General features: G+C 47.8%; 1 protein-coding gene across 1 annotated transcript; it reads right to left on the bottom strand.

The window, feature by feature from the left end:
• Positions 1-45,311: 45,311 nt before the first annotated feature.
• CAPN13 (calpain 13) lies at positions 45,312-94,332 on the bottom strand. Its single transcript, XM_067006943.1, is given in 17 exon segments — positions 45,312-45,385; positions 47,047-47,104; positions 50,540-50,601; positions 50,957-50,993; positions 52,024-52,226; positions 54,586-54,597; positions 58,867-59,009; positions 61,325-61,470; positions 62,511-62,585; positions 66,627-66,712; positions 71,860-71,955; positions 72,624-72,628; positions 72,893-73,062; positions 79,274-79,407; positions 84,548-84,663; positions 85,572-85,650; positions 94,135-94,332. Coding segments are annotated over 16 exon segments (1,617 nt in total). The 3' UTR covers positions 45,312-45,385; positions 47,047-47,049.
• Positions 94,333-101,058: the final 6,726 nt, after the last annotated feature.

The following is a 101,058-nucleotide window of genomic DNA, read 5'->3' as shown; positions in this document are numbered from 1 at the left end:
GCGGCTGGGCCCGTGAGCCACGGCCGCCGAGCCTGCGCGTCCGGAGCCTGTGCTCCGCAACGGGAGAGGCCGCGACAGTGAGAGGCCAGTGTACTGCAAAAAACAAACAAACAAAAAAAACAAAGACAAAAAATAGCATCTCACGCCAGAGTTGAAAACAAGTTTCTCCTCTCTCCCCTTCCTCATTCTCTCTGGTTCTCAGCCTCCTCCTGAAACATGGTCGTGGAGCTAGTTCACTGAGATGTCCTGGAGATGCAAGGCAAGAAATCCCACATTTCCTCCCGGGAAACAGTGTCAGCCGGTGCCTGTCCCACTGGTGTCGAACCAGCCCGAGTCAGGTGCTTTTAAACCAGATGGTGCTGCCTCTTTCCCCCTCCCAGTCTTCTTCCAGCGAAGAGAAAGGACCCCAGCTTTTGTCCTGGTTGCAGGAAGCCTGGAGTCGCTCTCCGGTCGCTATTTAGCCACTCCTGTTAATACCCAGAGCGGATCCGGAGCCCCACATCCCACTCGATGCTCTAGGTGGAGTCTGAATGGTCGTGGGATGGTCCATACCGTGTCTGAGAGGAGGCAGAGGAGCCGGCAGCAACGACACCCCACGCTGATGGCAGACACCTGCGGCTGGAAGAGCTCAGCACCCCCACAGAATCACAGTGAACAGGTGGTCCATATTTTCAGGTCAGCCTGAATTTCAAACATTGGGTCACTTGCGTGATGAGTTCACGGCATCCCTGTGAGCCAGACCCCTTTTTCATCTGGGGACCAGAAAAAGTCACAACAGCCAGCAGAGTCACCTTACTGGCTGAGTAAGGACACAGGTCCCTGAGCTAGCTGGAACTGTAACGCCATCAATGACATTCTCTCCACCCTGGGAACCTCCTACAGGAACTTGTACATTTACCCCTGTGGCCACACGCGTATTCCCTGCCTTCACTGTAACTTCCATCTTGTCCCATTTTTGAGAGCAGTTTGCTGTGTTTCTCTGCCCAATGGGCTGCCTTGGTTATAGGTTATAAGCAGTTTCTTTCCAGAGTTTCAAAGCTTCCTTTTTCCTTTAGGATTACACTTCATATTTTCCATGCAATTTGCGTTTCTGGGGGAATGTTCTTGAGGATGAGCAACTTTGGTTTGCCCAGATGGTCTTCCTTTCAACCACTTTCCATATTTTAAGGATCCCTTCTTCTTACATTTCTTTCAAAGCGGAGTTGTTTGCTTTGAGATTTTAGGCTGAGACGCTGCTTTTTACTGCACATTCCTGCCCGTATGCTATTGTTTCATCCTTTGAGGCGACTAGGTGAAATCTGCCGTCAGCTGAGATCATCAGGGCACCGTTTCTCAAAGTAAGATCTGCATCCACCATCAGTGTGCTCCCTAAAAATGCAGACTGCTGGGTCTGGTTGCAACCACGTTGACTAAAAATGTGGGTGGGGCAGGAGGAGGCCCTGGAATCTGCATTCTCCCACAACTGCAGCAGGTGATGCTTGTATACTGTACAGTGTGAGAACAACCTTTCCAGCTGAAGGAGTGAGCTCCCTAGATGTCCTCGGAGGCTGCTTTTCCCTGCACATCTCCTCAATCCATGGGACCCATGCTGTACGAAGGACCCCTGTGTTGGGTTTTCTCGCCTGCCCTGGTGGCTTTCAGTAACTTTCATATTGTGCAGAATCCTGACGGCCATTCTGAAGGCAGGCTGCACTATCTTCGCTGGACTCCATGGAGATGAATCTGGCCACAGTGCCTAGGATGGGGCTGAGTGGGCAGAAGAAAGACGGGTGCTTCCCCACGTTTCCCACGTGGAAGCAACATAAAAAAATGATGACATTTGAACTGCACACTGAGATTAGCAGAAGAGAATTCCTGAGGCTGTGAGATGCTTGTCTAGAGGCTGCAGCCTCCACAAGCCTGCTCTGGCCGCCCCGAGGGCTAAGGAGATGGAACTCTCAGCACACCTGTTGCCCATTTGGCTGGAGCCCTGCATAGATGTCTGTTGCTCTCATCCGGATTAAGAAATGGATGATGGCCGGTAGGAAAAGAGAGGCAGAGATGAAGCAGCAGATGTTGAGGGTGGGAATTTTAGACTTAACAACCAACTAGGGGCTTCCCTGGTGGCACAGTGGTTAAGAATCCACCTGCCAATGCAGGGGACACAGGCTCAATCCCTGTGGAAGATCCCACATGCCGCAGATCAACTAAGCCCGTGCACCACAACTACCGAGCTTGAGCTCTAGAGCCCGCAAGCCATGACTACTGAGCCCACGTGCCGCAACTACGGAAGCCCACGTGCCTAGAGCCCGTGCTCCGCAATAAGAGAAGCCACCGCGATGAGAAGCCCACGCACTGCAACGAAGAGCAGCCCCCGCTCGCTGCAACTAGAGAAAGCCTGCGTGCAGCAACAAAGACCCAATGCAGCCAAAAATAAATAAATAAAATAAAATAAATTTTTAAAAGCCCAACCAATTAAATGGGGGGAAGATAGAAGGGAAGGCATCAGAAGGCTGTGAGAGTTCTGAGCCCAGAGGGAAGTGAGGACCCGGACAGAGTAAAGACAGAGCCTGGTCTTATTGCTGCGGGAGCTGTTCCTTTACTTCTCACCTCTCTCCTCCGTGTCCTGGCTGAAACCACATGCTTTGGGTTTCCCTGGTGGCGCAGTGGTTGAGAATCCACCTACCGATGCAGGGGACATGGGTTGGTGCCCCGGTCCGGGAAGATCCCATATGCCGTGAAGCGGCTGGGCCTGTGAGCCACAGCCGCTGAGCCTGCGCGTCCGGAGCCTGTGCTCTGCAACGGGAGAGGCCACAACAGTGAGAGGCCCTAAAAAAAAAAAAAAGAGTGAAACCACATGCTTTTCCCTGGTCATCTGTTCCACGGGCTCCTAAGATAAACTGGAAGAGAGAGATGCTCTAGATGTTGGAGCAGACCGCAACTTTCTCCTCCACAGCCCCTTCTCTCCTACTGATGAAGGGTGAGGGGAGTAGCTTGCATTTCCCATTTTATTTCTTGGTCGAGTAAGGCGCACACAAGCTACGTACCTTGTTCCATGACTTGCCAGGGCTGAGGCAGGGAGTTTATCTCTGGCCTTTTTCATTCCTAAATCAATGTTTTGTGTGTTTTTGCAATCACCACTGACACTGCCATCTCAGCACATTGACTGATGACCCATTTGTTCTTTATATTCAGGCTCAGAGGCTTCTAGGCTGTACCCAAGGCTCCTGGTGTGAGCAGAGCACTCCAAGTCTCTGAGACCCAAGTCCCGGGGTCTTTTGTGCTCCAACACATCACCAGATTCTTTAGTTCACAGTGCAACACCCTCTATGACTTGCACCCCCAAATGTGCTTGCTGGTCCTTAATGGCTATGATATGAGGGGTCAGGGCAGACCCAAGAGACAAGTGTGGCTTTAAACCCAGGGGTGGATTATGTTTCATGGAGCCTGAAGTCTATATAATTTTGGAGAGTGTCTTTAGGAAAAAAAAAAAGAAACATATACTACTCATGCATAATTCACATAAAACGCGGGATTGTGCAACTGAGGGGCCCTGAAGATTACACTCCCTTTAGCTCCCAGTCACCAGCCTCTGCTCAGGGCTGCTGCCGGCAGGCAAAAGCCTGGGTCACTTTTCCATTCTGCTCTCATCTTGCCTTGCGCAAGTGCAAAATCACAGCATCCTTGCATTTGGAAAAGGCAGTGTCATCCCAAGCCCCAGAGGCTCCTTTATAAATGTCAGGCTAATTATTGGATGATGAGATAATAGCTACAGTGTGTGCCGTCTGGGTCAGCTGCTGCTGCTGCTGCTACCAAAATACCCCGGCGGATGCCAAGTGACATGTTTGCAAAGATAGGAAGGACTAAGCGCTTCAGGATGGTGAAAACAAGCTCCCAGGTCGCCTCTGGCAGGGAGACACCTCGGAGGCACAGGATGTGGAGGGGGGTGGCTGGAAGAAGCTGTGGCAGATGAAAATCTCTTCCCTGGGGAGAGCGTAGCAGCAGAATTTCCTGAGCCTGCGAAGCTCTTTACAGGCATTATTTCTTTTCATCCCCCAACCAGCCTTTTAAGGTGGGAGCTATTATTATCACTAACTGCTAATTAAAAGGAGAACTGAGGCCACACCACACAGCTAGGAAGTGGTGGAACCAGTATTTGAACCCAGAACTCATGGGGAAGAGCACCCCGGGCTATGATCCCCTCTCTCTCCGTTTTAGTTTTTTTTCCCCCCACATACACAGGAGGCTTGTGTTTATAAATGACACAAGACCTGCCCACAGTCAGGACTTCCCGTGGGCAGGACGGTATGAGCAGTTTTGCAGCCAACAAGGTGAGGCTGTAGCGCTGGCCCTCAGGTCCCGGTTGAGCGGTTACAGTGGGTTGATGACTTGCAGATGCGCTCTGTGGAGACGTAGGCTCTCCACGGAGGTTGCCAGGAAGCTGGGGGGTGGGGGGTGGGTGGGAGGGGAGGGAAGGAGGGCATCTGATGGAGAGTGATGGGTGGAGCGGTCAGGCGGCTGCAAGAAATGCCCACTTCCAAATCCAGCCAGAGCAGCGCCACCTCATGGGCTGGGCTGGGCTGGGCTTCCTGATAAACTGTGTGTTTGAGCGAAGGTATCTTCACTCTCAAAATGTTACAGGACCACATGAGCCCTCCCAGCCCTGCACCCACCACACTGGCTGTTTGCGTGGGAGGACCACACCAGGTTCTGCAGGGAAAGCAGATCACGACCGTCTCTGTTCAGGCAATCTAGTGAGGCTTATGAACCCTCCCCTGAGCAACATTTTTCAAATGCATTAGAGAGAAAACATAAGATTACAAAGGAAACCAACTACACCGAAATACAGTTATCAAAATATTTTTTACAACATCAAATTTGCGATCTAGTACCGCACGTGCTTCTCTAACACATTCAGCAAAAGATCTAGTGACAGGCCTATCAACCACCATAATTCCCAAGCCGTGATGAGCGTAAACTATAATCTAAGATATCTGCAACCAGTGCACTGTGATAGGAAGATGGGATTTCTACTGGTGGCAAATCACAGACGCAGCTACAACATCTGAGGTCCTCTGCCTACACTCATAACAGCAGGAAATGCTAAATTCTGGCCGAAGGTTAGCGAAAATAAAGGTGTAAAATTTTTTCCCATCCAAGTGTCTAGACCCTTCGAATTCTGTCCGTGGGCCCCCCAGCCCCTCATGGAAATCCATCAGCACAGCGCATGTCAGGCACCTAAGTCTGTAGCCCTAATTATCAGTGTTGGTGTGCTTTTGTGGAGCAGCTGGCACAAGGGCCTGGCTCGGTGGAGATCCCAGTGCTTTTTTTTTTTTTTTTTTTTTTTTGCGGTACGCGGGCCTCTCACCGCTGTGGCCTCTCCCGTTGCAGAGCACAGGCTCCGGACGCGCAGGCTCAGCGGCCATGGCTCACGCTCAGCGGCCATGGCTCACGGGCCCAGCCGCTCCGCGGCATGTGGGATCTTCCCGGACCGGGGCACGAACCCGCGTCCCCTGCATCGGCAGGCGGACTCCCAACCACTGCGCCACCAGGGAAGCCCATCGGTGGAGCTCTTTAGTGCTTGTCCTCTGCTCTGAGTCCTGGTGACCATCAGGGCGGGGGGTGGAGGAGGAGAGGGGCGGCATCTCTCCACATCTCTGCTCACTGGACTGTGATCAGGTGCCTCTGGCCCTGAGACTGTCCTTTAACCGTCCCTCCGCCAAGGAAAGCTGCAAAAGGAGGCCCGCAGCGTTCCATCCTGGGTCCAAGGGCTTTATCCGTTGCCCCATGACCGGAACACTCACTCCTGACCCAGCCTGTCCTCATGGGCACACACTGCAAGCTCACTCCCAAGAGGGAGACTCCAGAAGGATCCATCGGGTAGCTCGCTCTGCTGTGTCAAAATAACAGACCGTCTTGGCTGCAAAGACATGGGATTAGGCAGCCTTCAGAGAGCTATTTTGGGACGAGTGGTTTCTTTTCTCTCCCTCTGATACTCTGTTTTCAGGCTCATTCACAGAATGCCACGGAGGTCACGGGAGCCGAGGAGAGCGTGACGCTTTCTCCCCGGCACCTATGGTGGAGCAGGGTTGGTGTAGGGCACAGGGCTCAGCATGCCTCCCCTACTTCTCGGGAAGGAACTGCTAGTTGTTTGCAATGTCTCAGAAACCCCAGAGCAGTGTGCACTCACCTCTCAGGGGTCCCGTGTTTTGGGGGCCTCAGGCTGGAAGATGGAAAAGGGCAGGGCGGGGCCTGGATGAGCCTGGACTGAGCCAAGAATGTCAAAGCTGGAAGGGACTCCACAAAGCATGCAGCCCACCCTCCTCATTGCCCAGATAAGGAACCTAAAGCCAGGTCCCAGGGGTCAGGGGCAGAGACAACACTGGCAGCCCTCAGGCCTCACCTGGTCTGAGCCTCAGGCGGATCTCGCCCTTGAGGGCTCGGTGAACCCCCTGGACTGTGCAGTAGCTCCTGCCACCAAGTCTCTATACAAGAGAACACACATCTCCCGCCTGCAGACTTTCCCTGTCTCATCTGCCCCTGCCGAGCTGGAGCGATGCATCTGCCTGCCTTGGTGCTGGAGGTGCGCTCCATCCCTGCCCCAGCACCGCCCAGAGCTCGTGCCACGCCCAAGGGTGGCTTTGCCTGAACTGGGCTTGGGGATGAGGGTGGGACCACATCTGGCTCTTTGAACCCCCAGTGCCGGCCACAAACCTGAGGGTCAAAGTACGTGTTCAGAAATTATTCACTGACCGACTTTATTAGGCACCAGCTGTGTACCCTGCACTCTGCACCGTCCAAAGCATAAATGCTTTTAGCCTTTGGCAACTTTACAAGCCAGGAGGAGAAACAAGATACCAACCCTGCCTGGCAGGAGAGGAGCTCACTGAATTGGACACACGAATAAGCAAGATTTGAGGAAACAGAAGAGCAACAAAATGCAAGCATAGTTTCTACTACCTCCAAAGTGAAGCATGCCCACTGATTCATTTATTCGAATGCACAGTCACAATGTTGGTCTTCTATTTATATTTATTTTTAGCTTTTTACTTTGCTGTGTTTATATTTTCTGGAAGTTTTCATGTGCATAATGTATTTGTGCATTATTATACAAATAAATTAATTCACGCCATATAATTTAGAAATAAATACACATTTATTGGAGGGCGTGCTGAAAGATGTTTTACTGATAAGAGTATTGGATTTAAATGGGTTTAAACTGTGCTGGGTGAGAGCCTTCTGGTGAAGGGAGAATCAGGAGGGCCCCCTGGGGGTCTGCACCTCCTTCCCCTGACCCCGCTCAGCACTCTCACTTCTTCCCAGAAGATGAGGCCTGCCATCTGAGCTCTGGACTAGCTATCTGCTGCTGCAGCCCGTGTCGCCCGGAGCCATCACCCCCCAGGCCTGGGCAGTGAGCACGGACCGGGCTCTCAGTCTGCCCGGCCCCTCACTGAGGGCCTCAGCCCTGCCTCCGGGGAGAGGAGCTCCATTGCTGGAATGGGTCTCAGCCCCAGCCGACGTGGGAGAGCGGTGCCGACGTGGGGAATGTGGATGGAGTGACTTTCTGTTCAGCTTTCCCAACAAAAACCACTTGTAATTTATGTCCCTGCACATACTGTTCCACGCTTCTGTTCACATTCTTCCCCCCGCTGCCTGGAAGCCTTTAAATTTGCAAACAGCCCTGCTTCGGCATTTGGGAGGTCAGAGAGCCATCCATCACCCCCGTGTTTTATTTCCACAGGGATTCTTGAAGTCCCCACGGAGAGCCAGGCTTGGGGACAGGTACCCGCGATTCTAGAGAAAGATGACCCGAATGGGATGAGGGCAGAGACCCTTTTTTTTAGGACCTCATTTTAAACTCTGTGCCAGGTACCAGGCTGGGTACTTTGTAATGTAATTGGTCCTCCCGGCAGCCTTGGGAGGTACAGATTATCATTTGTCAAATGAGGAAATTGAGGTGTGGTGAGCTAACATTCCCTGCCTCTGGCTGGGATGTCCATGCCCTAAACCACAAAACCTGTGACTAGGTTCCCATATATGGCAAAGGGGCTTTGCATATGTGATTAAGGATTTGTGTTTGGGGAGACTGTCCTGGATTATCCAGAGGGACACAATGTCATCACAAGTATCCTTATAAGAGGGACGCAGGAGGGCCAGAGTCAGAAAGATGCAGTGATGGAAGCAGTGGTCCAAGGGATGTAGGGCTCAAGCCAAGGAATGCAGGAAGCCTCTAGATGCTGGAAAAGGCAAGGAACTGGATTCTCCCTCAGAGCCAGAAGGAGCACAGCCCTGCAGACACCTTGATTTTACCCCAGTGAGACTGATTTTTGGCACCTTTCCTCAGAACTGTAAGGTGAAAAGCTTGTGTTGTTTAAGGAGCGAAGTTTGTGGTCATTTGTTTCGGCAGCAATAAGAAACTAATACACAGGGCGTTACTTTTCCCAAGGCCACAGAGCTGGGGAGCAGCAGACAGGTGGGACTTGAACCCAGGTCGCTCTGACTCCACGGGTCCAAAAGATGTTATGAAACTTCAACGGAGCTCAGAGCTGATAAACTGAAGGTGCTATTGCTTGGCCAGGTAAGAGGCGTCCCAGGCCTGTGGCAGAGCAGGAGGGACAGATGCACTGGACGGAGGGGTCCAGGCTGAGTCAGGAGGTGAGGGGAGTATTAGGTACCGAGAAGCTCACAACTGCAAAATGGCTCTATGCTTCCTCCTCGAGGACCCACGATGATCTGACCACCCTCTGTTCCCGCAGGGCTTAGGACACAGGTTCTGCCCCTTCAGTGACCGCGGCTGGCCAAGGCTTCTGCCAACAGACAGGGCTGGGCTGGGCTGAGGGCGGAGCAGCAGGGCTTCTACCCTCCTATATATGTGGAGGCAGGGCGGTCTCCCATGACACTCAGAAGAGGCCATGCCCAGCTCTGCCATGACGAACCATGAAACCCTGGATTAATCGCTGAATCACTCCTGTCCTCAGTCTCCCAATCCGGAAAATGGGATGAGGATACCTACCCCATAGGGCTGCTGGAAGGATTGATCACACATGGGTCTAAGGGAAGCTGAGTCTCAGCTGGCATGCAGAGCTGTGGTGGTAACCGTACCTCCCCTTTGTCAAGGGCTGGTAGGTGCCTCTGCTGTACTGGTGGCCAAATGATTTTAATGGCACCCTTGTGTCCAAGTCATGGGTCCTTAGCTCCAGTTACCTGCTTCAGCCGCCACAGCCGGTGAATATGAGCCCGCAGGGCTGCCCTCCCGTTCTGAGCTTTCACTCCCCTGTAACAGAGAGAGAGACGTGATCTCTCAAGCTCTTCCCTGTGGGGGACATCTGGCGACCTAGCGCCTCTGGCCAGCAGCCCTTGAAGGGCACCGTCGCTCCTGCTACCCCTCCCCTTGTCCAGAATGCTGGGGGAGGCTGGGCACAGACCTCCCTCCTCGCTCTCCCTCCTGACCACCAGGCGAAGGGCACGGGGGACAGAGGAACAGCAGGACAGCGCCAGCAGTGGCAGCCTCTTCAAGTGATTCTTCCCGGATTTGTTTTGAAAGTTTCATTCGGTGACACATCTACCCATGTCGCTATATTTATCTGTGAGAGAGGCAGGATATTTTTGAACGGATGTAATTTCTGGCTCTTTCCCTCCAAGGAAAAGAAAAAGTTTCTGATCCCTATTCATGTCTTTGAGCCTCCGCTCCTGCCTCTTCCACACTTCTGTATAAACACACCCATGCACACACACACACGCACAGAGCAAGGCAGACCCTTTGATTCAAGAACTGCTATTCTGAGACTCTGTGGCTGACTCAGGCCTAGGTAATGTGATGGATAAACAGACAGAAAGGCGGAAAGACTGAGAGAATTGAGAGGAATTGAATAAATGAATAAATGACCAAACCCAGAGTTTGGGTGCTTATTTTTTTTTCTCTTCCAACTTCACTGAACACATGCGTAATAGGAGGAAAACTGACTGAGGGCAAGAGAGAAGGCCCCAGGGGGGCACCAGCCAGGGCCAGGGGCTGGAATGAGCAGTTTGCTCTCTGAGTTTGACGGAGTTGCCAAGAAGACAGACCAGGCTCACAGCTGCCCCAAAGCTGAGTGCGGGCGTGAGAAACCCGAAGCCAAGTTCAGGATGGCAGGGCAATCTTGAGGAGCAATAAGATGAACTATTACAGGGATGAACACCTTGAGCTCTGCATTCACATGAAAATAACCAGCAACCTGCAAATGTCTCCAGGGAGTCAGTCAGGGAGGTAGGAGATGGGGAAACAGGACTCAGGCCTCCGTAGCTGTGTCATGCACAGATTCCGGGTGTGAGTGCCAGGCAGCCAAAGTCACGGAGATTTCCTTCTATGTTCCTTCTAGAAGCTTTACAATTTTAGGTATTACATTTAGGTACATTTAGAGTCACCTTGAGGTAATTTTTGTGTAGGGTGGGACCTATGGCTTAAGGTTTGCTTTTTACTTTTTTTGCATATGGATATCCAATTTTAGCATCCAATTTTAGCATTTAGTTTTAGCATCATTTATTAAAAAGAGCATCCTTTCTCCATTGAATTGCCGTTGTACTTTTGTGAAAAATCAGTTGACTAAATATGTGGATCTTGGGACTTCCCTGGTGGTCCAGTGGTTAAGACTCCGCACTTCCACTGCAGGTGGCATGGGTTCAATCCCTGGTCGGGGAACTAATATCCCACATGCTGCACAGCATGGCCCAAAAAAATAAAAATAAAAATGTGGATCTATTTCTGGATTCTTTCTTCTGTAGCACTGATATATATATATATAATACATATAAAATATATTTTATATTATATAAATATATATTACATAAGATACATTTTTTCCAGAAGTATACATATATATAAAATATATAAAACATATATTTATTTGTATATATTTTATATATTTATACTTATGTACATTAATATAAATACATTATTATTATACAGTAGTAGTATTAATATTTATCTATTTATATTTTCCTCCAAAACCACACCAACCTCATTACCGTAGCTTCATAGAAAGTCTAGTAAGTCTTGAAATCAGATAAGTCAGTTCCTCCAACTTTCCTCTTCTTTTTTGAAATTGGTTTGGCTATTCAAGTTCCTTTGACTTTCCATATAAACGTTGGCATTAGCCTGTCAATTTCTATTAACAATTTTTGCAGGGAGTTTTATTGGATTGCAGCACACAGATCATCTTGGGGTGAACTGACACAATAACGAGCCCTCACTTTAGGGCTTCTCTTTGCACCTTTGTTCCCTCTTAGGGGACATTTCTCTTCCTGCTCCCGATCATCCCCCAGCAATGGACTGCTGTTAGCTGTCACTCAACGCTTGTTAGCCTGTGGTTGGGATGGAGCGGGGGTCGGGAGGCAGCCTCTGCTGTTCTGCTTCAGTTTCAGTCTTAGGCAGGTGCTATGTCTTGGACGGGGGATACTTCAGTGATTCTGTCCCTCCCCCATCACTGGGGACTTACTGGTCTGCATGTAGTTTTGCCCCTCACCCCCAGGGTAGAGGGTTTTACTTTTCTCCCCGCTGCCATGGATCCTGTGCCCTAAGGACAACATGGTTTGCTGCCCTTTCCCCAATGGTTATATATTTTTTTCCATAAGGGATACGGGGAGAAGGATCTGGGTGGAACTTCACGGTTTTCCATAAGCACTGTTCCCCCTCCCCAGACCTGAACCAAGAGAGAGGTCTTCCCAGGTCTCTTAGCCTTCCCCCCTCTTTCTTGTGAGCATCCAGTGTGTTCCATGGAGAAGAGCCCGCAAGCGGGTGTGGATTTCCCTGAAGTCTGCAGCTCCCAAGGGGGCTGTACATTCACACAGGTCCCACATGTGGCCTTTAGTAGTTCATTAAAAAGTTTGGTTGGATTCTTCTTTCCTTCTTGTATGGCATCCAACATCTGTAACAGGTAGGCAAGGACCTGTGTCCCATCTCTCCGTGGAGGCATCTGTTATTCCTTAGATTTCAGCTTAGTTTTTCGCCCTCCATCTCAGTTCTCTGATGAGTTCAAGAAAAGGGGTCCTTTTATAAATGATTTGGCATTTTGGGGGGTAAGGGTGAGAGCAATGCTTTTTGCAGAGTTCTACACCTTAAGTGGAAGCCAAAACTCCAACAGCCGTTTGCATTTAAAAGTCTAAAAGCTGGGACTTCCCTGGTGACGCAGTGGTTAAGAATCTGCCTGCCGATGCAGGGGACACAGGTTTGAGTCCTGGTCCGGCAAGATCCCACATGCCACGGAGCAACTAAGCCCATGCACCACAACTACTTAGACTGCGCTCTAGAGCCCGTGAGCCACAACTACTGAGCCCATGTGCCGCAACTACTGAAGCCCGCGCTCCACAACAAGAGAAGCCACCACAATGAGAAGCCCACGCAACGCAACGAAGAGTAGCCCCCGCTCGCGGCAACTAGAGAAAGCCCGTGCACAGCAACAAAGACCCAAAGCAGCCAAAATAATAATAATAAATAAATAAAATTTAAAAAGTCTAGAGGCTTACTTTATTGAGCAATGTTAGAAAATCTTTAAAAATAGAATTTGTATCTTGACTTTGGATTCTTTAAGAGTACAAATCACTCTATGCATAGTTAAAGCAGTAGACTAATAAAGGTCTTCATTTTTGTCTCATGTGACTGGTTTTCTTTTTGTTCATACATATATATTTTTAAATTTAAGTGTTGGATAGGATATACTATCACATGGTTCAAAATTGAAAAGGCCATACATAAAAATCTCCCTCCTATTCCTATTCCCTCTACAGGAAGCTGGTGTTACAGGTTTCTTGTTATCCTTTTAGAACTATTTTATACAACTATAAGAAAATACCTCTATCCTTTCCCCACTGATTTTTATACAGATGGTAGCATACTCTACACACTGTTCTATTGCCTTGTTATTTCACCTAGCAAGGTATGTTTTGGAGATCTTTTTCTGATCTTTTCTCATTTTAGTGGCTACGGAGGACCCCACTGTATGGGCTACCATTTCTTTAGCCATTCCCCATTGATGGACATTTAGTTATTTACTGCCTTTTACATTGTTTACAAACAATGTTGTAAGGTCATTTACCTTCTTTGCAGAGATGAGCTGTAGCATAAATTCCTGCTCATGGAATTTCTGGTTCTCAGGATATGTGTACTTATATTATAGATATTGCCAAATCTACATCACATTAAGCTTCTTATCTGCAACGCATAAGAGCAGCTGTTTCTTACACTTTTGCCAAAACAGAAAGCCTTCCCATCCTTTTGGATCTTTGCCAATATGATCGAGGAAAAATAGTATCTTAGTGCAGTTTTATTTTTATTTTTTAATTAATTTTTACTTATTTTTTTTATACAGCATGTTCTTATTAGTTATCTATTTTGTATGTATTAGTGTATATATGTCAATCCCAACCTCCCAATTCATCCCACCACCACCACCACCGCCACCACCACTTCCCCACTTGGTGTCCATATGTTTGTTCTTTACACCTGTGTCTCTATTGTGACCTGCAAACCACTTCATCTGTACCATTTTTCTATGTTCCACACAGATGCGTTAATATACAATACTTGTTTTTCTCTTTCTGACTTACTTCACTCTGTATGACAGTCTCTAGATCCATCCACGTCTCTACAAATGTCCCAACTTCATTCCTTTTTATGGCTGAGTGATATTCCATTGTATATATGTACCACATCTTCTTTGTCCATTTGTCTGTCAATGGGCATTTAGGTTGCTTCCATGACCTGGCTACTGTAAATAGTGCTGCAATGAACATTGGGGTGCATGTGTCTTTTTGAATTATGGTTTTCTCTGGGTATATGGCCAGTAGTGGGATTGCTGGGTCATATGGTAATTCTATTTTTAGTTTTTTAAGGAACCTCCATACTGTTCTCCATAGTGGCTGTATCAATTTACATTCCCACCAACAGTGCAAGAGAGTTCCCTTTTCTCCACATCCTCTCCAGCATTTGTTGTTTGTAAATTTTCTCATGCTGCCCATTCTAACTGGTGTGAGGTGATACCTCATTGTAGTTGTGATTTGCATTTCTCTAATAATTAGTGATGTTGAGCAGTTTTTCATGTGCTTCTTGGCCACCTGTATGTCTTCTTTGGAGAAATGTCTATTTAGGTCTTCTGCCCATTTTTCGATTGGGTTGTTTGTTTTTTTAATATTGAGCTGCATGAGCTGTTTATATATTTTGGAGATTAATCCTTTGTCTGTTGATTCATTTGAAAATAATTTCTCCCATTCTGAGGGTTGTCTTTTCATCTTGTTTGTAGTTTCCTTTGCTTTGCAAAAGTTTTAAGTTTCATTAGGTCCTATTTGTTTATTTTTGTTTTTATTTCCATTACTCCAGGAGGTGGATCAAAAAAGATCTTGCTGTGATTTATGTCCAAGAGTGTTCTTCCTATGTTTTCCTCTAAGAGTCTTATAGTGTCCGGTCTTACATTTAGGTCTGTAATCCATTCTGAGTTTATTTTTGTGTATGGTGTTAGGGAGTGTTCTAATTTCATTTTTTTACATGAAGCTGTCCAGTTTTCCCAGCACCACTTATTGAAGAGACTGTCTTTTCTCCATTGTATATCCCTGCCCCCTTTGTCATAGACTAGTTGACTATAGGTACTTGGGTTTATCTCTGGGCTTTCTATCCTGTTCCATTGATCTGTATTTCTGTTTTTGTACCAGTACCATACTGTCTTGATTACTGTAGCTTTGTAGTATACTCTGAAGTCAGGGAGTCTGATTCCTCCAGTTCCATTTTTTTCCCTCAAGACTACTTTGGCTATTCAGGGTCTTTTGTGTCTCCATACAAATTTTAAGATTTTTTGTTCTAGTTCCCAAAAAAAGGTGACTGGTAATTTGATAGGGATTGTAGATCCCTAGCATCTGTAGATTGCATTGGGTAGTATAGACATTTTCACAATATTGATTCTTCCAATCCAAGAACATGGTATATCTCTCCAACTGTGTGTGTCATCTTTGATTTCTTTCATCAGTAGGTAGGTTTATTCCTAGGTATTTTATTCTTTTTGTTGCAATGGTGAATGGGACTGTTTCCTTAATTTTTCTTTCTGATCTTTCATTGTTAGTTTATAGGAATGCAAGAGATTTCTGTGCCTTAATTTTGTATCCTGCAAATTTACCAAATTCAGTGATTAGCTCTAGTAGTTTTCTGGTGGCATCTTTAGGATTCTCTATGTATACTATCATGTCATCAGCAAACAGTGACAGTTTTACTTTTCTTTTCCAATTTTTATTCATTTTATCTCTTTTTCTTCTCTGATTGCTGTGGCTAGGACTTCCAAAACTATGTTGAATAATAGTGGTGAGAGTGGACATCCTTTTCTTGTTCCTGATCTTAGCAGAAACGCTTTCAGTTTTTCACCATTGAGAATGATGTTTGCTGTGGGTTTGTCATATATGGCCTTTATTATGTTGAGGTAGGTTCCTTCTTTGCCCACTTTCTGGAGAGTTTTTTATCAAAAACCAGTGTTGAATTTTGTCAAAAGCTTTTTCTCCATCTATTGAGATGATCATGTGGTTTTTATTCTTCAATTTGTTAATATGGTGTATCACATTGATTGATTTGCATATACTGAAGAATCCTTGCATCCCTGGGATAAATCCCACTTGATCATGGTGTATGATCCTTTTAATGTGTTGTTGGATTCTGTTTGCTAGTATTTTGTTGAGGATTTTTGCATCTATATTCATCAGTGATATTGGTCTTTAATTTTCTTTTTTTATGATGTCTTTGTCTGGTTTTGGTAACAGGGTGATGGTGGCCTCAGAGAATGAGTTTGGGAGTGTTCCTTCCTCTACAGATTTTTGGAAGAGTTTGAGAAGGATGGGTGTTAGCTCTTCTCTAAATGTTTGATAGAATTCAGCTGTGAAGCCATCTGGTCCTGGACTTTTGTTTGTTGGAAGGTTTTTAATCACAGTTTCGATTTCATTACTTGTGATTGGTCTATTAATATTTTCTGTTTCTTCCTGGTTCAGTCTTGGAAGGTTATACCTCTCTAAGAATTTGTCCATTTCTTCCAGGTTGTCCATTTTATTGGCATAGAGTTGCTTGTAGTAGTCTCTTAGGATGCTTTGTATTTCTGCGGTGTCCTTTGTAACTTCTCTTTCTTTGTTTCAAATTTCATTGATTTGAGTCCTCTCCCTCTTTTTCTTGATGAGTCTGGCTAAAGGGTTATCAATGTTATCGTCTCAAAGAACCAGCTTTTAGTTTTATTGATCTTTGCTATTGTTTGTTTCTATTTCATTTATTTCTGCTCTGCTCATTATTTCTTTCCTTCTACTAACTTTGGATTTTATTTGTTCTTCTTTCTCTAGTTCCTTTAGGTGTAAGGTTAGATCGTTTATTTGAGATTTTTCTTGTTTCTTGAGGTAGGATTGTATTGCTATAAAGTTCCCTCTTAGAACTGCGGTTGCCTCATCCCATAGGTTTTGGATCATTGTGTTTTCGTTGTCATTTGTCTCTAGGTATTTTTTGATTTCCTGTTTGATTTCTTCAGTGATCTCTTGGTTATTTAGTAACATATTGTTTCGCCTCCATGTGTTTGTGTTTTTAATGGCTTTTTCCTTGTAATTGATTTCTAATCTCATAGCATTGTGGTCAGAAAAGATGCTTGATATGACTTCAATTTTCTTAAATTTACCAAGGCTTGATTTGTGACCCAAGGTGTGATCTATCCTGGAGAATGTTCCATGTGCACTTGAGAAGAAAGTGTGTTCTGCTGTTTTGGGATGGAATGTCCTATAAGTATCAATTAAATCTATCTGGTCTATTGTGTCATTTAAAGCTTGTGTTTCCTTATTAATTTTTTGTTTGGATGATCTGTCCATTGGTATAAGTGAGGTGTTAAAGTCCCCCACTATTATTGTGTTACTGTCGATTTCCTCTTTTATAGCTGTTAGCAGTTGCCTTATGTATTGAGGTGCTATTTGGGGTGCACATATATTTATAATTGCTATATTGTCTTCTTGGATTGATCCCTTTATCATTATGTAGTGTCCTTCTTTGTCTCTTATAATATTCTTTATTTTAAAGTCTATTTTGTCTGACATGAGTATGGTTACTCCAGCTTTCTTTTGATTTCCATTTGCATGGAATATCTTTTTCCATTCCCTCACTTTCAGTCTGTTTGTGTCCCTAGGTCTGGAGTGGTCTCTTGTAGACAGCATATATATGGGTCTTGTTTTTGTATCCATTCAGCAAGCCTGTGTCTTTTGGTTGGAGCATTTAATCCATTCACATTTAAGGTAATTATCGATATGTATGTACCTATTACCATTTTCTTAATTTTTATGGGTTTGTTCCTGTAGGTCCTTTTCTTCTCTTGTGTTCCCACTTAGAGAAGTTCCTTTAGCATTTGTTGTAGACCTGGTTTGGTGGTGCTGAATTCTCTTAGCTTTTCCTTGTCTTTAAAGCTTTTGATTTCTCCATCAAATCTGAATGAGATCCTTGCTGGGTAGAGTAATCTTGGTTGTAGGTTCTTCCTTTTCATCACTTTAAATATATCGTGTCACTCCCTTCTGGCTTGTAGAGTTTCTGCTGAGAAATCAGCTGTTAACCTTATGGGAGTTCCCTTATATGTTATTTGTCATTTTCCCTTGTTGCTTTCAATAATTGTTCTTTGTCTTTAACTTTTGTCAATTTGATTACTATGTGTCTCGGCATGTTTCTCCTTGGGTTTATCCTGCCTGGGACTCTCTGTGCTTCCTGGACGTGGGTGGCTATTTCGTTTCCCATGTTAGGGAAGTTTTCAACTATAATCTCTTCAAATATTTTCTCAGGCCCTTTCACTCTTTCTTCTCCTTCTGGGACCCCTCTAATGCGAATGTGGTTGCGTTTAATGTTGTCCTAGACGTCTCTTAGGCTGTCTTCATGTCTTTTCATTCTTTTTTCTTTATTCTGTTCTGTGGCAGTGAATTCCACCTTTCTGTCTTCCAGGTCACTTATCCATTCTTCTGCCTCAGTTATTCTGCTATCGATTCCTTCTAGTGTATTTTTCATTTCAGTTATTGTATTGTTCATCTCTGTTTGTTCTTTAATTCTTCTAGGTCTTTGTTAAACATTTCTTGCATCCTCTCGATCTTTGCCTCCATTCTTTTTCTGAGGTCTGGATCATCTTCACTATCATTATTCTGAATTCTTTTTCTGGAATGTTGCCTATCTCCACTTTACTTAGTTGATTTTCTGGGGTTTTGTCTTGTTCCTTCATCTGGTACAAAGTCCTCTGCCTTTTCATTTTGTCTATCTTTCTGTGAATGTGGTTTTCCTTCCACAGGCTGCAGAATTGTAGTTCTTTTTGCTTCTGCTGTCTGCCCTCTTTCTGGAGACAAAATCAATGACATCATCTGCCTTCCAGTGGAACAAGTACTTTGTGATGTAACGGTGTTGCCAATGTGCAAAGTATCTGGGATGAGACCACATCAGAGCTTTTGGACGTGCTCACTGTATCACTTCTTCTAGTGTGTCTAACACATAGGCTGCCAGCTCATGGCGGCTCCGGCTCCAGCCTCTGGGCCACAGTGGAAGCTAACACCGCAAAAGTAGCTGGACTAGGGTGGGCAGGGGTCTCCCCAGCAGGAGGAAGCTCCCTTCTGGCCAAAGGTGAGCTTTTGTGCTTTGGGTTAAACAGGCAGGACCCCAGGAAAAGTCTGGAGCCCTCTATCCTGAAGAGTGTGAGGGAGTTTAGTTTTTACTTTTTTTTTCAGTATTGCATGGACAGAGGGAAAGGCCACAGGAATCCATAAAGAAGCCCACACCTGGGGGGAGATACGGGCACAGCTGTGAGTCCAGAGTGGAGGTGGAAAGTGCACAGGCGGGGGGTCAGGACAGGGGCTCACATCTCTAGGAGGGAGCTGAACCTCCACAAGAGAGTTTGAGCCAAACCTTCGTAGGGGCAGGGCCTCCTGCTGACTTGCGGGTTATAAAAATACTGTGCCTCAAAGATCTAGTCATTTATCCCAGCTCATGGTGCTGTCCCCTGTAGCATCTCTCTGTAAACTCTGCCTGCCTGGGCAGCTCCTAAGACCATCCTGTCTGTCCTGCTGGGCTGGTCCATCCCTGCCACGGATGCGGGGCTGCCCCACCCCAGCCTGCCTGCCTCCCTGGCCCTGCGCTCCTTCATCTCTCAAGAGCGTGAGCCCCGCACCTGACCGTGGCCACACTGGGCATCTCTCCTGCATTGGGTACACCTTCTCGGAGCTGCAGGCCCTCAGCCTCTCCCCAGCACCAGAATCGTGGCCATACTGGCAGCCCCCAGACCCTGCACAGCCCACAGTGGCTCTTCCGCCATTGCACCACGCAGCCTGTGTGAGGAGCTGCTGTGCAGGAGTCCGCGCCTCCAGAGGTGGGAGGGAGAGGAGGGCTGAGGTCGTCACCGAGGGCTGGGGATGGCAGGGAGACACTCTAGGTTAACCACAGCTACGCAGCTCTGATGGCTTGTTAGATTCCAGCCTCTGCCTTAGGCTCGTTAAATATGTTACCTTCGTAAATCCTCATAAGCATCTCTAAAGACTAATTTTATCCCCATTTTTGAGAGGAAGAAACTGAGGCCCTAACTTCAAACAAGAGCATCCCTCTGGAAATCATGCGGTGTAGAGGGTGGCGGCCCCAGCTTCTCGGCTGTCAGCCAGCTGCCCTGTCCAGGCACCACCAGACGCAGACCCAGGCTTCTCCCCGACCTGCTGCCAGTGAGACTCACAGGGGGGAGAAAAGGACGTTGACTCTGAGGGACAAGCTGGACGTCCCCGGTGTGCCCAGCTCAGACCCACTGGACACCAGGCCCCAGCATGACACAGGTCTGCACTTGTGCTTTCCCAGGAATATTTGGGGCCGGAGGGATTAGAGGCCACCAGCCGCAAATGCAATCGCTAAAGAGTTCAGCCAAAGGAGGATTACCCGGGGATTTGGAAGAAGTTTTCCACAAATCACCGTGGCTCCTGGAGGTGAAGATTACTTGGGGATTGGAAGAGGTCCTGTTGGATGAGCAGGACCAGGCAGGAGGACATCGTGTGCTTGCTTTCCTGGGGTTCCCAGCACCCCCTAGAGAGCCCCAGGCTGAGCCTCACGGCAGAGGGGTCCTTGGCCGATGGGATCCTCCCTGGAGACTCGGCCCTGCAGGAAAGCGTACCTGCTTGGGGTCAGGGCCCTGGCTTCCGGTCTCTTCTCCCCTCCTTGGGCCCCACTGACCTCATCCACCTGGTGAGGCTCCTGCAACCCACCAGGCTGCCAAGTGCAGCGGGCAGGTGCCTGGGCTGCGTGCAGGGGAGCTTCTGATGATAGGCTCTGCTCCATTATGGATGCTCCTGCCTGAGCCCATCATCCCTCCCCTGCACGAGGCAGGTGACTGACCCTCCCCCCATATGAACTTACAAGGGTTAAAGGAAGGTGTTTATGAGGTGCCCTCATGCACCCAGCATGGTAAGAGCTCAATAAACAGTCTGTGGTTATTGTCACTCAAGGGTCCCTGACAGCACTCACATTATGAGAGGGCTCTGTTCCATGGCCCCATGCTGCCACCTGGCAGTCACAGGGAGGAAAATGAAACTGACTGAAGAGGGTGAGGGAAATAGGATGTGGAGTTCTTACCAAGGCACTGTCCTAACGCTTTACATGGATTCTCTCACGTGAGGACAAGATACCTAGTAGCTCATGTTAAATAAAGTGGTACTGCTATTTATGTGACCAGAAACATTACCTGTGTCATTTTGCTTAATCTTACAACACCCGTTCAGGTAGAAATTTACTTCCTCCACCAAACAGATAGAGGACAACAGGTTCAGAGATGTTAAGTAACTCCCCAAGGTCACACAGCAAGTAAACGTTGGAGCTAGAATTGGAACCCTGTTTAGAGCCGATCTCATGCTTGTTTGAGCATCACGCGCTTCCCCCCAGAGAAGCTCTAGATCCTCTCAGAGGGGAGGGGGATTGACAGGGAGGACAGGTGTGACCATGGAGGGGGACTCAAAGAGAATCAAGCTCTTTGGTCAGGAAGCAACCACTTTTCTCCTGGATCAGATACTGAGGGCAAAGCCACAGCCCTGCAATCTTTGAAGTCATCTAAGCGCTTTGCAAACAAGTGCTCCATTCCCACAGAGGTAGGCACAGAAATGGGGATTCAAAAGGCAGAGTCTGGAAGGAGATGCACATCTCTGGGAGCCCTGATTTAGGAGACGTCTTCATTTTCATCTTTACACTTTGTGTGTGCTTTATATCTCTCCCAGTGCATTTGAACTACACTGAATAAGACATAATATCACAACAGGAAGGACCTTAGGGATTGTCCTGCTCACAGTAGGCACTCAGTAGTGTGCTCAGTGAAAGAAGGAAGGAAAGAATCCAGCCCGGGGAAACTGAGGCACAGAGAGGAGGAGAGGTGTTCCCAAGGTCACACAGCTACCACACAGTTGGGTCTAAAACTTGGGTCTCTGGACACCCACCTGTTCTCTTTTCTGTTCCACTGAATGGTACCCAGAGTGGCTGTAGAACAGAGGAACTGAAGAAGGCCTGTGTGCCAGGTGAGGGCACTGAGGAGCAAGTATGGGCCTCAGAGTGGGGAATGGCCCGCCAGATTTATGCTTTCTCCAAATAGCCAGTCCCTTCTGCTTCCTTCTGTTGGATATGAGGCTTATCTGGAGAGAGGGAGAGAGGGAAAGAGGGAGGGACTGATCTTACAAATCCCAGACCTGGGCCTGTTACCATAGCCAGCCCTGGGCCATATTTGCTGTCCTGTCTTCTGATGTATTTAACACTTGGCTCAGTCTGGTCCTTAATTCTTACACCTGTCCCCACGCCCCCAGAGGGCTCCCTGAGGGGGATGAGGTGGCAGAGATGAGCACTGCTCTTCTTCCACTGTCAGGGTCCTCCTGGGTCTACACTGAGCTTACGGGGTGATACCTCCCCTCATTCAGCTGCCAGGGACCCTGATGCCTGCCAAATCCTGGGCTAGGCCCTTTTATAACTTATTTAACAATCTCACAACCACATTAAAAGGCGGTCATTTGGGGGACTTCCCTGTGGTTGTGGAGCGCGCCATGCCCGTTAAGGGTATTCGGCCTGGAGGAAAATGACAAATTGAGTACAGGCTCCCAAAATAGAGGCAGGCATTCATGCATGCCTCAGTAAGGTGGAGCCAACGCTCTTGGGACTTCTCCACCCACGTTTTCCCCGAGGTGATCAGTGCATGACAGGTGCAGGTGAAGCCCGTTCTGGACAGAAGAAAGCCCCCTTTTTGCTAATGTTTATCACAAGGTCAAGAACAATATGCCCAGTCATAATAGAAACTTTGGGTACCAACAGAGACGGTAGAAATATTGTTATCAAGAAGTTAGCAGGATGAAGGACAGACTGTTCCCACGAGAAAGAAACTAACCTAATCTTAAACAGAACCTAGTGTGCTTTAACTCCCTGAACTCTCTGTAACTGCATTTTATAAAAGCTGTGCATATAAACAATAAAATTGACACTTGTTTGCAATGGCTCCTGGTGTCCCTCCAGTCCTCACTCTTTCCTCTTAAACTTTTTCCTCATCCCCTTGCTGCCTGAATTCGAGCCCTCGGTCGTGCTGGCAGCGACAGTGGTCCAGTGGTTGACTCCATGCTTCCAATGCAGGGGCCCTGGTTCAATCCCTGGTCAGGGAAATGGATCCCACATGCCGCAACTAAAGATCCCGCATGTCACAACTAAAGATCCCGCATGTCACAACTAAAGATCCCGCATGTCGCAACTAAAGATCCCGCATGCCACAATGAAGACCTTGCGCAGCCAGATAAATAAATAAAGAAATGAAGAAGCAGTAGTTTTTTTCTCTTTTAAATAGACTAGTTTGTAGAGCAATTCTAGGTCCACAGAAAGACTGAGGGGAAAGTATAGGGAGTTCCCATATACCCCGTGCCCACCCACCCCTACCCACTGCGCCCTGGTGGGAGGCATCCCCCCACCAGAGTGGTACATATGCTACGATCAAAGAACCTATGCTGACATGTCATTATCACCCAAAGCCCACAGTTTACGTTAGGGTTCATTCCTTTTTTTTTTTTTTTTTTTAAACATCTTTATTGGAGTATAATTGCTTTACAATGGTGTGTTAGTTTCTGCTTTACAACAAAGTGAATCAGTTATACATATATTCTTGGTGTTACAGTTCTATGGGTTTATGTCACGGAGCAGGACACTGTGAGGCCTTTCTGGGACAGACCCCTCACCAGGACAGACTCCTCGCCTATATCCTCTGCTTTAGCTCCTCTCCAAAGGACCTAGATAATAGAATCTGATATGCGCTTCCTGAGTTGCTTTATAGACTTTAAAACCCCCACCAAAGGGAAGATGTTAACTACTTGATGACTGTGAGCACGTGGCCCCCAGGCCTCCTGGAGCCTGGCTCTCCTCCAGCAGGGGCTCTGAACCAGGAGCTGGTCCCCCTCCCAAGGCCATGAACACAGCTTTGGAGTAAGACCCACAGGTGCCTGAATTTCAGCTCCGCCCCTGTATCTGTGTGTCCTTGGGCAGACCCCCAGTTTCCTGTCTCCTAGTTGTGGTGTTAACCCTTGCAGGCAGGTGTAAGGGTTGGAGCATGGATCCTGGCACATGGTAGGTGCTCAAAAGCTGGTGGCTCTTACTCCTGCGTCAGATGGGATTGCCTGGCAAGCTCTAGCTCGGAAATACCTCCTGTCCAGAAAATATGCCTAAAGGACTGCCAGGCTAGGGGGCCAGGAGTCCTGGAGCCCATCTTCCAATTTTCCAGCTGACAAATAGGAATCAATTCAGCCTCTGGAAGAGCCATGAGCCATTACAACTTCATCACCCATGAAGCAGATCCATGTGTCCTCTTTGATTTTCATTTCAGAAGCCAGGTATCAATATTGACCTTTCCGCGGGGTGCTGGGGCTGAGAGGAGCTTGTTAGCGTGAAGGCTCCTTCCCCCCAGCAAAGGCCAGGCGGCTTCTCACTTGCCACTTCCAGCCCAGTGGAGAGGTTGATGCTCCTTTCTTTGAGCATCGGAATTTCTGGGGAGTTTCTTAAATGCAGATTTCAGCTCCCCCCTGCCAATCTATTAAAGTGGTACCTACAGAGAAGGCCCAGGAGCCTCTATTTTCACCAAGCTCTTCCAGTGATTCTGGTTTGGGAATCACTGCTTTAGAGCACCCCCAGGGCATCGGCCACACTGTCGGTCTCTCTCAGGAGGAGAGCCCCCCCCCCAAAAAAAAAGGTCATGAAGAACCTAGGGGTAAGACAGGAATAAAGACACAGACCTACTAGAGCATGGACTTGAGGACAGGGGGAGGGGGAAGGGTAAGCTGGGACGAAGTGAGAGAGTGGCATGGACATATATACACTACCAAATGTAAAATAGATAGCTAGTGGGAAGCAGCCGCATGGCACAGGGAGATCAGCTCGGTGCTTTGTAACCACCTAGAGAGGTGGGATACGGAGGGTGGGAGGGAGACGCAAGAGGGAGGGGATATGGGGATATATGTATAGGTATAGCTGATGCACTTTGTTATACATCAGAAACTAACACACCATTGTAAAGCAATTATACTCCAATAAAGATGTTAAAAAAAAAAAAAAAGAAGCCGTGCTGGGAAGGTTTATGTGAGTTTATGGAGGAGGAGGGCTGAAGGGAGGAGAGCAGGATCTCATTGCCCTTCACCCTTTACAGAGAGAGGCCCTGTTGGCTTGCGGTAGGAGACTGGACTCTAGAATCACACACACAGCAGTCAAAACACCAGCCCAGCCACGTATATTAGCTGCATGTCCTTCTCAGGTTACTTCTAGCTTTCAGTACCCTCTTGACATTAAAATGGGAATTCTGTGATCTACTTCAAGGAATTATGCTTGAGATTATACTAGATTCTTGATGGAAATGCAAGCACAGGGCCTGCCATGGAGTAGGTGTTCCTGTTATCGATTTGTTGCTTTCAACTCCAAATTCACCCTTCCTTGCCTTGCTTTGTAATACTGCAGTTGGACCTTGTCAACACTTGTCCTTTACCAGAGAGACAGTAGAGGGTGCTAGGGGGACACTGCAAGGCACACAGAGGAAGAGCTCCCCTTCCTGGCTCCAGTGTGCCTTTTGTCTTCCTGCAATGTAACTGCCAGCGGCATCTAGGCTCTCTCACCCAGCGGTGCTCTCTCAGGGAGTTTTTCTGGCTCCCAGCAGGGGAACCTCCTGTTCTTCAGCTCCAGTTGGCTGGAGCCGCAGAGAACTTCTCCACCATCCAGTGGGCTGCAGCCACACTCTCTCCAAAGTCTTCTGAATCTCATCCAAGCTCCTCCTTCCATCGTTGGGTAGTCTCCCTTATCCTTAGAGGTAGCAGCTCCTTCCTGCATTCCTTAGAGTCCTCTATTGCCTTTCAGCAGGTACCTACCCTTCACTAGTTAATCATTCTTTGTATTAAATTCTCCCTATTCAAACAGCTGGTATGATTTTTGTCTCCTGACTGGACCCTGATTAATATAGAGTAGGTGTTTTAAAATGATAGTTCATGTGCCCTCCACCTCCAAAAAAGTCTTTTTACATACGCTCTTTAATAGCCAGGGAAAAATTGCCACACACCACCAGAAGCTGTGGCAACTCTAGAAATTGCATCCCCCAACCTCAATGAATGATTCCCTCTTCAAGGGGTTCCTGGGTGTTACCACTGTACACTTCTTGGGGACAGTCTAGGGAAGCCATAGGGAGTGATGGTGACATGAACACAGCCATATTGGAAAGCACCACGGTCTTCTGCGGACATCATGCAGCACTCAGAGATTACACTTGGAGAAAGACTAGTAAATACAGACTGGACACTAGTGATAAGGGACATGGCTCAAGAGGCAGGAAGCCCAGTTCTTCTAGGGCAAGAATAATGTGATACTCAGGAAAGACCCAAAAAGCTCAGCCTCTGTGTCTTCGGCCATGCCAAAATATCATGAGTGCCTGGGGGGAGGTTCAGAAGCTTCAGCACACAACCCTCTTTCTCCTCTTTGCAGCTTGTGTGGGTATCAGTACAGGGAGGAAAGTGCATTAAAAAGAACCCATCTACGTTGTTCTTTGGGGATACACGAACCCTATGGGTCCCACCAGTAGGGCAAGATTCTGGTACCCAAAGTGGGCAAGAGCAGGTGAAGTCCTCCGCACACCCAATAGAAAGCTGGCTCAATGAGGTTTCCTTCTGGCTGGCTCTGTTACTTTTTCCCACCTCAGCAACTGGCAGCCAGCATGGAGGCAGGCCTTGGATGGAACATCTGTGGTCAATGGTCTGGCTGTCTCAAGGAGGTGGCTGTGTGGCAGGACCGCGCATGATCACGGGGTGGGTGGGACCCCAGGGCCCTAGTGGTGAACTCGGGGCCACGCCTTCCCAGTAGGGACATCTTGCACACTGCATGGACCTAAGATCCCTGACTACACACCATAAGTCATGGAAGTCCAGAGAACAAGGCAGTTGGAAGGGAAAGATGTAAGGACCAAACTCCCATTTGAAGAAACTGAGGACGGTCAGACAGAGAGGCGGTGGCAAGACTGACATTACACCCCAGGGCCCTGCATCACTCCCACTCACTGGGGGTTAATTCCGCCCCAGGAAGGACGGGGCTTTTGCAAGTGCCGAGAAGCAGGGCTGGGCTGTGATTAGTGGAGATAGCCACGAGGTGTCACTGTCTCACCACCATCCGTGACTTCACTGCGGCCTGGATTCCACCTTTCCAGGGCAGTGTCAAAGCTAATGACCAACTAACTCTGGGTGAGTGAAGGGGGCACTGTTTTTTCATTCCATGCATACGGTTTTTTAAAAAAATGTTTTAATTGAAATATGGTTGATGTCCAATATTATGTTAATTTTCAGGTAAACTACAAAATGATTTGACATTTGCATACATTATGCAGTGGTCACCACAGTTAAGTCTAGCAACCATCTGTCCCTACACAAAATTATTGCAATATTATTGACCACATTCCTTATGCTGTAATATACAGCGAAGGGGATTTTGAAATTTCCATCACTGAAAATTCATAAAAGGAGTAGCACCTCCCAGGCTGAGGGAAAAGAGCACTGTTTATTTCCCTAGAGAGTGGGTCCCAGTAAGAGCTGTTGCTGCTGCACTGTTAGGGGCTCTTTTTTCCTGCCTAATTGCTGTCTCTTAATCATGATCGTGGCTTAGAATCCTTAGGCTCTGGCTCTCCAAGTGCGTGCCGTGGAAGGAACTTTAGAGACCTCCGACTTCAGCCCCTTCATTTTAAGGGAAGCCCAGAAAGAGAAGGCCGTTCCCAAAGCACACATAGCGGGAAGGAGGCAGAACCAGGACTTGAACCTGAGACTCCAGAGGCCTTGCCCAGTGCCCTGTCCACTCCACCATGCTCCCTTGTCTCTACCCTACACACGCTCGGCCATTCATTCTCTTAACACTATTGAGTACTTACTCTCAACTATTTTTCTTTTCTTTGTGCCTGAACAGAATTGGAAACTCTTCAAGACATAAGATGACATGGCATGTCAGTGATCCCATCAGAACGGCACAGCTAGGGGTCAGTTTCCTTCCCTTGGTCAAGAGTCTTTACCAACTCAGAATTCTTCTCCATACAAGGAGTACTCCTATTTGAGTGAGCTTTACATGAGTAAGATCAAATTCTACTTGGAAGTCGGGAGGGGGTGGGGGGGGAGAGAGATGCAGTTTCTAAACGATAACATAGAGTCTAGTAAGTACTGACATAGCTAATAGAGTAAAAGAAGTGAAACCTGATTTAGTGACGGAAACAGCGCACCGTGGATATGGGTCTATTAGATTCATGACTACATGCTTAATTTTTATGTCTTCTCTCCTAAATCAAGCCCTTATATATTAACTGCCACGTTCTCCTATCTAGTTTCCTTGAATCAATCTCTTGCTTCTTATCTATCCCACACATTTTACTAGATTAATCTACCATAAACTCTACTTTCAGCATATCACTCCCTTGTTCAAACAATAAATTGTCTTCTAATGTAACAAAACAAAACAAAAGAGTATTTACCAATGTCAGCCATTCTTTATGCCAAAAAAGGGGCAGAAGTGAGATGAGAATTCAAAGTCAGACAGAGGATGGGGCAATTCTGCAGAGATGGCAGCTCAGATGGCAAGCTCCAGCCGGGTTGGCTGGAGTCCACACTGGGTACTTGAGTGGGAAGGAACCTTTGGAAGGTGGATGCTTTGAAGCTGCATCAACTGTGACCATCAGGGGGCAGTGTTTTACCACATCCTGCTGGGTCCAAGAGACTATTTTCTGAGCATTGAAGAAAGTAAATCTTTTAAGGGAACAGGGGGGTGTTTAAAACAAGAGTCTAAGTGTGGAAAAAGAGAAAGATGTATCGGTATGGACTTGAAATTGATCCCTGAATGCAGTCATTCTATTGTTTGGCCTGTGTCTTCTCTTACTCAGCAGTTAAACTGTTGCCACAGCTATGAAGTTGGAGAATTATGTCTCCAGGTGGAGCGCCTTTCACATGGCCCTTCTCCCATGGTGCAGAGTTGTTCATAACCTTAGAAACCCTCTGGGGGCATTCGGTGGTCTCAGAAAGAATGGTCTAGAATCTGGCTAGGGATGCCGCAGCCTGTGCAGCCTCAAGCCCATCCATCTTCATCTCCACTGTCCTCCACCTGGCTGCAAAGTTGGCCCGCCTGCCCTTTCTGCATCTAACTGCTGATATTCAGGCATCTCCTGCTCTGCTGCAGTGCTGTGCCGCTACTCTACTCATTACCGACCGCTCCGCTGGGATAATAAGCACTTTTGGTTTGGCTGGGGGACGGTTAATCAACAACGTTGTCACAGTGATGGATTCTTCCAGGATTACTGCTTAATTAGCTTGTTTAGAGGTAAAAATCAACTAGGACATCAGTTCTCTGGGAGCTGGAAGGAGGGGAGCAGTGAGCTGGGAGGTGGTGGGGAGGGATCTCAGCCATCCAGGGCAGCAAGCGTGGGGCTGACGGGGTGGGGGAGGGGTGGCGGAAGGCCTCTGACCAGAGCAGACCTTAAGCTCGAATTCATCAGGCATTTCATAGCCATCCTGGTTGCTGCAGCCCAGAGCATTTCCACCATTCAGCGGAGCTGCAAAAGCAGTGAGTCCTGAAAAGTCACCCGAGGACCACAGGCATCACTTGAGAGCTTTAAAAGAAACAAGCAGATTCCCAGGTCTAGCACCAGACTTTCCAGATCAGAATTTCTGAAGTTTTTTAGAAAAGTTATTCCTAATTTTTATGCACAGTGAAGTTTGAGAGCTACCACTCTGATTGGTGTCGGGCAAGTCAGCATTTCCACTGGCAACAGATTTCAGATGATTGGGTCTATGGCCACCACCCCACTCAACGTCCGTAGACCCCAGTCTTCCTCCTTCTTATTTGTTAACTTTTTATTTTATATTGGAGTAGAGTTGATTAACAATGTTGTGTTAGTTTCAGGTGTACAGCAATGTGATTCAGTTATATATATGCATGTATCAATTCTTTTTCTTTTTTAAAAAAAATTTATTAATTTATTTATTTATTTGGGGCTGCATTGGGTCTTTGTTGCTGCACGTGGGCTTTCTCTAGTTGTGGCGAGCGGGGGCTACTCTTTGTTGTGGTGCACGGGCTTCTCATTGCGGCGGCTTCTCTTGTTGCCAAGCGTGGGCTCTAGGCACGCGGGCTTCAGTAGTTGTGGCACGCGGGCTCAGCAGTTGTGGCTCGCGGACTTAGTTGCTCCGTGGCGTGTGGGATCTTCCTGGACCAGGGATCAAACCCACGTTCCCTGTGTTGGCAGGCGGATTCTTAACCACTTCGCCACCAGGGAAGCCCATACATGTACCTATTCTTTTTCAAATTCTTTTCCCATTTAGGTTGTTCCATAATCTCCTGATTTGTCTTGTCCTCGGTCTCTCCTAACTTATTTGTCTGTGTTGCTCCCTGTCGCGCCTCATTTGTTTGCCCCCATCTGTCTGTATCGTCCTCCGGCCGGTTCTCCATCTCCATCTGCTTGATGCTTGCTCTCCCTCAAATCTAATCCAAACTTAGATTTGGATAAGTTATATTATCTCCATTCTTAATTTAAAACATAGGTGAGGTGAACATTTTTTGAGGTTGGAAAACCCCTCGTTGAACTGAGTTGGCTATATCTGAGGTCCTCCTAGATTCTGTCCTAGTGGGCCAGGGCCCTTGATGGAGCACAGGGACGGGGGAGGGAAGAGAGAAAGCACAGGCATGACATGTGCTGCACTGTTCCACTGTAATCCTGCCTCTGTCCCCACTGGGCCTGGAGGTGGCAAGAACCAAGGAACCTATTTCTGTTCTAGGAAGAAGCAAGACTGATGTCACCCCAAACCACTGGGTTTGCAGGTAGAGCTGCTCTCTGGGCCTGGGTTTCCCTGGTGTGTGTGTTTGTGTACACATGTGCACTTTCAGATGTCCACTCTCACCAGGGTAACCTCCCACTCTGGAAGCAGGCCTGTCCTTTGTGTTCCTCCACTTGGGGGCTGCCTAGGCCCAGCTGCTGCAGAGGGCACGGTCACTGAGTCAAGGGACTTGGGTTTCAATGCATGTGGCTGGAGCAGCAAAGTATGCAGGTGTGTTGGACTTTCTATCTGGAGGTACAGGTGAAGGTCATCTCTGAGTCCTGCCAAAGCAGCCCATTCATTTTTTTTGAGCTGTCCATTTTTTCAAGCAGAGTCTGTGTTGACCAGTCGGGATCAGTGTTTTGCATGCAGAAAATCTTACATAAGAGGGCAGTCTGATAGCCCAGGACTTGGGGTCTTCAGGCATTAGCTCTGTCTACCTCTGAAGTCCACGTGGATAGCCATGGCCATCTATCCTGGTTAGCCAAGCACAGGGCCAGGAGGCCCAATGACGTGGCCCAAGCTGTGCTGTGTGTCTGACCCTGCTATGCTACTGAAATGATTGCAAACACTTTGCAGCAGTTCCTGTGAGAGGCAGGTCAGCTGGCCGTGTGTTTGTTCCTTGTACCAGGATGCATCCACCTCCAAATGCTAACTTCGTACCTGAGTATGGGCGTCTGCATGTTGGCGCACCCGTGCCCATGCCCTCAACTTTCTGATGGTTTCTTCTCAGAAAGATCACACTCTGGCAGTTTCTTGCCCTCCTATTCTCTTGACACACGCATTTGCTAGGATTCCCTCACTGGAGAGATGCTTCTAGGAATGAGTTCTCAAATGTCAGTTCTCCTAAGTGGGGTCTGGCCTGGTCACCCTCTGGAAGCCAAAAGTATTTTTCATCCAGAACTAAGGTCCTATTTGTCACGGAGTTGAAGACCTTTATTTTGCCACCTGGCTGTGAAACAGGATTCAGATATCGGAGAGTATGATTAATTCTGCAAACACACAACAGACCATTCCGATGTCATGCACAGCACCCTGTGGGTGGGCAGACTAGGAAGTGATTGGGTTGATGGGAGGGGAACCGAGATGCAGCTTCTCCCCTGCTTTCCCACGAGGGATCATCTTCTGCTTCATTCTCCTGGGATTCCAGGCTGGGGTTCTGAAGTATTCAGATGACCTGTTCTACGATCTTGGGCTAACCAGAGCTTGACCCAGCTGAGGACCTGGACCGGGATCCTCGAAGGCGGCTTTGACTATGTTCCAAGCAGGGCAGGCTTTGATGTATCACACCTACGGGGGCAGCACAGCCCATTGGAACAAGAGCCAGATTCTTGAGTGATCACTGGGAATTTGTCCTAGAGAAGGACACAGATGCTCAAATGCAAAAGGTCCAGGGTGAGTCAAGAAGCTTTTCCTTCGAGTGACTACAGAGGCCAGGGCCCATTCCCACAGATGCTGTTCAGGTCCACCAGACAACAGAGGGAGCACGTGTACCACCTACTGGCAAGGCTGGACCAGCTCCATCACACCCATGGCTCCAATGGATGGCAATGTCCCTACTTTTTTCTTCAAAATTCCCCAGAGGCAACCTACCCACCTACTCTGCCCTGTCTGAGCACAAACCATAGTCCACTTAGCACCTGAGTGCCTGCAGCAAAGTGGAGGGGAAGTCAGTTCCTCTGACACCCTGGACAGGATGGAAGGGCTGAGAAGAGGGGCAGCTAGAATAACTACAACTCTGTCCTCTGGTCTAGCTGAGCTCTGGTCTTCTGGCTGTGGACCCCTGGGCAATAGTGGCTTTTCTCGAGGGCTTGTCTCTTGGATTCAAGTGATATCCCTGCATAGACATTTTTTTCTACAACTATAATCAAACATCTTTCCTGCCTACCTGGTAAAGAAGCCACCTCAACTGTTCTTCTCTGTCTCCCTTGTCTTCTCCTGAGTCTTAAACTCTTGTCTCTCAGATTATTTGCTAGTTTGCTTATTTATTTTTCATAAAGGTCCAGCCCAAGGTACATAATTTAAAAATCCAAGACATTCATACAAAGCATGAAGAAAAAAACAGCAGTCCCCTGCCCCACTCCTATCCAAAATTCCTCTCTCCAAACTCTTTCTTTGGAACTCTTTACTTCTAAATAATATTTTATATGGTTACCCCTTGACTTACCAATTTTAAATGGCTACTGACTCCTCATGGTGGTAGATGGGGCTGGGGTGCTCCTAACTCCACTTTCATGCCTGTTATCTTCTCTCCCTCCATTCTCTAACACATTATGTCACATTTTTTTTGTTAAATCAATACTCAATTTTTATTTTATTCTGCTGAGTGAAGAAAAACTCTAGGTTCATATTTCCTTTCTTCTAAGAAGTCTTTGTTCTTCCAGGAGTTACCAATTACCTCATTTAAAAAATCTGCTTGGGGCTTCCCTGGTGGCACAGTGGTTGAGAATCTGCCTGCCAATGCAGGGGACACGGGTTCGAGCCCTGGTCTGGGAAGATCCCATGTGCTGCGGAGCAACTAGGCCCGTGAGCCACAACTACTGAGCCACGATAGTGAGAGGCCTGCGCACCGCGATGAAGAGTGGCCCCCGCTTGCCGCAGCTAGAGAAAGCTCTCACACAGAAACAAAGACCCAACACAGCCAAAAATAAATAAATTAATTAAAAAAAAATCTGCTTGGTCTATGTCATTATCCTAATAATTCTTCCAACCCTCCAGCAGAAATTCAAAATCCTTCGGAACACTATTTTTCCCATGATTAAGCGATTAGATAAAACTACTGGTTCCATTTTTCCCATAGGTCGCTTTTCCTGCTCCCTGCTGGGCTTCTGTCTCTCTTGTTCAGCTCTGCAGCTCTGGCCTTTGGACTTCCGTAGTGAGTGAAGAATATAGCGCCTGACCTCCTGTTTCCTGGATTCCAACTCTTTCTCCATCTTCCTTTATGTCCTTGGAGTTTTCATGTTATTGTCCTAGTTGGATACATTTCTCTTTAAAAGCTATCTCTGAAAAGCTGCACACCCTAGGGGTGAAAGGTGCCTGGTAATCACCAGGTGTATGTTTGCCAAAGGAGGTGGGGAGTTTTCCTAATACCAGAGGCAAATCTAGACTCTCGGCTCTCAGAAAGAATTTCTTTGGTCTGAAGGCTGGAGAGACGGATTTATTAGGATAGAAGCAGACCCACTCTTGTGAAAACTGCTGTTGGTAAATCAGCAGGATCAGGGCCACCGCTGCCCATATTTCACCCTCATGCACAGTAGCAGGAGGTGGCCCCTTCCTCCAGACACTTTATTTATGCGTAGTGGGAAACTGTTCTAAACGCTAACTTTGTTAGAATAAGGCACTTTACTGCCATATTGACAGTAGATCAACGTGAATGTAGATGACCTCAGCTAGACAAACTCTCAGCAGGGTGTGACTTGCAGTGTATGAAACCTCTAGACTTGCAGTGTTCGAAACCTCTAGACTCACACTTCCTGATTTCAAAACATACTACAAAACTATAGTAATCAACAGAGTGTGGTACTGTCAAAAGGATAGACATTAAGATAATGGGATAGAATTTAAAGTTCAGGAATAAATCCTTACATTATGATAAACTGCTTTTTGGAAAGGGTGCCAAAACAATAAAATGGGGCAAATAATAGTCTCTTTAATAAATAGTGCTGGGATAACTGGATATACAAGAAAAGAATGAAGTTGGACCCCTTACGTCACACCATATACAAAAATTACCTCACAATGGATCAAAGAACTAAATGTAGGAGCTAAACTATAAAACTCTTAGGAGAAAAACATAGGAATAAATATTCATGATCTTGGGTTAGACAATGATTTCTTAGATACAATACCAAAAGTGTAAGTGACTAAAGAAAAAATAGATAAGTTGGACTTCATTAAAATTAAAAACTCTGAAAATGATATCATCAAGAAACTTAAAAGACAACCTGCAGAATGGGAGAAAATATTTGCAAATCACATAGATGATAAGGGACTGGTAACTAGAATATATATATAAAGAACTCTTACAACTCAGCAACAAAATGATAAATAACCCAGTTTTAAAAACAGACAAAGGATTTGAACAGACATTTCTCCAAAGAAGATATACAAATGACCAATAAACAACAAAAAGGTACTCAACATCATGAGCTATCAGGGAACTGCAAATCAAAACCACAGTGAGATATAACGTCATACCCTCGAGGACGGCTATAATAAAAAAGACAATGAAAAGTGTTGGCGAGATGAAGGAAATTGAAGATGATTTAAAGAAATGGAATGATATCCCATGCTCTTGTATTAGAAGAATTAATATTATTTAAATGACCACACTACCCGAAGAATCTACAGATTTAATGCAATCCCTATCAAACTACCCAGAACATGTTTTACGGAAGTGGAACAAATAATCCTAAAATTTATATGGAACCACAAAAGACCCCAAATTGCTAAAGCAATCCTGAGAAAAAAGAATAAAGCTGGAGGTATAACCCTTCCAAACTTTAGACAGTACTACAAAGCTACAATAATCAAAACAGTATGGTATTAGCACAAAAACAGACACATAGATCAATGGAACAGAAGAGAGAGCCCAGAAAGAAACCCACATACCTATGGTCAATTAACCTATGACAAAGGAGGCAAGAATATACAATGGAGAAAAGACAGGCTCTTCAACAACTAGTACTGGAAAAACTGGACAGCCACATGTAAAACAATGAGATTAGAACATTCTCTCACATAAAACTCTGAGAAGAGAACATAGCCAGAATACTCTTTGACATAAATCGTAGGAATATTTTCTTGGATAAGTCTCCTAATGTAAAAGAAATAAAAGCAAAAATAAATGCTTTTGCACAGCAAAGGAAATGAAAAGATAACCTATGGAATGGAAAAAATATTTGCAAATGATGAAAATGACAAGCGGTTAATATCCAAAATATACAAACAGCTCATACAACTCAATATAAAAACAGGCAGAAGACTTCAATAGACATTTTTTTCTAAATAAGACATACAGATGGCAAATAGGCACATGAAAAGACACTCAACATTGCTAATTATTGGAGAAATGCAAATCAAAACCACACTGAGGTATCACCTCACACCTGTCATAATGGCTATCATCAAAAAGTCTACAAATAACAAATGTTGGAGAGGATGTGGAGAAAAGGGAACCCTTATACACTGTTGGTGGGAATGTAAATTGGTACAGCCACTATGGAGAACAGTATGGAGGTTCCTCAAAAAACTGAAGATAGAACTGTCATATGCTCTAGCAATTCCACTCCTGGGTATATATCTGGAAAAAATGAAAACTCTAACTCAAAAAGATTCATGCACTACAATGTTCATAGCAGTACCGTTTACAATAGCTGAGACATGGAAGCAATCTAAGTGCCCATCAACAGACGACTGGCTTAAGTAGGTGTGGTATAGATACAATGGAATATTACTCAGCCATAAAAAGAAGGAAATTCTGCCATTTGGAGCCATGTGGATGGACCTAGAGAATATTATGCTTAGTGAAATAAGTCAGACAGAGAAAGACAAACACTATATCATATTGCTTATATGTAAAATCTAAAAAATAATATAAATGTATGTATATGCAAAACAGAAACAGACTCACAGACATAGAGCCTGTGGTTACAAACTTGTGGTTACCAAAGGGAAGCGGGAAGTGGGGAGGGACAAATTAGGGGTATGGGATTAACAGGTAAAAACTACTATATACAAAATAGATAAGCAACAAGGATACACTGTATAGTACAAGGAATTATACCCATTATCTTGTAATAACCGATAATGGAATATAATCTGCAAAAATACTGAATCACTATGCTGTACACCTGAAACTAACACAGTATTGTAAATCAACTATACTTTAATTAAAAAAAAGTGGGGCTTCCCTGGTGGCGCAGTGGTTGAGAATCCGCCTGCCGATGCAGGGGACGCGGGTTCGTGCCCCGGTCCGGGAAGATCCCACGTGCCGCGGAGCGGCTGGGCCCGTGAGCCATGGCTGCTGAGCCTGCGCGTCCGGAGCCTGTGCTCTGCAACGGGAGAGGCCACAACAGTGAGAGGCCCGCGTACCGCAAAAAAAAAAAAAAAAAAAAAAAAAAAAAAAAAAAAAAAAAAAAAAAGAAAGTGTTGGTGATAATGTGGAGAAATTGGAACTCTCATTTACTGCTGGTAGGAATGTAAAGTGGTGTAGCTGCTTTGGAAAACAGTTTGGGAGTTGTTCAAAATGTTACACATCAAGTTACCATATGATCCAGCAATTCCATTTCTAAGTATACAAATGAAATGAAAACATACATCCATGCAAAAACTTGTACACAAACATTCATAGCAGGATTATCTACAATAGTCAAAAAGTAGGATCTACCTAAGTGCCCATCAACTGATGAATGGATGAATAAAATATGGTATACCTACAAGATGAAATATTATTTGGCACTAAAAAGGAATGAAGTACTAATACATGCTACCACCTGGATGAACCTTGAAAATATTATGTTAAGTGAAAGAAGTCAGTCACAAAAGACCACATATTGCATGATTCCAATGATATAAAATGTCCAGAATAGGCAAATCTATAGATTCGGAAGTAGATTAGTGGTCACCTAGGACTAAAGGGATGAGGCAAAAATAGGACTTGACGGCTGATGGGCATGGAGTTTCTTTTTGTGGTGATGAAAAATGTTCTAAACTTACATTGTAGTGATGGTTGCCAAGCTCTGCGACTAGGCTGAAAACCACTGAGCTGTATACCTTAACTGGGTAAACTGTATGCTATGTGAATTATATTTCAATAAGGCTCTACAAAAAAAAAGGAAGGAGTGAGCAACAGCAACAAAACAGTATTTTGAATGTTATGATTGGGTAAGTGGTTTACACGAATAAATAATATGGAAACCCAATGGGGCCAAGACATGAAGGATCAAGAATGAGGTAACTAACCCAGGGCTGGGCAGACAGTTAAGGGCAAAGGGCAAGATTGGGAAAAGAATGAAACACTGAAGGAAATAAAAATATCTGATAAGGGGTTAATATCCAAAATATATAAGGAACTCATATGACTCAATAGAAAAAAACCCCAATCTGATTTAAAAATAGGCAGAGGGTCTGAATAGACATGTTTCCAAAGAAGACATACAGATGGCCAACAGGTACATGAAAAGCTGCTCAACATCACTCATCATCAGGGAAATGCAAATCAAAACCACAATGAAGTATCACCTCACACCTGGTAGAATGAGGATCATCAAAAAGACAAGCATTGGTGAGAAGGTGGAGAAAGGGAAGCTTTGTGCACTGTTGGTGGGAATGTAAATTGGTGCAGCCACTATGGCAAACTGTATGGAGTTCCCTTAAAAAATCTGTAATAGGCTCTGGGTGTCTGCTCTCCAGAGGACACCGAACCAACTCCTAGTACCATCGGACACACCTACCACTGGAGTGGGCACAGCATGTCACCTTTTACTTGTGTCAAGGAAGACTGTGAGCTGTGGGTCTTGCCCTCAGAGGAGGGCCTCCCATGACCAGCTGCCTGCACATTGTCTGCTGACTGCCCAGCTGGTGATGTCCTTCTGCCTTGAAGTCTCGCTCAGTCCATCCAAAGTACTCCATGTGAACGATGACCTCATCAAGAGCCCACAACATTGGACAACAACTCCTAATCATTCAAGACTCAGCTCCTAGGCTGTCTCCTAGAGAGACATCACAACTTCCAGGCCAACTCAGTTGTACCATCATCTTTGCACGAACTTCTGTGTTAGCCTTCACTACAGAGTATTGCAATCGATCAGGAAACATTCAGTATTTACATTTCTGTCTCTTTCACTCCATAGCAAGACCCTCCAGGGCAAAAAGCTGAACTCATCTGAAGAACCCCCCTTAGTGTCCATACAGCACCCAAGCCTCTTTCATTGCATCTTGTATATTAGAGTGTAGTTTCCTATTATAAGACTATCTCTTCCACTAGACAGAGAGGAACTGAGGGCAGAAACCATGCAAATTTCATTTATCTCTATATCCCTGGAGCCCAGCACAGTGCCTCTCATACAGGTGTTATTCAATAGATGGTCGCTTAATTGAAAAAAAAATCAATAATAGAACTATCATATGATCCAACAATTCTACTTCTGGGTATTTATCCAAAGAAAATAAAAACATTAACTCGGAAAGATACAGACACCTTCCTGTTCGTTGCCGCATTATTTACAGTAGCCAAGACATAGAAACAACCTACTGATACATGTCCATCAATAGAGGAATGGGTAAAGAAAATGTGGTATACATATATACATACAGCAGAATATTATTCAGCCATAAAAAAGAAGAAAGTCCTGCCATCAGTGACAACATGGATGGACCTTGAGGGCATTATGCAAAGTGAAATAAGTCAGAGAGAGACAAATACTGTATGATCTCACTTACATGTGGAATCTAAGAAAAAACCACAACTGAATTCATAGATACAGAGAACAAAGTGGTTGCCACTGGTGGGAGATAAGGGGGTTGGTCAAAATGGGTGAAGATGGTCCAAAGGTGCAAACTTCCAGTTATAAGATACAGAGGTTTTGGGGCTGTTAACATACAGCATGGTGACTATACTGTGTTGTAGATTTGAAAGACGCTAAGAGAGTAGATTGTAAAAGTTCTCATCACAAGAAAAACATTTGTAACTATGTGAGGAGATAACCAAACTTATCATGGTAATCGTTTCACAATACATACATACATCAAAGCATTACACTGTACGCCTAAAATGAACACAGTGATAAATGTCAATTATATCTCAATAAAAAGAAATTTTAAAAAAGAATTCTAAATCCCTCCCTCATAACCTCCAGGCCACACTCTTTCATGGATGCCCCCTGTTCTACATGACTTGGATGAAATCTGCAGCATTGGCCTTGAAACTCATGGGTCAAGCAGCTGAGCTTTGGCTCACATAGAGAAGGGCTCTGTAATCTCTGGGGTGGCTGCCCCTAGGGAGAGAGTCTTGTGTGCAGTTCCTGGAGGGGATGATGCATTGCGCCCCTGGGAGGAAATGATTCTAAAGCTGCATCGTCTTATCTGGGCTCCGGGGTCTGCTCTCCTCCTGGCTTCAGTTGTACGTTACCAGGTTCATCCAGTGAGAAATAAGCATCCTCGTTACAACACAACTTTAAACTAGTTAGCTTAACACAGAGCAGGGAAAATGGTACACTCTTCCCTTGAAAGATTTCAGTCTAGTCTCATCAACCTTTTCCAGCTAACTCCAACCCAAGCAGGAGGTCTCGGCCCTCTATTACAGCATATCTTCCGCTGCTCCCTGAATAGCCGGGCACTGAGAGGGACAGCTGAGGTCAACCAGCTGGCTGGGCCAGGAGGCTCTTTCTAAAAATTCACTGGGAGTAAGTTTAATGTACAGTGAGCTCATGGGGCTTCCCTGGTGGCACAGTGGTTAGGAATCCACCTGCCAACGCAGGGGACACAGGTTCAAGCCCTGATCCGGGAAGATCCCACATGCTGCGGAGCAACTAAGCCCCTGCGCCACAACTACTGAGCCTGCGCTCTAGAGCCCGCCAGCCACAACTACCGAGACCGCATGCCTAGAGCCCGTGCTCTGCAGCCAGAGAAGTCACCGCAATGAGAAGCCGACGCACCACAACGAAGACCCAATGCAGCCAAAAATAAACAAATAACATAAACAAATTTTAAAAAACAGTGAACTCCGCAGGTGTTCCTCAGTTCCCTCTTGGATTTATGACTCCCACACAATCCTCTGCTTTATTAAGCTATTGGAAAAAATAAAATCTGTCTGCCAGGATCCTAAAGCAGCCTTGGCAGCCGGCAATATATAAAGGCAGTCATTGGAGGCGGGGGGGGGGGGGCAGCTTGGCTGGCCTTTGACAGACTGTTCAATAACCTCAGGGAGAGAAATGCCCCCTGGAAGCAGGTGAGGAGAGGTAGCCTGGAGATGTGCCCTGTCTCTGTGAGGGGAAGGTACCTCACCTCCATTTCTGTCAGGTAGAGTCCTTTTCCGTCCTTGGAGAGGTTCTGGAACGCTTCTAGGGTAAAGAGGAGGAGAAGAATCAGGACAGGCCAGGGCCCACGTGCGATGAAAGCCAACGTGGTGATTCTGTGCGAAGTCCTGGAGTGTGCTCGGCCTCCCTTCCATTTCTCTTTCCGGCCAAACTCTACACCCGTGGGACAGCTCAGGCTCAGCCCTCAAAACAGCCCCCTGACTGCTCTGCCCCCCACGGCCCTGGCCCTGCAGCTTCCTCACACTTTGTACTCTCCACACTTGGCTGTGGGGATGCGGGGGCTTGTTTTAGCAGGTATCTCGGGGCACCTCCCTGGTCCAGCTGCGAATCCTCTGGAGCAAGACTGTGCCTCTGGCTCGTCCTTTACCCTCCCAGCGTTCTGCTGTGTCCACCTTGTTAACTGCCTGCCTCAGAGCTGGGGGGTTAGTGTCACACGGCAGGGGCGGTGCAAGGATGTGAGCGAGGCCAGATCCCACTTCGACCTCAACCACAACAGCTCCATTTGGAGCTATATTGCGGCTTGGGGTTTCACGTGCAATGTCATTTAAAACAAAGGGGTGTGCGGCTAAAAAGTGTCAAAACCCCTGGCCTACGTAGCTGGATTTCTGAGGCCTTGGGGGCGGACCTCCTGCTCCCACCTACTCGCTGTGTGTGCAGACCTTCAGCAGGGATCAAACCATTCGTTGCATGACTAAAGAGTAGGTTTAAACCGTAAACACAGTCTGGAGAGGGGCCAGAGCGATTTAACCCGGTTCCTGAGAGAGGTGCTAGTAGGGTGATGAGGAAATGAGCGATCTGGGGTGGGGGAATGTCCTGGGGAGAAAGGGGTGCAGAAGGGAGGTTGAGGACTCCAGGCAGCTACACCATCACACAGGCTAATGTTGGCTCTGCCCCTTGGGACGAGCCCAGGCCTGGGGCCGGAGCACATCCCTGGTCCCCTCCTGTGTTCTCTGGTCACTGTGAAGGTGTCCAGGATGGCCCCGGGGTGACACCGGTCATGGCTTCAAGCCGCATCAGGACGCAGACCAGGCTGGGGAAGCTGACCCTGCCTGTGCCGTCGCTATAGCGGAGTCTCATCAGATCCAGCCGCTCACTGGGGACGGAGATCCCTGCAAGGAAGTCTGGGACACGGGGGGAGCCAGTGAGCGGGGAGGAGGCCGGGAGTTGGGGTCCTGTCCTCAGAGCGGAGAGCTCAGGTGGTGGCCTCAGGTGGACGGGAGAGAGTTACCTCACCCTCTTCGAGTCCTGTGATCGTGCATGTCTAGTTGTGAGCTCCAGGGGGGCGCTGACCACAGGACCGACAACGGCAGACTGAAAATCAGGGGGGCCTGTGCACCCCGGTGTGCCAGCAGAACACTGTAAACCAAACCGTCCATCAAGGGGACAAGCCTGGTGGCCTGTGGGCCCCATACAGCCAGAGACATGTTGGGTTTCTCCTGCAGAGCTAATAAAATGTGAATTTGAATGCCTTTAGATAGGGCATGCCTCCGTAGCTTGCATGCTCTCAAACCGCCCCCTCAAATCACATCAGCTCTGTTGCCCCTTTCAGTTACTGCACTGGCCCCTGCCAGCTTTTCAGCCAAATTCCAACTATTCTCTTTCTCCCTTTTATTATTCTGGAGTCATTAGTGAGGTTCTCCTTTAAAGGTTTCATCTTTCACTGGCCATTCAGTGGTTCTCAGAGTGTGATTCCCCAGACCAGGAGCTTTGGCCTCACTAGGGAACTTGTCAGAAGTGCAAAATCTTGGGCCCCACTCCAGTCCTCCTGAAGCCGGAACTCTGGGCAGGTGGTAAGGCTCACCAATCTGCACTTGCACAAGCCCCCGGGGGTCCTGGCGCAGGCTCAAGTGTGAGAACCACAGCAAGGCGAGGATAGAGGTTGGAGCCGGGGTGCGGAGACGGCAGCTCAGGTTTCAACCCGCTCAACAGGCTGAGAGCCCCCGGGAGGGAGACCCATGGAGGCTGCCCTTCCAGCAGGCGACCTGCGGGAGCCTGATTTCACATTTTATTCGGGAAGGTGGCAATTTCCTGACTTAACCTTTTTGTGAGCCATTTCCCCCATGGGTACAGTGAGGATAATGATTGCTGTCCTTCCCAAGTTCCAGAGCTGTTGAGACAATCGAATGAGGGGACGTGAATGCAAGTTGTTGCTGAAACATGAAGCATCTGCGCCCTGCGGCGTTATTATCATCCTCCCAGAACTGAAAGCTCTTGCCTCCTTGAAGCAGACAGAGGCCATTTGATTTCACTTAGCCCCAGACCCTCTGTAAAGAGAGCGCATCAGCCCACCTGTGGGTATTGAACCCTGAAGGCCCGGATGCTGAGATGGAAGCATCTTCAAGGCAAGCTAGATTTCTGATAGGGTACCAACCATGCGGGGTCATTTAGATGGCAGAACAGTTAGAGCTGTTCTGGCGAGAGAAGGTAATCAGGAGAATTGACCGGCGGGCGAGAACTCAGGCGAGGGAGGGTGGTGTCTGCATCTGGCGCCAGGAGGCTCACAGACCCCGTGTAAACCAGGGTAGGGCACAAACAGCCGGCATCTCTCTACCAGCCTTGCCTACAGCATGCTGGGGGCGAGGGCAACACACACACACACACACACACACACAGTCATCATGGCTCAAAGGGTTGCCTGCTTTACCTGTGTCCTTCACACACACACACACACACACACACACACACACACACAGTCATCATGGCTCAAAGAGTTGCCTGCTTTACCTGTGTCCTTCACACACACACACACACACACACACACACACACACACAGTCATCATGGCTCAAAGGGTTGCCTGCTTTACCTGTGTCCTTTATGGCCTTCCACAGATCCGAGCTCAGGAAAACTCCAGAGTTCTTCCGGGAGTTTTGGAAAACACTGATATGGGAGAAAAAGCAAGAAGCCCGTGTGAGCCCCAGTGTCCCCCTGGAAGAGGATGTCCTGGGTACCTGAGTAGAGGGAGGTCCCGATAAATCTCGTTCCCAGCCCTGGAGGCTGCTCCACTAAAACACGCGTGGGCCCAGCTCAGAGGTCAGCAGGGTGCATAGCTGAGGCCAGGGGGTGGGGAATGGGCTCTCCTTGATAAAGCTGACGGCCTGGCTGTCAACTGCGGGGTGGCGGGTCCCTCCCCCCGCTCCCCCAACCTGCTCTCCTTCCTCTTCCTCACCCCCTAGACTGGGCTCCTGCCACCCCGGGGGGCTTCCTGCTTTCCAGGGAGGTACAGAGCTCTCTAGAGTTTGCCTAGGGTGGGGTTAATAGCACAGACGTTACAACCAGATCGCTGAGTATAAACCCCAGCTTGACTATTTACCAGCTGTGCAACCTGGGTCAAGTGACCTAACCTTTCTAGGCCTCAGTTTCCCCCTCTGTAGCACAGGGCCAATGACAGTACCTACCTCATAGGTTCGTTGCAAGGAATAAATGAGCACCTCTTTACAAAGTGTTTAGGAGCGTGCCTTGCACGATAGTGAGTGCTGCGTAGGCAGCACTGAAGGCACGGGAGGACTGCTCCTGGGACCAAGCGCGGCCGTGGTGTGGAGTCACCTGAACACCCCGATTTTGTACGGGGCGGCTCTCCGTTTGCCCGAGACTTTTCTCCCTCTCCCTAATTCTCACTCTAACCCTCAGGCTCCTCCTGCTTCCCAGGTGAGGACACAGGTGGGTGAGTAACTTGCCTTGACTGAAGCAGGCAAGCACTGCAGGACTGAACCCGGGACTCCTAATGTTGGCCTATGCTCAGCTGCTGCCCAGGAGCTGTTTTAAAGCAAAATACCCGCAAGCAGGCGTGCAGCTGAGGCAGCTCGTGGGAGCCGATTACTGTGAAATAGCAGCTTGACAACTTTTTCCTGGCCTTAGTTGGCTTTTGTGAGTTCAGAGACTTAGTGTGTTCTCAACTAGGTACGCACTCATTCATTCAGTCACGCATTCGTTCGGTCATTTGTTCAGCACTCTTTGAGTGCCTTCTGTGTGCTGGACACTGTGGAAGGCCCTGGGGAAAAGGATAAATATGAGGGATCCCTGCCCTGGAGGACCCTGCAATCTAATGGGAGGACCGTCAGCCATTGCAGTGCCTGGTGAGAAACCAAAGGACCCCAATCAGGGATTCGGTGATATAAATAAATAATATGTAAATAGAAAGTGTTTCTATTTGACTGTTGTGGGTTCAAGTGTTAGGAGCTGAAGGGGGACTAACTGGGTCTTAAGGGGGTGGGCAAGGCCCCCAGGGGAGGCCTCCCCTCAGGGGAGGAGTTTTGGGGCTGGACCCGCAGGCTGGGTGGGCATCAGGCAGGTTCTGAGTCAGGGAGGGGAGAACAAGGAGGCTCATAGCTGGGGTCCGATGGAGTGCGTGGGATGAGGGAAAGGGCCCCTCCTGGACCCCAAAGTGGGTCCCAACTCAGAGGATCTTATGTGTAGCTGATGAGTTTCGACTTTGTCCTGAGAACAACAGTGAGGCCACAGACCACAGCTGTGATTCTGATGTATGTTCTGGCAGCTGGATGGGAAGCGGATGAGGTGAACTAGAGGCCTAGGGGCTGCTGCAGTGGGACCGGGGAGAAAGGAGGAGGGCAGTGCTAGCGGGCAGTTTTAGCTACAGTCACTGTGACCCGTTTCCCCTCCAGCCTCCTGGAGCGGTCCTCAGCCTGCCACCTGACCGGGCATTGCCTCGTACCTTCTAGTGGTGCATGTACAGCTCCCCAAGCAAAACAGGGGCCCTGCTTGAGGGTGGGGGTGAGGTTCCTCTTCTTTCATAGCCCTCAACCCTGCTGTAGGATCGGGCTACCCAGTAAACCTATGCTAAACCAGACAGAATGAGAGTGCTAGTCAAAAGGGAACACGCAGGTACCTGGCAGTGGACAAGACGGCTCCACAGCCTTGAAAACTCCTCTTGGTCAAGCCGCCCGTTCACCTTCAGCTGGTGGGGAGTTAAGAGTCAAGCAGTCCTTCGTGCAGTGAGAGGAGCAGCTCCATCCACCAACTAGTAACACAGTCCAGGGTCACCTGGGTGTGACCCTATACCAGCTGGCTCTCTCGGTATCTGAAAGGGACCTGGCTTAGATTTATTTCACAGGGAAAACAATCAATTGGAAGGAGAAGGCAGCCCTGAGAAAGGAGAGCCAACATCACTTGCGCCCAGGGGAAGAGAGCAAGCCCCAAACACAGCCTTCACCCGTTGGGGTGGGGCCCCTGGCAGGGGGAAGTGGGGAGCAGCTGGGGGGAGGAGAGCGCCTTGCAACTCCAGAGGCAGCATGAGAGGTGAGTGCACCCGCTAAGCGTGCACCAGTGGATGGACCGCGTTCTGTGTATTCAAGTCAGCCCTGGTCACTCCATACGATGGGTTTAATGAAAACTAATGAAGAGAATGGATCTCTGAGGAACTGGAGGGGAGCTGGTGGGTGAGCAAGAAGAAGGGTAGAAAAGACCTGTCTGCTTTGCAGGGGTCCTGCAGACATGACCTCCCCTAGGATGGCCTGCCCCAGGGTGCGGGGCTGCTGAGGGCCACCGGACTCCTCCGCAGGGAGGAGCAGTGTCTCTGGGTGATTCCAAGCCACAGCCAGCAGAGACAGGGCCCGACTGATGATTTCATCAGGAAGCCCTCTTGTTTGACAATGGCTGGCTTCACATCCGCAATCGAGCCTTGTTAAGAGTGAAAGGGCCGGGGGATCCGTGTCACCCCGGGGAGACCATGCACACCCGAGGGAAGAGCTGCAGGGCAGCGGCCGGCGGATACGCCCACGAGGAGCCAGAGGGTAGATGGGGCAGGCGGGGGAGAAACGGCTCGGGGGAGAAACGGCTCGGAGGAGAGTGGAAGTCAGGACAGGAGGCAGGAGGCCCGGGGTTGGGTCCCAGCCCTGCCACTTGTGGCCACGGAACGTGGGCTGGTCACTGCACGGTCCCAGCCCAGTCTCATCTGCGAGTGCAGCACAATAGTAATAATGGGGTGTAACTGCCATGCAGACCGAAGAGTTTTCTGCAAGCGTTGGTGGTTGTTATCTTTATTGAACTGGGGGCTTGTTGAGCAAGGAATTTAAATAGTGAGGACTCCTCCAGTGGTAAGGAGAGGGGTGGAAGGAACATAGTTCCCACTGGTGCTACAAGGAGGCAGTGAAGCATAATGTTAGAACATAGACCTTGGAGGCTGAAAACTCCAACTTCAGATCCAGACACAAATTCTGACTAGCTGTGTGATCTGGGCTGAACCCTTGTTTCTTCCATTGGATCATGAGACAGTACTTCTAACATCCCAGGGGTTATTGCAAGAATTACAAGGAAAAAAATATGTATCGGTACAGTTCTTGGCATGCAGTAGATGCCTGATAGGTGGTAAGTTTTGTTATTGCTGCTGTGGCGGTTCTGGAGAGCGAGTTGGTGCAGATTTCCCATCCCCAGGAGCCCAGGCTCTTTGGTGAGCCCTCAGAACCAAGAAAGAAAATAATGAGGGTGAGAAAAGTGTCCCCTAGGGTCCTAAATAGACCCCCGGGGAAGCCCAAGGAGCAGACAGGCTCTTAGAGCTGGGGGGGGAGGGATGAGTGCACAGGATACACTGTCAGGGCCACGATGCTCCGGCACTCATCCAAAGACAATGTGTCCCCTGGAGGTCCCGAGGGGGAGAACAGGAAGGACTGAAACGTCAGAGAGGGTGGCCTAGGACTGGCGTGGCCATGGAGGTGGCGTTGGGGCCAGCAGGTCCTTCCTTACCTTTTAGGAATTCCTGGTTGAGAAGGCTCTGAACCTGGGTAGCATCAATGTCCAGCCCCTGATCCAAACGAGGAAGGGATGCAGGAATCACATGGGTGCCCAGGAGCAGAGGGACGCGCCCGCCTGACTGTAAAAGCACTGAGATTTCTGAGCACTTAGTTCCCATCTCACCTTTGTCATGAAGCCTTCCCTCCCTCCCTCCCTCTCTCCCTCCCTCCCTCTCTCCTTCCTTCCTTCCTTTTTTTTTTGGCTGTGCGGCATGACTTGCGAGATCTTTGTTCCCTGACCCGGGATTGAACCCGCGCCCTCGGGGCAGTGAAAAAGCTTGGAGGCCTTACCACTGGACCACCAGGGGATTCCCATGAAGCATTTCCTGATTGCTCCAGGCTCTGGAGATAACTCCCTTCCTGAACATCTGTAGTGCTGACTACTCCTGACATTTGATACCTGGTGTGGGTCACCTTGCGTTTCTTTATTCATTACGGGGCTGAAAGCTGTGTTTGCGTCCTCCCCACCATACCTGCCACTTGGGAGCCCCTCAGGAGAAGTATTGTTTTGGTTTTTTTCTTTTTGCGATACGCGGGCCTCTCACCGCTGTGGCCTCTCCCGCCGCGGAGCACAGGCTCCGGACGCGCAGGCTCAGCGGCCATGGCTCACGGGCCCAGCCGCTCCGCGGCACGCGGGATCCTCCCGGACCGGGTCACGAACGCGCGTCTCCTGCATCGGCAGGCGGACTCCCAACCACCGCGCCACCAGGGAAGCCCAGAAGTATTGTTGAATGAATCAATTCAGCCCTACAGGTGTGTTAAAACATAACTACTGAGTGTGTGTGTGTGCGTGTGTGTGTGTGTGTGTGCGGTGAGGGGAGATAAAAACACCAGGAATCCAGGCTAAGACAAGTTGCTCTAACAGAGCACATAACTTAGCATCAGTTTTCCCAGCCACCGAAGCAGAAAGGGCGATATCACAGTTTTCCTCAGATAAAAAAACGGGAAGGAGCTGAGGTTGAGGGGAGAGAAACTTTTCCTGGCCTGAACTTCTAAAGGTGTTAACTGCCTTCTTCACTTTTCTGTTGGGGACACTGAGCAGTTTTATGGGCAGCAGATTCTGTGACGATTTGACAGAGACGCAGAGCTGTTCTCCATGCAGCTGTTTCTTTCACCCAGCCTGGTAAAAAGCCGAGGGCATGATGGGACATCGCCCTGGGGAAGCTTTTCCACGGGGGAGGGAGCTGGAGTGAGGGCTCCCAGCAGATGGCTTTGTAGAGTGGCACTAGGTCAGGAGGAAGGAGGTGCCTCCCTGGGGTCTCCTGAGAACCAGCACCCCACAGACAACAGGCAAGCAGCCCCCAGGGTGGCCTCGCCACCCACAACAGAAAGCAAAAGCAGCCCCACGGTTTGTCCTTACTGGAGTCCTTTAGCTGGGAAAATTACCCCCAGTGATGTCACCAGTGCAACACATCCTGCCAGCACCTGAAATTGGCCCTTAGGTCATCCCTCCAACGTCTCACTGCTCGGTTACGTCAAGGAAGTTGGTGTTATGTGCCCGCCATCAACTGAGTTTTTTCCTTGAAAGAATCGTGACCCCTCACTATAAAGAGCGGCGGCCATGGTGAGGAATGCCAACTTACATGGAGTCACATGAGAATGTAAGCAGCTGTGGGGCACGGATCACATCCCCCACCCTGGGACAGCCCCTGACCTGGTCCCTGCACCCAGTAAACACCAGAATGTTGGCAGAGATGGGGCTAGGAATGGAGATAAAGGTTGCCTGAAGAAAACACCCAGAGAATCACACGTTGGCCTCTACCACCTCAATGGAAGATGCCTAAGGACTGATGCTTTGGTTTCCTAAAGCTGGGCAGAGTCTTGGAACATCCTAGGGTATTTGTATATGTTTGCTGATTGAATAAATGATAGATGATGGACGTGGCCTGTCCCAAAGGCCGAGTGTGTCCTTCCTTTACCCACAGGCGGACCCTGGGTTATGGTACCACCACCACGACTACGGCTGATAAAGGGGTACAAGAGATTGGGAGACAGGACAGAGTGAGTACATGGACGAATAGTTTGCTCTCAACTTTCTTTTGAGGACACAACCTCTGAGGATAGTTTGCACGTTGTGCAGAATGGTGCCCGGTTGGCCCTGCTCAAAGGGTGTCCACCAAGGGGTGAAAAGAAGTTGGAGTCCAGTCTGGGTTCTACTCTCGAGCCATGCACCTTGGCACAAAGCTACATCTCTCTTCTATTCTAATTCCTACAAAGGCCTCATATGGGCTGCCAGTTACCCTCTATGAGAAGACATTTGATTGTTGTTTGGAAAAGTCCCGATTAGGGAATCTGTACCATTTATCATATGACAAATTATATTTTTTATTTCAGAGGTACAGGTTCATGGACCAGGATGAGGATTTTGCCACCTGCCCCTGAAGGAAGCTTGGTCTCAGGTATCCTAATCTGGTCCTGCTGATCACCTAGGGGAAGTAACCTTAGCTAGAGCATCTGCTCTGGGGAAGTGAATCTGTCTTAATTCAGTGCAAATGGATTGAGCACCTTCTCTGTGGCAAGGACAGTGATAGTTATTGGGGACAAGGAAGGCATACGATGTCATCCCTGCCTTCAGAAGCTCACAGACTGGGGACATTCGCCATAGTAGATCCTGTTTTGCATCAAGTGAAGTGCTTTCTGAGTCAGCCCAGATGTGGGCCTGAATCCTGGGCCAGTGTTGATTTCAAGGAGGTTCATGCTGAGCTGTTCCCTATAACATGCACTCTCATGCCAGCCCCATTCTTCAGCTCTCATTTTTATCTCAGGGCCCAGGCTACCTGCATAACTTCCCTTTGGCTGCCTCCTGGTTCCCAATGCCCTGTTAGCCTTCTGAATGCCTAGCATCTTCCTGTGCTTGGCCCCTGCCTGCCCGAGGCCGGCACGGCACACACGATCATCTATATGGCTCTCTGCTCCCCACATTGACATGATGACTAATGGTAAAAGGCCCATCGTGCAGAGCCCTTGGCAGCTGTTTTTTTTTTTTTCCTGACAAGTCAAGGAGTTCTTTATAACGGCTTATTAAACCATTAAGAAAATCCCCTGTGCACGTAGGTGGCTTGGCAGGAAGAAGGCTGTTGGCGCTTTCTGGAGCTGGCCAGCTCCTGAGAAGAGGATGCCAGCGTTGGTGGGAGGTGGCAGAAGGGGAGAAGGAAAGATTTCAAGGGGTACTGCCAATTGCTTGTTTAAAGATGTAAAAAGCTCACTCCCCTATAATCAGGCCCTTCCTTTCCAAACTACCCTTCACCCCAGATGTCACCCAGGTGGGGCGCCCCATCTCTCCAGATCAGTTCTGGACATCCAGGGAGAGAGGCTGACACGAGCACCCATCAAGTCATCTTCCTCTCTCTCTATCCTGATAAGGACCCGGGAGAGGTTTCCTCCCCTCTGGCCCCTCCATCACCTGTCCTATGTAGGGCCCCTCGCCGTCATGCTAAGTACTGTACCTGCTGAACGTATTTGTAGAAAATGCTTCGTTGGGAGCCATTTCTGGATGACTTGCCTGGATCTAAGGAAGAACAGCCAACATCAAAATTCTGAGGAAGGAGGCTGCCTGTCTGATACGGTGAGGGCCCCCAAACCTTCCACCTGGATCTGAGACAGAGGCTTCATCCAGCAACTGGATCAAACCTTTTTGGGGAATGGGAAAATGGAAATTTGTGGAAGGAAGATGGTTGGGTCCAGCCTGGCCTTCAAGGCCTGGTCGTCTCACCTCATCCCTGCCCCTTTGAGCCATCACCAGCCCATTGTGGTATCTGTGCTTCCATTGGTCAGTGGTGAGGCAAGAAGGAAGGAGATAGAAGCTCTTGAGGAGGGGACGTGACCCAGTGAAGTCTGCCACCCAAGCCTTGCCACACGCATACCTGCAGTGGTCTGAGGTTGAGATTATTGTCCAGGTTCCTAGAAAATCAGGGGGACGGTGTGACAAGGATGACCAGCTCACTATTCAAAGGAGGCTCACGCTTACGTGTGGCAGGCACCCCTGCAGGCACTGGGCATCTATGCCAAGGACACACGCGGAGAGCCCTCAGCACGGCAAGCTGTGAAGCGGGCAGCCATGGCAGTCAGCAGACAGATGAGCATCGTGACCTCGTGTCCAGTCTTTCGGGTGGCCCTCCCCTGGTCTTCAAATCATTTTGTAACCTGTTCCTTGCACAACCAGATATATGTGTATCGTAACCCCCCCATTGCCAGGATGGCAAATAAGATTTGTCTTAGGTTCCAACTCTGAACGGTGGCACAGTGACCATCTGGCATGCTGGACTGAGAAGGCCTCGTCCATGCTCAATGGTAAAGACTGCCACGATTGTAGTGATGTCTGCCTCGGGGCCAAGACGGCATGAGGTGCCCAGCAGGGTGGGTGCTTGTCGATCCCAGTCTTGACTGCCGACTTGGCAGTGAAGACCCTCCACCATCAGACTGTATCACTCAGGCCCATCTCTCACTGTCTCCCCGACGTACCCCACATTCTGTCCACGTTTGAGACAACTGCCGTGCATGCCACGAACCACCTTCCTGTGCGTATGGGCAACGTGGCTCAGTCCTCAACGAGCCCCGTGTTCACCCACTGCCCTGCTTCTGCTCGTGCCTTCCTCTCCCACCTGCACTGCCTTCCCCTGGGAAACACTGTTAGGTTTTCCATCAAGGACTAGCTCACATTCCATGTCCCCCAAGAAGCCTCCCTCTGTCCCACTCTGTCCTCCACTGTGTCCTCCCACACGAGCCTGCACTTCCGTCAAGCAATGGCCCCATCCTGTTTGTGGTCTACTTATTGGTTCGCAGACTCTCTCGCCTCCACTTTGTGTTGAGCTCGAGAGCGGGGGCCGGGCTGTGTCCCCTGCTAACAGAGTGCATTGCTGCACAGGATGATGCAATGTGTTTTTATAAAATTAAGTAGAATAAAACATTTAGAATCCCAGAAGTTCTGTACCTGTCACTGTCTGGCATCTTTAGGAAGATTTGGAGCAAGAACTCAACTGCTCCTCTGCCTGCGGAGACGACCGCCACACAGGTCCCAGGGCTCAGGCTGAAGCGCTCTGTAAGGTTGCATGTGGTTTCAGAAACGATGCCCTTCTCAGCAATTGTGAATTTGGAAAAAAAGGTGGACGGCAATCTCTCTCGGAAGTGCTGGAACTGGAAGAGACGTGATGATGGTGAGAAATCCCCTCCAGCTACTAGGAGAGACCCCTACCTCCCAGACCCCTCTCCATCCACCAAAACAGCACTACAGGCCCTGAAAAGGGAGACGCTGCTTACCTGAAGTCTCGAAATGCAAGAGAGTTCAGACTGTTATTTAATATAGATGTTAACACTACAATCAATGAGGGGAAATATGATACATGGTTTTACCTCATTAAATCTTACAGCATCCTGAGCTTCTGGGTTTATCTCTCTGCTTATATACAAAGACGAATCGTGAAAACTAGTGAGACTGTTCCAATACTGAATTAATTCAGTAATTCAAAACGTAATTCAGTATTGGAATTTGGAGTCCCTTCTCTCTGGACCCTTTTGCAAAGCACTTCTTGGAGCCCTGGAGCACTGTGGGGCTGAAGTCCTTTCACTACCTCCATTTCTTCCTGCCAGTAAAGCCCTGAAATGCCTTCTCACTGGAGAATAAGAGGCCCTGATCATTTTCCTTTTATTTCAATATTTTCTTGGAGATAAAACAATAAATATCATGCAGTTCCTATTACTGGATGTCACATACATATTACATGATAAAAACTCCTTACTAAATAAATTTTCCCCAACACAACTGAGATGAGGATTCCATTTAGAATGCTCACGCAGCATGACATGATTGCTTGTGAGCCCTGCCTTGCGGGGAAACAAGGAGACGGGGAGAGGGTCTTTTCAAGGGGTGGGGACCAGGCTGGGCTGCAAGCTGAGGCTACTGTTGCTGGTGTGCATTAGGGCGCTGGGCAGAGTCTCCAAACTGATGCTGCTGGCATTAGCAGCAGCCCCAGTGTCTTTGGAGCCTGACTTGCTTGGGCCTTTCTGGCAAAAGAAATGATGAGATCAGTTCTTCTCCAGAGTCAGCACTGGTGTGTGTGTGTGCGCGCGCGCGCGCGCGCGCGCGCGCGCGCGCACGGGGAGGCACTGTGTGCAGACGTGTGTGGGCTTTGAGCCTCCTACAATCACAAGACCTGACCCTCTATTTCTAGGGATGCAGCTCATGCCTTTTATTCGATCAAGTCCTCACCTCGTTCTCCAGGTCTGGGAACTAGAACCCTGACTCGTTCCTTGCACCTGACTGCTTCCCTTGAAGCCCTTCCAGGAGTTCTCATTCCATGACTGGTGTGCTGAGAACCAGAGTTGGATCCTAAACCCAGCTCTGTGGCTGGGCCGCCGCTGTGACAGGCAGGCCTCCTTGCTGTCTGCTTTCTGCCTGGGCTTCTGTGTATCCCCTGCTCAAGGACCACCTGTCCCAGCCTCTGTCTCCCTGTTGAGGGGCGTCTGGAAGGAGGAGCTTCCTTGGACCTGCCAGCAGGCTGCAGTCACCACCCGTTGGCTGTGGCTACATCCTGCTCCCTCCCCTTCCCTTCCATCCTCGTCCTGGCACGTGTACCTCCCCTCGGGTTTGAGTGCCTGTGAGGTTAGGTTTCCCAAACTCCATCTTTCCTTCTCCATCCTTACCCATATTTTGGTCACCTTTCACCCATGCCAAGCCAGAATATTTACTGGCCGGGGGTGGGGAGGGTGGGTGGTGGCGGTGATGAGGCTGTAAGAAGAGTTGGAGGATGTGCCTTGAACTTGCGTTTGCATTGCATTCATCCTGGTTGTGGTGGGTTTGGGGGCTGACAAAAAATACAGGAGGCTAAAGATCCACCCCCCGCCCCACCAGGGACCCATGAGCCCTGTCTCTCATCTTAAAAGGAACGGGCAGGGCTTCCCTGGTGGCGCAGTGGTGGGGAATCTGCCTGCCAACGCAGGGGACACGGGTTCGAGCCCTGGTCTGGGAAGATCCCACATGCCACGGGGCAGCTGGGCCCGTGAGCCACAGCTACTGAGCCTGCGCGTCTGGAGCCTGTGCTCCGCAACGGGAGAGGCCGCGACAGTGAGAGGCCCACGCACCACGACAAAGAGTGGCCCCTGCTCGCTGCAACTGGAGAGAGCCCTCGCACAGAAGTGAAGACCCAACACAGCCAAAAATAAATAAGCAAATAAATAAATTTATAAATAAATAAATAAAAGGAATGGGCAGCCTCAATCTTATCTATCAGGGGCCAAATGCTTGAGGATGGTTTCATGGTTGAATTCCCTCTGGAACATCAAACCAGAGAACAGCCTAAGGGATCCAGCTTTAGACAAGGACAGCTGAAATATTCCCTGCATTGTTGACCTGTTTGGAAGTTCTAAGCTTGTATCTATTACAGGACATAGCAAGACCGAATTGGCGGCCACGGGACAGCGAGAGACACGTTGAGGTCAAGGGTGTTGGAAGAGGAGTAAAAATACAGACAGACGGCAGCAGGGGCGGTGGCCATACCTGATAGTCGATCTGAGGGAAGAGAAGAAAGGCAGGTTCAGGAACCCAAACTAAAACCCAAAGGCGAGCAGGTCGGAGCAGCCTGGCTCAGGGCCCTGCGTTCCTTTTTGTCGCACTTTCAGCCTGTTCCCTGGAACACCTGGGAGTGAACAGGGACCGTCACTCATTCTCTGTGCAGAGCTGTGACAAAGGAAACCCAACTGCTGTAGGGAGCATGAAGGCAAAAGGAAATTGAAGGGGGAGGAAGGTGTCTGAGAAAAGGAGACTCTCCCTTTCTCATCTCAGCTTGGTTACTCTTCACAGCAGTGATGATAAAATTGGAAGGAAAAGAGACAGTGATGGGAACCGGAGGTAAGACAGAACCAGGATCAAATGTAAATTCCCCAGAGTTGGAGTTCCTAGGAGAAGGAAACTTGTTATTCTGTCAGACCACAGTAAAGCATGATGGGAATTTGTTCTAGCAGTCCCCTCCTCCCAATCACTGTACCTCAGTGTTTGTAGGGATGTATGTGTGTGTCTGAATGCGGAAATACCTTTGTTGCAGTCTGTCCGTGTTACATAAGGAAGCACTGAAGATGCAGTCCCATTTTTAAGCCACTTCATGGTTTGCAAAGTATTTGCATGTAATGTGTTGAGTTGTCACAGTAATCCTAAGCATATGCCAGGCTCCTTATTTTATGGGTGTGGAAACTGAGGCTTTGCAGTCTCAGTAGCAGAGGTGAGAACAGAGCAAGCTGTGTTGCTTCCTTTATAATTAATACCCTCCATGCACCGTCTTCCACAGTTGGCATGGGTTTCAGTTCTATCCTACTGCCGATCCTGGGCTCCGCTTAGGTGTACAGGCCATTTGATTTGCCTGGACAGACTTATCTGGAGATCAGGAATGAGCTGGAAGGGAGGTGGAAAGTTCCAGCCTGGGGGAGGATGGAGCTTATCCATCCTTGCTCTTTTTCTCTGTCCTGTCTTTTCCCTGCCTATGTGTACACCACCTGTGTTTGGTTTGATGCAAAGCAGAGCAGGGCTCCCATAGCAGTTGGAGAGTCACAGGCCCGTGCCAAGGTTGAAGAAATGTATGTAGCTGTCATCTGGGCAGCGCTGTACCCATGAACACCGGTAGAGCCCCGGAGTCTCTGAGAGCCTAGTTGCTGGCACCAACATAGCCTGTTTCTCAGCAGAACTGTGAAAGGAACCCACATGTCTCTTGAGTTGTCGAGGTCTGTACTGTTCTTTGGTGTTTAACTGGATCAGGATCCTGCAAGATCCAAGGGGATCTCCAGGGAGCCTAAGGAGGTTACAGGTCTGCATGCCCCTTCAGCAAAATGGGCAGCTGAGAAATAAGGTATCTCTGGCCGAAAAGTAGACAAATGGGCTTGGCAGCATTAAAAAAAAACAGATATGGGGCTTCCCTGGTGGCGCAGTGGTTGAGAGTCTGCCTGCCAATGCAGGGGACACGGGTTCGTGCCCCGGTCCGGGAGGATCCCACATGCTGTGGAGCGGCTGGGCCAGTGAGCCATGGCCGCTGAGCCTGCGCGTCTGGAGCCTGTGCTCTGCAACTGGAGAGGCCACAACAGTGAGAGGCCCAGGTACCGGAAAACAAAAACAAAAACAAAAACAAAAACAGATATGATTACAATTTTTTTTTTTTTGTGGTATGCGGGCCTCTCACTGCTGTGGCCTCTCCCGTTGCGGAGCACAGGCTCTGGACGCACAGGCTCAGTGGCCATGGCTCATGGGCCCAGCCTCTCCGTGGCATGTGGGATCTTCCCGGACCGGGGCACGAACCCGTGTCCCCTGCATCGGCAGGCAGCCTCTCAACCACTGCGCCACCAGGGAAGCCCTATGATTACAATATTGCCAGGGCTCCTGAACCGTAAAGACTTTGGGCAAATCAGTAAACACAAGGCTGCTGTGTTGCTCGGCTCTGGGGCATTAGAATCAGATGAAAATATGAACAGCACCCCCAGTTTTTGTGCATGGGGGGCAGACCTCATACCCTCTCTGGACTTCTATCTCTCATTAGGAAAGGGAAGAGCTGGTTGAGATATTTTTAGGAGTCCTGTCTGGTTCAGGACTTGAATTGAATTGTTCAATCCCTGCTGGTAGACCAGATGTCTCAGTCCCTTCCTAGCCCTTCCCAACTCCTTTCATTTTATTCTTCTCAGAGGTGAGATTAGGGGACTCTGAGGATGAGGATCCTCTTAGAAGGTACCTGAATCAGTTGGGATCCTTGGCAGAAAACAATGGAAACTAATCCAGGGTGGGGTGAACAGGAGGTCATTTATGGGAAAGATAAATCAGAGTCAATGGGAAATCTAGAGAACGCAACTCGGAAGGTGGGCAGGAATGAGAAGAGGTGGCTACACAGCTGGATACCACCACAGGATCTGCCTGCATTGCTGCCCCAAAGATTTGCTGCAAAGAATCCCTCAGCTGGTCCTAGCTCTTTTAGTTACTCCCTCAAGACTCAAGGCCTAGAGTAACCAAGAACACCTAATTGGACAAGCCTGGGCCACAAGTCTACCCCTTTGCATCCAAGGGCTGGGGAGAGGGAATATTTGGCCTCTTTGACTGCGGCAGTGGGAGACCAGGCCCTGCCTTTCACCAAGGTTTCCCCTGACATGGAAAGGGTGTTCGTGTGCCTAGTGGTGATGAAAATGACAACTGTCCACTACTGCATCCTTAGGAGATGTTCTTTGATAGTCTCAGCTGGCTTGCAGAACCTCGAAAGTATGGTTCTAAACCCTAACAATTTCTTTTCCATTGATTTCATGCAACTAGGATGTGGAAATGTGCTGAGAGAGAGCAGAACCCAAAGGGTTCTCCTCCTTCTAGAGCCATTAACATATTTTTGTTTGAGCTGTGAGCACCACCAGAAAGGCAAGCGCCTATGTCCTGCTGAGAGCCCTGGTCCTGGGACCACAAGTTCTGGTATCGGGCACTCCCTTGCCACCACCCAGCTGTACCCTGGACAGGTCATTCACGCTCTCTGACTTTTGGCTTCCACATCTATAAAAGCAGGGATACTGGGGTTTTTGAGACAATGAATGTGAACATGTTTGGAACTCTGAAGTTCTCTATCAGTGAGGCCTTCATATTAGAATGAACCACAGCCAGCGCACAGGACTGTTTCAGGACCGAGGAGCCCTGCCTGTCCGTGATGGGGCTAAGGTCCTAGTTGTGAATGTTGCCTTAGTCTCAGTGAACATTCCTGGGATCCTTCCTAGAGATGCTGTAATCAGAGTTCCAGCCACACAAGTGATGGGTGTGTTTGACTGAAGGTTCGAGGGACATCTGGCACCCAGTCCCCAGCTCTGCCATTAACCCTGACTGTGTCACTTCACGTCACTGGGCCTCGGTTTCTTCACATCTAATATGGGGACAGGGGATCCCAGCATTTGATGGTTGCACGATCTTAGTTATCTATGTTCGTGCAGAGAGGCTGTGGGGTGTATGATTTGAGAACCCTTCACTTTATCTGTGGGATGCATTAAACTATTTGGAAAAGGAGGAGGGAGCACAGGTATCAGATTTTCTTTTGTAACTCCATTCTCTTGCATGGTATTAAAAAAAAAAAAAAAGGAATTCCCTGATCACCTATTCACAGTTAGTGTGTGTGCAGGTGAGTGTGTGTGTTGGGGGGTGTGCGGCGGGATGTCCCCTTAGGAGCTGAAGGACTGGCTGAAGAGCCATCAGAGGGGAGGGGAGGCTAGGTGGAGAGGAAGACCTGGCCTTGGATGAGTGGGCAAGCAGATGCTTGTTAGCCAACCATGGAGCTTTGACCGATTTTGGTGTAAGCATAAGAGAAAAACGTACCTCCCGGCTGTATACCCAAGATTGTTATTTTCCTTAAACTCCTCCCAGAGTTTAGCCAATGATTCTCAAACATTTCTGTGTACAAGCACTCCCTGGGGAGCTCATTACAATACAGATTTTCAGGCTCTGTCCATGGAGATTGGGACTCAGAACGTTTGGGAGTGATCCCAGGAATCTGCACTGTTGCAACAGCTGGTCTTAGACCAGACAACTTTTTAAGGAACAAGCATTAGAGCCTGCACCAGGAAATGCTGACAAGTGACAAGGGCAGGAGGTGTGTCCCACTGTAATCTCCTTTGTCTCAGGTTTTCCTGCAAATTTACAGAGTTGGACCAGCTGAACTCTATCACCCTTTGGGTTTTATTTCTGAGTCTGCAGCTGGGTGAAATCTCCCAGCCTAGCTGGTTGCTTTCTCCAAGGTGTACAGAAATGTCCTCAAAGGGCAAGCCCGGAAGCATGCTGCCTTACCTTGAACACCTCGGACTTCAGTGGAAATGTCCTGTCTTTTGCCTTTAAATTTTGTGGCATGACAAAATCGAAGGACACGATGACATTGTTGTTTTCCATGCTTTCTGGCACAGAGAAGATGTCCTGCATGTCCCTCTGGGGTCCTGCATGAAAAAGGGCAGTGATTGGACTTCAGCTCATCTCTGGCATTCCAGGATGGGACCATGACCACTTCAGAGAGCCAGTTCAATGGGTTGTGATGGAAACTCTGGATTTGGGCTAATAGACCTAAGGCCTGGGTCCCATTCCCCACAGTTACTGGTTGTGACACAACCTTCTTTATTTTGTGAGCCTCAGTCTCCTCCTCTTAAAAATAAGGAGGGAAAGTATAGTTCCTACTTGGTGAAAATGTTTCTTACACTGTAAAGTTAAGGGCTATTTTTATAATAATAAGTGGAATTCCAGAGGCCTCTAGTATGCATTGGTGACAACCATGGAGCCATGAAATGATGTCAATCCCCCAAACATCAATGGAGACAGAGGAAGAGAGGCAGAGAGATGGCAATTCATAGAACTCTGCTACCCAAGAGTCCTCACCAAAGCCAGAGGGAGACAACTAACGTGAAAACCATTAGATTCAAATGCATGAGAGATCGGTACTTCCCTGGTGGTCCAGTGGTTAAAAATCCGCCTTCCAACGCAGCGGAGGCGAGTTCAATCCCTGGTCAGGGAACTAAGAGCCCACATGTCGCCGGGCAACTAAGCCCGCGAGCCATAACTGCTAAGCCCGCGTGCCTCAACTACTGAGCCCGCATGCCACAACTACCGAGCCCACACACCACAACTAGAGAGCCCACATGCTGCAACTACTGAGACTGTGCACCACAGCTAGAGAGAAGCCTGCACACTGCAACAAAGGGCCTGAGTGCTGCAACAAAAGACCCGACACAGCTAAAAAAACAAAACAAAACAACACAACCAAATGCATGAGAGATAGTGTATGAAAAATAAATGAAGATGAGATAAACTAGAAATGAATTAATAGATATCAGAAGATTGGGGTATGATTGGGAAGCTCTGAAGGGGGAATAGGGAGCCATAGAGACCATCTCGGTCATCGGCTTTTTGTGAGGACCAAACAAGATGACACACTCAAGTGCACTTAGCAGCACAGAGCAGGTGCTCGCCGGCTGCCTCCCTTCCCTCTCTCCCTTGTAAGGAATCACTAAAGATGGCACCAATGTATAATTTTGGTCAGTTCATCGATCTGCACTAATATCTGGGGGTGCTGGCCCACAGTCAGACAGGTGCAGCTCAGGAAGATGAATCAGTAAACTTGCTGCCCGAGCGACCCGGTGGTTTCTTAGAACCTGTCCATGGTCTCCTGGTGACTAGGTTCTCTGACCAGCAGAGTGAAGAGCCTGGAGGCGTGGGGTCATTCAAGCACACCATTCTCGACAGGCTGGTGCCAAGGAGAGGGAATGCACGTGTCGAGCTGCAAACACACACACACGCACACGCACACGCACATCTATGTTGTTTGCGTAGCTTTGCCCATCCAGGATGTGTAAGCACACTCAGGTTCATCTTCAGAGGGTGATATTTCACGCAACCATGTCACAGACGGGGAGCCAGAGGTGCAATGAGAGTATGTCACTCACTCTCTTAAAATCACATCAATAAGATTCATCTCCCGGGAGCCCAAAGACAGGTTCTGAGGTGCCCACCTCTGGGATCTCAGTACGGTGCTGCAGGATACATCAACCAACATGGGCAGGAATATGCTCCCTGATGCCTGGATGGTGCTTTGTGGCTTCAAGGGGAAGACAGAGATGACTGATTCCACTATGTACAGTTGGGGAGTCTGAGGACAGAGAGACCAGAGTCACAAAGCCAAAATGTGGCAAAAACAATGGTTTAACCCAGGCCCTGACTTTTGTCCAGTGTTCTTTTCATAGCTCCCCCAAAGTCCTGGATAATTTTTTTTTTTTTTTTTCGGTACGCGGGCCCTTCACTGTTGTGGCCTCTCCCGTTGCGGAGCACAGGCTCCGGACGCGCAGGCTCAGTGGCCATGGCGCACGGGCCCAGCCGCTCCGCGGCATGTGGGATCCTCCCGGACCGGGGCACGAAACTGCATCCCCTGCATCAGCAGGCGGACTCTCAACCACTGCGCCACCAGGGAAGCCCCGTGGATAATTATTGAAGAGCAGTGGGCCCCTTCTACTCTTGGGAGGTGTGTGGAGCTTAGTAGGCCAATGGCAAAGCAAGAAAGCAGGGGGTTCACACTGGAGATGCTCCGGCCCACCCCCACCAGCAATCATTTCCCCTGGAGAAGTATAGCTGTCCCTTTGGGCTGACAAAGTCCTCTTCTTCTTCAGGCTGATGGTCTAGAATTGAGGGCCACCGAGAGCTGAAGCTGGGATAGGGCAAAGGCTGGCAGCTTCCCATCTGGCAGAATAATTACCAATGTCATAACTACCTTCTGCATTTCCTGGAATTAAGTGGTTCTTAAACATCAGTTGGGACCATTTTTCATGGAGTGTGTTTCCATGGTCCAGGCTGATTGGAACTTGGTTACATATAAATAGGCAGAAGAAGTTATCTCGGAAATCCTGACATGACATCCTGTTATAGAGAGTGACATATCACTTAATGACCACGGGTTTGTCCCATAACTTCACTGTACCTTTGCCTGTCAACTATAGTATCCATTGATTTACCACTGTCCTACCCAAAGGCCAGAGCCCCATTCTGGTTCATTCGTGGTCAGATACACTTCTGATGTCTCCAGTGGTTGGGAGGGCAAGGACAGAGTCAAATTATGAGTTCTTCAGGTCCCTCTCACGGCCAGCAAGACGACTGCCAGGCTCTTTCTGTTCTGGGTCCTACACACTGCTAAGAAAATCACCTTTCCCTAGGGCCCTTTGCCAAATGCGCTGTTGGGGTCTTATCAGAATACAATGGATTCAACACCTAAAATCACACCTGTGATTAAAGTTGCGATACTGGAAATATTCTTCCTCCTAATTTATATTGGTCCCTCTGATTCTTAATTACTTAGACCCAGTCTCTTTTTCACGCATGCTAAATTTTATTTAAGTATGTCATTGAATAAACCAGACAACCCTTCAGAGAAATGTCCATCTTATCCTTTAAGATGTGAGTATAGGGGCTGAGGATGTGTTGTAAAACATCTAGTCCTGCATAGCTGCTGGGTGATGACACGGATGTCTCACCCAGAACTCTATAGAGTCAGGGCTGGGAGATTAACCCCGATGTTCCTCTTTTGCGATTCATGCCAGGAAAGACTGTGGCACGCCAGGGCTCCAAAAAAGATGGCAAAAGAAGTTACAGGCATGAAACCCGTGCATCCTGGTTTCCAGGAAACTGTTGGTTTCAAAGCTTTGGTGCCAATATTCCCTTTTACCATTAACATTTCCTGCGAGTTCTAACATTTCAGAGAGGAAATACCTTTCATGCAAAGAGAGAACACACAATTTCCTTTTCAAAGCTTTTGTGTCTTGGTGGAGAAAATAGCCTCCTTCTACCTAGGTCTCTGAAAAGCGAATCTTTATTCTCACAAAAGTTGAGGGAAAAGGGTGGGGATTGAGGGTTTGGGCAATAGTTAAAGATTTAAAATCTAATTTTGAAAAAAGGGTAAGTACCAAAACTCGCCAACATCCTTATTCTCATACAGCTGGCTTTTCCGTTAGTTGTGGGTTTCCTGCCACTCCAGAGACCTGGGCGTGGAGAGACAGACCATAGGATGAGACTTCCTAGGATGTCTCATCTCAACCACACGTGGCCCGACAGGGGCCCTTTGCACAGGCCTCCAGCAGTTTCTGGGTGCGAGTGGACAGGGTCGCTCTACCTGGTGATTCTATGCCGATGGCTTCCAAGCTGCCCCCAGCCGCATCCTCCTTCCTGAGCTTTAGAGGGGTACATGCTATGGTCCATTCCTTTTTCTCCACCAGAGCCCCACCGTGACCTTGAAATCAACGTATCCCAAAATGTACTCATCCTCTGCCTCCTGGTATTGCTCAAGTGAGAACACGAAGGGTTATTCTCTCTCATACCTTCCACGTCCAAGCCATCACCAAATATTAATGATTTATTGATGCTACCTCCTAAACCCCTCTCAAAGCCATCTAATTATTTCCATCCTTATTGCCGTTTTCAAGTTCAAGAACCCTCATCTCCTTCTTGGACTTCTCACCGGTCTCCCGGAAGTCAGTCCGGCCCACTTTCCTATTCATACTCCACACCTCCAATCAAAACAATCTTACTAAAACAGAAGCCTGGTTAGGGCACTTCCCTGCTTAAAACACATCAGTGCTGCCCTTTTACTCTCAGGATGAACTTCAGACTCTTTAACAGAACTTGGCCTCTGCCTACCTCTCCAGGTTTACCCGAGCAGCTCCCTGTCCCCCCGCCCTTGAACTGTACACTGCAGCAATAATGAACATCTTCATTTCCTTAGAAATACCTGTCTGTCTGGTGGCAGTGGCAGCGCCCAACCCAGACCCGCCGTGGCCTTCACCATGATGCTCTCTCTGCCTGGGATATACTTCTTCCTTTCAGTCCTATAACCCAATAACTTTTACTCATCTTTGCTCCTAAAAGGCACTTCTGCTGGGAAACCTTCCTTGTCCCCCCGCGGTGCCCTTCCTCTGAGCCCGCATGGCACGCTGTACCACTCCCACCTCAGCACGTGGCACCCTGTGTTACTAGTGCTTGTTTATTTCTTGCTGTCCCCCATTAGACTCCAAGTCTAATGATCTCCATGAGATCAGTGACTTTGCTCACCATTATATTATCCATCATAGGGCTTTAACACAATGCCTTGGCACATAGTAGGATGCCATAATTTTTTGCTAGCTTAATTAATTAATAATTAAAGCTGTCTACTTCATTGGGATAATGTGTTCCAGAAGCTAGTCGTAGAGTCTGCGGTGAAGGAGGGAGACCTCACAGGCAGAAGGGAGCATCTGTCACTTCCCAGCCCACTCCTGAAAGTGGAGGCACGTTCATAGGTGACGGGCCCCCAAGGCACAAAAGTGTAATGAGATCCTTCTCTGGGACTGACTTGCGTGGAGGGCCTGGGTCACCTCTGTGCCGGGAGAGCAAGGCAGGGACCACACTCAGGCTTCTGGCTGCAGGCTGAGCCAGTCAGATGTGTTATTGTAAAATGGCAATTTTATAATTAAGTGATAATTACATTTTCTGCAGCGTGTAAGGGAAAGTAAATGTAGTGTAAATCAATACACTATTGATTCATGCAAGTTTGTCTTTAAGTGTGTGTGACTGAAATTTCCATTATGGTTGAGATTAGACCACCCGCCCTCCCCATCCGTCTCCACTCCTTAAAACGTAGGGAAGGGGTTTCCCTGGTGGCGCAGTGGTTAAGAATCTGCCTGCCAGTTCAGGGGACACGGGTTCGAGCCCTGGTCCGGGAAGATCCCACATGCCGTGGAGCAATGAAGCCCGTGCGCCACAACTACTGAGCCTGCTCTCTAGAGCCTGTGAGCCACAACTGCTGAAGCCCCCGTGCCTAGAGCCCGTGCTCCACAACAAGAGAAGCCACCGCAATGAGAAACCTGCGCACCGCAACGAAGAGGAGCCCCAGCTCACTGCAACTAGAGAAAGCCCGCGCGCAGCAACGAAAACCCAACACAGCCAAAAATAAATAAATAAACAAATTAATTAATTAATTTTTAAAAACGTAGGGAAGAAATCGACCAGTGCACAGAGACAGTGATGATGCGGCCATGTCGCTTCCTTCCAGCCTGGTTGCCGGTGGGGAATGGTGAGCCTCAGCCCTCAGCCGGGGTACGTGATGCTCCAGAGGAGGTGTGTCCTGCTCTGCACACTTCTCCTCCCTGCTCAAAGGCCTCTGTGAACCCCCATGCCTGTAGGTACAAATCCAAACCTCTCAGCTGGCACCAGGCTGTCTGGCTCCAGCCCCTGACACATCTCCCCCACGTTCCTGTGCCTCAGGCCAGCTTCTTGGCCCTGAACCCGCTACACATGTTCCTGGCTCGGCGCAGCAGCCGACACTTCCCGCCTACCTAGGGATGGCTTCCAGAGTGAGTCATACTTTTTTTTTTTGGTTGAACTCCAGTTCAACCCCATTCATGAAGCTTTCCCTGAACAGGCCCGCCCATGGGAAGCTTCTCTTCCCTGACCTCGGGGGGTCCCTTATTGTCTTCACTGGTCATTTGATCTTTAGCCCGGGGGACGCAGGCAGAACGTCAGCTCACGTGAATTTCTCGCCTCTTCTACTCAAGAGGACTGTGCCTCTGACACCTGCCCTTCCTCCACTCCTACTGCAACAGCCAACCCCGAATCAGGGATTCTGGCTAATCGGATCCCCCCCCTCCCACTCCGGGCCATACTGGGCAGCTTGGGGTGATGATTGGGGAGGAGGGCTGGAAAGGGCCATGCATATCCCCAGGGAGGAAGAAAGGACAGAGGCAAGATAAAAGCAGAGAGTTCGGCGGGGGGTAAAACTATTGTCCAGTGGTTCGTGGTTTTGCAATTTCATTCCCCTTCTGTGCGGAAGGAGGGGATTCAGCTGCCCTGTTCTCCAGGGGGCATCTGAGGGAGGTCACATCCAGGTTTATTCTAAGAATTCATGTCTCTCCCTCTCCCTTTCTCTCATATTCCTACCCTCCAGCCCCACCTGTGCAGGCACCTCGGCTGTTGGGCACCGCCCAGCCTGGGGCATCAGGCTCAGGGCAGGGACAGGAGAACTCTGCATTCGCCTCCAGAACACACTTCTCCCTGTATTGATTTTCACCGCTGGCTCGGGCCTGTTCTCCTGCTTGAACGCAACGGATTTCCTTTCAGATCGTGTTCTCCCTCGTGCTAAGCTGCCACGGCTGGCCAATGTGTCTCCACTCTTTCCGTGGATCTAACACAGGCCCTCAGAGACCTGCGGGCAGGCTGGGCCTTGCTGGCTGCTGAGAGGAGCCAGTCCCCTGTGGCTGGCCTGCCATCCCTCTCAGGACTGCCATCTCGTTCTTAGTCAGCAAAGGGCTGGGGACCAGGGATCAGTCCTCCTGGCAGCTGGGAAACACCAGCCCAGCTCTCCAGGAACTACAGACCACACAGCGGGGGCCCCATAGGTCAACTGGGTCAGCGAGCAATTGCCTGGGACACGGCCAGCAGAGGCATCTGAGACCCACGTAGCGTTGTTCACTCCTACCACCAGCAAGGCACTGGCTGCCCGTGGGAGTCTGGACCAATAGGGCAGGATGGACGACGCAGGTGGACGGAGTCAAAAAATCAGCCCGATCTTTGCCTCAGCTCCCCAACTCCCCCTAGAATGAAGTCTTTTCCATCCTGATGACATGACATCATCTGGATCAGAATCCCACGGGATCCTTTTACGGAAGGAGACTCCTTCTCTCCATCTCTGTCTGCCAAATAGAACTTGACTCCGGCCCTGCCCTACTCCTCTTTTAATTTTGTACTTATTCTAGGTATATGGGTTCATTGCTCAAGACTGTTTCCTTCTGGAGGACAGACACTGTCTCTTGTCATCTGTATGCATCCCACAGCACCCACCCAGCACAGCGTACTTAGTCCAGAGTACACAGCAGGTGTTTAAATGATGCTTGGTGAATGGCATCACGGGAGTGTGAGTGCAACTGAAAGTCACACACAGGTGTGAGCTGGACAGACCTGCAGTGAGATCCACCTGCTGCCCTCATGGGCCAGAATGCTCTCCAGACACCGGGTCTCCATGAAGGAGAGAGAGAGGTTTCCAAAAGCCATACCTGTCACTCCCGCACCCTCTCCATTCGCTCTTGCCCCAGGGGTTCCACAGGCGGATAAGATATTCCCAGCCACTCCTGTACTGAATCTGCAAAGCACAGAAAAGGAAAACTGTCAGTGTTCTCCAGCAAAAGTCAGCAGAAGGGATATGAATGCAGCTGCTTTTCACCTCCAAGGACTAATTTAACTTCTGACCTCATTTGGCTGCAGCAGGAAAAAAAAATGGAAAGGAAAAAAAAATCAATGTCTCTGCCTGTGTGGAGCTGGAATGAGACCCAGGAGAAAACGGTCCTTCTTTCTGTGCAGCAGCTTGAAGGGCAGGTGCAGCTTCCTCGGTCTGTACGACTGCATCCTAAAACCTGCGCCAGCTGAGACAACAGCGGATAAATAGCACGGATGGTGCCATGGGCTGCAGAGGGGAGATCTTTATGGGTCTCCAGCCTCCTCCATGCCCTGTCACAGCCGGCATCTCTATTCCACTCATATAGCTGTTTCCTTGCTGGCAGCCCCTTGGGAGCTGTGCTGGGGTCTCCACAGCACTGTCCTGAGCAAGGCCAGTAGGAGGCTGATTTGAGCAAGACCCAGGACCTTGGAGGCCTGCCTGGGAGTGGAGCCCTCCTAGCTTGCGGCTCCGGGGCTGCACCCGGCCCCCCTGGCGGCCTGCCTCTGTCGGCGAGCCGGGCATCCCCGTGGCCTGAACGTTCCTTCCTTCCCCAGGGGATTGCATCATCATCTGTCCCAGATACAGAGGCCAGCACACTTGCTCCTTCAGACCACTGAGGCCAGAGGGCAGGACTGTTTGTTGAAAACTTAAAATAATCACAACCCTTTGAACTTATGTTCCTGGATCCAGGCCTCCGCCTGGTGAGAGGAATTAAAGCATGATTGAGTTGCAGCAGCAGTATTGATCTGTGCTAATGTTGTCTGAGGAGACAGAGGCCTGGAGGGGTGAGGAAGGGGCGGACTTGTTCACTGACTCCAGGTCACAGGAGAAAGTCCCGAGTGGACTATTCTCACGTGGAAAAGAAAACCGTGTGGAGGCAGGGCTTGGAGACGGGCCTGGCTGAGTGTGTGACGTGCACTACGGCCTTCAATCCTCTGAGGTAGATATTCATATAATCCTCGTCTTGCAGAGGAGAATGAGCATCAGAGAGGTTAAGCAACTTTCCCAAGGCCACAGAGGAAGTGGCAGAGGAGGAATTCTGATCCGAGCCACTGTCAGTCTCCAAAGCCCAGGCTCTGAATTTTGGAATTGGGAGTGGATAAAGGATACAGCTGCTCCAGGGCCCAGCTCATTCTCACATGTGGACGAGACCCTGACCTTGCACGTAAACCCTGGACCAGCACGTGATCACCAGTAGGGCAGTGCCATGAAGGAGCGATGTGGTCAGACAAGGGCCCAAGAACCCAGCTTGGGTATGGTTCTTTTCTTGTCTACTTCTGTCTGGCTGACACTGCCGTGGAAGGTACTCTTTTAATGCCACACGGGATGGGGATGCCCCTCTCTGCCCCCCACCAGGCACCCCAGGCTTGGCACACAGTGTATTATTAACTGCCAGCACATGACGGAGCCCATGGAACAGGGACGTGAGAAACAGTCGCCTGGTGGCCCAAAGAGCTTCATGAGCCACCCTCAGTGCCTAAGGGACAGTCAGGGGCTCAGGCAGGCACAGGGGAGAAGAGTGACCAGTGACTGGAAGGGGCTGAGAACAGGGCTAAATGAGGCATGCAGAGAAACGCGTACCCCCTGGCCCTGGGGAGTCACTGACCCAGCTAGGTGCATAGTAAAAAATGCCAGTTTCATTTATCTTTCTGTCTGTGTCCCGCCCAGAGGGTGGATGAGCAGATTAAAAAGCACACGGCATTTATGGGCTGGTTTAATCTTAGCACTTGTGATCAGTTATAACCTCCTTTCTGCAGGAAGAACCTTTAATCAAGTTCTTGGGCTCTTGTCTGACTGTGTCACTTCTTTTTTTTTTGCGGTACGCGGGCCTCTCACTGTTGTGGCCTCTCCCGTTGCGGAGCGCAGGCTCCGGACGCGCAGGCTCAGCGGCCATGGCTCACGGGCCCAGTCGCTCCGCGGCACGTGGGATCCTCCCGGACCGGGGCACGAACCCGTGTCCCCTGCATCGGCAGGTGGACTCTCAACCACTGCGCCACCAGGGAAGCCTGTTGGTGATCACATGGGCCTCGGCCAAGTGCCTCAGGGGTAACCTTCGAGGCTAAGGTCACAGCTGCATCTGAGAATGGGCGGGCTTTCTTGCTTCACTCTCCTGGCTGCTGACTGTACCCTGACCCTCGTCAGATCTCTCAGAAAGGGTGCCACTGGGAAGAGGTGATCCAGGTTATCTATCCTAGCATAATAATTCCTTGAAAGTATTCTCTTGAATGCAAGTTCCAGAGGCAGTTAATTGTTATTCCTAGAAAAAAAATGGCTTCATGGCTAATAGTAGATTAAAACCAAGCTGTACTTATATTGTTAATACAGGCCTTCTCAGAGCCTTTAACGTGTTAATATCCAAATACTGCTTTCATAGAGCATCTCACCAGTCTGGTGCTCCTTAGAGCACAGGCTGGGAAGCGTCAGCAGCCACAGAGCGGCAAGAATGGTGGGAATGGATCCTGCAGGACACACAGTCTTCAGCACCTCCTGTCACAGGAGTGTCCTGTTCAGACCGATCAGTGTGTTAGAAGAACAACTCGGGCTTCCCTGGTGGCGCAGTGGTTGAGAGTCCGCCTGCCGATGCAGGGGACACGTGTTCGTGCCCCGGTCCGGGAAGATCCCACGTGCCGCGGAGTGGCTGGGCCCGTGAGCCATGGCCGCTGAGCCTGCGCGTCCGGAGCCTGTGCTCCGCAACGGGAGAGGCCACAACAGTGAGAGGCCCGCATACCACCAAAAAAAAAAGAACAACTCAAAGTGTGTGCTGTGGGGGAGGAAACATCCGGGCTGTGAGCAGAATCATTGGGAGCCCAAACCCCAGCCAAGGTCACACTTCCACTGCCCAGTTCACCTCCATGACCTTGGCCCTTGGTGTTTACTTGGCAGCTCTATAAGCCGGCAGTCACTGCCATCCCCATATGCCCAGCCTCTGCGGGACGCACATCCATGGCCATCCGGACCTCTGGATACACAAGTCCCTTCTCCCCTGCATTCAGAGGAGAAAGAAAGGCCGTCTCAATGTATAACAAGGGCCTTGCCAGGAATGGCCAGCACATCACGCGGGTACCATGGCTCCTTCCTTCCATGCCCAGCACAGATAGCATTCACTGATCACAGCTCTCTTTTTCCAAAGCTGGAAGCAGAGCCAAAGTCTTGTCAACACAGTAATCCAGGCAGCATTGCCTGGATCAAGGCCGGCACACAAGAAAGCTGACTTTCTCTCCCTAACCTAGACTTGTCCACGTCGGGGATGGGGAGCTACGGTGAGCAGGATGTCCACCCGTGGCCAGATGTGATGATGGTATTGTCTGTCTCCACGGAGAATTCAGAGAAGGGCATGGGAGATTCCAGAGGAAGAGCATCTGGAGCCACTGGGACTGGGATCTCTCATGGCTTGGGTTTATCAGGGCCTCTTCCTTGCTTGTGGGAAATGTCATTTGAGCTCCTCCCATATTCTATGATGGAGAATCCATGACGTCATCCTCATAGGCCAAAGACAAATGCATTCATTCACTCATGCAAGCACACTCATCCATTGATCCAACAAGCATTTATTAGATGCCTACTCTCCTCCAGTTGCTGTGCAGAGGAAGCATTTTGGTACTGATTTCCTTAGGGAGGAAGGCGAGAGACAGAAAATATTGCCTGTTTTTTTTTTTGTTTGTTTGTTTTGTTTTGTTTTGTTTTTTAACATATTTATTGGAGTATAATTGCTTTACGATGGTGTGTTAGTTTCTGCTTTATAACAACGTGAATCAGCTATACATATTCATCTATCCCCATGTGTCTTCCCTCTTGCGTCTCCCTCCCACCTTGCCTCTGTTTTGCAGATTGGAACATTCACCCAAACACAAAACAATGGAGTAACTGGCCTTAGGTCGATGGACAGGAGAGACAGATTGACACGCAGAGAGGGAAGGCAGATATGAGAAACAGGCCATAAATAGAAGCTGCTACTCTGCGTTCCTTGGCCCATAAATACCTGTGAAAAATGGACCCTGGGGTTTGCGACACTGTCTCTTATGACCTGGAAGACATTATCAGACCTCAAGAATTTTGAGAACTACAGAGATGGGGGAACATCTGTGGGAAATCATCACAAGGCCAGGAAGTGCTGTCCCTGCACAGCTGCGTGATAAGCATAGATGGTAACTGAGGAGTCGTGGTGTCTGGGCCCAGCCATTTCAAGCAGCTGTGTCGCCCTGACCTTCCCCTCTCAGGTGTCGGCTTCTCATTTGTGAATCGAGGAGGCTGGACTTTTGTAGTGTTTTCCAGACCAAACGCTACGGCACACGCTGATGATATGCATTTTTGTCCACCCAAAGTCGGTTGTTGCATCAAGGGGAAAGACTGTCCCCCAATAGCCATCCTCCCCTCATTCATGGGAATAAAGTCCTAGTTGGGCATATGGCAGCCCAGCTAGATGGTATGTTTCCCAGGCAACCTTGGGCCTCAGGGTGGCACATGACTAGGTCCAGACTCATGGGATCTGAGAGGAAATGGTGTGTGCCTTTACTGATACATGCCTTCCTTAGGGATGTATAAGTGTCCCCGGCCTCTTTCTCCTCCCCCGGCTGGGAAATGAGGGGACCTGAGGCAGCTGCCCTGGGCTCACAGATAGAAGCCCCATGGTGCAGACGGCAGAGCCAGCTACCAGCTCTGGAATCACCTACCTAGCTGAGAAGTGAACTTGATCTTGTTTGAGCCCCTGCATTTTTGAGTGTCTTCGTCAGAGCAGTTTAGTTGGTACGTAACAAATAAAACCCTTTCGGGGCAAAATTTCCTCCAAAGTCAACTGGGTAGTTAATTCTGCTTTCTTTTTGGGCTAATCCCCCAGCCTAGTTAGACACTCTGCCTGCCTGAGGCCATTCAAGGATAGTTAAGATTTTTGGTGGGTCCCTGGGGGATGAGGATACTGGGCACCAGAGCTTCAGGACGAGGAGAGGGAATGAGGTTGTCCATGATGGGCCTGGACATGGTGGAGGCAAGGGCGATCACTACTTGTTTCAGCTTGTCGGGCTCACCGAGGCCAGGGATTCTGACTCCTGTGTAGGGGAGCAAGAATCCTGAGGCACCGCGTTCGTGAGGAGCCTTAGCTGCCCAGCGCCAGTCACTGTGTAGCCATGCCGACTCACCAGCCCGTTTGCTGTCCCCGTGGACTCACTTGTCGGCTTCAAAGGAGGAAAACAGACCAAGCGTTAAACATTCACACATTCTTCAAAAAGATAGAAAAGCACTATTCAATCAGCAGCTGGGCTGTGGCCAGATGAAAAGCATCCCACTGTCTCACTTTGGAATGGCTTGTGTTCCTGGATTTCTTTCCTAGCGAGGCAGAGTTTGAAGGCTGTAGGGTGCTTGAGGCCCCAGCGTTTGACACCTCAGGAGACCACCCCATGACAGACAGAAGGCCACCGAGTCCTGAGGACGTGGGCTGCTGGCTTCTCCAATTACTTGCTATCAATGAGACACAACGTAAGACATAACTTCTGGGCATTTAGTGGGAGTTGGGAAGACCTACCACCTCCAAGCTATGAGGGATTGGGGTTTAAAGTGCATTCTGGTTTCATGTGGCATTTCAGACTAGGGGTGTGTGACTCAAAGCCCACATGGTTAAAGAGTGAAGGAAGTGTCCTCAGGGATACGGCATTGGCTGTCTCAGAACAGACTCAAATAATCTGGAGGGTCATTCAGGCTTTTCAGAATGGGGCACTCTGCCTTTGGGATGCTGCCTTTAAAGCCAGTGAGAATCAAAGGGCGTCTGATCACTCTGGACCCCACTAGTTCCGGTCACAGGGAAGCACTAGGCAAAGGCTTCAGTATCAGACAACAGCATCTGAACCCCTGCTCAGCCACTCACTGTCTGTGTGATGGTAAGCATCTTACTGAGTCTCTCTGAGCCCAGTTCTTCTTCTGGAAGAGAATTCTGCAATCCCTGTTTCAGTTGGAGGGCTATTGTGAGGATTAAATGAAGTGGTGTCGGTAAAGCACAGCATCAGTGCTCCGTGACCGTCACTTGGTCATTCCCTTGAATGGGCCAGGGGCTGAACACTCCTGGGTGAGGAAAGGCTCGAACCAGTGCAGCAAGATTCCTGGTCTACCCACCCCAGCCAAGGGTGCTGCAGGTCATCAGGGAGCCTGCCTCGGCTACCATCTTCACCATGGTCAGCAGGTCAGACGAGGAGGAATGCAGGCTGATGTTGGTGACCACCCCTCCCGTGAGGTCCACCAGGGCATCAGGGAGGTAGCCATAGTGCAGGTTGACATAGGACCCATGAAACCTGGGAGGGATAAAGGCAGATCAACCCCTGTGGTGCCTTTGGTGCCCCCAGAAAGGGAGGTGGTACCCGGACCTCTGCATATGTCACAGGAAATGGACTTCCCAACCACCCCCAGGCTACGGCAACCTGCCCACCTTCTGTTCTCCTGGATAAAGAATCTAGCGATGTGCCACCATTATCGCTTCCTTCCCCTGGTCTCCTGGGCCTGGGGAACCCCACAGGTGGCAGTATTGTATAGAGCTTAGGAATGCAAGTACTGGAGCCACAGGCCAGGGGTTGAATTCCAGTCTCACCAGATATTTAGCTGCTTCACCTTAGACAAGTTACTTAACCTCCTAGGGCTGGGCTTAGCGTAGTGCCTGGCACATGGGAAGCCTTTAATAAAAGATTGGCTATTATTATGATAAGGATCCACTGTTTCAGTATGGAGCTTCCTTAAAAAACTACAAATAGAACTACCATACGACCCAGCAATCCCACTACTGGGCATATACCCTCAGAAAACCATAATTCAAAAAGAGTCGTGTACCAAAATGTTCATTGCAGCTCTATTTACAATAGCCAGGACACGGAAGCAACCTAAGTGTCCATCAACAGATGAATGGATAAAGAAGATGTGGCACCTATATACAATAGAATATTACTCTGCCATAAAAGGAAACGAAATTGAGTTATTTGTCGTGAGGTGGATGGACCTAGAGTCTGTCATACAGAGTAAAGTAAGTCAGAAAGAGAAAAACAAATTACCGTATGCTAACACATATATATGGAATCTAAAAAAAAAAAAAAAAAACAATGGTCATGAAGAACCTAGGGGCAAGACAGGAATAAAGACACAGACCTACTAGAGCATGGACTTGAGGACATGGGGAGGGGGAAGGGTAAGCTGGGACAAAGTGAGAGAGTGGCATGGACATATATACACTACCAAACGTAAAATAGATAGCTAGCGGGAAGCAGCCGCATGGCACAGGGAGATCAGCTCGGTGCTCTGTGACCACCTAGAGGGGTGGGATAGGGAGAGTGGGAGGGAGGGAGACGCAAGAGGAAGGAGATATGGAAACATATGTATATGTATAACTGATTCACTTTGTTATAAAGCAAAAACTAACACACCATTGTAAAGCAATTATACTCCAATAAAGATGTTAAAAAAAAAAAAAAAAGGACCCACTGTTTCCTGTTTAACAACAGTGGTTGAGTACTGGCTGTGTGCAGGGTACCTTGCTAGGCACTGAGCGTTCCCAGATGGATGAGACCCTGTTCCTGCCCTCCAAGAGCCCACAGTCAACAACTGCAGGGCTCGCTGCGGCCACAAGCAGCCTCTATTCCTACTCTGTGCGAAGCTTGACCCAGAATCCCCACCCCACCCTCAAAACTAACCCACTCCCCCCCAGATTCACCAGGGAGGTGATGTCACTGAAGGTAACAGAAGTGAGGGTGAGGCTTACATAACACATCCCCAAAGCAAACCACCTAGAACTCTCAGACCTGTTCTCCAAAATGCCTCTTCCGGGACTTCCCTGGTGGTCCAGTGGTTAAGACTCCACGCTCCCAATGCAGGGGGCCCGGCTTCGATCCCTGGTCAGGGAACTAGATCCCACACGCTCCCCAAGTAAGAGCCCGCATGCCACAACTAAGGATCCCATATGCCGCAACTAAGAGATCCCCTGTGCCGCAATGAGGATTCTGCACGCGGCAACTAAAGATCCTGAGTGCCACAACTAAGATCCGGCTCAGCCAAATAAATTTTAAAAATAATAAATATTTTAAAAAATGCCTCTTCCCACCCTCCCATGGGGTTTCTGCCTCTGGACCCACACCCTGAGAAATGCCCTGTCTTCTCGTCCTATCTTGCCCTCCTCCCAATTCTCCACCAGTCACCTGCTAGAGAAGCAGACAGTCTCCAGATTCAAGAACCAATCTGCTCAGCCCAACTGCTGGCCTCCCCTCTCATGAGCTCTCCTCTCGGGTGGGAGGCCGAGCTCTTCAAGGCCCCCTTTGCTCCTCTGGGAAATGGGCTCTTGCGGTCGTGCTGCCAGGTGAAGCACGCACGGCACGTGGAGAGGGTCTGGCTTGTGGAGGTGTGCTTGCCGTGAGCACGATCAGGGCAGCAAGTCCATGCTCACCTGCTTCTACCACCAAACTCATCCACCCCTCCACAGCAGCAACTCACCACCCACCTGCTCTCCCCTTCGAAGGACACGTCAGGTTGCTTTGCCTTCCTTGGGTGTCTCTTTGCTGTGAGAGCGCGTGGATCACCTTGGAACAGAGAGGAAGTAACTGAGGGTCCCGCGAAGGCTTCTGAGAGGGGGCACAACTCTGAACTCAGTTTTATCCAGGTCCGGACAGTGGGATGGACATTCTGGGGAGGAAGAATCAAATCAGGTAGGCTCCGGAGCCGGAAGAGCGTGGTGGGGTGACATTGATGACGGCCTGACTGGTATTCCGGGAGAGAGGGCGGATTGATCACTCACAAGGAGAACCACTGAAGCAGGGGCCAGATGAGCTCAGATTTGTTTTGAGAACTCAAGTTCCTGTCCATGGGGTGAACTGGAAAGGTTCCCATGGGCTCCTAAAATATAGGCAGGGCAAACCCACAACAGCATGGAGCTGAGCCAGGCCAGGCAGGAGACCCTGCCTCTTGGTGTCAAAGCCGTCCAGTGGGCATGTTCCCACACTGCCTGGTCACTCGGGCCTCCGGCCGGGACCTAAGCTTTCCTGTCCCTGACGGGGAAGCAGAGGCCAAGCCCCATACAGGTTGGTAGCCGCAGGAAAGCTCCAGCTCTGGCTTGCTTTCTGGCGATGCAAAACTACGTGGTCGTCAGGCGTGGGTCCACCCCGCTGCCGCCTCTACTGGGGCCCGAGGCCTCGGACGAGACCCCTCCCGGTCCTCGGCCCTTCACCTGGATCAGCTCTGGGGCCCCTCAGACACCCCTCTCTCACCATACTTCCACCTCTGCAGTTCTCTCCTCCTGGGTTCCCCCAGAATTCACGTAAACTCACTTCAGCAAATACAGATCAAGCAGCCGCTCTCAGCAGGACACCATGGATGGCTTAGAGAGTCTTGTGTCAATGAAAGCAAAGGATCCACAGAACCCAGGGGCCATTCTACAGGAACCCGGTGGCAGATGGATCTCAGCTTTTTGCTATTAAACTGGTTCTAAATCTTATCTTTCTGTCTCTCCCTCTCTCTGATCAGGGTTGTCTGGTATTAGATTCTTATCTCGGCAGTGTTTTTAGTCAACTGCAAAGCTTCCCTTTGGTCACGATCTGTGGATCTGTGCGTCTGACTCACTTGATTTTCCACATGTTTTCTGGCTCTGGGTCCTAGATTAACAGGGCTTTGCTGAGGGTGCTGGAAGATCACCAAGACTAGGGTTCTGGAACTCATTCCAGAGCCCACCAGCATGACCTCCCATGTTGCCAGAAGTCCCCCTTCTGGCTTCAAATAGAGCTTCACTGGAACCACACCAGGAAAGCAGCTGTTGCCTCTGCCCTGTCACTTCAGGGTCACCGCCTCAGTGTCTACGGGCCTCATTTGATGGTCTGACGTCCTGCACCTCCCACTCTGCAGTCACCACAGAGACACCCAATGCAAGGAGAGGGACCCATGGCCAGTGCCACCCTCTCGGCGTCTTCCACAGCCTTCTCTCGCCGTGTCTCCGCGAGGGCCACGAAGCCGGTCCCAGCCGCAGCTGGGTGTTTAGACAAAGAGCTCTCTCTCTCTGCTTTACAAACACGAGCTCACAGATCCTGCTCACGCTTCAGGGACAAGTCAACTCTTCTTAGCTCCCTTTGCTGCCAGGAAATAGAAAGGGAGGGAAAGAGGGAGAGCACCGTGTCTGCCACACCTGTCACTACGCGTGTCACCTGAACCCAGGGATGCTGAGAGAGCCTTGTTCTCACCCCTCGGCTTCAGCCTCATTTGGGGGAAATGTCTACATTTCCTGGCAATGATATGAGAGTGGGAAGAGTTCAGATGTCAAATCGGGATCCGAAAAGGATGCTGAAAGGCTATAATTCTGAGCCACAGAGATTCCAGAAAGGATGCTATGCAGCTTACCAGATCTTGTCTCCCACTCTCCTATTTTATGACCTCTGGGGAAAAAAACTCTGCAAAGACTTTTTTTTCCCTCCACATCTGACTCACTTGACCAATTCATTTCTGACTCCCCAGCTGCAAGAATGGTTGAAAGTCTGGGATCCACATGATCACTCGGTATTGCCTACACCCTTGGAGGGAAAGAGGACCATCTCCACCTGGACAGGTGGGTTCTCTATGCTTGCGCTGTTGGTCCCTCTGTGCCAGACACCGAGTTCCAAAGAAGCAAAAAGACAAATCATTTTCCTCTAGGACTGACAGTATCAAGAAATGATGGAAAAGCACGTGACTGGGGAGGACAGACCTGATCCCAGCTTGGCCTCAAACACGGTGTGACCTGGGGCAAGTCATTTCACCGCCCCCACCCCCACCCCGAGCCTCAGTTTCCTCATCTTTCAAAGAATGTAGGGTTTGATGCTGACAGAGGCTCCGTCTAGCTCTGATGTGCTCTAATTCTATTTGATTTCCTCCTGCATTCTATAACCCCCTTCTTTGGATGGAGGGGAAAGCTTTTACATAGCTTTGGAGTTTGAAACATTTTCTCCTGCACTAGATTTCTTCAGGCAGTGGAATGTGGATTCTGGGTCCAGTTTCCCATTTATTTTCAAGCTGAATGATTGCTTTAGGTCAGCTGTTAACAAAATCGGGTCAAAGTCATCATTTCATCTGCGAGCTTTCTAATTCTCCAAGTGAACTGCCATGCTCCCCCCTTTCACTAGGGAAAAAAAAAAGAGGCCCTGGAGCAGTGAGCACTGAATCCACCCCAGAAAGATAATGGCAGTGTTTGCATAAGTAGCTTAGAAGTGAATTAACCTCCCCGAACATATGGATCGCTTCATCCACCCCGCCTGTTTTCTGGGCTTCATTCTCAAATGCTAACGACCAGCTCTTGCTGACACTGGAAATGAGCAACAGCTTTTGTTTTGCACAAGCTGGCTCGAAAGAAAGAACGCACAAGAAGAGCCCTTGAGATGTGCCTCCAGAAGGACAAGGACTGGGGTCCTAGCCACTCCTCAGGGCCCAGGATTGGGTGGGGCGGGGTCTTCAGTCTTGCCAAATGATGTCACCTGATCAAAGGACCAAAAACCTCAGTAGACTCAGGTTAATCGCTTACACCTGCCATCACATCACTATTCAGAGTCTTGGCTTCCCCATCTGTCATTATGAGGCATTGGTTAGGAAGATCTTTGGGGAACCTGATTCCAGGACACTCTCCACTCTCATTTTTCTCCTGAAATGTGTGGTCCCCTGACCTTTTGTCTCCTAGCATTGCTTTCCAGCTCTGATGTGTCGTCCCTCACTTGTGTGGGTCTTGACGAAAGCGACCTTTTACACACACACATACTCTTGCACACCCCACCTGAGCCAGCGTGAGCGTCTCTTCCAGCGCCCAGCACAGTGCCTGGAATATGATTAAATGCACCATACACATCTGTTGAATAAAAGCGGCCCAAATTGCCTATAAGTGGGACAGGTGACTTGGGGGAGTTTATAGGTCCTCGAGCTTGTTAACACCAGAAGGTAATCCCTGACTCATGGTGTTTGGACCATATAACAAGAAGCAGCTCCCGCCCCGCCCCCAGTCATAAATGCAATCTCACGGTAGCCACAGCAGGTCCCCAAGTGTCCCACCCGGTTCACTGCTCAAATCACTCCCCCCCTCATACCTCCTTCTCTCTCTTCTGAAATCCTACCCATCCTTCAAGGCCTCGCTCAACGCCACCTCCTCTGTGCAGTCCCAGCTGAGTCTCTGTGAGTCGGAACTGCTGTCTCTCTCCTCTGTCCCTCTCAGCAGACTTTGAACGTGGTACTACATTTTATTTGGGCCCGTACGCCAGCCCTTACAATAATACCGCTGTCAGTGCCTATCTCTGTCCAGCTCTGCCCTGCCCACCCCTCGCCATGTGTCTCTGGGTCCCTCCTCTGGCTCCAGCTGAGCCCTGCGCACAGTGATTATTTAGAGAGGATGCCCAGCGAGGTGGCAAAGGCTCTGAAGCGCCCACGGGCAGCGCTTGCATTGAGCAGAGCTGCCAAAAATCTTAGTGCCGGCTGGTGGGGAGCATCAGGCAGAGCAAGTGGCTGGGCAGGGGACGGGCCCATCCTTACTTGGCGCAGGCGTTCTCCGGCAGGCTCGGCCAACACTCTTGTTTGTTGCGAGGATTAACAAAGAAGTACTCATCGTTCAGGACAGGTAGGCGATCGTCAACCACCACTTCCACCCACAGGCCACACTGCCAGAACTGGAGGAGAGAGAGGGGAATATACGCCTTAGTAGAGTTGGGGCAGGAGGGAGGTGCTGGACCCCCGACCCAGGCCAGAAGATAACCACCATCGCCACTTAACCACCACAGTGCAACAAGGAAGTCTATCCAGACCAAAATCCCTGCCCAGGTTGGCGGACAGGGGACCGGACTGTCATCTCCACTGACAGGTGAGTCACAGATCAAGTTAATCAAGGAAAATACAGCAGGGAGGAAGGAGTCTTGGGCTCTAGCTGGACTTTGTGGTTAACTCCTGCCTCACTTTGGCAAGCCCTTTGTGAGATTCAGGCACACTGCAGACTCTCCGGGTACATCTTGTATACAAAATGGCAGTAGGGAGGGCAGATGCTGAATAGCAAAGGAGAATGGGACATACAGAGTGTTGTGATGGGGAAGGAGAGCCTCTAGGGAGCTGAAGGCTTGAGAGAGGAGGCAGGATTCCAGCAGGTGGCGAGGAGCAGGGAAGGCATCCCAGATGCGGCCGCGACAGCGTGGGTGGAAGCCTAGGGGCCGAACGGTGAGGTTGTTCCGGAGGACTGAGCAGTTACAGCCTCACCCTGGCCCTCCTCTCCTCACGTCCAGCTGTCCCTGCCAGCAGAGAAGCAGCCATGAAGCGGGCTGGCACTGTTGCTGCTAAGCGTGCAAATGAACCAGATGCTCCTCTCCAAAACAGAGAGGTTTAATCTTCAGCATTCAACTCTTAATGGTTCACTCAGGGGCATTGCCAAATGAGGATAACTCATAACAAAGCCAGCTTTTGGGAGTTGGTTTGCTGGTCTCTGGATCAGCAACAGGGCTTCTGGCTTCAGGCCTGAGTCTTGACAAGACTCAGGCAAGCCTCCAATAGTTGGGCTTGGAGTAAAGCTGGGTGGATGCAATCCATCATCTGCTTGGTGGTGACAGGGAGCCTTGACCACAGCTGGATGTTGCAGATGTTGGGCTTTTGCATACAGATGAGGATGCACTTTCGAAGCAGGGAGGGAGACCAAGACAGAGATGTCAGTGGAGACAAGACAAAGAAGATGTCCTCGCAGTCTTTAATGAACCAGCGCACTGGAGCTGGTGTTGCCCCAGCTGTGGATCTGCGTCCCGACCACAGTAAGATGAATAGGAGGGTGAGGCTGGGAGGCAACAGGGATGCTATTACAGTGAGATCGTGAAACCTGTCTGAAGCATTAAGGAAGCTAACTCTAGCTCCTTGAAGGAGGATACCAGGAGGACAGACCCATCTGGATTTTGGGTTTAACTGGATAGCAAAGTGTAGTAGGTGGTATCCAGTCAGTGGAACCGTGCTCCAGTCCTGGTTTTGTTTTTTTGTCCTGAGCAGTAGATATTGGATAAGACACTTAATTCTCTGTGATTCAGTTTCCTCATCTGCCAAATGGTGGTAAGAGAGCTACCTCCTACTGTGATGGGATCAGATGAGTGTGTGAAGGTGAGATCATGGTTTTGAAAATAAGAACTGTTTTTCGATAGGCTTTTCGTTCAGCACTTAGGACAGTGCCTGGCACACAGTAGGCCATAAAGAATGAGTGAGTCCTGGCTTGAACGAGATCCTCTTGTTGGTTCTACCCTCACTCACATCTTCCCACACCAGTAATGCTGACCAGACTTGTTCTCCCGATAAAAAAGGAACCTCAGATAAGATCATCGTTCCCAAAAAGGATGAAAATGGCCTGACTGGTGGTCAAGAATGAGGCCACCGATCTGTGTTTCCTGGTTCACTGCTCTGGGTGAGGAGGACTGGCACCTGGATAATGTCTGTACCCTTCAAGAAGCTGGCTGATGCCATTTAGCTAGCACCCATGTGTCTGAGGGAAACCAGAAGTGTTTTGGGCAAAGCATCCAAGTTGCCCAGGCACTGGGCCCTTTCCAGAGAAGAGTGCCCAAGCTCAGAATGATGAGATGTACAGAGGTCAGCACTTGTAGCTATTTCTGGGGAACTGTGGGACTATCTTCACCACACAGAAGGGCAAAGCATGTCCAGCCTGGGCCTCAGTTTGTCCTAACTACCTGTCACCCCACCAACACTTGCACCCCTGAGGTGAGGCCAGACGCAGCTAAACACTGCACCCTCTGGCTAACTCCTCAGTGTGACCCTTGGATCAGCAACATCAGCATTATCTGGGAGCTTGTTAGACGACCTAGCATGCAAATAACTGGACTTCAGGAAGAGAGAACAGGATAAAGGACACCCAGAAAAAATGGAGGGAAACAGCTGAGCAGAAAAAGGAGGCAGGTCTTCAGAACGAAAGTGCTCACTGGATTCCAGGCAAGACTAATCTTGCCGGGAATTCACATATCTGGACATTTCTAGAGAAATTTCTGAACCAAGGAGAGAGATCGCCTCATATAAACTTGCAATTTGAGAGAATATGTTGCATACAAGGTCAAGAGAATAGATTAGCATTGGATTTTTCTTCTGCAACATTGGGGAAGGTACAAGACAATGGAGAAATGTTTACAGATTCTTGTGGAAAAGGAATGTAATCCAAAAATCCTAAACCCAACCGAAATATTGTTCTTAAGTAAGAGCAAATGAAAAATACTCATGGAATCTGAGGAAACTATTCAAGGAACTACTTCTACCAAATGTGGATGAAACTAGAACAGAAATCTTAAGAGGAAATGAAGGCTGAAAGAAACAATGGTGAGTAATGAGTTTTGAATATGCTTTGGACAAGAAATATACTGGCAACATAGTGAAAATGAAGTTGATAGTGAAAGGATGAGCAAAGATATAATAGGGAAATGTAAGTAACAGGAAGCTGGAGTAGCAATGTGAATATCAGATAAAGAGGAATTCAAGTTCAGAAGCATTAAATATAGCAAAGAGGGATATTGTGTAAGCTTTATTGCAACAACAGGAGAGCAAGAACATAAATATTTGGGCACCAAAGAACATGGCAGGAAAAGTATAAAGCCAGAACATGAGGAACCCTCCAAACTATAACTTTGGGGAAGAACTTTAACTCACTTCTTTTAGAATATGACAAATCAAGCAGACAAAAAATAAGCCAAGATAGAAGAGATAATTGCAGATTATACAATTTGCAAATCAGAGAGCTTGATTCCATATATCATGGATGTATTATCATGGATAATATATACTCTTCTCATATGTCCATGAAGCATCTATAAAAACTGTTGTGGACCTGGCCATGAATAAAACTTTAATAATTTCCCCAAATGTAAGAGTTTATGAATTATATTCTCTGATCATCATCTAATAAGTCTAAAACTCTACAACCAAGAGATGATCCCCTATAAAACATAATCAGAACTAAAAACATCATAAAAAACCTAAAAACATATTAACTTAAAATTAATAAAAGACATTTGATATTAAAATCGATGGATACAGATAAGATCTGAGAAGGAGAATTTTAGTCTTAAATCTTTTATAGTGAAGAAAAAAAAGAAAGAATATTAAGTGTATAGTTTCAGAAAACAAAAAACCAAAAAAATTGACCAAGAGAAAGTAAACGGGAATTAATAAAAATAAATTGAAGTTAATTAGATGGAAATCAAAACCCTAAAAGAAAAAGAATAGAAAGAACAATGAAAATTGAAAGTTGAGTCATTCAAAAACCAATACAGTAGATTGGTTGGATTAAGAAGACCTGGATTAAGAAAAAAAGGAAAAATAAAAACATAGTTTAGGGATTAGTAAAGTTGACTTAATCACAAATTAGAAGAAATAAAATAAATTTTAAGAGAATTATATAAGCAACTTTGGGGCAATAAATTTGGAACTACAGAATAAACAGTTGGTTCTCTTGGCAAAATATAAATTTCAAGAATTAACTCTGGAAGAAATAAGAGGCCCAAGCAGATCAACAGCTATTGAACACATCAAAAGAGTTTAAGAAATCATATTTTAAAAGGAGATAGGTCCAGACGATTTAACTATTGCCTATTTTACTTTTAAAGAACAGATAATCAATGATTAACAACCATTATACAAATTATTTCAGATCAAAGTAAATCTCAATAGGTTCATATTAAAAAGCAAGCATAACTCCATAGCAAAAACAACAAACAATGAGAAGCCAATTCTACATGTGATATAGACGTAAAAATTTGAATAAAATGTTTAGCAAATTTAATCTTACAGTGGATTAAAAGAATGACAAACCAGGAAAGTATTTCACTAAAACCAAGAGACAGCAGGATTTTGCTCTTGTCACTCTTATTCAAAGTTGCAACCTTCTAATTAATGCAACAAGTCAAAAGAGCAAAATAAGCTATATAGATATCAAAAGAAGAGACAAAATTATCTTTGTGGATAATATTAGATAACCAAAAAAAAATCCAGACACTACTAAAGAAAAAATTTAGAACTAATAAAAGAATTTGGTAAGGTGGTTAGATACAAATTAATATAAAACAAGGAATAGCTTTCCTCTTTCTAGCAACATCTAGTTAGAAAAATCATTCATATTAGCTACAAACTTGTAAAACATCTGAGAATACATTTACCAAGAAGGGTATAGCATGAATATCAAAACATAACTATAACATTTTACTGAAGGGCATAAAACTAGTTCCAAATAAATGGAAAGATATACTGTCTTTTTGGAAAGGAATAACTACACTAATAAAAGTTTGATTTTTTCCAAATTAATACATAAATTTAATGCTGCTCTATTCTGCATCACAGGGGCTTTTCTTTTTAAATAGACACAATGATTTAAAAATTCTCATAGAAGAATAAATGTGCAACAATCACCAAGATAAAATATTTTTGAGGCAAGGATAATGAATAATGAAGGAGAACCTATGCCACCAGATATTACAACTCATTCTAAAACTACTGTGATCAAAATAACAAGATATGGCACAGGAATAGACAGACAAAATCTCAATGACATACAGGGTTCTTGATGAATGACTCTTTTCTTTTGCTGATTGTTTCTGCCATGCTTTCTATTTACATGAAAACATTTTAACTCTCATCCTCCCTATGTGTCGTCAGATCATGAGCCAACACAGAGTAACTAACACGTAAGTGTCTCTTCCACATCTCGGGCTGCCAGACCAACAGAACTTTCACGGTGGTCGCCTTCCTGTGCTCACGGAGAATCCCATTTAAGGAGCATCCCAGCAGCACACTTACCGGAAAACGGAAAATCCCTGCATATTGGTATGAAAAGCTTTGGTCCATTAGGATCTTCTGCAGATGCTGTGGGTTCTGTGTCAAGGAGCCCAGTGCTGCCAGGAACCAGCAATCTCCTGGGAGGGGACATAAGCCATGAGAGCTGACTGGACACAGCTGGAAGCCCCATCCCATGCACTCTGCACGGAGTCAGCATACCTCCTTCTGAATAAAGCATTTTTTTTGTCTGAAGAAAAATCTTTCTTCTGTGGAAGAAAGATTCACTGGGTTCAGTTCCAAGCAACATAGAGAAGGTGATGGTAGTGGTTATGGAGATAGTGGTAGTGGTGAAAGGGGTGATGGGGGTAGAGGTGGTGATGGGAGTGATGGGAGTAGTGAGTGATAGGAGTAGAGACGGGGTGGTGGTGGTGGTGATGGGAGGGATGGGGTGGAGGTGATGATGGGATGGGGTGGAGTAGTGATGGGGTGGTGGTCGTGGTGATGGGAGTGATGGGGTGGAGGTGATGATGGGATGGGGTGGAGTAGAGACGGGGTGGTGGTGGTGGTGATGGGAGTGATGGGGTGGAGGTGATGATGGGATGGGGTGGAGTAGAGACGGGGTGGTGGTGGTGGTGATGGGAGTGATGGGGTGGAGGTGGGGGTGATGGGAGTGATGGTTTTACCAAAATAGCACATACAAAGTATCTAGCACAGCCTTGCAGAAGTTCAATTAACATTCGCTTCCCTGATGCGTCTCTCTACTCAGTGCTCAGATTAAACTCTGTGTCTATTTGCTCCTTTTCTCTGATAATTGTTCTCCCCAAAGGGCTCTGCACACCCGCTGCTGAGCCGACTTCCAGGCTGAGGGTCTGGGCGTGAATAGTCCGTCCACAGCAACACCGAGGGTGCCAGCCTTGCCTCCTCAGAAGATGGGGCAGCATTCTGTGGGTCGGGGTGGGCACTGCTCTTGACCGCCCCCTACTCTGAGGCTGACTTTGGGCAGCCTGCCTCAATCCAGGGCTGGGAAGGAAGACTGAGTTCTTACCTGCCTCCCCCTGTTGGATGTCGAAACTGCTCGCACCTTCCAGGATGAAGTGAGCCTCTGATTTACCCTCCAATAAATCCTTAGAAAAGAGGGAGAAAAGCCATGAGCATCTTTCATTCCTCTATCTCCCAGTGTGCTACCACCCAAGACATCACTCTCCTCGTCTTTGAGGGGTAGAGGTTACTTCTTAAACAGGTGTTTGAAATCTGAGCTAGGAAAGCTGCCCTCATTCTTCAGGTTGTATTGCGAACAGCAAGGCAGATGTCAAAAGGGTGTATATGTAACAGACCAAATAGGCAATAAATGCATAAGCAATCTGTGCCAAGACATAAGGACTCAGGATCCTTACATCAAATGATCAGCCATCCTGGTACCAACAGCACTGTTTCATTAGGAGTTTATAAACAACCAAAAAAAGAATAGGATGCATTTATTAGAGGAAAGTTTTATAGGCATAACCATGCTTTCCTTGTGAAATGTCATCTCTCAGAAGTCAGTGTAGACATTCTGAGCTCCAGGTTCAAGTCCAGCCATGTGCTGTACAGGATAGAGGATGTGCATTACTCAGGTATTTGTCCACTCCCTGGCTAACACACAGACTGATTCTGGAAGACCCCAAGCAGCCTCTAGGTTTTCCTGCTACCAGGAGCCCACAGGATTATCTTGAGCATCCTCTCTGTGCATCTCTTCCTGGATTTCCATTGTGTGGATTTCTATAATTTGGTAACTGTTCCTGTATCATTTCTTTTCACATTGACAAACAAGTCCCCAGAGAGCAGGGCGGCAAAGTAGATTCAACTACTCAACGGCCATGAACCTGTGGAGTCCTGTATCTTGTGAGACCTGTCAGCCCTTCGTATACTGCCGGCCAGGTTCCTGGTGGAGCCGCCAAGGGGCAAACAAAGGTGTGTGTGTCTGCAAACAAGTCAGCCAGCCCACCTCACCAGGCCTCCTCCCACCATCTTCTCTGCACATAACCAGCCCTCTCTGGTGGCCAGGGCAGGGCGCTCAGGCCCAGGCCCTTGCGATGGAGGCATCCAGCTGACCCTCTGCCCTACCCTTGGCTGCTCAGAACTCGGGGTCTCTCCCAACACCAGCAGGTAGGGCAGCTCTCCACAGGGCCCTGGAGGGAGCAACTCTCCCAGTGTCAAAGCAACTTGGGGCACTTCAGTGACTTTAGCTGTCCCCTCACCTTCTACTGGAAAAGGGAACTCAAGGTCTCAGTGGAGGCTAGCTGCAGATCCTCCACTCAGGAATTAAAGAAGAGGGTGCAGGGCATCAGGTTTTTGGATGGGGTAAAAAAGACAGTGTGGCTCAGCTTTCTTGACCCAGCACAGCTGCAGCTTCTTCGTCGTTTACCCCTGGTTTACCCCCATGACGGGCAGCAACAGCACCAACAGCACTCCTGTTGGTGTGCTGAGAGTGATTGAAACGAGCCTGGTGTGGAATCCTGCCTGCATTGCTCCCTGGGTGACCTTGAGCAACTTTCTTTACTTTGCTGAAGCTCAGTTTCTTCCTATGTAAAATGGGAGTCAAATGAGAAAGCCATTGGTACCCTGGCTGCCGTTACCAAACCCTCGCCGCTGAGGACTAGATGCTTCATTCACAGTGGTCTCCTGACAGGTTGCAAAGCAGGAGTCTTTGCATTTTACAAATGAGGAAGGATGTGAAATACTTAGTGTAGCATCAGACAAGGGACCTGTTCAATAAATATTGATTCCCTGCTTCTGTAATATTTGCAAAATTTAAAAGACCACATTCATGGATAAACCCAGCATCTCAAATGCATTCATTATAAAACGAGAGAGAATAAAAACATGGATTACACGGTCAACTTTTAGATATTAGAAAGACAAAAAGAGCCTCACAAACATAGGTGGAAGGAAATGATAAACAGAACAACTGGTGAATTACAAAATAGAAACACAGCAAGATCAGTAAAGCAAATATTGAATACGTTGTATTTGGGGAGAAGGTTTACTTAGACCCAACCTTTGGCTAATATGCTAGAGAAACCCAAATAAAATTAGAAATAGAAAGGAGGTTTTAGCAGTATAAAAACATGACGTAAAATTCTATACTAATCTGTTTAAGCATACTGATGATTTTCTGACAAGAATTAACATGGTCAAAATGATCCAAGCTGGTAAATAACCTGAAAATCAATAACCTTGAAACAGTATTTTTAAATGATCAAAGACTATCTCCCTATTATCTCTGTCACGGCTTCTAAGTACACAAAATTTTCTTGCTGAGTTCTCTCAAACTTTCAGGAAACAATTCCTGTGTCGCTTACAGTTTCAGTGTTTAAAAAAAGAAAGAATCCTGCCACCGTTTATTTTAAGAAGTCAGCACAGCCTGGATGCCCAAACGGAGAGAGAGAAACACACACACACACACACACACACACACACACACACACACACACACACACACACACACACAGAGACTGATTTCATTTACGGAAATATACTGAAATAAATACCCGGCAAATGAATCAACAATAAATTATACAACTAACCCACTACCATTAAGTAGGGTTTGCCACAGAAATGCAGGATGCCAGGATGGTTTCCTATCAGGATATATGGGCCAAAGGAGAAACAATTGCTATCTTTCCAATAAATGCCTTGAAGGCATTTGATAAATGCACAACTTTCTCTGATTTACCAAAACAACAAAATCGAAAATGAAAAAAACCAAAATTTTAGTTAATTAGGAATAGAGAGATACTTTATGAAAATTAAAGGATAATTATTTCAAATAAAAAAATCAATTGTCAACATCAAATTTATGGGCAAACACTAGCATTGTGTGCATAAAAGTTAGGCACCAAACTAGCATTTTTTTATCTCCTGTCCTGAGCTGCCTGTTCCTTCCTCACTCTGGGCTTTAGAGGGGTCCTGGGTGATCCAAAAAGAGCAAAGGTAGGAGGAGACAGAAACTATACCCAGAAGCATTTCAGTCTGCCGGGCTGACTTTCTGAGACCAGGCCCACAGAGAAAATAGATCAGGATGGTTGGAAGATAAAAATCCCCTGGCTCTGGGCAGGTGCCCTACCACTAGGTGGGCTGGGCACACCAGGGCAGTGAGAGAATGTGGTAAGACTGGTAATGGGTAGTCTCTACCCCGAGTGTGACTCAGAATCACGAAGGAGCTTCGCAGACATGGAGACTGCTGGAGGCCGCCCCCCATGACCTGGATTTAGTAGGGCAGATGGAGGTAGAGTTCAGGATCCACACAGCTCCTCAGGTGATTCTGAAGCCCAGCCAGGGCAAGGAGCAGGTTCAGAGAGGTTGAGTGATTTATCCTAGGTCCCACAGGAATCAGGCTGTGCAACAGGCACTCCACTCCCATAATGCCTTCCCCATGGACCACACTGGCAGGGAGGGTCTTCAGTGTTTTCTGACTCTGTGAGACGGATTGGCCCTTTGAGGTCTCTGCAACATCATTTGTACAGAAGGAAGCTGTGCTAGTTCATTTTATGTGCCAGTTTGACTGGCTCATGGGGTACCCAGATTTTTGGCTACACATTATTTCTGAGGAGTGTTAGCATATGAATCAGTGGACTCAGTAAACAAGATTGCCCTCCCCAACATGGATGGACATCATCCAGTGTATTGAGGGCTTGAATAGAACAAAAGGTAGAGGAAGGGAGAATTCACCCCTTCTCGGCCTGACTGCTGAGCTGGAACATTGGTCTTCTCCTGTCCTGGGACTGGGAATTACATCATCAGCCCCCCTGGTCCTCAGGCCTTCCCACTTGGACTAAACTACACCATCAGCTTTCCTGGGTCTCCAGCTTGCAGATAGCAGATCTTGGGATGCCTCAGCCTCCATAATTATGTGTCCCAATCCCCCATAATAAATAAATCAATAGGATATATCTATATAGTTCCTGTTGGTTATGTCCTATAGGAGATCTCGACCTCTCCCCTCCCCTCCTCCCTCTTCTCCTATGCATCCACACCCGGAACCCGTACCTGAACTGCTACCAAGCAAGGCACTCCCCTGCAGTTGTCTCTGGAGGTGTCTCTTCTAACACGGCATCATTTCCTATGTTTTGGACAGTGATTCCTGTGTTCTCGTCAAAGGCTCCTCATGCCCTCCCCCAGATGGTGTGCTGCTCTTGGATGCGGAGACACCCGGTTTAGCGTGTTGGTCTTCAGACACAGGCCCTTTCAGCTGGTGGCCAGAATTCAGGCTGCGCCAGGTGGCAGCGTCACTCCCTTCTCTATTTTTGCTAGAGAACTTTGCTTTATTGGAATCAAAGCTCTTTGGCTCAGTGGCAATTGGCTGTTGGCGTGCTCTCTTTCTGTCACCTTCTGCTACCTGTTGCCTTCACAACCTACCTTCAGAGCTCCACTTTGTTAACCCCTTCCTTTCTGGAATAACTCATGCTGAAACCAAGGTGAATCATATATAGTAAATGATCCTTCTGGAAACTCTGCTCTGGCTACTTGGAAGATGAACATCAGTGTCTGGGTAGGCAACACTTCATTCTGGGATGGCCACAGGCCAAAATCCACAGTGGGGCTGGGTGCTAAGTCCTGAACACGTTTTGGGCCCCCAGCCCATTCCTCAGTTGAGAAATGAACATGTTTTTCACTAAAGAATGGGGACAAAGATGAAATTTCAATCCCTCAGTCTGACACAGTGGCAACTCTGCTGTGAAGATCTACATCTACAATTCTGTGTCTTCCAATATGGTAGCCACAAGCCATATTGGCGACTTACATTTAAATAAAATAAAATTAAATTAAATTAAATCAAATCAAATCTTCAATACCTCAGTCACACTAGCCCATTTCAATTGCTCAATACCAACATGTGACTAGTGGCTACTGTATTGGCAGAAAGGACATTTCCATCATTGCAGAACGTTCTATTGGACAGTGCTGATCTACTGAACGAGGATAATAATATTATCTACCTCATAGGCCTGTTACGGTAATTAAATGAAATGTATGTAAAGTGTTTAGATTAATACCTAGCATAGGTACATGGTTGATAAATGGAATTTGTTATTATTCATGAAATAAAATTTTTAGAAGAAAGTGACTCTAAGTGCCAAATTCAGTTCAGGGAAATATCACATAGAGTCTCCAGGTATAAGTGTAATTCTCAGCATTGTCTCTTGCTGGGGCTGGTGTTGCAGAAAGCATTGAGGAGGATGAGAAGTTGGATCCTTTCAGTGCCATTTGCTCCAGGCACAGTCACAGGCATTTACAGAACCTGACTGCCTGCTGGTGGGGGGAGGGGAGGGTGTGGGGAGTGGGTTACCAATTCCTCAAACCCTGAAAAGCTGAAGGAAGCAATAGAAGGAACTTCTACAGCAGCAAAATGGATTAGGGTTAATTGTTAGAGAGAGGGAAGATAAGAAGAAGGAAGAGGTAGGCAAAAGGAGAGAGAGAGAGAGAACATGAACTATGGGATGCTAAGCAACTTTTCTTCTTCATGAGGCATAGAAAGCTGAGCCTAGTTTCATGCCCCTGACTCTTGCACTGTTGTTGAACCTACCTAGCCCAGATGAGTACGCGAGGTAGAATGATATCCATGATGGTTTAACAGTTACCTAGAGTATGAAGCTTCCCCATTATCTAGAAAAGCCTAGAATGCAGAAATGGCCTAAGGAGCCTTGGTGCCACCTCAGCCATTATATAATTGAAGTTTAGGGGATGCCAGTCAGGCCTCTGGTTAGGCACTGAGCAAGCTTTAGATTGGGAGGCAACCTTCTAAGAGTGATAAGCAACAGAATGTGAGAAGAAAAGCACTATGCACACTCCCTGCCAGGCTACCCTGGCCTCCCCAAATGGTTTCCTCTGACCCACATTTCTCCTTAAAAGTGTTTGCTGAAATTGGCTGAAGACTGAAGCTGAGATGACTGGACAGTGAAAGCCCAAGAAATCCCAGAGGATGGCCCCTGTGGCTGCTACTCTGCCATCCCTCCCAAATTAGTCATAGTAACAATAGCTAGTGTTTAGTAAGTGCTTACAATGTGCTAGACAGTGTTCTAAGTATTCATTTATTCCTTAAAATAATCTTGTTAGGTACTGGTACCATTTTTATCCTCATTCTTTTCACCTATAAAAATGGAAAGAAAGGCAGAAGATAGACAGGGATTGATTCTGTTACCCAGACAAAGTAGGAGATTCTATTGGGGCACAAGATATTATTAGCAGCTAACAGGAGCCTAAAATACATCATGAGCTTATGAGGAAGCCTTACAGGAGGCGATACAGTTGTGGTGTTAGGAATATGTCTCAGAGCCAGACTCCAGGGTTCAAATCCCAGCTCTAACACTTTAGGCAGGTCGCTTAATTCTCTGTTTCTGTTTCTCATCTGTAAAATGGGGCTAATCATAGTACCTCCTCAGAGACTTATTATGAGGATTCAGTGAGTCAAAGCACCTAAAGCCAGGCCTTGCCATGTGGTCAGCACTAAGTGTTGGCCACTACAGTTCGGATTGCTCCATGCTGGCTGGAGCTTCTCTTTCAAGGCTCTTTTCAGTCGCAGCTGTGAGCTGTGGCAGTTAAGGATGTCACCATGTTTAAGGGGTGAGTACATCGGCTTTCTCCTCCAGCATCTTACTTGGAAAACAGGTCAACTCAAGAATTCTCTATTTTACATGTAGAGCTTGAAACCCATCTCAGGTGCCGGTGGACAGAGTCATTCATTCACTCACTTATTCATTCACCCAAATCCTAACAGAATCCTGTGGGGCACACAATCCTATGTGAGGAATAGTACAATATGTGGAGTCAGAAATTTTAGTTTAAATCCTGGCTCTTTCCCTCACTAACTGTGTCACATTGTGCAAGTCACATCACCTGTCTGAACCTGTTCTCTCATAAAACTGGGAAAGAACATGAGATAAAGGAAGAGAAGACACATGGAAAGCTCTGGAAAATACTATACAAGTGTAACTGCTGCCAGTTGTGATAAGGGATACAAAGAGATATGACATATCCACATATACATTTTAAAAGAAATGTTGGAATGAAAAATGACCCCCTAGTAGAGCTTTTGGATGGGTAAGCTTTCGGATGAGAAGAAGAACGGAAGTAAAAAGTATCTGGCCCCTGGCTGCCTCTATTTTGGGCTCCTGGAATGATTCTGGGTGAGTCATTTCATTTGTTTGCCTCAGTTTCTCCTGGACCTCAAAAGACATCACAATTTGAGATGTTGCTGGAATTAGATAGTAAAAAACTCTCAACCCTTTCTAAATAAAAATGTTATAAATTCTTTAACACTATAAATATGGTCTCACATCTATTGCTCAGTATCTTGTGAAAAAAAAAAACATTCCAAAAGAACCTCATCTGAAAATAACAAAGGGAGAAAAATATAATCCTTCCAAGCTCTAAACAGAGTTCTCTGCTCAGCTCTCCTTAGGAGTGACGTCCAGAAGTAGGGAGTCATTGTTGGGGACTTATTGCCTCTGGTTGGTAAGATGGATTCTAGAAGTTTGACGCACCCCCATCTTAACTAAGCAGCATCCTAAGCCCCACCTGATCCCTACTCACCCTCCCCTTCCCCAAAGCTACAAATTGGTCCTGAGTCAGGACAAGAGTTGTTACCTCTAGAGTTTCTGTCTTGTTCTACGTCATCAGCAAATACCTATTCTGTATAACCTAACCTGGCTTTATTGAATGTGTTGCACAGAGTGCTTGGCATTTCATTCGCATTCAGTAATGCTTGCTGAAATTATAATCATTAGCTTATAAGACACTATATTCTTTCCTCTTATTCTAGGTTCTGCTGGCTGCTTTTGGAAGCATGAACAGGAGGTTTGAGCATCAGGGCCCTCAAAGTGGCCCTTAGCCAGGTCCTTTGCATCAATGAAAATGGTATTATGAGAATGTTTAGTGGGCTGAGGAATTTCCCTTGGAGCTTCATGCCCTGAAACTGAGATAGTTCTAGAAAAACCAACAGGGCTCACCTGGTTTCAAGGTGGAGTTAGTGGCCATCTACTGGGGTGGAGGAGTCGGGGGTTTGAACATTGCCATGAAATACCTCCTTAATTTTACAGCTGATGTTTACAACTCTTTTATAGGTGATCAGCCTTTACAAGATTGAAAATACAAATACACATGACAGAGGCAAGGCAATTGTTGAAATTCATCCTATTGTATAAGTGACTGACATGTTATCTTCCCTTTGAGTAAATTCTAATAAGGAAAGAAAAAAGATAAAGACAGTGATACCTGACAGAATAAAGAATGATGAAGACTGACAGAGGGGCTCATTTACGGAGATTAAAGAGACCCCACAGCTACTACTACAATCCTCCTACCCATACGTTCCCATTTTTTATGTGGGAATCCTGAGGCATGTAATCTAGTGACATGCTGTCTTAGAAGTGGGGTCCTGCTTCCTGGTACAGGGTCATTCCATCCCACTGTGGATACAACACTGTAGCTGAGGGACCAGATGAACTTCAGTCTCCTTCCAGTTTGGTTTGGGCCAGCCCTGAAAACCAGGTCTCAGGCCCCTCATTTCAGGGTGAGACACCATGGAAGGCACCATGTCAGAGGGTCCAGGAGCTGGGTGCGTCCCTAACCTTTGGCCGCATCCAGCTTAGGCTGGAGAGGTTTCTTCCCTTGAGCAGCTGTAGACCTACGGAATAAGTCTCAGCAGGGAATGTCTCATCCTCAGACAGCAGGCCTCTGTTTAGGCAATAATCCCGCAAGGAGTAAAAGTCCTGTTGCTTGAACTTGATGATGGGGGTCTTGGCTAGAAGCTCCAGGTTGTGAGCCATGACTCTTCTTGGAAAAGGTATAAAGGTCTTTCCCTTTCAGTGAGAAAAAAAAGGTATTTTTAGGGGTAAGCCTAAAGTCAAGTCCTTTGCATCATTAGATGTGAACCCTTGAAAGGCACTCAGATGTCCCCTACTTTTACAAGTAAGGAGACTGAGACCCAGATCAGTGCTATCCCTGGTGACACAGCCAGTTGGTAGGTGAGCCCAGACTACAATCCAATCATCCTTCCTTCTAGTTCAGTTCAGTCTACTGTACTGAACAGCTTCTTAGGATGCTCTTACGTGCATGAGAGACTATTCATACATTAATGAACATTTATTGAGTGCTGACTTTATACCAGGCACTTTTCTGAATGTCGGCAATCCAAAGATAAATATGACATGATCTTTATCCCCTGGGGGCTCATTATCAAGTGGGATAAATAGATTAGACATTTCAACAACTAGTTCTCATTCAACAGAAACGGTCTAATTAAAAATGTGTACAGGGGCTTCCCTGGTGGCGCAGTGGTTGGGAGTCTGCCTGCCGATGCAGGGGACACGGGTTCGTGCCCCGGTCCGGGAAGATCCCACATGCCGCGGAGCGGCTGGGCCCGTGAGCCATGGCCGCTGAGCCTGCGCATCTGGAGCCTGTGCTCTGCAACGGGAGAGGCCACAACAGTGAGAGGCCCGCGTACCACAGAAAAAAAAAAAAAATGTGTACAGAGTCCTGTGGATGGATATAAAGAGGAGGAGCTAGAAACTGCCAAGGAGAGTCTGGGGTGGTTCTCCCACAAGCACTAACATTGGAATTGGCCTTGAGGGAAGAAGAATTTGCCAGGTGGAGAACTGGCAGGTAGGTTAAGAAAAGAAAAAACAAAGTCCCTCCAGGTGCCCTGAGTAGCAAGTACATGGAGGACCAGGAGCTGGATTGGAGAAGTCACGGGTGTCAGAGGGGGTGGGAGGGGCTGGAGAGTCAGTGGAGTGAGGGTTGGGGGTAGAGAGTTTTGGCAGACAAGGCCAGGAAGGTAGGTTGGAAAGCTGGACTGTTTCCGTTTTATACCCTGCAAGCACTGCAGGGCCACTGAAGAGGTGGATTATGATCAGATCTGTGTATGGGATTGTGGAGCAAGCTGGAGGCCATACAGCAGGATGGGGAGGGTCTGAGACAGGGCAGAGGCTTGGAGGCTGCTGCATATTTGACCACGGGAGAGACAGGGTTAGAGCAGTGGTAGTGAAGATGGTGGAGAGACAGATTCCAGAGTCATTTTTGAGGTAGAACCCACAGGATTCGATGATGAATATAGGGGAGGTTGAGGATGTGGGGGAGGAAGAAGAGGGAGTGCAGTGAACAATCAGATGAGCTTTGAAGTTTGCTCTCTGATCTCACCACCTACCTACCAGCTCTGCAATAGTGCGTTAGTATTCAAGCCTGTGAACCTATCTCTCCACCCGTATGGATTAATGATACCAACCTCAGAGGGTTTACTGCTGTATTAAATGAGGTTGGACCTAACAGACTGAACAGAGTGACTAGCAAACAGTAGCCACTCAGTAAATGTTGGCGTCCTAATTTCTCTAAAGAGCGGTCCAGGTAGCCTGGGTTTTCTTGTTCAGGAAGCCATAGGGGTGTAACTGATGCCATTTACCAAAATATGCATCACATCCTCCATCTGCAGGGCAAGCTGGCTTGGATCTGAATCCTAATCCACACTTACTAGCTGTGGGACTTGAAAAACCTCCTTAGCCCATAAAGTCGTGCTTTTCAATCTTCTTTGACCTGGTTCCATAAAGGTGACACAAAAGACCAGAAGGTCCATATGTCCTATCCATAACCACTTCACAGAGAAAAAGGAATCAGGTAATGCTAAAGAACTGGAGAGGAACATGAAAGAACAACTCATTAAGAAAGAATATGAGCTTACAATCAGGATCTTGGGTCACAGAAAAAATAACTTACAATTTTCTTATGACTAACATATAATAGTAGTACGTTGCAAATTATTTAGATAACACAAATTCATTGGCAAAATAGCACCAATAAGTATAATTGTACCCACATATTTGGAGGGAATGATGCATACAATTATCTGGCAAAAGAGATAAAAATAATTTATATTTGAACTATTAGGTTGGACCATATGAAACTGCCATTTTTATAGGTCAAAAATGGTTGAATATAGTCAGTATCAAATGGTTTAACCTAAGGTAAAAATGATTGAATATGAGCAATTTCCTTTGGTTTAGCCCAGTATGATATATACATTTCTTCAATCTAGTTCTTGGAAAACAACAGGTGAAAATACGTCAGTGTACCTCACCACTCCCTATAGGGTTAAGAGGAGAACCTACAACAAACTACATAAATAGCGATAAAGCTGAAATAACAGTAAGGTATCGTTCAGCAACAAGAAAATGTTAATAGAAATTGGCTGCCAATTGAAGACAATGGCAATGACTCCTGATAAGGGAGAGTTGTGAAAACTGTGGGTCCACCATCTGTACACATACTGAGGGATAGTGGAGCCACTACAGCACTGCCAAGCCACCCACCTACAATTATGAGACTGTTATTAAGCAGCCCTTAACTGCAGGTAAAAATGAGTCTGAACAGTTTGGCTTGACTTCTCTATCAGAATCTTGCAAAAGGGCCTTATATTTGGGGATCAGTTCCCAGGCTCATCTGCAGGGCCCTCACTGCCCACCACTGGGCAGTGCAACAGCTGACTTTAGGAATCTCCCTTTTAAGACTCACGTCCCTCATTTGTGAAATGGAGATGCCATTAATATGCATGTTATAGAGTTGTTGGAAGACTCAGACAAAACCAAGCTTGTTGAATACTTAGCACTGTGACTGGTAAGCAGAAAGCAGTCAATCAACAGTGGTTATCGGTATAATTAAGATTCTTATCATTTTGGCCGTGAAAGGGTGGTGCAGAAGTCCCACACCCTCTAAGAGGAGGACCTGCTCTTATGAATGACAGGCCAGGCTCAGAGGCGCCTGCAGGGGTGAGGGCATCAGACCTGTGTCCTCAACTCAGCTACTGCTCTGAGAGCCCAGAAAGGAAGGAGAAGGCTCTGGGGGACAGGTGGAAGGTCTGGGTGTCTGCTGCTGGAGGAGGTGGTCTGCTGCTTTGGGAAGGAGAATCTTGATGTGGAAAAGAGAAGACAGGCTGGAAAGGTAGCCTCCACCTGCACAGACCTCACACCTACTGGGCTCACGGTCTTGCTCTCCAAATTGCTAATGGCTTTACCAGGGAATAGCCTGTAGACTCACTTTCTCATGCAGGAAGGGTTTACAGAATTTGATAACACCTTGCTTGTGTGTGCAGCAGAAAAAGCCAAACAATTTTCCCACCTGTCACTCTGGGGAGGGCACTTTGGTTTATTTCTTTTCTTCTATGTCCTACTTGCCTCACTTTGCAAAAAAAAAAAAAACAAAGGCAGGAGAAGACTCTGCTCTCTTGATAAAGGAAGAAAGATAGAAGGTCTACCTGATATTCAGGATAAAAACCAGTTTTGCTGCTGGGGTATCTCTTGGGTCTAGTGAGAAAAATGGCACAGGAGGAGCTAGAAAAATGGCAAAAAGAGTTGATATCAAGTTATTTTTTTAAACTGAAATATAGTTGATTTTACAATATTGTGTTAGCTTCAGGTGTACAGCAAAGTGATTCAGTCATATATATTTATATATATATTAGATTCTTTTCCATTATAGGTTATTATAAGACATTGAATACAGTTCCCTGTGCTCTACAGTAAACCCTTGTTGCTTATCTGTTTTACATATTATAGTTTGTATTTGTTAATCTCATACTCCTAAATTTATCCCTCCCCACTCCCTTTCCCCTTCGGTAACCAGCTTGTTTTCCATGTCTGTGAGTCTGTTTCTGTTTTGTATATAGATTCATTTGTATTGATTTGTAGATTCTATGTATAAGTGCTATCTTATCACTTAACATTTGTCTTTCTCTTTCTGACTTACTTCACTTAGGATGATATTCTCTAGGTCCATCCATATTGCTGCAAATGGCAATATTTCACCCTTTTTTATGGCTGAGCAATATTCCACTGTATATGTATATATCTTCTTGAACCATCTGTCGATGGGCACTTGGGTTGCTTCCATCTCTTGGCTAATATAAACAGCAGAGCTATAACAGTGGGGTACATATATCTTTTCGAATTAGAATTTTCATCTTTTCCAGATATATGCCCAGGAGTGAGATTGCCAGATCATATGGTAGCTCTATTTTTAGTTTTTTAAAGAACCTCCATACTGTTTTCCATAGTGGCTGCACCAATTTACATTCCCACCAACAGTGTACAAAGGTTCCCTTTGCTCCACACCCTCTCTAGCATTTATTATTTGTAGACTTTTTGATGAAAGCCATTCTGACCAGTGTGAGGTGGTACCTCATTGTGGTTTTGATTTGCATTTCTCTGATAATTAGTGGTATTGAATACCTTTCATGTGCCTGTTGGCCATCTGTATGTCTGCTTTGGAGAAATGTCTACTTAAGTCCTCTGCCCATTTCTTGATTGGGTTTTTTTTTTTTTTATATTGAGTTGTATGCACGGTTTGTATATTTTGGATACTAACTATTAAAGTTCTTAAGGTGAGAACTGTGTGAGCTAATGAATCAAGCCTCAGAACTAGGATGAGAAGCAGGTAAGAGGTATATGGTTGGTGGTTCAAACCTGTTTTCTGCTCCCATCAGTGTCTACAAAATGAGTTTGATTCAGTCCTTCCCTCTGTCCTCTATTGGTACGGGCAACTGTGTCAGTCTGCTCTGGATGCAACAAAATGGCACTGACTGGGGGGCTTAAACAACAGACATTTTCTTCATCACAGCTCTGGAGGCTAGAAGTCTAAGATCTGGAAGCCAGCGTGGTTGGGTTCTGGTGAAGACTCCCTTCCTGGCTTACAGGTGGCAGCCTTCTCGCTGTGTCCTCACATGGCAGAGAGTGGCAGAGAGACAGGGAGACCTCTCTCTCTCTCTCTCATTTTCTCTTTGTATAAGGCCACAGGCCTATTGGAGTAGGGCCCTAGCCTTATGACCTCGTTTAACCTTAGTTACCTGCTTAAACGCCCTTTTTCCAGATACAGTCACATGGAGGGTTAGGGCTTCAAACCGAATTTGGGGGAAACACAATTCAGTCCACAGCAGTGACTAACCCCAGGCTGTACAAACAACTCTCACGACCCCAGCTACATATTTCAGACAGTGTGCGGATCAAAGAGGACCTGGGGGCCTACCAATACTTAGATCTTAGTATCTTGGGTCTGCCAGCACCTCGTGCCAGGCCTGGCACACAGTAGGTATTCTATAAAATTCTTATATGAGTGTTGGTGGAATGAATGTCACATGTCAACTATTCTCAAGCGTGTTCCGTGGAGAAGCCTCCATGAATAACAAATTATAAGGCCAAACTTTTGGAAAATATTTCATATTGAATAGACATGAAGATTCACAAAAGACTCCAAGAAGTCCTTCAATAAAGAAACGAATTTAAGTTTGCTTTCAGTGTTTCAGACATATATAACCAGCAAGTCTTTTGATTGGAAAGTTCTAATTAATGTGTGGAGAAGATGTACAAAAGTTAAAAGACTTCAGAAGAAAAAAAAAAGCCCCCAAGTTAAATGACTGCAGAAGATCCCAAACTCAAGTCCTTTTTCTGCCCCTTATTAGCCATATGAGCCTGAGGAAGTTTTCTAAGCACTTAGAACTTCAGTTTCCTCTTCTGTCAAATGGGTACAGTGATACTTTGTTGAATAAAATGAAAAATATGTGGGAAGGGATTTAAATCATGAAGCATTATACAAAGATATTATTTATTTCTCTGACTCCAATAATCTTGTTCTAACCTTTCTTGTATTGCTCCCACTCAGAGATGGATAGTTGTAAGAATACACAGCTGGATGATCCAACTACTTCTGCCTGGACACAGGATTAAGGGCACTTATCCCACAGACAAGATGCCCACCCCCACACACACAACTGTGTTGGTGTTCTACATGGAAATTCACAGACTGGGTTATCTTTGGAAATGGAGAAGATAAATATGTATGGGTGTGTGTATAAATGCTCTTAGAAATAACTTTAATATATACCAAGACAATTTCCTGTGAATTTTCCTAATGCTTTTTTTTTTTTTTTGAAGAGTAGTCATCATCCTCTCAAGACAAGTGAGCTTCAGACATATTTAAGAACAGGATTTTTCCTCTTAAATTCTTTAAAATACACACGTGTTTAAAGCAAAAATTATAACATTGTCAGGAGAGGTTTCAAATGTATGCAGATATAATTCATATGACAACTATAATGTAAGGAACAGTAGGAGGGAATTAAAGGGACCTATATGGTTGCAAATTTTCTGTATTTTACAATGAAGTGGTACAATAGAATGTGAAAGGTAAGGTATGTGCATTCTAATTCCTAGACAACCACTGACAAACTAGGTAAGTTAAAACGGAATACAAACACATACTCAAATAATCAGCAGAAATCAATTAAGGCAGAATAGTGGATAAGACAAACAAAATGGACCTAAGTCCAAGCATATTAATAATTGTTAATTTAATTCCAATAAAAGGCAGAGATTGACAAAACTGATAAAAAAACAAGACTCAACAATACCCTGCCTATGAAAGATACGCTTTAAATACAAAGGCACAGGGGCCTCCCTGGCAGTCCAGAGGTTAAGACTTCACGTTTCCAATGCAAGGTGTGCAGTTTCTATCCC

The sequence above is a fragment of the Kogia breviceps genome, chromosome 11 (genome assembly GCF_026419965.1).
Source record: "Kogia breviceps isolate mKogBre1 chromosome 11, mKogBre1 haplotype 1, whole genome shotgun sequence".
Classification (NCBI taxonomy): domain Eukaryota; kingdom Metazoa; phylum Chordata; class Mammalia; order Artiodactyla; family Physeteridae; genus Kogia; species Kogia breviceps.
This window is presented reverse-complemented; position numbering and strand designations above follow the sequence as displayed.